This window comes from Nannobrachium achirus (assembly GCF_963921795.1).
Source record: "Nannobrachium achirus genome assembly, chromosome: 10".
Classification (NCBI taxonomy): Eukaryota; Metazoa; Chordata; class Actinopteri; order Myctophiformes; family Myctophidae; genus Nannobrachium; species Nannobrachium achirus.
Genome location: NC_137819.1, coordinates 58,321,591 through 58,465,769, shown reverse-complemented (window position 1 = coordinate 58,465,769; position 144,179 = coordinate 58,321,591). Strand labels below are relative to the sequence as shown.

General features: G+C 44.2%; 5 protein-coding genes across 8 annotated transcripts; 4 read left to right on the top strand and 1 right to left on the bottom strand.

The window, feature by feature from the left end:
* Positions 1 to 12,157: 12,157 nt before the first annotated feature.
* mrps21 (mitochondrial ribosomal protein S21) lies at positions 12,158 to 15,652 on the bottom strand. Its single transcript, XM_080734762.1, has 2 exons — positions 15,569 to 15,652; positions 12,158 to 12,664 (listed from the first exon to the last, which is right to left on the bottom strand). Exons 1-2 carry the CDS (start codon positions 15,649 to 15,651, stop codon positions 12,484 to 12,486), a joined length of 264 nt encoding a protein of 87 aa, XP_080590888.1. The 5' UTR covers position 15,652; the 3' UTR covers positions 12,158 to 12,483.
* A 5,207-nt stretch (positions 15,653 to 20,859) lies between these two features.
* crabp2b (cellular retinoic acid binding protein 2, b) lies at positions 20,860 to 25,603 on the top strand (the record flags this gene model as incomplete). The annotated part of the gene is made up of 4 exons (XM_080735625.1): positions 20,860 to 20,950; positions 22,875 to 23,053; positions 24,795 to 24,911; positions 25,553 to 25,603. 4 exons carry the CDS (start codon positions 20,860 to 20,862, stop codon positions 25,601 to 25,603), a joined length of 438 nt encoding a protein of 145 aa, XP_080591751.1.
* An 8,028-nt stretch (positions 25,604 to 33,631) lies between these two features.
* On the top strand, positions 33,632 to 47,555 carry scamp3 (secretory carrier membrane protein 3). Of its 3 annotated transcripts, none has more exons than XM_080734734.1 (10): positions 33,632 to 33,668; positions 34,223 to 34,314; positions 34,966 to 35,046; positions 36,437 to 36,565; positions 38,143 to 38,263; positions 39,590 to 39,718; positions 42,646 to 42,805; positions 42,941 to 43,042; positions 45,080 to 45,197; positions 46,339 to 47,555. In XM_080734734.1, the coding sequence occupies exons 2-10, from the start codon at positions 34,258 to 34,260 to the stop codon at positions 46,474 to 46,476; spliced, it is 1,035 nt and encodes a 344-aa protein (XP_080590860.1). In that variant the 5' UTR covers positions 33,632 to 33,668; positions 34,223 to 34,257; the 3' UTR covers positions 46,477 to 47,555. The 3 variants fall into 3 exon arrangements, with proteins under 3 accessions (XP_080590860.1, XP_080590858.1, XP_080590859.1); XM_080734732.1 differs by having other exon boundaries at positions 38,140 to 38,263; XM_080734733.1 differs by lacking the exon at positions 33,632 to 33,668 and adding an exon at positions 33,675 to 33,781 and having other exon boundaries at positions 38,140 to 38,263.
* Positions 47,556 to 49,114: 1,559 nt separating this feature from the next.
* rnf115b (ring finger protein 115b) lies at positions 49,115 to 61,411 on the top strand (the record flags this gene model as incomplete). Its single annotated transcript, XM_080735624.1, has 10 exons — positions 49,115 to 49,192; positions 50,314 to 50,372; positions 51,015 to 51,072; positions 51,564 to 51,717; positions 52,919 to 53,012; positions 53,949 to 54,017; positions 54,150 to 54,228; positions 55,386 to 55,479; positions 57,038 to 57,153; positions 61,289 to 61,411. 10 exons carry the CDS (start codon positions 49,115 to 49,117, stop codon positions 61,409 to 61,411), a joined length of 924 nt encoding a protein of 307 aa, XP_080591750.1.
* A 4,535-nt stretch (positions 61,412 to 65,946) lies between these two features.
* ash1l (ash1 (absent, small, or homeotic)-like) lies at positions 65,947 to 127,050 on the top strand. 2 transcript variants are annotated; one of them, XM_080735020.1, is made up of 27 exons: positions 65,947 to 66,080; positions 67,515 to 67,614; positions 72,688 to 73,647; positions 77,507 to 81,980; positions 87,225 to 87,984; positions 89,825 to 90,001; positions 90,509 to 90,603; positions 91,061 to 91,134; positions 91,400 to 91,445; positions 92,619 to 92,727; positions 93,511 to 93,717; positions 94,460 to 94,606; positions 100,958 to 101,066; positions 101,848 to 101,997; positions 104,467 to 104,534; positions 105,644 to 105,810; positions 106,632 to 106,784; positions 108,287 to 108,341; positions 109,201 to 109,333; positions 112,328 to 112,609; positions 117,504 to 117,590; positions 118,983 to 119,073; positions 119,664 to 119,802; positions 121,508 to 121,680; positions 123,796 to 123,962; positions 125,171 to 125,729; positions 126,417 to 127,050. In XM_080735020.1, exons 3-27 carry the CDS (start codon positions 72,961 to 72,963, stop codon positions 126,506 to 126,508), a joined length of 9,201 nt encoding a protein of 3,066 aa, XP_080591146.1. In that variant the 5' UTR covers positions 65,947 to 66,080; positions 67,515 to 67,614; positions 72,688 to 72,960; the 3' UTR covers positions 126,509 to 127,050. The 2 variants fall into 2 exon arrangements, with proteins under 2 accessions (XP_080591146.1, XP_080591147.1); XM_080735021.1 differs by having other exon boundaries at positions 125,171 to 125,766.
* Positions 127,051 to 144,179: the final 17,129 nt, after the last annotated feature.

Genomic DNA, 144,179 nt, shown 5'->3' with positions numbered 1-144,179 from the left:
GATACTAGCAAAACAGAGCAGCAGAGGGCTGGCAGAGCTGGACTATTCTATGCCATGCATAGAATCTATGGTCTACTACTTTAAGTTTTGTACAGTGATTTTCAAAAGTGTTCAGTGTTCAGTTAACTAATTTAACTGGATAAACAATTAATACATAACAATAATTTAAATAAGTAAAGCAACCTGTCTGTCAATCTCCCCCTCTCATTCTCTTTTTAGCAGGCAATATTAGCAAGTAGCCTTTACTCTCACATGCAAAAAAGACAGTTCTGTATGTGATTTTTGAGGAAGAAACATTTTTGCCAGGTTTGAGACAGTCAGCTCCAGCCTATAGACCCGTTTCTTGTTTGCAAACATTGAGACTAAATGCAGTCACCTGTGATCATGTAATCAATTCCCACCAATCCCCAAACCTGTTGTTTTGGGGAGCGCTGGTTTCATTGGCTAATTTTGGTACCGACCTGCGCGCACATCTAGTTCATATCAGTGTAACGTGGACCAGAAATGCGTCCATAGAGCCGGCTGCAGTGGCCTTTAACATCCCAAGTTGTATGACTGGAGACCGGCTGCCCTTACTCCAGACATCAGCAAATTATTTGAGAGGCTGGTGAGGGACTACATCTGTTCTGTCCTGCCTGCCACACTGGATCCATGGCAATTTGCATATCGCAAGAATAGATCACAGACGATGCACCCTGGTCATAGAGTTATAATAAGAATAGAGAGGACACCAGATAACCCCGCCGTCCACTTGCATTGAGTTGCTCACCCAGCGCATGAAGCGTACTTTCCACGTTTGGAAACGCCTTAGAAACGTGACGTAGTGGGGCTTCTATCAAGACTACCTGGCTGCAGACACTAGGGTCCTGTTGATGTCCACGGGAGACAGGAACATCAACAAGTGGCAGGAAGTGACCTCACACCTCTTTCTTGCTCTACCCCATGGAGGTTCTGTTTAGGGTTAGGGGGTAGAGTTGGGTTGTCTAAAAGATAAAAGATAACATGTACACATAGCGACAATGCGGCTCAAAGGGACTGTAGTGCCTTGGACTGCAAGGCAGAGACGTCACGTGACCTCCACAAGCGGCATGAAGTCACTTGACACTGTGAGGTCACTTCCTGCCACTTGTTGATGTTCCTGTCTCCCGTGGACATCAACAGGACCCTAGTGTCTGCAGCCAGGTGCTGCTCGCTTCTATTGGCTTCTGTGACGCATTTTGCGTCATAGTTTGTGTTCATGGACAGGCCGGGGCTCCAATTCATGAACGAGCACTTCCGGTATGAACGCGCGTCAATACAAAGAAGCCTAGATGCGCGTTCATGATTAGAAGCCCCAACTGCAGTACCTCAAACGGCCACCATGTCCACGGCGCTTCAAAGCTCCCCCTCGGTCCCGGGGGCTTGACCCTGGTGCAGCTGGATACTGGACTTTCTATCGGCCCGCCGTCAGGTGAAGAGAATGGGCAACACCAAGTCGGACCTCTTGATCCTTAACACAGGAGCACCCCAGCCAGGGATGTTTGCTGAGTGCTCTCCTCTACTCTCTGGGTGAGGCCACTCACAGCTCTAACGTCGTCATCAAATACGCTGACGAAACTTTGATGGGCTTGCTTGATAGTGACGACGACGCGAGGTCAAGTCGCTGACTTTATGGTTTCAAGAGAATAACCTCGTTCTCAACAACGACAAAACCAAGGAGTTGATAGTGGAATATAGGAGGCGGAGGATAGGAGCACTCCCCAATCCACATCGGCAGCGTATCTCTGAGCATCTGGAATGGTCCACGCATCACACAACGCACGTGGTGAAAAAGGCTCAGCAGCAACTACCTCCAACCCCTAAAGAAATTTAGGGTGAGTTCCACAGCTTGGTATGGGAACTGCACCGCCCTTGACCACAAGAGAGTCATTGTAGAAGGTGGGCTTCCCTCCCCCCAGGAAATACACAAGAGATGTAATGTGTTGCATATCCAACATATTCTGAGAGTCTCATCACGGACATGCTAAAAAAATAACTTCTGGGAACTCAGATTACATGCAGACATCACCCTAGTCACAGCTAGTTCAAACCACTGCTGCGCCCTCGACCTGGCAAACGACACCAGCGTACCAAGAGCCAGAACAAGAGACTGTGGCAGAGAATCTTGCAACTGTGAGACTGTTGAACAAAACCCTAAGTCTGTCGCCTGTGCTTATCGACTTGCACTACTATCTACTAATGCACATATCATGTGATTTAGGATTTCATGTTGGACAGGTTGAGATCCATATCGACATAATACTGACTTGCATTACAGTGAATGCATGACACGATAGAGCTTTTAACATGCTGCTTTTCAGTCTTTTTTAAGCTTACTTTATATTCCTTTTTTCACAAATTCACTTCTAATTATTTTACTTTTAATCTGCAAACATGAAGGCCTGTATACATAAATTAAAAGTTTCGCCTCACTTTTACCTGTTTAACTGTGTTGTGACAATAAAGTTGATTGATGATTGTTTTCTTGATAAATTAAGTCAAAAATGTTGCTTTAAATTAAATCAATCTATCCATCAATCCATCCATCTATATTGCAAAAGACATCATGAGGATGCAACTGAGACGTATCATCAGTGATGTAGCCTGGGGTCGACGGGTGTTTTGGGTCTCACAACATCATACACCCTCGCCCAGGTGACCCAGCCGGGGTTGATCAAGTCCTGACTTACGTCCCAGTAGCTATCCACGATCAGTCCTATTAGGGAAAGACAGGGTCACTCAATGTGCACCGGAATTACTCTGCCCGGGATTGGGGGCAGCGCCACTCTGGCACATGGAAGAACTAGGCTCTATGGGTTGACTCCTGGCTGGGCTCCCCCTACGCCTCACCAGGTCCTCTCCTGCTCTCACCAGGTCCAGGCCCTGTGCGTTGCACCAGACTCCCGATCCAAACATTCCATTCAGCTGCTGCAGGTGGTTGGGCCGCAAGGGTTGGCCGGTGGTAGTACTGCAAGCTCCACTTGGGCAAGGTGGTGCTACAGGCTCCGCTTGCGGCTTGAATGGCCCTCCTAAAGGCTTCACCGTGGATTTGTTGGGCTTCTTCCTCACGGAAGACACAGGCTGGGGCGCTAACCCAACCTGCTCCCGGGTGCCATCTACATTCCGTCCGTCAACCGACTCTCCGGTGGTCACCAAACTATTCCTGGTTGTCACACAGTCTATTCCTATGAGTCACTATAAATAGAACTAATATTGCAAAAAACATCACAAGGATGCAACTGGGACGTATCATCAGTGATGTAGCCTGGGGTCGACGGGTGTTTTGGGTCTCGCAACATCATACACCCTCGCCCAGGTGACCCAGCCGGGGTTGATCAAGTCCCGACTTACGTCCCAGTAGCTATCCACGATCAGTCCTATTAGGGAAAGACAGGGTCACTCAATGTGCTGCACCGGAACTACTCTGCCATGATTGGGGGCAGCACCACTCTGGCGCGTGGAAGAACTAGGCTCTATGGGTCGACTCCTGGCTGGGCTCCCCCTACGTCTCACCAGGTCCTCTCCTGCTCTCACCAGGTATATACCGGTAGGAAAAACAAACATTTCCAATGAGTGATTCTTCAATTCAGTGTCCATAAAGGTACTGTAAATATACCCCATAAAGCCAGTTATATCAGAATAAACATTGTGATCATCACATTCTTTGGCACAGATAACAACCAAGACTCCCTAATCGGGAGATAAGCGACCGTAGGTGGCTTATCTCCACAAATAGGGCAAAAATTTGTTTTTCCCAAATCTTCCTGATCCATGTTGATGACATGAGTGTAGACATGCTGTGTAGTGATATTCGTGATTTTAGGGCAAAAACTGTAGGAGCAGTGTCCAAAAATGTGTTTTAAAAATCGGCCTGAAGGTGGCGCTAGAATAGGGCCATGTGAGAAATGAGGGGTGGGGTCTCCGCGTTGCCTTGGCGGACGAATAGGTACCGGCCCCGGCTCTCCCGGACGCTCCTAGCCCGAGTTACGGCATTTTATGTGCGCTGCAGTGGCAGGGGGTCCTCCACTGGGGGCGCCACCACTTTTGCATCCGTTCTGGAGCACCAGGAGTCGGTGGTCCCCGGGAATTCCCCGTGAGCAGCCCCGTTGGGGTGGTCATTTGGTCATTTTTGCACATTTGGTCATTTTTTACATCTGGGGGTCCCCCAGGGACCTGGGGGTCCCTGGGGCTCCGGGGGTCCTTGGAGGTTGTAGTTTGGCAGGCAAGGAGTGTGTGTGTAAAATCTGGCATGGATCGGGTCAACGGGTGCGGAGATATAAGCAGGGAAAAAGTGTGACGTGTGACGTGTGAGCACATTGGTCCCTGGGGCTCCGGGGGTCCTTGGAGGTTGTAGTTTGGCAGTCAAGGAGTGTGTGCGCAAAATTTGGCATGGATGGGGGCAACGGTTGTGGAGATATGAGCAGGGCAAAAGTGTGACGGACTCACTGACTCACTGACTCACTGACGCACAGACAGCCCGTGGAGGTTTTGGTAGTAAATGCGACCTACGGTCGCAATAATGGCTCAGGGAAATGAGCAGTTGCTGTGCTATGGAAAAGATAATCTATATTCTGAAGAATAAAGGAGAAATGTACGATGAGGTTTGGGGACCTTTTACCCGTCTCTTAAGGGACGTTGATGTGTCGGAATTTCTCGGAAATGCTTCGAATGGATGTAAATACCACATAATCTGTTGTGGCTCTATGCACTCTGTGGACGCTGTTGTTTGCCCTGATCTAATATTTGATTCTATTCTATTTTATATTTTTGTGTGTGTTTTTGCTGTTTTTTTGTTTTTGTTGGTTTGTTAATTGTCTGTTTGTTAATCGTCTTGTCTATTTGTTTTGTCTATTGCTTTTATGTAAAACTCCTTGCCATGTCCTATAAGTTTATTAATGGAAAAAACAATAAACATATTGTTTAAAAATAATAATAATAATCACATGATGAAACTACATAACCAGGCACTTTCTAAGTCACATTAAAAACCAATAATCTGACCCAATATTCAGCAATTGTATTTACCAATGTTTCAACCTTTTTAGAAATGGTACTTCTTCAACCCCCTGTGGCCCATCCACACCCATACCAGAATGTACTGTGTGACACCATGACTTGCATACTAACTGGATATTAAACCTGCTGAAATACACCTGTGACTGTTGGTCCCCTATCTCTACACACACACACACACACACACACACACACACACACACACACACACACACACACACACACACACACACACACACACACACGCAGCACGCGCGCGCACACACACACACACACACACACACACACACACACACACACACACACACACACACACACACACACACACACACACACACACACACACACACACACACACACACAAAAGTATATAGGCTATATATGAATCATTAATATATGTTTTTAATCTATATTTGTAGGGGTATTAACAGAAAGGTTGAGAGATGCAATTGGCACAAGGACAGAACCCATGGACATTGGACTGTCAGAACATTGGACCACCCAGGATCATTCGTTTGACCACTGATCAATTTTAAGATTGGAAATGTATTTGCAAGTCACTCTGGACAAGAGCATCCAGTGACTAAATGTCTAAATTGTCAATTGGGAGGGGAGGGATCATAATAAGTAGCATACAATATACTGTATGTATGTCTATATTGGTGGGTTGGAGATTCCCAGGAACTGTCAACACTATTGTTAGACGAAACAGGGTTTATTTGCAGTGCTTACAGCTCAAACAAAGCTCAGCTCAATGCCACCAAGGGAGGGGGCCAATACAACTATAGCCCTGTCACCCATGTTCTACATCAGGCTGTGTGGCGCATGTGATGAGACATTGTTTGGCTCTGTACACGTGTATGAAAACGCACAGGGGCGATGGGGGTAACTGCTCTGATAAAGGATGCTGAATTCTGGATTTTGAGGATGAAATGCACCCTGAAAGTCAGGTATCTTGCAACTCGGGAACCCATTTAGTAAAAAAAAAAAAAGGACAAAATAAATAAAAAATAACTAGAAGCAGTGCTCTTCCGAGCACAGGTCTCCACCAGGGCAGGTAGATCCTGGTGGCGCTAAATGTGAAAAGGGTGCCATGTCTTCTTTGGCCTTTAACAGCAATGTGACGCTGCATGCATGATTTGAGGCATTTTGTTCCAAAGATTTGTTTGGCAAAAGTCGACCTGCTGGTGGTGGTATGAAAAGAGTGGCAATTGTTCCTTAACCTGGGTATGTCCGTGCAGAATTTCTCTGTAATCACAAGCTGCATTCATGATTTAAGTCATTTTGTTCAAAATGGACCAATCCTGCAAACTTTGGAAGCCAATGTTAGCTAATTAGGATGGAATATGAAATATCGGACAGATCCGTCTTGATCACATGACTATATAGATACTGTGTACTGATTTGCATGATTTTTGGATAAAATCTCAAGGAATAATAGGAAGAAAATTGTTTTATATAAGTCGGGCCTCCTGGTGGCGCTGTAAAAGGCACATATAAAAAATGCAGGACAAAGGTTTTTCCTTGGCCTCTAGGGGAGTGCACAAGCACATACAAAGTTATACACTGATCAGTGGAGTTATAGGGTGTGCCAAATGTAGTTCTAAGAGCGGCCATTCTTGGGTAAACACAGCCTTACACAGGTGTTCTGATTAGACTATAGCATTAGTTCTATGCAATCAAACAATTGAAACACTTGTGTTTTTACCCAAGAAATGGCCGCTAAGGACTACAATGACGTAGGCGCTGGCACACACTATAGGTAGAAACACAAATCTGCCTGTTATGGAGCCACCATGCCATTTATTCTGTGGCCTATTGGGAATGTGCATGCACAATTTCACAAAAATTGCACACGGTCTTCATGATTTCAGGCATTTCATCCAAAACGGACCAATCCTTAAAACGTTGGAAGCCAGTTTTAGCCAATCAAGATGGAATATGGAAAATCTGATTTGCGTGATTTTTGGACAAAATCTGTAGGAGTACTGGCAAAAGTTAGTTTTGCAAAAACTCCTGGTGGCGCTAGAACAGGCAGTCTGAAGTGTTAGACTGTGCCAAGGACACTGGCACAGACAGATGATTATATTATTTTTAGATATTCTACTCTGACAGTAACTCCATGTACACAAGATCTTACTGTATGTACCCGTACACCAGATGATGAACCTACAAACATTAATGTTTGTAAATGCCAGATGGGAACACAAATGTAAATTGGCTCCAAATTGACATATTTGGTCTTCCTGCCATCCTATTGAGAAAGTTAGATCCTGTGAGGGGAGAGTGTTTTCTGCTGGTGTTTCAGTCCGAGTGAATCAAAGGGTGCGTTCGGAAATGCGCACCGGGTCGGGTTAGGGTTAGTTTTAGGCATAGTTTTACTGAGGTTAGGGTTAGGGTTAGGTTTAGGCATAGTTTTACTGAGGTTAGGGTTAGGGTTGGGTTTAGGCATAGTTTTACTGAGGTTAGGGTTAGGATTAGGGTTGGGTTTAGGCACTCACTAGACTGAGCACACACCCGGTGCGCATTTCCGAACGCACCCTTTGATACACTCGGACTGAAACACCTGCAGAAAACATACTATTATATACTTTTCTAATTTTCTAATTTGAGAGTGAATGACAGGTACCAAATCATGCAGGCAGCAGGGTGTACTGTGGCAATCAATAGGATGTTGAAAGATAAGACTGTTTCAATATGATATTTTACTTTTGCTTCATTTCTGGAGAAAGCTTGGTCAATGAAGAAGGAAGGAGGGCCATCTACATGTAAAATAGCATTGTCTTATTTGAGCTTATTTTGTTCATGATGTATTGTACTCATGTTTATGGATTTGTTAATTTGTAACAAGGGCTTAGTGTGAACACCAGAAGGACTATTGATGTCAGTTGTATTCTTTGATGTCTAATGTGTCATATAATCCCATATGGGATGGGCCAAATTGTGGCATGACATGGAAATAAAATTCATTCATTCATTCAATAAGACACAAAACAATAAGTCATGGCCAGCCCTACAGTGATGTGTGGGCAGAGAACAGGCCCTCACATGCCACAAAACAAATATTTATCTCTGAAGAGACCTTGAACAATGAAACGTCTTCAGATACAATCTTATGCATTCAAAGATGTGGATGCACACAATTATTACACAAGCATTTCTCTCTCCACCTGTAAAATGTAGGCTAATAAATTACTATGTGTAGTTACTATATATCATAAAGCAGTCACACACATTTCTATTTGTAAATGTTTATAGAATTAAAGTCATTGTATATAAGCCAGTCTGGCACAAGTTCTGGTTCTTAAATCAGAATTGATAATAATAATTATAACAATGTTCCTTTTAGTTGTTGGGAGTATTTTGCAACTGTATATTTGTACGTGAAGTGTGTGTAGAATTTGTCTTCTGCATTTACCCAACTATATATGCCATTACGGCAACCGTGAGCAGTTAGGGGTTAAGTAATCTGCGTTCCCAGATGTCCTTAGGGGTTAAGTGTTTTGTTCAGGGACACATGCAGGCTGGGGGGCAGCTACTGACATTGCAATTCTCAGAAGGCCTCAGATGCCCAAAGCCGCTTATTTTCACCTGACAGTGAGGAGCGTGTTTTCCCAAGAGGGCGTAACGCCTGAGGAGGAACACCTCATCCTTCCCAGTTTCGTACCCTGCTGAGTGCTGAACAGGCGACCTAACCAACCTCTAGGACATACATGGGCAACTGGCGGCCCGGGGGCCACATGCGGCCCACACCTTCACTTAATGCGGCCCGCAGGCTAATACCAGAATACTGATATATTATTGATTTCAGCTGTTACAATTCCAAACATGACCTGCTTTAATTCCGTCAGTCTATATTAGTAGCTTAATGACTAATAGTATTAAAAAAAAATTATGTCCAATGTATTTGTATTTGAGTTCATAAATTTAACATGGGTAGCCCTATATAACTAAATGCGTTTGAAATTAAAGCAAAATGTTACATTTCAGGATACCAAAAAAAATAAAAAAATTTTTTTTTCCAGGATTCCAATTCAAAAGAAGCAAAAATAGCCGATCTACTGCGATGCGTTTTGAGCTTGTAGATCGGCTATTTTTGCTTCTTTTGTATGAGATACTAGAATGACAAAGTAGGACGTAGCAATATGCAATGTGGCCCTCTGGAGTGAAGGTGGAAATATAGTGGCCCTCGCCATCATCAAAGTTGCCCACCCCTGCTCTAGGAGTTATGCAGCAAGATAGATTCCCTATCTGGCAAACATGAATGGCCAAATGTGTTTGTTGGAGCACCTAGCCAGCCAAGCCAGTGGCTTAATAACATACATGTAGGATTTGAAGGATGTCTCCACAGTGAAACAAAACACAAAGAATACTATATGAGTGTAAAAGCCTTGCCAGCAGCCACTCAAAGCGGTGTCAAGCAGATTCGCCTAAAACCTATTCGCCTAAACATATTTGGTCCTTTCGCCTGGCACTTTTGCCATGGAGGCAAGTCTTTTCACCGCCGTTGAAGAGCCATTTCGCCATATAGCCTGAAATCTGCTGTCAGACTGTCCTGTTTGCATATTATCCCTTTGTCATTTAGATATTATAGTGCCTGACTGTGACAGTGGTGTTACCTGCCAAACAGTGACCATTACGCACGGCTATCCTATGCACCCCATAGTAACCACATCAATACAGATACAGCTATTGGAATCAGGTGATTGATACGTGCACTGCGCATTGTGCGCAAATAGGTCAAGTCCCGATACACATCATAGCATTTGATTTGGAAGACTATCATACTGCTGCTATGCTTCATGGTGAAAAAGGTTTGTAAAATATATAGGCTATGCAGCAAAATTGTTCTGGTGGGAGGCGCACAGATCCTCCCGTGAGCATAAACTTTCCGTGGCTGCTTCTGGTGAGCTCTCCTCTGCTCTGTGCCAAATTCTGTCTGTCTGTCTGTCTACCTGTCTGTTTGTCTGCCCACAGCGTGGCAGCCCGGCCAGTGCGCTGCACCGTGTGTCATCGTTGCCTACTTGTTAAAGACACCCGACTTAACATTTAAGGACAATTAAGGCAAAATGGATTAAAAAAGACGGGCCGTAGAACATTTAGGCGAAATGGCTCTTCAACGGCAGTAAAAAGACTCTCCTCCACTGCGAAAGTGCCAGGCGAAAAGGACCAAATGTGTTAGGCGAATACGTTTTAGGCGAAAGTGCTGGTGACCCTCAAAGCCATATTCCCTATACACTACAACTACATACACCTAGTTTTTAGCCAAAGGCTGGCTAAAGGCCATGGAGTCAGCTAAATCAATAGGTTTCATTTTCAAATCTGTCAGATTATACAATATTTTGTGTGCAACGTTCACATTCTTGCCGGAGGGTGGTGCTAGTGGTGCAAAATTTTTCCTAACGTTGAACACACACCTGCAAGCATGTCATTGCCGTGTTCTGAGAAAGCGGCAAAGTTCGATGCATTGTCTAATGTCTATGAAGAGAAAAACAGCTGCTTTCCCCACCACGGCAGGAGGTGGAGCCAACAAAAAGCAGAGTGGCAAAGTTGCTGCTGCAGTTGTGAATTAGTGAATAGCAGTTGTACACAGTAGGTGTGAAATTAATCAAGATTGAGAAACTGCATTGATTATTTCTTTCCTAAAATGTATAGGCTACAAACAGGCTGCCAGAGACAAGCAACAAGCATTCTTCTCCTGCCTGTCTGAGCTCCTGGTTAAAGCAGTGCTGCATTGAGCCACTCGGAACAGTGGAGCTCTTGCTGGATCACACTTGAGGGTATTTACAAGGTTGTTGCTCATTCCTTGGACATTTTGTGATAAAAATAAATAAAAGCAATAGAAATCACTGTTGCCGCTGGTGAGAGTTCAGCCTAAGTGCAGCGCTAAAAGAAATGGCAGGTCACCAAAAACAGTAGGAGCCATCTCCAAGGGAGCATGAAAGTGCATAGTAAATACCATTTACAAAGGGCAGATTTGACCTGGTTAGGAAAATGTCTGCTTTGACAAAAATAGCATTTATTATTTGATAGTTAAAAGAATATGGGGAGTGACATGCAGCAAATATTCTGACCTGCGAGGAATCAAACCTTGATTTGCTGTCATTTGAGCCCATGTGGTACACATCACCCTAACCACTCCGCTATCAGGTTGCCCCTGCTTTGATAAAAGAACTTAAAATCTATTTATTCTGAATTTCCAGTTCAGTATCCAATTTCACATTTGAAATTTGAACTGCTCAGTTCCATGCAATATCTCTTTCAGTCTGAAATATAGGTCATAGTGTATTGCCCTACTGCCCCATCTACCCCTCCCGTCACCATGGGCAGCCATTGATTAAAGGTGGTTGCACACTGCTGCGTTTTTCGTTGCGAAATGCGTTTTTCAGGTCAAGGAGAGAGAGAGAGATAGAGAGAGCAAGGGACCGAGTGGTGCGCGAAACGGGCGGCAGTGTGCAAACGTGACTGACATAACGTGAGGTTGATTTTTTTTTCACTCGCTCCGAAATTCACCCCGATATTCGGCCCGAAAAACGCAGCAGTGTGCAACCACCTTAATACGGGACGGGATGTTAGTCATCCTGCAGACAAAAGCCAGCTAGCCTTGCATTAATGTTTGCCTATTTTGGGAGAGAGGTCAAGTGCACACATTTAGGCCCCCTGTGTGTGGGGGGCAATGGATGCAACAGCCCATGCGTAGTTGATACAGAGACGTGCACCAAAGGGAGCGTGTGGAAGGCTGCTCTGACCAGGTGAATTGTGCATCTGAGTGCAAAGGTGACCTTATGTGTATGACTGCTGCTGAGACACCATTCACACATGAGATCAAGCCCACAATATTGTTTGCAACTCTGCTGTGGAATTAATCAGGGCACCTACTTGTTCACTACACCGTTATATGTGTCTGGTAAGTATTTGTAAAGCTTCATTGGGACAATATAAAAATCTATTCTTTCCTTTCCTTATAATTCTGCACCATCTGAAAAGAAATAACATAACCAACCAAGAAGCAATGGTGTAATTTCTTGCTAAATGGAAAAAATAAGAAATATAAGATAATGTGACATTACTGAAATTAGTTTATTTTTAACTTTTTTTCTCCAGGATCATCTTGGAGAGACTCCAGATGTCGAGTACAAGAATTTAACCAAGAGTTGGGCAAAGTGTTTATGACCACCAACAATATTATAACAATACACATGCATGTAAGAACAATGGCCAAACATTACTGGAAGAAATAACCAGCAGAAAGAAATGAGTATGATGCATTGAAAATCTTGCCATCTCATTCTGTCTGTTGAGATATAGTATTTTTCTCCTGGCTCATTCCAATTTTTCCAGCTTTCACTTTGATGTATGGTGCATTCGTCTTCAGGTGTTCCATCTTGCCGGCCTTATAATGACAGGTCCATTGATAATGTTCTCCATCATTATCTTATTTCCTTCATTTCATTAGCAACCCACCCAGGCATCTTGTCTGTGTGTCTTTGAGATAAATGAGATCTTCCTGGCCATGTCGGCATGGTAGATCCGTTTGCAGTTCTCAAAGTTTTTCCGCTGTCTCTCTCGGCAAGGCTTTTCGTAATAACGCCTGCGCTTCACTGCATCGATGATCCCATCATGGGCCAGGACCCTGGAAACGTATCGAGATTCAAGAGTTGACAATACAGTCTGACATTTTGTCATGGATACAGGCAGAAAACATTTTCTCTTCATAGACAGCTTGTGTGTGTAAACATTAAGGATTACAAATACTCAGAGATATTGCTGCGGTCTATCTTGCTTGTTTGTTTGTTTGTAGAACTAGACTTTTCCTACTCCTACTTTGCATTATGTGCAATTAGAACCTGGTACACAGGACCGTTGAGTGATTTCCCATGAGCGCTTCCAAAATCCAACACTTAGAAAAAATTATCACCTGAACGGAATTTCTTGACAAAACGTAGCTCTGAACATGTCTACGATGGGTTTTTATGAAACAAACACTTTGCAGATAGAAAAAGGATAATTCAAGCTTTCCATACAGCCGCAATGTTGGCGACTGGCGAATTTAATGTTTAATACAATCAGATAGCAAAAAAACCTGTTTGGATGCATTGGCTGCCAATGGGAGGTATTGCAACCCTAGATTCAACATATTAAAATAAATCTAGTGTTGCAATAGAGGGTATGCACGTGACATCATCATCAAACCCGGAAGTTATGCGGGAACGCCTACTGAGTGGCAAAACAACTATACTTTCTGGCCTTGACAGCCCATACATCCAAACAGAAAAGTCCTATCTGGACTGATTGCATTTAAGTTTGGATCTGGGAAGGAGTTTGTTATCTGAGAATGCATTGAGACTGGTCTGTACTGCACTGGGCTCAACTAATCGCACACAATGCATCCTGGCCATGTATGGTCCTGCCAACGGTTAGCGGGGCCAGCATGCATTGTGTGATGTCTCCTCCTATAATATAATGGTGGGTATCAGAATGGATAGCTAGCTACTAATGCATCCTTCTATTCATAATGACACACACAGAGTAATCATGTTTGCAAGATGGAAAGTTATTTAGTATATTCCTGTATTTTTCTTAAAGACATGTTTGGTAATATCAGGGGCTATCTATTATAGATGATGGTTAATAAAGAAAATTCAAGAGAATATATTTGGTGCTTGTGTGATGACAATAAACGCGTTCCCATTCTCCTCTTACAATCCTATGTTTGAGCCTGAAGACGTTTTTCAAAGGACGTTAAAGGACCACCTCACCTCTGGAACAACCAGATCTTATGTTATTGTTGTTTGGGACACGATCCTGAGTTATTTTTTGTGTTCAATCTGTGTTTTTAGATATTTTAGTATTTCAGCATGCTACAACTATAGAGTTATATACGTATATGATGCAATAGATGATGCAATATCATGCAACAAAGCATCATATGACCAGTTGCTGCATGCTGAAATACTAAAATATTTAAAAACACAGATTGAACACAAAAAATAACTCAGGATTGTGTTGATCGTGTCTCAAACAAAATAAGATCTGGTTGTCCCAGAGGTGAGGTGGTCCTTTAACCCTTAACTCATTTAGTGCCACCCCTTTCACCACTAGAGGGCGCCCAGTGGCCAGAGAAAATCCCATAGAGATATGCTGGTATATGCAGAAGCCCTGCAGCCATGACTTGCCTGAACACTTTCCTTTGTGCATGACTGCATGTACAGGAAGAGGATGAAGTTAGCTTGAAGTTAGCTATTGGCTACCAAGCATTTTAGAAGCCTTATTTTCGTCAACTTAGCCATGATTAAACCTTGCACACCTCATGCATGGGAAAAAAACAGAGAAGAATGAGCTCTGAAAAATCCAATGCAATCCAGAGTGGATTTGTGCAGTTTGTTCACAGCTTTCAAACAAAAAAATCCGATTGGAAATCCGTTCAGGCATTCTTGAGATAATCGCCCTTATGTTTTACATGTAATGTAAACAAAAATGGCTGCCCTGTATGTTAGATGGGGTTGTATGGGGGTGGAACATGCAAAATCGCGATTGAAATCATGTTCACCAGATTTGATGGGGTCCAAAAAAAAAAAAAAAAAATTCAAAAAAAATTTTTTCAAAAAAAAAAAAATTTTTTTTTTTTTTTTTTTTTTTTTTTTTTAATATCCCGAACTTGTTCGGGATAGGCACCCTGTGATACGATCATATATCCCGAACTAATTCGGGATAGGCACTCAATGAGTTAAGTGCTGTTCGGGTCATTTTGACCCGTTTTACATTTTCATTTGGAAAAAAAAGGTAGAAGTTAAAAATGTTTCCACCTGAAACTCACTGGCCTTAAAGATTCTTCTGAGATGAACATGTAAAAAAAATATTTTTGCACTACACCCATGCTACACCCCCCTCATATTTTTTGAACCTTAAGTGCTGTTCGGGTCATTTTGACCCGGAAGCACAGAAATACACAGTATTATGCCAAAACACAGACACACAGTCACCCCCACTTCTAACACCCCCCTTCCGAAGCCCCATTCCGAACCCTCCCCCCCTTCCTATAAGCATGAGCAATATTGCCCAGTATTAAATGAAGTCGTTTTTTTTACATGGATTTCAGCTAAATCAGTAAAAACGCCTAGCTCTTTCAGTGTTTAATGTGATATAGCAAAGCAGAAATGCAAACATTTACCAAATATATCATATGAATTGTTTGGTATTGAGTCAAAGTCAATGTATCATGATGATTTGTTAAGTTAAAATTTATATTAGTGTTGTTTTTTTTAAACCAAATATCCACCGGGTCAAAATGACCCGAACAGAACGAAGGTGTAGTGAATCTGAACAGAACTTAAGGGTTAAGCAAATTTCCACAATGACGCTTTGAGTTGTCAAATTATAATACCATGAAATGATAAATGCACTGGCCCTTTAAGACAGAGATGGGCATACGTGACATTGAGACGGTAGGTTAAGTTATTTAACGTTAGATACCAAGCCTCTCGTTTCTTTGTTACCATGACCTTGAATAACGGAATAAATATAAATGAAGAAAGACCTGGTTAAAGCCTTGTAAGCTGCATCAACGTTGCCTTCTTGAACCATCACTGTCCGAGCGACAAAGCGAAGATGGTTCGCCATCTTGAAAGCAGAACAGGTGTAGCTACAAATATTGCTCGGGTGGGAACGAAGCTACAGCAAACGAAAAGATTCCGCCTGGTAGATATTACCGTATAATAACTCAACACTTGGTGGCGCCATTTCCACTACTTCTATCTCACATCCCCTCAAATTGACTTTCATTAGGCCCCCATTTCATATGATTCTGTGATAGGGAGTCTGAACTGAAAGGTCACGGTTTTTAACAATTATGTTGAACGTTATGATAAATAGATTCATTGTGGTGATATCTGATACTGATACTTTTGTCTTTTTTAAAACAATGTAAAGGGAATTTAATTGTAAAATCAAACCGTTCCCCCCACCTTTAAAACCTCTGCTCTACCCTAACCTCGCCTACCAGGCTTTCAGAGAGAAAGCTCTACCCGACATGGTCAGGTCAGATGGTTGTTCTTTTCTTTCTTTTTTCTTTTTACCATCTAGGCTTAGCTTAGCTCAGTAAACCTATAGCATCTGATCGACTGATCAGCATGCAAATTATTGTAATTGATGTCTGTAATTTGATTTTAAGTAGGGTGACCATATTTTCAGCCACTCAAACCGGGACGTAAAACACTGTTGCCTAAAACTGGGACCCTAAAAGCAATGCGTACGTTACCGCGCACGCACGTGCCCATTCTCTAACGTTCGTGCACACGCACACACGCACCGCAGGGTTGCAAACAGGCAGTGAGTGATTGACAAACAGGCTCAGTGTTGAATTCAGACACGCAATGAATTTGTTCCTTTTTTCTGATTGGTTCGGTGAGCATGTTTTCATGAAAAGAACATGATAAATGTCTATGCAACCACTGAAAACAGCTACTATTATTTTAATTCTGGCGAAAACCGGGACAATTTTGTAGTGAATGTTGAAAACCGGGACATATTAGTGTTTTAGAGATATTTGTCGGGACACCGGGACACGTAGCTTGAAAACGGGACTGTCCCGGGTAAAACGGGACGTCTGGTCACCCTAATTTTAAGCCTATCCAATGATAACCTCGCCTCACCAGGCTTTCCCCTCAGAGAAAGCCTGGTCTTCGTTTACTAAACGGGCCGTTTGATCCGGTCGGGAGCGGAAGAGCTCCTACGTTTTTCTGTAGTCCAAAACGGACTACACTTTGGCCGGAAACAACGACCGGAAACAGTTTCAACCCAGTTTAGCGCATGCGCAAGTAGTTAGCGCATGCGCAAGTACGGGTTAAAACTGTTTCCGGTCGTTGTTTCCGGCCAAAGTGTAGTCCGTTTTGGACTACAGAAAAACGTAGGAGCTCTTCCGCTCCCGACCGGATCAAAAGCCCGAAATTGGAAGCCAGCCCAGGCTAATCCAATGATAGTGCTGTCTAAGACAACAGATCCATAGCCTATTCCTGATTGCTCTTGATCAATTGACCTTTTAAATGAATGTCTTTTAACACTGAAGCCATATTTTATAGGCCTTTTTTGCAGGGCAGGAATTTCATGGAGGCCATGAAGGCCACACCGCCATTGCCCCTCAGTTTGGCCTTATGCCCATCAAACCAATGGCATGACCTGAGGCCACAGTGGCCACGTGGCCCCAGCCGACTGTACCACTTTCTCCTCTGTCTTTTTCCTCTCAAGTCAATACAGTATGTAGACAGGTTGTAGACACCAGTGTCTTTTGTTGAAATTCCCCATCTTTAAACCAATCCAGTGACTTTGATTGGTGCTGGGCTGAGCATGGATCAGATTGTTAATACCATCATCTATTTCACTGCAGATTAGGTTATCATCCCTAACCCTTAAAGGAGTAGTTCACCCCCAGAATGACTTTTTTCTATTGATTAGTCATGCCATGGAGACTAGAGTTCAATAATATTTTCTATTGACTAATCAATAGAAAAAAAAGTCATTTTGGGGGTGAAATTTGGGGGTTAAATTCAACAAATTCTTTCAATTGACTAAAATGTGTTTTATTTGATGGCCTTCCTGCCCTGGCATTTGGCCTTTGTGCCCTCAAAAAATGTACAACATCAAAGGCCAAGTGGCCTTGCACATAAAATGACGAAATTCCAGGCCTTTGGCTATTTGGAAAGATCCAATCTACAAGCTCACAATGTGTCACAGTGAATATTGTGTATTTATGTACAGTATTTATTTAGTGAATCTTTTCTGCCCCTATGACCTCTTCCCCTCTACCCCTGCCCAAATCTCATGCAGGAAACCAAAGATGGATGTTGCACCGATTGCTTCACGGTGATTCTTCTCCATACAAATTGAGCCCTCACTCAGGGAGAGCATAATAACCCAACAGATTTATGAAACTCTACCTGTTGTGTTGTCATAGGAACAGAGACTTTTGTTGTCCAGCCTGGATCTTCTTATCAGGGCCACGTCTCCCTCTTGTTTGCTCTCATCTCTTTTCCTTCATCCCCTGTGTCTCTAATCTCCTACAGATAATAGCACCAACTGAGGTCAGCCAGCGGTGAGTTCAGCTGGGCTCTTATGGCATCTAGGCATACATGGGCTAATTGAGACGCAAATGTACTTTTATTGGAGACTTTTCTCGTAACAGCTTAATTGGCTTGAGATTAGTTTCTCTGCTGATTAGATTAGTTTCTCTGCCCGATCTACAAGCTCACAACACCTCGCGCTGCGAGGTGTTGTGAGCTTGTAGATCGGCTATGTTTGGCAAAGAGGTTTGGCGTGAGGGGGAAAATAGCAGACTTAAGTACAGAGTGAAAGGTCAAGTTTATTGACAGTTCAAGTGGTTAAATATCTGAGAACACAAATTGACATGAATCCAAAATACACTGATCTGACCAGGGACGTGCTGGGCCCCTGATTCAGCCCGGGAAAAAGAGTTGTAGAGGCCCTCATTGTGCGCTATAGAGAGAGATCTTTCTCTGCTACTCAAAGATTTGCCATTTCAGATCATGACAATAAGTGACAAGCCAGTGGGTCAATTACATGAGTTATATTTCCTCATTGTCGGGTGGAAACCTTGTCCAAAACCATTTTAAAAATGATTTAAGCTAGTGAAAACAGCCGATCTACAAGCACACAACGCCTCAGATCTGCTGTTTTCACTACTTTTGTGCGACAGCCTTGTATGATGAAGCAGGGCTTTGCTTTGCAAAAAAATTTACAAATTTGAAACTTGGAGATACGAGGTTTCCGCCCGACAGTGACGATTTACTTTGTTGGCCGTCCAGCCCCCAAAATGGAATTAACGAACATTTTATTTTAAATGTTTTCCTAATGGCCGGCCTGGACCTGCCGGGAATGAACCGGCCGTTCGGGAGTTGTCCCGCTTTTCCCAATGGCCAGCACGTCCCTGGCTAGGAATGCCATGACATCTGCATGGATGCCATCTCCTTTCTCCCATACTGTTTGACAGTTGAATGTGGTATAGTGTTTCCAGAGGTATCACTTCGGTTCTGATTCAGTCCTGGTGAAATGTTCTTGGCTGATGCTGTGTGTGTGTGTGTGTGTGTGTGTGTGTGTGTGTGTGTGTGTGTGTGTGTGTGTGTGTGTGTGTGTGTGTGTGTGTGTGTGTGTGTGTGTGTGTGTGTGTGTGTGTGTGTGTGTGTGTGTGTGTGTGAGTGCAGGGGTGTCGCACCACATTCTGGGCCCTGCATGGGTACAAGGATTCACTGAGGGCCCCCCTTGAATGTTCTTCATATAGGGGGCATTTTTGTGCTATAGCTATCGTGCTATTTTTGAAATGTTTGAACATTTGTGCAAGTCTTTGAATAGGCCTATTTCAAATCCTTCTAAGGTTTTTTGAAGGTTTTCTATGTCAGTGGTGCTGAAACCTTTTCATGTGAAGGACCCCCAAAATGATATGTATTTGGCCACGGACCCCCATCTCTAAATATGTAGTAGTTCCAGGGACACCCAGGAGCAACATTTTAGTTAAAATTTACAAATGTTTGCTTAAAAAATACATACAGGCCTATTCAAAGAATTGCACACATTTTCAGGACTTTTCAAAAATAGCAGATCCACAAGCTTGCAGGTGCCGTGCTGTGAGCTTGTAGATCTGTTATTTTTCAATAGCTAAAGTATAAAATAATTAGGCCCCTCCACCTTGGGCCCTAGTAACTCAGTCCCACTCCCCCCAGCTCTTGTGACGCCCCTGTGTGTGTGTGTGTGTGTGTGTGTGTGTGTGTGTAGTGTGTGTGTGCGCGTGCGTGCGTGCATGCGTGCGTGCGTGCGTGTGTGTGTGTGTGTGTGTGTGTGCGTGCGCGTGTGCATGTGTGTGTGTGTGCGTATCAGTTACATCATACAGCAACCCCAAACATCAGTTTACAACACCAACCCCAAACATCCCACAGGGGCTTAACCCCATCTGCTTTCACATCATGTCTGCGGATGGTTGATTCTCTTTTTTTCCACATGGAAGTATTCAATGAAAAGGTTAATCCCCCCACCACATTCTTGTTTAGTGATCCGCACATAGGACCAACACATCTTCTGCCACTAATAGATATTGATTGATTGATTGATTGATTGATTGATTGAAGACTTTATTAGAAGTTTGCATAGGAAAAGGTACAGTTCACTGGTACAAGGTCTACTAAAAGGAGATCCTAGAAAAGTAAGCTTAAGACTAAGCTTATTTCCACAGGAAACCATTTAAGTATCTCATATAACATTGAATGACAGACGAATAGAACACAGTAGGCCTACTATGCAGTAGATATGTAAATAAAATGAAATGAAAGAACAAAAAAAAGAAAACATTAAGTCTAAACAAACAGTAAGTATATACAAGATAGGCTATTTTTTAATTAATTAACATCAAAAGTCTCATTAGACTTTTGATGTTTTTTTAAGCTTTTTGAAAAGTTGTCATGAATTAAGTTAACACAAGTAGGTCTAAAGTTAGTGTTTATCGTTGAAAACAAATACATTTTCATCAAATATCATGACATCTGACAGGTAGATTGACTTTAGGGAATGGGAGATTTTTACCAAATAGCCTTGCTATGATCTAATTCCTGCCACCGCCCAAAGTTACACAGGCTGCTGGAGTCTGGACCAAAATCCAAGCCAATGAATGACCGAACTGACTGCGTCAAAACGCGCAGGCAAAGGAGGGCGCACGCACATTAGAGCCGGTTTAAACGAACGACACAGGAGGATCCGCCGAGGATTTAAGAAACTCGGCAGAGTAAAGATAAGTCACTATTTTTTCAACTGCGTGCAATTTAGCCTACAATGGAGCCGCTGGAGCGCAAGATCACAGATTTCTCCGGCAAGTGGAAAATGAAAACCTCGGAAAATTTCGAGGAACTTTTGAAAGCACTAGGTGAGTGATTGCATGCCAATTATATGTCCCCTGTTCTCACGAAATGTAGGCTACTGCTGCTGGAATTATAAGCAGGGGTAAAAAAGAAATACAGTGATTAATAATCATTTCATTTTAATAAGTAGCCTAATCATAATAATAATAAAATATGTAAAGTTATATACAGAACGTTTGAAAAGTTTTGGACCAGTTTCCTGAACAGTTTCCCCACAACGTGCATGTAATTTGTAGCCTAGTAATGCTTAATGCAGAAAGTTAATGTAGTCTAGTTCATCATGTAAATTCAACATGCCATATAGCCTACATCAGGGGTCTTCAACGTTCCCCCAAACTGATGGGGAGATGGATCATGGAGCAGGGACCCCCTCCCTCGAAGGGTGGGGGTGGGGCTACAACATATATTCTATATTTATGTATAAAATTGTGTTTCATGTGTATAAACATACCATGTTGTGCATTCAATATTAAAATAATATATTCATATATTCATGCTTGTGGCCATACCACTGCCATTTATAAACATACCTTACTAACTGAGAACCAATGTCAATACTATTAATCTATCACTAACAATCTGTCAATTGCACAATAATCATATACAAGCTATTCAAAAGAGACAGAATCATGTTTTTTTATATTTAAAGAAAAACAATCTGTTTTTCTTTCTTTAAAAAAAGTGAATATATATATATATATATATATATATGCCTACGTTATTTACTTATTTATTTATACAAGAATTTTGGGGACCCCTGCAGTATCCCTGCGGACCCCCTAGGGGTCGCGGACCCCCTGTTGAAGACCCCTGGCCTACATAAAAAGAATACTCCATTCATCAACAATCAACCAGCAAGTCCAGTTCCTCATATCATCATTTGAGGACATATTCCCTCATTTTACGAACTGGGTCTGAGTGTGTGTAATCTCTCCAGAAGGATTCTTTGAGATGGCTAGCCAGATTGGGGTGTGTGGGAAAGGACACCCCTCTCACAAAAGATGGCTCTTGCTTGATAATGTGCTCAAAAGATATTCTTCCAAAGTAAAATCCACAGTGGTCCAAGTTATCTCTGGGTCTGGGAGTGTAAAGATTTACCCACGTGGACCCATACAAGGATTTATTTTCTTTTTTTTATACTTTGTTAAAATAACAGTGAATTTCGGTATGCCTTTATATGAGACGGGCCAGCATACCTTCATACGAGACAGCATCGCCTTTTTTGTGCCTGGAGAGAGAGGGGTCACAGTTGGGCCAGCCAGTGGCATCCATTAAAAATGTGAAGACAAATAGCCTGTGGAAGAATGTTAGATTTCCGTTCATCTGAGGCAAGGACCTCATGCGTTTGTAATTAGAGCCAGTGTAAACGGAACTAAGCCTCCAAATGGGCCCCCTCAGCCAGCTAGCGCTGGGTCCTATAGTCCCTTATTGCCTTGGGCCTCACCAGCTCGCTCCGGGAGTCTGTCTGTCTGTGTGTGTGTGTGTGTGTGTGTGTGTGTGTGTGTGTGTGTGTGTGTGTGTGTGTGTGTGTGTGTGTGTGTGTGTGTGTGTGTGTGTGTGCGCGCGCGCGCGTGTGTGTGCGTGCGTGCGCCCTGTCGGCTTGTTATACCATTCCAGAAGCAAATATGGACCGGCTTGCAAGAAACAGAATCAGATGTGGGTATTTTTTTTTTCCTTCCCTAAAACCAGTTGAAACCAACAGAAGAAAGGGGTTGAGGGTCAGGTCAAATATCCATCACATAGCCGTTCCGCTGTGGTGATGTGTATGAAGCAGGTTTTCTACCTCCATGGGTGCAGGAATGAGAAAGAAATCATGACGAGTCTCCCGCCACGATTTCCATCGCTCATAAATCAGTGCCCACCGAGACGTTGCGGTCTTTCATCATACATGTCTCCTTGTCCTGTTTATGCATGGTCCCTCGTGGACAGGTGTGAACGTTTTCCTGAGGAAGATCGCCGTGGCGGCGGCCTCCAGTCCGGCGGTGGACATCACCCAGCAGGGGGAAAGCCTGTCCATCCAGACGTCCACCAGCGTCCGCACCACCTGCATCTCCTTCACCGTGGGACAGTCCTTCAACGAGAACACGGTGGACGGACGCCCCTGCACCGTAAATGCACTATTTGCTCTGCATGCACCACCCCTCATGTCAATCAATCAAACAAGCAATCGAACTTTATTGATGTAGTACATTTGTAATGCAATGTGATGTCTTTTGTATTAAGTAAAAGTGCACAGATGGAGATTCGTTAAGAAGAAGTAGTAGTAGAGGACCAGAGATCTCCACGTACTGATATGTCTGGTGACATCTAACTTCAGTGAATGGACTGGATGGAAACAATTTGCAGACAAAAGAAATAACAGCATCGCAGTACCAATGCAAAGACTAAAGGGTTAAGTTAACTTAAAGGACCACCTCACCTCTGGGACAACCAGATCTTATTTTATTGTTGTTTGGGACACGATCAACACAATCCTGATTTTTTGTGTTCAATCTGTGTTTTTAGATATTTTAGTATTTCAGCATGCTACAAAGCATCATATGATGCATTTTGCATCATATGATGTATTAGATGATGGAATATCATGCAACAACTGGTCACATGACCAGTTGTTGCATGCTGAAATACTAAAATATCTAAAAACACAAAAAAATAACTCAGGATTGTGTTGATCGTGTCCCAAACAACAATAAAATAAGATCTGGTTGTCCCAGAGGTGAGGTGGTCCTTTAAGGGTGCTTCTTCATATGGAATGGTATCAGGATTATTTTCCAAGCAGTCTTTGTAGGTTTGTTACTGCTGGGTTTTTTTCCCCCGGTGTCCAAGCCCATTCATTGAATTTAGATTTAACCAGACACACGGTATGAGTAGGCAGAGAACTCTCGTCTGGCTAGGCAAGACTAGAATAAAAGAATAAATCAAATGGCGAAACAGACGACTGGACAATAAAATATGTTAATTCGTTTTAAAGGAGATTGAAAATGGTTCTGTGCTTCGCCATTACTCCATTTGTTACAGTCATGCATGACTCTTGCAGATGCACTGCACATTCAAGTTCATTTGTGAAATGCAGTAGTTACACAGAGTAGTTCAATGAAACTCTAGCTGGTACTCTCAACAATGCAGGCAATGCAATGCAATGCAAAGCTAAATGCAAACATGCAGATACAGGTAAAGAAATTTGTCCAAGAAGACCACTATGGCTTGTTAAGCCAGAGGTCTGTACAGACACATATGGGAGTCATTTGTGTGTAATGTGAGCGCTGTTCTTGGTGATGAGACAGAGCTCTGTTATTCATTTCTGGATGCTGAGTGAGTGTTGAAGGACAAAACTAGACTACAGCTTACAGTAACATGCGGTGATAGGTACAGTACAAAGAGCTGCAGCTGAAACCTACTTTGTATGATTCAAGAACAATGAGAGAGACCTTGAATCTAACTGCATTATAATCCTGAAATAAAAGGACTACATTTTTACACTCTCGGGATTAAACATAAGACCAGGATTTCAATATAAATGTTAATGTACACAATGGACATTGTACAGATAACATATACTCATAGTGCATCTTATGTGGCAGATGTACTGATTTTTTTTTATTTCCACACAACTCCTCTAAGGTATATTAATGACATAGTTCAATATTGAAAATGGGTGGTTTTCCCCTTTAAGAGTTGGGTAAAATGGCCCCAAACCCTATCATAGATTTCTCTTTTCCTCTTCAGAATATAGGTTATCCTTTCCATAGCACAAACACATTAAGATGTGAGAAAACCTGGCAACCTTGACATTGCTCAATGAACTGAACTGAAAACATCTCTCTTTCTGTGTTGCGTACCTCCCTGCAGAGCCTTCCTACATGGGAGACAGACAGCAAGATCAGCTGTGAACAGACCCTACAGAAAGGGGAGGGGCCTAAGACGGCATGGACTCGAGAGCTGACTAATGATGGGGAGCTGATATTGGTAATTCTGTTTTTACTGATACAAGCCTTTGTTTTAACATTTGGGGAATTTGCACTTGTGTAAAGCAGGGGTCTTCAACAGGGGGTGTGGGACCCCTAGGGGGTTCTCAGAGTTACTACAGGGGGTCCTCCAAATCTTTGTGTGATAGAAGCTTTTTTTTCTCCATTTTTAGCGGTATATCAACCACTTGAACCCTAACTATATCTGCCAAAAATAGCAGATCTACAAGCTCACAACGCTGCGAGGCGTTGTGAGCTTGTAGATCTGCTATTTTCGGCAAAGAGGTTTGGTGTAGAGGGGAAAAAAGAGCACACTAAGTACAGAGTGAAAGGTCAAGTTTATCAAGTATTGACGGTTCAAGTGGTTACATATCTGATAACACAAATTGACATGAATCCAAAATACACTGATGATTGTGCTGTCAAACGATTAAACCATATGGAATCTGGAGTCCCTGCTTCATCTCTCTCTCAACTAAGGGGTCCTTGGCCTGAAAACGTTGAAGACCCCTGGTGTAAAGGGAATTTAGAGACACTTTAAGTCAAACATGTTGATGCCACTTGAGACATGCACATGAATAGTACACTGTAGTTCTACAAAGGTTTTTAATTTGGTCTTTTTGTTTTTGTTTTTCCTTTCAGACAATGAGTGCTGGGGATGTTGTGTGCACCAGAGTTTATGAAAGAGAGTGAAAGTCGTTCTAGACTTTTTGGACATGTAGGCCTTCTTCCATTATTGTGCTTCCAGCCTGTTTACGTTTTCCTCTCTGTTTTCATGCTCATTCTGCCATCCATGCTGCCACATTGTGGTTAAATCTTACCAAACGTTGCACTTCTCAGCAAGGCATCCGTCAATGAAAATGAAAGTTGTTCTGTAGTTGCATGTTGTATTGCAGATCTCATTTGCTACTCCACCAAAGCTGTATTTATTCTGTGCTTCTGTGCGGTACGCAGCAATGTCACAGCATATTTCATGTTTTTAGAAACATAATAGCATTGAATAAATTCTTTTCATATTATTACAAACGGTTTCATTTGTTTTCATAGCATCTAGCCTATCTATAAGAGGTTCTGTGTGTGTGTGTGTCTGTCTGTCTGTCTGTCTGTCTGTCTGTCTGTTTGTGTGGCTGGAGCTAATCTCTCAAACTACTAGACCGATCAGTGCCAAATATCTTGTGAAGTACGTCCACAATGGTTTTCTGCATATACCGGTATGTGTTGTGCTTTCTGAAATGTTTAACTTACATTTTGTATTGGAAATCAACCAGGCTTTGATCCGGCTGAAATCTAAATAAATTTGGAATCATACGTCATATGGACAGGTCATATCATAGATGACTGACGACACAGGCTGGAGCTGGACGCACATTGGAGCCACGTCGTTCCAATGTTGATCCTGAGATCCAAACAAAATGTTCTTCTCCCTGTGTGAAAACACCATAAAAGTTCTTGAGAAATCAAAGATATGCTCCCTATACAGAAAACATGCAGGGTCCACCCTGCACCTCCTACTCCCTTGTCATGGATCCGTGACTTCTTTCCATGCAGGCCTCTTTTCCTCCTCATCTCTCCACTTCCATCGTCTGCATACCTCGTCCTCTCTGTGCTCTCTGACTTCATCGCTCTCCCTTTGCCCAGACAGAACTTTTAAAAGTCCCAAGGATAATCCGATCCATATTTTATCAACGCCATTCAAAGGGACCCTTGGCAATAACATGGGGAAAAACAGGGAGTGGTGAGGAAAAAGAGTGAGGGAAAGAAAAAAATATATAATTTCAGTGCACAGAGAGAAGTACAATTCCCACCGTTTCCTCTCCCAACTGTACCTACTTGAGCTCAATAACCCCCCCTCTTCCCCTCCTCCCTCCCCTCCTCCCTTCTTCCCTGGCTTTTCACCAGGCACAAAGTGTAAAGTGGCTTGCACTTCAGCTGCTAGTTAGAAGGCTTCAAGTTGCTCTCTGTCAGTCCCACTTTTCAGCCTCACTGGCTAAAAAACAGACATGCACTCACGAGAGCAAAAACAAACACATTTCAACAGATTTTGAAATCCTGCCCTCAAAGACCCTGTGCGTTCCACGCAGTGATTCAAGCTCACTCAATGGCCTCAGTCACACAGTCTTCAACTTGAAATACTGTGAAATACGGTCCTTGGGGGTCTCCTTGTGCACTTCCTGAGGAGTCTGAGCACTTCTACGGTTCACGGGCGTTGATGGCTTTTCCAGGTTTTCAGACAAGCGGGCCAGACAAGGACTCTCACTCTTCTGAAGTTCTTCTCTGGGTTTATACACTCTGTGCTGAGCAAGCAGCAGGGCTGCTGGGCCCCCGCCAGCCTGTGTGTTCTCAATAAACCCCTGGGCAAATACGTGTGTATATTTATGCATGCATGCGCACGTGTGTGTGCGTGCGTGTGTGTGTGTGCTCGCTAAGGAGACAGAAAGAGTTAAGTAATTATGTGAATGAGAATTGAGTAATAGTATGTGTGGGGGATAGACAACCTCAACTATTGTGTGCATTCGCTCATATATCACATTGAGTAAGGCTGTTTTACTGTAAGGCAATCATGTAATTGTATGCATGTGCAACAAAACCACAGTGATGGGTTCTGAGGTGAATGGAAAGTACCACGATCTTCGGTCAGTAACAAAGAAGAATGCAAGTTCATATGTCAGCTTTTATGCACGCACGCACGCACGTCAAGGATGGGACGATGCGCGATATTATCGTTTATCGTGATAAAAAACACTCACGATAATCGTATCGTGGAGATTTAATGTATCGTGATATCGTCCTCCGTCATGCACTGGGATCAATTCACCTTTTATTTGCCGAGCTGCATATCCAGTACCATTTAAAACCTCTATAATATAAAAGAATAGCCAATGTACAAGCGTACAACGCGTCGTGTTGTGACGCATTGTGAGCTTGTAGATCTGCTATTTTCTTTGAAAATTTTCCGCCCCAGGATAATGGATTTTGATTATCGCGATAATATTGTAAATCGCGATTTCTTTTGTCACAATAATCGTGATATGAAATTTTCATATCGTCCCATGCACGTGTACGGCCGCGCACGCTCGCACACACACACACACACACACACACACACACACACACACACACACACACACACACACACACACACACACACTGTTTAATTCAGATTACATTTCCAGTTTGATTAATGATCGTTATTCTCACAGAGACAGTTTAGGCCTATTCATCCGGTACTTCCCCAATTACCGAGGTCACTTTACACACGCACAACCCTTTTGTCAAATCATTCCACAAGCTATGATGTCATAGAGCCTCACATCGCTTGATTGGCTGTGGAATGCTGTGGTTTTAAGGACCTAGAGAGGCACCCAACTCCAACTTTTAACTTCTGGGCCATCTGGAATCGACCAATCATAACAGTCATTATGAGAAATGATGACTCATGGGCAGATGCTGTTGGTGAAAACACAAACAATCAAAGCTACTCTTTGATTGCTATTTAAAAAATTATAAATACAATGCAATGAACAGATAGAATTGAGCACAGTATAATGCGCCCCCCCCCGTAGGTCGCATTTACTACCAAAACCTCCACGGGCTGTCTGTGAGTGAGTGAGTGAGTCAGTGAGTCCGTCACACTTTTGCCCTGCTCATATCTCCACAACCGTTGCCCCCATCCATGCCAAATTTTGCACACACACTCCTTGACTGCCAAACTACAACCTCCAAGGACCCCCGGAGCCCCAGGGACCCCCAGGTCCCTGGGGGACCCCCAGATGTAAAAAATGACCAAATGTGCTCACACGTCACACGTCACACTTTTTCCCTGCTTATATCTCCGCACCCGTTGACCCGATCCATGCCAGATTTTACAGACACACTCCTTGCCTGCCAAACTACAACCTCCAAGGACCCCCGGAGCCCCAGGGACCTGGGACCCCCAGATGTAAAAAATGACCAAATGTGCAAAAATGACCAAATGACCACCCCAACGGGGCTGCTCGCGGGGAATTCCCGGGGACCACCGACTCCTGGTGCTCCAGAACGGATGCAAAAGTGGTGGCGCCCCCAGTGGAGGACCCCCTGCCACTGCAGCGCACATAAAATGCCGTAACTCGGGCTAGGAGCGTCCGGGAGAGCCGGGGCCGGTACCTATTCGTCCGCAAAGGCAACGCGGAGACCCCACCCCTCATTTCTCACATGGCCCTATTCTAGCGCCACCTTCAGGCCGATTTTTAAAACACATTTTTGGACACTGCTCCTACAGTTTTTGCCCTAAAACCAGTAAGACTCCCTAATCGGGAGATAAGCGACCGTAGGTCACTTATCTCCACAAATAGGGCAAAAATTCGTTTTTCCAAAATCTTCCTGAGCCATGTTGATGACATGAGTGTAGACATACTGTGTAGTGATTTTCGTGATTTTAGGGCAACATCTGTAGGAGCAGTGTCCAAAAATGTGTTTGTAAAAATCGGCCTGAAGGTGGCGCTATATGGGACAGATGCATGTTGATGGGATGAGTGTAGACATATTGTGTAGCAATTTGCGTGATTTTAGGGCCAAAACTGTAGGAGTAGTGGGCAAAAATGTGTTGTAAAAATCGGCCTGAAGGTGGCGCTAGAAGAGGGCCATGTGAGAAATGAGGGGTGGGGTCTCCGCGTTGCCTTGGTGGACGAATAGGTACCGGCCCCGGCTCTCCCGGACGCTCCTAGGCCGAGTTACGGCATTTTATGTGAGCTGCAGTGGAGGGGGTCCTCCACTGGGGGCGTCACCACTTTTGCATCCGTTCTGGAGCACCAGGAGTGGGTGGTCCCCAGGAATTCCCCGTGAGCAGCCCCGTTGGGGTGGTCATTTGGTAATTTTTGCACATGTGCTCATTTTTTACACTTGGGGGTCCCCGAGGGAGCTGGGGGTCCCTGGATCTCCGGGGGTCCTTGGAGGTTGTAGTTTGGCAGGTGAGGAGTGTGTGTGCAAAATCTGGCATGGATCGGGGCAACGGTTGCGGAGATATGAGCAGGGCAAAAGTGTGACGTGTGAGGTGTGACTGACGCACTGACTCACTGACGTGGCGCTAGAAGAGGGCCATGTGAGAGATGAGGGGTGGGGTGTCCGCGTTGCCTTGGTGGACGAATAGGTACCGGCCCCGGCTTCAATGCGGAGACCCCACCCCTCATTTCTCACATGGCCCTATTCTAGCGCCACCTTCAGGCCGATTTTTAAAACACATTTTTGGACACTGCTCCTACAGTTTTTCCCCTAAAATCACGAATATCACTACACAGCATGTCTACACTCATGTCATCAACATGGATCAGGAAGATTTGGGAAAAACACATTTTTGCCCTATTTGTGGAGATAAGCCACCTACGGTCGCTTATCTCCCGATTAGGGAGTCTTACTGGTATTATTGTACCAAAACACTAAATTATACTGTTACTGTACATAGGCCTATAAATAAATACAATGTGACAAAAAAAGAGTATAAGAGTCAACGATATTCAGAAATATTTGTGTATGCGTAGAGAGAGAAAGACAGAAATTGTGTGTGTACAGTATGTGTGTGCATCTGGTGTATGTGTTTTTCAATGTTTGCCATCATATGACCACCCTTCAGTCACCCATGTGACCCCACATGACTGCAGAGGCAAGAGATTGAGACCTAATTGGGCCATACAAGGGGCCGGGGGTCAGACCACAGCGTGAATTGTACTGCTGTTGACACGCGAAGGATGAACACCAGTAAGACTCCCTAATCGGGAGATAAGCGACCGTAGGTCACTTATCTCCACAAATAGAGCAAAAATGTGTTTTTCCAAAATCTTCCTGAGCATGTTGATGACATGAGTGTAGACATACTGTGTAGTGATTTTCGTGATTTTAGGGCAAAATCTGAATCGGCCTCATGGTGGCGCTAGAGGGCCATGTGAGAAATGAGGGGTGGGGTCTCGGCGCCGCCAAGGCGGACGAATAGGTACCGGCCCCGGCTCTCCCGGTCGCTCCTAGCCCGAGTTACGGCATTTTATGTGAGCTGCAGTGCCAGGGGGTCCTCCACTGGGGGCGCCACCACTTTTGCATCCGTTCTGGAGCACCAGGAGTGGGTGGTCCCCGGGAATGCCCCGTGAGCAGCCCCGTTGGGGTGGTCATTTGGTAATTTTTGCACATGTGCTCATTTTTTACACTTGGGGGTCCCCGAGGGAGCTGGGGGTCCCTGGAGCTCCGGGGGTCCTTGGAGGTTGTAGTTTGGCAGGTAAGGAGTGTGTGTGCAAAATCTGGCATGGATCGGGGCAACGGTTGCGGAGATATGAGCAGGGCAAAAGTGTGACGTGTGACGTGTGTGACGGACGGACGGACGGACACCTCGAGCAGCTTTCTGTAGTAAGTGCGACCTACGGTCGCAATTAGGGCTGGGGTGTTCAACAGGGGGTCCGACCGGGACCTAGTCCCCAGAGTTACTAAAGGGAGTCTGCCAAATCTTTTTTGTGATAGGAACTTTTTTAAATTATTATTGCGACCGTAGGTCGCACTTACTACAGACGTCACACTTTTGCCCTGCTCATATCTCCGCAACCGTTGCCCCGATCCATGCCAGATTTTGCACACACACTCCTTACCTGCCAAACTACAACCTCCAAGGACCCCCGGAGCTCCAGGGACCCCCAGCTCCCTCGGGGACCCCCAAGTGTAAAAAATGAGCACATGTGCAAAAATTACCAAATGACCACCCCAACGGGGCTGCTCACGGGGCATTCCCGGGGACCACCCACTCCTGGTGCTCCAGAACGGATGCAAAAGTGGTGGCGCCCCCAGTGGAGGACCCCCTGCCACTGCAGCTCACATAAAATGCCGTAACTCGGGCTAGGAGCGACCGGGAGAGCCGGGGCCGGTACCTATTCGTCCGCCTTGGCGGCGCGGAGACCCCACCCCTCATTTCTCACATGGCCCTCTAGCGCCACCATGAGGCCGATTCAGATTTTGCCCTAAAATCACGAAAATCACTACACAGTATGTCTACACTCATGTCATCAACATGCTCAGGAAGATTTTGGAAAAACACATTTTTGCTCTATTTGTGGAGATAAGTGACCTACGGTCGCTTATCTCCCGATTAGGGAGTCTTACTGGTTATTAACCACTTGAACACTAGCATCCCTATTCTGAGGTGGACCATTTGCCAAAATTGCAGATCCGTAAGCTCACTATGCATTACTTGTAGATCGGCTATTTTTGGCAAAGAGGTTTGGTGTATTATTTTTTAATTTAACCTTTATTTAACCAGATAAAAACACATTGAGACATAATCTCTTTTACGAGCGTGACCTGGTCAAGAGGCAGAAATAAAAATTACACGATCCTTGCTTTACATACAAGACATCAACGACAAAAATAGAACATCCATGATACACAAACAGATACCTAAGAACAACTCCAAAAATACAAAATGTACACTCAATAAAAAACTAGTTTACATTTCTCAGGTAGCAATACATGCAGTGTGCACAATGTACCCAAAAAGGAAGAGATCTACGGAGCAATTATTACAGGTCTGAACAAGTGCAAGTGTTTGTAGATCTATCTAGAGTGATTCTCTTAAAACTTCTCAAAGGAATTAACACAGACAATTTGAGTCTGGACTGAAGGTCATTCCATGACCAGGGGCCAAAAAAAGAGTAAATGCATTTGGGTCCCCATTCAGGGCCTTGTATTTGGGTCCCCATCCAGGCCGATGCATTTGGGTCCCCCCATTCAGAATCAATGGGGGTAAATTTACCATAATATTATTTTTGTATTAGGAATGCGACAAATACAAAAAAATAACTTGAACTCAAGTCTCTATGGTGTTAAATTAATAGGGAAAAAAAGTCATTTTGGGGGTGAACTACTCCTTTAACAGCATGCATCTTTTAAAACGTAATCGATTTTTCAAGGCACAACACTGACGCCTTCTGGTGGAGACTTTCATCCATACATCAGCAGTTTTATCCCGGCGTCCACAGCTTGACTGGCCAAGAAAAGAGGGAACTGCTTTATATTCGTCCGGCCAAGCTCTAATTGAATTAGATCAGAATCAGATCAATTTCGTTGCTGGCTTAGCCTTTGTCTGGCCTGAAGTTACATTACTATTTCTGCTGTGGTTAAAAAAAAATACCTACCACCATAGATATTCCTACCAACTACGACTTTGACCACAGGCACAGATGACACCAAACACAGGGTGACAAAAGAAAATAAATCTACATTTATTTTCGTTAAATTATTTTAATTTTGATGACAAGGGCGTTTTTTCTCTCTCCCTAGAAAACAAACACGACATCATCGTCACCCGCCCCCCGAGGATCCACGTGTTTCTCTGCCGCAGCGGTCACATGACAGGCCCGTTGTGTCTACTTCCCATATCCTGGACGGATGGTCACGCTGTGATTGGGTAGTTGGTTGGTTGTTACGGTGACAGAGGTAGAGGTAGCCTGAGTGTTTAGACAAGACCGTATTTTTCCTCTGGGAAATCTTTGAAAAAGAACCGTACTACGTAGACTTTAGCTTAATTAAACTGTGATTTTCTTTGAATGCATCCGACCCCACGCACAGCACAGGTTTTAGCATAGAGCTTTTAATACATAAACATTAGCTAAACATAACGATTCCCTGACAACCAACTAACCAATCACAGCGCGACCGACCTCCTCCCGGCCTATGGGATGTAGACTTTACGGCGTACTTCCTGGATTCCATTGACTACTCTCTGGGAAAAGCGGAGCGACTCCCTTTGGTGTGTAAATAACAAAACTGTTACAAACGAAAAGACAATCTGACGATGCACGATTGACTGGGAAACACGGGGAAATCGAACAAATTAACGAGGACAGCGCGGCGTTATCTTGAGTACAATGAATGATGTTTTTAAAAGCTTTATTGGCAGATGCTTATCGGGTGTTTGGTTGCGACTAGCTAGTGTTGTTGTTGCGATGATGATTATGACCCAGCATTTTGCATGGGAGAAATGACAATAACAGTCGAGAAGCCACGGGTTACTGTGAAACAAACGCCTGTGTTCCCGAGCCTACATTTGGAACCGTTAAAGAAAGGGGACCGTTAGGGAATCGGACCACTAAACAGGGAATCGATCGTTAAAGGAACCGAAATCGTTAAACATCCAAAAGGACCCCAACCACCCTACTAAACGTTAGTTAACCGTTTATGCGTTGGGATTATAAATCAACGACGACAGGGGATAGGTCTGGCTGTTCAGTGGCATTACCTCAGGCCCTGGCTGACAGCCTGTCATTAACATTACCGTGTTTATTTTTCTTCTTCAAACAACAGAGGACTGCATGTGACTGTCCCTTATCATCACCGAGATGTCAAAATACACGAGCTTCCCGGAGCCTGTGGGGGACGACCACAATCCATTCCAGGTGATCAATAACGGTGTATTTACGTAGTTGGTGTTACAGTAGATAATGTTGTAGTATTGGGTTTGTGTTTGATGATAAGAGAGCGGCTTTGATGTTGGTGTGTGGCATTCTGCCATTACTGGAGGATTGCAGGCACGCTGCTGCTCATGTGACGTGTGGCCAGTCTAATCTACTCACACATTCGCTGTTGTAGTCCTTATCGTGAATTTACTCAAGAAGAATCTAACCTAAGTTGTAACACTTGTCAGCAGTCAGCCCACAGGCCACAGCATGTTACTGAACTGGCCTCATCACCAAGTCATTGTTTTATTTTGTTCCATTGTCTAATGGTGTGTGTGTGTGTGTGTGTGTGTGTGTGTGTGTGTGTGTGTGTGGATATCAAATGGAACCCAACCATCTTGCTCTGCCAGTTACCGTGATGCATGAAAACTGCATTCACCTGTACATATTTTGTTCGGATTGTATTGTGTACACTTCTACTTTGGCAATGTAAACGTATGTTTTCTCATGCCAATAAAGCCCTTTGAATTGAAAATTGTGTGTGTGTGTGTGTGTGTGTGTGTGTGTGTGTGTGTGTGTGTGTGTGTGTGTGTGTGTGTGTGTGTGTTATACTTATAACCCTTTATTTTGTGTGGTTCTCTCTTCTGCCAGGACCCTTCTGTGACGCAGCACAGCAGTAACACAGGATATGCAACACTGGACCTTTACAACCCATTTGACAATAAAACAGGGGTGAGAAAGATTTGTGTCGTGACTGTCGTCGTCGCTGAGATCTTGGCTTTGTGCTGCTTTTAGTTGCCAGACAGTGGCCTACTACTGCACTGGACAATCTCACATTGTGACTGTTGTCCTGGGTGCAGTTTTAGCTGGTCAAAGGACTGCATTGATTAGACCATCTTAAATATCTATTGAGAACAGCAGTAGAGATTAGGTCCAATTTTGACATCGTAGTTTAGCTATAATTCTGTATACACCAAGGGTAGGCAACCTTAGGCACGGGTGGGTGCCAACATTTGCACTGAAATCTGAGAGAATCAAATATTGTTTTAAACATGATCAATTACATTAAGTCACCCAATTTGCAGCATATTACATCCTGCACACAATTCTACATTCATTAACATTTTGACTGGGGACAGTGGGGAGGGAGTCAGGACAGGAGATAGGTGGGTTATTGCTCGGAGTCTAATGATCGTTATAATAAGGTCCTGACAATCAAAATATGTCAGAATTTTGATGGGGTGTCATTAAAATGAATGTTGACATGGCACACTATCTTAGAAAATAAAAAACATGGCACTTCATTCAAAAAGGTTGCTGACCCCTGGTATACACTTGCCTGGCTCCAGCCAATAGACCTGCCCACTCTCTGAGTGGACTGCTTCTCTTGGTCTGGAAGTGGCATTTGACGCACCTCTTTCTGTCGGTGTCCTGGCCGATCTGGCGCACCAACCAATGAAATCAATGCAAGACCGAGGAGGGGTGGGTCTAACTTTTGAAAATCAACAGAAACAGCGGAGGGAGGGGTGGCTCACCAGAGTTCTTAATTGATCCCTTTGAACTTCAAAAGGGTTCTGAACTGCAGTCAGTGATTGAGCCATACAAGCTCGTTAGTGATTCTCTCTAATCAATGAAACATCAAAGACAATGCCTGTCATAGAGGGGAGGGGAGAATGTTTTGTGTACACAAGTCAAACACAACCCCTCCCACCAGATGTCTTGTGATTGGGAATTTCAAATTTTAAATCCCCTCCCCTTTGAAATCTCTTACAATGGGGACAACTTCAGACTCAAGCTCCCCAGTGCAGAGTCTGAAATCAGGTTAGGTATACACAGTCCCTCTAAACAGGGGTGTTTTGGTCCCTACACAGCACGGTTACAAATGGCTACTTTGCATACCAGGTTTACCGGTGAGCATCCTCAAACATGCACGTTCATGTGACGTCATCAAAATATCGTTCCCCAGAGAAGAAAAATCACTGTTACACCTCTGCCTCTAAACTAAAGACCAGTGGTGCACTGCTTTGTTCCAAGAGGCATGGGCAGTTGATGGATTGTACCGCATGATTTCCTGTGTGACCTCTGTGATTGATCATTGTTTTTTTTTAAACATTTCTTCAAGCCTCCGCCGGCGTATGAAGCCACATCCCCCAGCTCTGTTCCACCTGTTCCTGCACAGACACCGCCAAGTAGGACCACCACTCCCACAGAGCCTCGCAACTATGGCTCGTACACCTCCCAGGGACCTCAGGTGTGTAGTAACCTCGCCTACCAGGCTTTCTGGGGGAAAGCCTGGTGTTCGTTCACAGCAGGCCTTTTGGTTTCCGCCTAAAGCGCGGAAACCACTAGAAGAAGCGGCATCGCTTTGATTTAGTTCCCTCCGTTTGTTTCCCCAATCCCTATTAAAATGCTCGAGTAGCCTAGTGTAGTCTTGCCAGTCGCTAACAGTTGGACAAAAAGATGGACAAAAAGATGCATATACCAAACAAATTTTTCAAAAGCAAAACTACTCCGCATCAAGGAGTTTATTAGGTAGGCCCTACAAGTATGTCCTTGAGCGCAGGGGAATTATTTTGGGTTAAAACTGAATCCGGTTTGATCTTTCCGGCAAGAGTACTACAACATGACGTGTTGTGGTTTCCGCTCCAGACTGGTTACAACCCCGAAAAGTGAAGTGATCCCAGACTAGGCGTGCAGTGAGGCCTTGCACCACATGACAGAGTGCAGTCAGTGCACGGATGCGAGATTGTGCTCTGTAAAGTCTTTGATTCCTGCGCTTTTACAGTGTGATGATGAAATACTCGGCTACGTAACACACTTTACCGTGAAGAGGGATCAGTCAGGGTTCATACTTCACACCAGGGTTTATTTTTTACAAGTGTTCCTCTTTGCAAAATGATGTAGTAGAAGAATGGCGTGTACTGACTTGGTACAAGCCGCACACACCAATAACGAGGAGGTGCTGACCACAGAGGATATGTTTGAAATACACATTTAAAAAAAGCCACAATGTTTCGACGGAATCATCTTCCTGGCGGCTTTGATAGATGGATAGATGGACCTTTATTATCCCAAAGTGGAAAATCAGTTGCCTAGAGGCAGCACAGCAGTTTAAAGGAGTAGTTCACCCCCAAAATGACTTTTTCTATTGATTAGTCACGCCATGGAGACTAGAGTTCAATAATATTTTTTGTTTTTTGTCGCATTCCTAAGATAAAAATGTGATAACAATAAATTTACCCCCATCCGGAATCAATGGGGGTAAATTTACTCTAATCATTTTTTTGTCTCCATGGCGTAATCAATAGAAAAAAAGTCATTTTGGGGGTGAACTACTCCTTTAAGGTTACAAAGGTGTAAGAAAAAGAAAAAAGTGCTGTTGTGTACAGTCAAAAAAGAAAGGCGCAATAAAAAGAACATATACATAAAGTGTCAAAAATCTGTCACAATAAAATAAGAATATATACATAAAGTGTCCAAAAAACATTCAACGTGTCACGTCAAACACAAATAGCAATATGCACAACTTAACAATGTAGTGCCAAACAAAAGTGTTCATAACAATCAACGCTAGTCAGTGCTACACAAGTATCCCACTGCCATGTCAACACAGCAATAGTACTCAATACTACCAACACAACCCAAAAGTGCCGGGCCAAACAATAAGTGTCATAGCCTGAGGATGACTCATTATCCCATGTCCTCCTCACAAATAGAATAATTGGATTTAGGTTTAAAAACAGCAAAGTTGTCCATCGATACATAGTCAAAGATTTTTGACGTCTGAGGCGAGATCTGTCACTTTGTGTTCCACTGTTCCTGTAGCAGACTGCGGTGAGTGCCACCACGGCAGAGCTCCTGAAAAAGCAGGAGGAGCTTGAGAAGAAGGCACGCGAGCTGGAGAGGAGAGAGAGAGAGCTGGAGTCCCACAGCCTAGGACCTGGAGCCGGTAAGGACACTTGGTGGTGGGCGGAGGAGAGGTCTGGAGCCTCTCGAAATCTATGTTCATAATGCTTCTGGAGTTAGAATGTAAAGACAGTGTAATAAAGTCAGGTGTTTAGGCAAATAACATGCTGATGAGTGGAAGTTCTATCGGGATGCTATCTGTCAGCAGGCATGAAACCATCCTGCTACAGACACTCAGCAAGCCTCGGTTACAATTGTCAATTTGATTTCTAGCACATTTCTCAGACAATGTACATTCAACATGCAGATAACGGTAGATAAATGGATAGACAGATAGATCAATGCATAGACACACACAGATTAAATGGAAAACTTAATTTTCTGTGGCCACAAATTCTATGAACACAAATTGTTTCCATAGCCGCTGCCTTGTCAGTCTATGGGAGCGACGCTGGGACACTCGGCGTCGCTCGTAGGCACGCCCGTCTTTATATATTGATGTCTTTAATGAGTTATGTCCCACCTACTTTTTGACCGTCAAATTACATTTCCTCCCAGCGCTATGTCCCTCCTTCCTGGACCGTTTCACTAGGAAATGAGTCGCCATAAGGAGCAAGTGAAGAGCGTCTTTAACTTTCCCCTGTCTCTGTGCAAGTTTATATATAGTACAGTAATCCCTCCCCCGTTGCATACATAAAATAAACCATTCAAAAATAACACATTCCACACATTCACTTGATACAGCATTTGACACCCGACCCCACCCACGCAACTCTCAACTCTCTCTAACACGCACATGCACAAACACAGGTCTAGGAGAGAATAAGAAGGTTTACGAGACCAGTGTCTGATCAGAGAGTTCTGATTGGTTTATAGGTTGTGAGCCGGTCCGAGATGTATTCAGGACTAAGAGATTTGCCTATTATGTAGTACTTTTGTTATCAATTCTGCATTGTATTAGGAGCCAATGTGTTCATTTCTCATCCTAGTGAGTATTCTGGCTGCAGCATTTTTGAGGAGCTGGATTCTTCCAATAGTCATTTTCAGAACTCCAGTAAAGAGGACATTACTGTACATTAGGGCCATTATTGGTGTGTTAGATTTAGCTGTACCAATGTCAAGCATTGACATTACTATTGATTACTGTGTACACATAAAGTATACTGTACAGTACATGGAATAAAGCCTGCTGTAATGCTGGACAATTAGCTTGATGCTAACATAAATCTGTTTCTCTGCAGCACTGCTAATATCATTTAGCAATTCATATTGTTTTATCAACTGTTCAGCAGCATTCAACTTTTAATATGAGCGTGTAAATTAATTCTGTAATTCCCCCCCCCCCCCCCCCCCCCTTTTTTTTTATTAGCTCGTCAGAATAATTGGCCACCGCTGCCCTCGTTTTGTCCGGTGGGGCCGTGCTTTTACCAGGACATAACTTTGGACATCAGCCAGAACTTCCAGCGGACTGTCACCATCATGTACTACATGTGGATGTGTGAGTTCCACTGAATAGTCACAATAGTTTTATTTTATTAACTCAGTTAGCGCCGGGCGACTTTACGAGCGACTAGTTCACTATGGCGTTTGGTGCCGAGCGACTCGGAGCGACTTTTATATAAAAGCATTGTTTAAGCTTTTAATATGTGTTTATAGACGGAGCGAAATGGTTAGCTTACCTCAGCTAATGTCCACACGTAAACCGTGAAAAAAAAGGATACGATTATGACGTCACCTTTAAACCAGGGCTTCCTGTTGACAACAGGCCTCTGCTAGCGTTAGCCTCAATGCAACCATCCGACCCTCACGTAGCTTCACTAGGTCGGATTTTGATTCTGAAACTTTCTGTGTGGCATCTATATACGTCCCGATGCCCATACCAATGGTGGTTTGAGACGATCAAGCACGAATTGAACAGTATTGAGCTGAAATGGTGACCGGCGGCCCGTCCATGTTAAGTCAATGAGGACCAAGTCAGCGTCTCATCCTGTTATGTGGATTTAAACAGGCTTAACATGGGACCATGTCAGTGTATGGTGTATGGTGGTCTCTAGTGGTCATCTGGTGGTATGGTATGGTGAACGTGCATTCGTTAAGGTGGTCTGGTTAAGGTGGTCTGGGGGGATACAAAATAGCTATTTCCTGGCGTTATAAGCGCACATTCATATTCATATTTTGGAAATCTGGCCCTGTATGAGTTAATTCAATTATTTTATCATTATTTATGTATTTATTTTTCACAATTATGACTGCAAATGTCCCCTTTCATTACATCAGTTCCTTACTCGACCAGTGAGGTGAAAGTTTGAAAAGAAAGCCCCTGAGGTCAAAGTTTATTCTGGTCTATTTTTCTCCATCTTTGACATTAGACAGAATCAGAATCATCTTTATTGTCACATCACAGGTGGGCTTGACAGTGGGTGAAATCTTTTTTTGTTTCCAGAAATAAATAAATAAATAAATAGGGGGTACATAAGTTAGACTTAAGCTACTGCAGCTGCAATCGACTCACTCACAATTTCTTCTGTGTGAGATAGGAAAGTCCTTGATTTTATTTACCAATATTGCACCTTTACGGAGAGCTTGAGTTATCTTCTATGCCAATGGTTTCACAAAAATCCACTGCCGTCATGTTATGAGCAACTTTCTGTTTCTGATGATAACAAGTGGTAAACTTCCGTCCATCACAGCTTGACAACACAGGCGTTTTGAAGGGAATTAATGGATTTGCACATAATGCAGGATGTTGAGTGATGTAAAACGAGAAGAGCACACACAGGTAAACGGTAAACACAGCTGTAAAACAAGAAAATAAGACACTTAATAAAGAACTCAAGCCTCCCATAGAGATGCAATTTTGGCGAGTTAATTAGACCAGGCTTTTCTTCCTCAAGAAGAGGGCTGTCCATGGAAGAAATTGAGACATACCGATTGCGATTTATACATACTCAGAGAGTAGCGTGTGGCTAGACTTACGTAAAGTTCAGGTCAGTCCCACTTTATCTCTTTAACATTATAGACAAAGTTAGACTTAAATAGAGTCCAGGTCAGTCCCACTTTAGTAGGTCAAAGCACATCACATGCAAGGTATTTCAAGCAAAACAAATCGCGTGTCTCCTCATCAGTATGTGTTCATTCGTGTGCTAGAAAAGTGTGTTTTGACCAATTCCGAAACCGTTATTAGAGCACGAAGGGTTCCCAGTTCGAATCCGGGCTCCCCCTTAGTTAATGTCGAAGAGTCCTTGGGCAAGACTCTGAACCCCTAATTGCTCCCGGTGAGTAGGTTGGTGCCTTGCATGGTTTCCTCCGCCACCGGTGTATGAATGTGTGCGTGAATGGGTGAATGTAATGCACAATCTTTGTAAAGCGCTATATAAATGCACCATTTACCATTTTTTTTACCATTTACCCATTACTCTGGGCCGCTTCTTGTGGGTTGTTTCATCATTCTACCAACACAGGTCTTAAAGGACAACTTTGTTTGCCAAGGGTTGATATTTTAGATTGTAATTAGAGAAAAGAAAAGATGAGTGTTAAAATGTTTTCATTTACTGCTTTCTATTGTTTTAGTGATTTTAGTATTTTGATTTCAGTGGTTGGGGGCATGTGTACAAGTGGCTAAATATGTATTTCTAGACACAATAAGCCGGCAATTTCTTTTTACTATTTACACCTGCCCCCATAAGTCACATCTGCCCATGAAAGATTGCGGTGCATCTTGGGAATGGGCTTATTGTGTCTAAAAAGACATATTTAGCCATTTGCATGCATGCCTCCAACATGGCATGCATGCTTGCAAATCATAACACTCATCTTTTCTTTTCTCTAATGACTATGTAAAATATGAACCCTTGTTGTAAAAAAAGAAAGTTGTCCTTTAAAAGGAGTGTTTCATCCAAAACATTACTTATTTTTTATCAATTGCACATCCCATGAAGCCTTGAATTCATGGAGAAAACTCACAGTAGGACAGAACTGCTGCATTTACATTAATAATAATAATAATAATAGTTACCTATATTATCCCGCGGGGGAAATTCAGATATCGCAGCCCAACCCAGCTGCTTTTTTTTTTTATCAGCTTTAACCCAGCTGAACTCAACCCAGTGATGCCCACAAGGAGCACAAGGGGAGCAGTGATAGCTGGAGCGGGGAATCATACCTGTGGCCTCTGGGGCCTCCGGAGTCCTAGGTGTGGACACTAACCACTCAGCTATCACTGCTCTAATTAATTGTCACTCGTTGATTGGGTACTTTGGTCTGTTTTATAGGATCAATTGGAAGTACCGGTAATAGCATGTTCTCTTTAGTTGTGGTGAATACTGAGGTTAATTGATACTTGATAGTTGGTGACATAATGAAATGTATGTACTCTCTATGCTATGTCTGATTCTCCTCCTTTTATTTCTCCTTCCTGTCCTCCAGTCGGTGCATGCACTCTGCTCTTCAACCTGATCTCGTCTTTGTCTATGTTTTGCGTGGACCCCTCTGGAGGTGTGGGACTGGGCCTAGCTATCCTGTGGGCCCTGCTATTCACTCCTTGTTCTTTCGTCTGTTGGTACAGGCCTGTGTACAAAGCGTTTAGGTGCGTACCATTACTGGCTCCAAAATAGATGAGCTGGGTGTTACATGGGTTGTGGTGCTATGTAAGAATGTCATTAGGTAGCCTGGGTATTTAATTTGATTTAAAGAAATAATTTGTCTTTCTCTATCTTCCCAGGAGTGACAGCTCCTTCAACTTCTTCGCTTTCTTCTTTGTGTTCTTTGCCCAAGTGGTCACTTATGTCATCATGACCATCGGAATTCCAGGATGGGGTTTCAGGTACAGTACAAGTATAATTGTCGGCGTCGCATTACTTTTTCAACAGGTGTGAATTAACAAATTGAATTCACAAATCACAAATGGACAAGAATTGATATATTGTCTATTCACAAGGATCAACACATAATGTAAACGACAGAAAAAGCTTTAAAATGAACTATGATAAAAGAATAGTTACAGCGTGCCTTTTGGACTAAGGACGGTGCTAGAGGAAAGGTCAAAGGCCAGGGTCACCAAAAGCAGTAGGGTTCGCTACTTATAGTTTTCCCTAGGATGGTTGGATTGTTTTTGAGCGGTGGTCACACCGTCTCCATAGCGTGGCCGTGTGTGTAGGTATGTATGTTTGTTTGTTTGTATGTATGTATGTATGTATGTGGGTGGGTCTGTATGTAGCCTCAAGCCTGTGGTGTAGTACCTTTTATGACCACACATGTTAAGGGAGGGGCGCTGTTCTCAGGCCAGGCCAGGCCAGGCACACACACACACGCACACACACACACACACACACAGGGGGAGGGGGGGTTGGTGGGAAAACCACCGCTCAGTTCACACGGGTGTGATTTTTTCTCGGTAAGGCAGGCACACCGACAGTGCAGGCTTGAGGTTTGTGAGCGTCCCATTTCAGTCAATCATAAGCTGAGTTCCCACCAACCATCCTAGGGAAAACAATATCGCGTAGGGTTCATCCTCTACAGAGCATGAACATTAACAAATTCTTGTTAATAAACTATTTTATATGACGTGCACCTCCCCCGCATGGTTTGATCACGTAGAGTACCGCTTCATTTCGTTTGCCAACCGGGGACAAGTCCGAATACCCATAAGTCTGTCATCTCATTACTCCGACAGCGGTTAGGTTTAGGGTAAGGGTTAGGTTTAGGTTTAGGCATAGTTTTACTGAGGTTAAGGTTAGGCATCCCCAGAACAATGGGAGGTCGGAACAATGACATGGCATCTGCCAACCGCCAATGAAGAAGAAAAACTGTCTGTGCATGGTTGGTTTACATTTGTCACTTTACAGGATATGATTCCACAGCGCATTTTGATCAATTAAGTAAAAGGTATTGAACTTGTATCTCTGGTGTGGGCTACCTGGGAATGTAAAATGATGCCTGAATTTGCTCTAAATACCCAGCAGAAAGAAATAAACATCTTATGTATTTGTTCATATTATATAGCACATCTTATGTATTTGTTCATATTATATAGCACTTGGTGTAAATATTTCTGTGTGAATTGGAGTTTGGATAAAGTTTGAAATTGTGGATCATGCAACCTCTTTAGAACACCAGCTGTGTACACCAGCTGTGTGTGTGTGTGTGTGTGTGTGTGTGTGTGTGTGTGTGTGTGTGTGTGTGTGTGTGTGTGTGTGTGTGTGTGTGTGTGTGTGTGTGTGTGTGTGTGTGTGTGTGTGTGTGTGTGTGTGTGTGTGTGTGTGTGTGTGTCTTTCTGCTTCCCCTCTCCCTTTCGCAACCTTTTTTGTCATTACAATTTTTACTGCACAGGTCTGTGACTGTGTGAGGCTAGCCATCTAATAAAAGGGGGTCCTGTATCTGTAGCTAATCCTGCAATCTGCTGGACCGATCAGCACTGAATTTCTTAATGATGAAACATTTTGTTAAAATATAATGTCTAACTTAAAGATAATTGTGATCCTCTTTTTTTCATAGACAAACTTATCCTAGTATTTGCAGCAGGATTTAGCTTTCTTTTTCACATGAATCATCAGTGATTTTTAAAGGGCCATCAACGCCAAAAACGATAACCATAAATATGTCTTCTTTTTTTTTTACTAATTGTTCTAACTCAAGTTGATGGCGTGAGGGAAGTGCACTCCACACCACAGCTACTGTATAACGACAGTGATGAGCAATATCGTGAATTTACAGAGTGTCACGCTCAACACATCACTCACAGCCAGCACTATCGTTTGTTAGTGTGGAATGTCACTTCATTACCATTATCTTTATAGTTATCATTCTTGGTGTGGACAGTCCATAGCTTATAAATCTCTCAGTAACTTTCTCTTTTTCTCAGTGGGTGGATCGTGAGCCTGGCTGCTCTTAAGACCAGTGTTCCTGTTGGTGTGATAATGATGCTAAACGCTGTTTGCTTCACCGCCCAGACTGCCATGGGGGTAGTCATGCTTAAGAAGGTAAACTGGATGAATGTCTGTCAAGTTCTTGCATAGTATATTGCCAAATTATTAACTCTTAGCCAGGATGCAGGACAATAACTTAATACCTTTTATCTATAATATTTATGTTACTATGAATGGATGGATTATGCTGGATGTTACTATGGAGGAAACTTCCCAGTTATTATTGGCTTATAGCAATCAATGTTTTTTTATTTTATTTTTATGATTATTCTGCATTTGATCTTAAAAGGATCCCAGCCTATTACGTATTTTTTATTTATTTAATTAAAATATTCAATGTTTTTTATTCAAGGCATGCAAGGCTTAATAATCAGGGATACTTTTAAAGGGCAAATGGCATGCCATACACCTCTTTGAGTGAATTCTTGGAGCGAACAAAATCATTTAATATGAATGTGCATTCAATTCAATGATGGGGTGGGATTACAAAACAGTGCAGTGCAACAGACCTGGAAGCTATAGGAATATTAAAACTCATTCTGTGCCAATGACAATGCCAATGTTTTTGTGTTTTTTGCATAGAAAAAAAAAAAAAGATCAGAGAGATGCTTTTCTCTGTTTGTGTGTTCGCTCCCTCGTTTAGCTGATTGAGAAAATGTGTGTTCATGTGTGTCCATTCTAGTGGATGGACACTTTTTTTCATTCAAACAGCTCTATCTCTGGAACCATTTGTCTGATTGACAAAATTCTTTTTGCCACTGAATCACAACAACTGTGTCTGTTTATGTGGGGAAAAGAATTATAAAGAAAAATCATTTTTTTTTCATTGCATAGTAAAGAAAAACATACAAAATCCTGGCACAGCTACCTTGGAGCCATTTTGGCATTTGGCACAGAATGAGTTAAAGCAGAAAGTACTGATATGGTCTAATGGTTCAGATCATTTTAGGAAAGACAGTTGGCCTATATCATCTGCCCTCCTATTAAGACTTTCCACGTATCTTGTCCTGATAATTACCCCTATAGTAGCTTGACCACAGAACTGTCAACAGATAATATGCGGTCCGAAGAATGCCCTCCATATCGGGTTCAGGGTATCGTCTTAGCCCCCTGACAATGAGTGTGGTACGATGATGAATTGGTTATTGGTTATGTGTATCAGGTATCGCCTCTCTCTCTGCACCATGCCTTGCAGGTCCATTCTATGTACAGGCAGACGGATGCCAGTTTCCAGAAAGCCCAGGCCGAGTTCGCCAGCGGAGTAATGTCCAATCAGGCCGTACGGCAGGCAGCTGCCAACGCAGGCCAGGCGGCGTTCACTGGACCTCGATAGAGAGGGGGGAGGCGGGGGGCCAGGTGTGGTGTTTGCAAAGTGAGCTGGTGGAGCACGGTGCCCCCTGCCCCAGGCGCTGATATGGGATCCATTTAATTTCCTCCTCTATCCATGATTCGAATTTCGGGGGGAGGAAAATGGCTCCATGTTGGCGCTCGCGGGAATCTGAACTGCAGGATAAAGGGGGTAGGACAATGATGGGCTCATGTTAAGTGTGACAGCTGTACAGTGCAGGCCATGTAGGCATTGGGTGATTCTAACGGCAGGCACCAAGTCATGTGTGTTGTTGATATACCTGTATATTATGGAATGGAAAAGAGGGGGGAGGGGTACAATGTTTGTGATGAAGATACAGTATTGTAAAACTAAAAGTGTTAATGAATTCAGGGGAGGGCTCTGTTACATATAAATCAAGTATAAGTACTATCTATATATGTATGTACAGTATATATACAATATACTGTATATTTACTATATAGATATATATATATATACAGTATATATAGATGCACACACATACATACACTTGCGGCCATAGAGCGGGCATCTGGTAATCTGAAGGTCACCACCAGTTTGCCCTAAACCTACCTAAGTGTCAAAAGTGTCCCTGAGAAAGACACTAAACTCCCTGGGTGCTGTGTTAATGGCATCCACTTCTTCTTATATATTTAGGATGGGTGAAGGATAAGTTATACATATGGGCAAATGTACTGTAGCAAATATTGCAACAATAACTAAATGAAATTATGTTATCATCACACACACTCAAAAGTCGAGCTCTGTGCCAATTCTGTTTCTTCGGAGCAGGTCTTGCCTGGTTCATTTCCTAAAAAGGGGAGTTGCAAATGTTTAAAACACTGAATCAATGCCACTTAAATAATTTGATTCATTACTGAGTCGCTCAACTATCTGTTACCAATACTACTATTGTGTTGCTTCAGTGCAAACTAACCAATTGTTTTGTTATTATGCCAAATGAAATGAGAATGCATATTTAGTTTACCTTTATTGCCAAACTCTGTCATACTGTATTTCAAAAATGAGAACTGTGTTGTTTTGGTTGTGATGTTATTGTTCTGTTGGTGCTCGTTTGTGGTTGTTATGATTGTAAAAATCACTGTATTGGTTTTAATAAAAAAGAGAGATGTCAATGTCATGCTTATCTAATAGTCACTTATTTGTGCGTCTCTGGTCAACAAAGAAAATATTCTCATATTACTCTACATTTTTCATTGATCGAATACTTTAACAGTTTGCTAAATAGTACAGATGTACAATTATACAATAATGTTTAAAGGATATTACACAAATTAAACCTTGTTTCCATTGTGGTCCTATGTAGCACTAGGTCTATGTTTTACTGGGTTGGCTTTGGTTGTATTATTGAAAAAAAGTGAGACTGAATTATGATTCAGATTTTGCAATGACTCAGATTTGCATTTGTAGTTTTGTACATTTGGTACACTGTGGCGACCCCTAATGTACTTGAAGAATATTGCATTCATGATGTCATGGTGGCAACTTATTTGATTTTGTGACTTCACATTAGTTTATTTGCAGTGGTTTATGGTCAAGTCAAGTGTATTTCAACTAATGAAATATGAGCCATGACTGACCATTAAAGCTAACTTTGCTTTACATATGTTTGACTCTCACTCTTGTTGAATCTTGTTTGAGTATAACTAACTAATGTGCTTCAATAAGCCAAATTGTGAAACCGCTATTACAGTGCATTTATTTACATTCTTTGTTTTTCGTGTAGATCTAGAACGGGATTTGTAATATTTATTTTTTTAAATGATTGCAGTCCAGTAGTTTGATTAATTAAATTACAAATCCCATTCCACTAGACTGGACTGACCCATCACAGACAAGCTGACTGTAACTATACAGATGTTACACCGGAATGTATAAGCAATTGAATTCTGTGACTCCAGATGTCGCTGATTCGCACTTTGATAATGACGCTGAGATTGATTGATTGATTGATTGATTGAAGACTTTATTAGAAGTTTGAATAGGAAAAGGTACAGTTTCATGACGGTACATACATCACTGGTACAAGGTCTACTAAAAGGAGATCCTAGAAAAGACTAAGCTTATTTCCACAGGAAACCATTTATGTATCTCATAATATTGAATGACAGACGAATAGAACACAGTAGCCTACTATGCAGTATATAGTCAGGAAAAAATAAAGAATAAACAAAAACAGTATACAAACAGTAAGTATATACAAAGAGGAAGGGTAGGGCTGGGCTAGGTTTGTTTAAAAATGATAAAAATGTCAAGTAAAATAAATCGTATTGTATTCTATGGTACTTTGTCAAAAGTCTTTTGTGCACTATTTCCCCAAATCTATATGGAAAACTTGCCACAATTTAGCATCGGTTCTACGATGTCTCGTCTACCCATCAGAATATGTGACCTGTTAAATATGAGTTTTTATATTCGTTAAAAAAAATCAATCAATGCTAAACTACTTTACAAAGAAGTCCTGGACTGATTGCTTAATTGTGCGCAATAAAAACAGCGACCACGGGGTTGGAGGGGAGGGGAGTGTCACATGATTCGATAGAAAACTACTTTCTGTGCAACACCTGTCAGTGACAGACAGTGCTATATATACACTATGAAGATGGCGGAGGCTGCGGCGACAACACAACACCGGTTTTTCTGTCACTGCTGTAAATGTGAAATTGACCCAAAGTTCCCGGTGAGTTATCTTTGAGGGAGTGTGCGTCTTTCTCCCGTTGCTGGACTGGCCTTGGATGACTGGCGCGTCCAGGCTCTAAAAGTTTGTGCGTCTCTCCTAAAGTAGACGATACTGTTAAGTTGATTTTTCTAGTCTCTCCTTATTCTTCTTTTATATACATTATAGACTACTATTACATACACAACTAGAGTAAAATATTGTTTTATTGCGTTGTTCGATTGACCTGGATGAGGGACGTTGTGTGAAAATCTTCCATTTGGGAGAATAAGAATAAATAGAAGCGAGTTTCATCTGCGTCGTTGCCATATTTAGAAGTACTACTGTTGAGCTTGTAGTCAACTGTCAGCCGCATGTGAGGAACACAAGCAAGGGGGCGGGGGGCGTGTGAGCAGTGACTGGTGTAAAGTAACTAAGTAGGTCTACATTTACTTAACTTGACTACTGTACTTAAGTTCAGTTTTAGGTATTTTTACTTACTGGAGCATTTCCAATTTTCAATACTTTTACTTCCACTCCACTACATCTCAGAGGCAAATATTGTACTTTTACTCCACTACATTTATTTGAAAACTTTAGTTACTATATAGTTAGTTACCTTGCAGATATAAATTATAACATTATAAACATAGACCACTTAGGGTCTACTTATACCGAAGCTATTTGAAAATATCCGATCTACAAGCTTCGTGTCACCTGCTATTTTCAAACAATTTGTACCTTTACTTTTGGTACTTTGAAGTATATTTTGATACCAATATTTCATACTCAAGTACATTTTGAATTATGGACATTTACTTGAAGATTATTTCTACATTGCAGTATTGATACTTTTTTACTCAAGTAAAAAACATTGAGTACTTTCTTCCACCACTGGTGACCAGACACTCTGCAACTGACATGTCTAATGACTTGTTAACCCACAAATATTTTGTATTAGACATTTAAGTGTGTGTGTGTGTGTGTGTGTGTGTGTGTGTGTGTGTGTGTGTGTGTGTGTGTGTGTGTGTGTGTGTGTGTGTGAGAGAGAGAGAGAGAGAGAGAAAGAGGGAAAGAGTGCATGCAAGGTGTTTGTTTTTTAATATGTATTTTTCCATTGACTGTATGTGTTAATCCTCCCCAAGGACTTGATATGCCCCAGGTGTGAGTCTGGCTTCATTGAAGAGGTGACAGGAGACTCCAGGTACAATTCCAGACTTTATTATAGACCGTTTTCCTGAGCGCTTCCCTGTAGAATGTAGATGCACTGCTGTGCAACTGCGGTGCAAACAGCAGCCAATGGTGGAGTAGAAGTAAAATGATTGAAAATGGGAAATACTCAAGTAAAGTACAGTACTTAAAGGGGAAGACCACCCATTTTCAATATTGAACTATGTCATTAATATACCTTAGAGGAGTTGTGTGGAAATTAAAAAAAAGTTCCCCCTCTTCTGTTGCCTAGAACTGGAGGATTGATTTGGGGGTTTGTATTGCAAATTACAACTTGATGACATCACACATTGTACTTTACAATACAAACCCCCAAATCAATCCTCCAGTTCTATGCAACACAGAAGAAGGGGAACTTTTTTTTTATGTCCACACAACTCCTCTAAGGTATATTAATGACATAGTTCAATATTGAAAATGGGTGGTCTTCCCATTTAAATAAATGTAGGCTACAAGTTACTTTACACTACTGTTTACACACGGCAATGGCGGGCGGCACCCTCTCCAGGGTGTCGCTCAGGAAATCGGTCTATAACTCATGTTGCTTATATCTCATACATCTCATATATACAGTATAGTCTATTTTACTTGATTAATATGCTTATTTACTTTCCAGTCTCCTGGAGGACAATACATCAGCACCCAGCGATGAACCAGGCACACTTTTCTCAGAGGTAATAAAGGTTAACATCCTGTTTTGCCTCCAAATCTGTTGATATTTTAGAATAAGCCAGTCTCTCTGACTTAACCATTTAAACCCTCTAATCGTTTTTTAAAATACACATTTGAGTTACAACTGTACTTGGATAGCTTTTTTCCTCACCAAATTCACAAGGTGTTGTGTTGCAATGTGTTGTGAGCTTGTAGATCTGCTATTTTTGGAGAATGTTATACCCCCAGAACGAGGGATGCTGGGGTGTTTAAAGAGTGGTTAAAATCTCCAAGCAGTGGTTAGCATCTCCAAGTTTCTCATTTGTACGTTTTTTCGTAAAGTAAAGCCCTGCTTATACAAGGCTGTCGCACAAAACTAGTGAAAATAGCCGATCTACTATTCTCACTATCTTAAATCATTTCTAAAGTGATAGATACAAAATGAACGGTTTTGGACATACAAGGTTTCCATCTGACAACGACGTTTTTGTTACCTTTCTGGTCTCTCTTCAAGCTGTGGCAGCTGCTGTTCATGGAGCGCTCGGCACTGTTGTCGGATCCACCTTCCTCTGACTCCGACTCAGACCCCAACCACGACCTGGCCGTCACCGACCAGGAGGAGGCGGAGCCTCAGCAAAGCAGTCCCTCAGAAACCTCCTCAGGACCAGGCACGTGCACACATAGACATCATTGGGGGCTTGAGCCCCTGCCATTTTACCCGTCTGGAAAAAGTGCCCTCTCTCCAGACCATGAATGTGTTTTTTACTATGCGTGAAAGAAATGCAAATGCCCCTCTTTCCATGCCATACCTGAAGGCAGAATTCCAAGAGAACTCCAAACTCTTCCTGAACTTGAATGCAGCATCTTATACTGAAAGAATTGCCCTCACTGTGTAGAAATCCATGCTGTACACCACATCTCCAATATTGCCTTTTTTATGCTTAGCTTAGTGTGGTATCAAGTACCGAAAATAGCCGACCTCCCAAGCTGCGCCTGCGACTCGTTGTGAGCTTGGAGGTCTGCTTTTAGAAATGTCAGCCCCTGCTAAAGGGCCATTTATAGTTACGGATGGATGATTTTGTGTACGTTTGGGGTTGAGGAGGAACTTACGGTAATTGCGTCGACATGCATAGTTCCGTCCGTTCTCTGTGTTATATACGGTTCAATTACATACTGTATCCAATAGATGGCACCCAAATGCATCTTCCCAATGAGCAAACATGTTGATAGGCATCGGCGATTACATGCATTAAGTAAATAGCCTACAGCCGTGCTGTGCGTTCTTTCAATGGCATCGTACTCTATTTTCACTCCATAGTTGATGTCCCTGCACGCCGTCGCCGTCGGAAAATGCTGTTATTAAGCCTATTATTAATATTATTATTTGGATAAAGTAGAACAACTTTTAAAACCAATCATAATCATTTAAAATGGTATCATGATCTGACACTGGCACTTTGCTGCTTCTGCGTTCTGCCTCCGCTGCTGCTGTGTGCACTGCAGTTGTACAAGTGGCAACAGGTCTGCGTCCTGAACGGCTTGTTCACTGTTCAGCGTTTGTGATTTATTTATTTTTTACTTCCTCCTACTACGAAATGGATACCAGAAAAAAAGACAAAACATTTCTCCCTCTACTGCCCCCACGGTTGACAAAAGTTCGCCACGGGTACTTCATGTGTACGTACGTTTTTATCGGTTTTAATCCGTTAGGTTGAGTGTTGTCCGTAACGTTACGGACAGAGACAATTACGTCCGGAGCTACGGAGAGACCGGATCAAAGTACTCTCCGTCTCCGTTCGTTATGTATCCCCGCGTTGTTTATGTACTACTATGCATGGTACTTAACATTCTCTGCACGTCCCCGCTCAGGACCAATGGAAACCAGAGAGACCCAATCCCCCTCTCACCAACCTGGCCAAGAGAGGAGGTCGTCCCGATCCGACCAAACGCCTGCGGTGGAAGGGTGAGTGGAGAGGGATTTAACAACTTAAACCCTATTCCTAATAAAACGGACCTGGCTTGCAACTTGAGTACAGATATTTCTTACTTTACTTGAGTATTTCCAATTTTTGTATACTTTGATACTTCTACTCCACTCCATCTCAGAGGCAAATATTGTACTTTTATTCCACTATAATTATTTGAAACATTTAATTACTAGTTACTAATTTGTATTATTATTACAGAAAATACATTAACCACTTCAGCCCTATATACATACATTTCGGCCATTTGAAAATAGCCCATCTACAAGCTCACGATACGTTGCATCTTGTAGATCTGCTATTGCGCACACACACACACACACACGCGCACACACGAACGCACGCACGCACGCACGCACGCACGCACGCACGCACGCACGCACGCACGCACACACACACACACACACACACACACACACACACACACACACACACACTTTTTTTTTGTATTTACTATTTACCCCTATTAATTTCTCCTCCCTGTACCCATAGAGGGTGCTGCAGCTTCTAAGTTGTTTGTGTTTCATTACATTTAAATTTAGGTTGATAAAATGGCATTTTAATACCAATAACAATGTAGCTTTATGCTCTATTACCCTCTTCCATTTAATAGTTTGACTTGCCCCTTTGAGTATGTTTTATAATCCCCCCCCCTCCCCCTTTCATTTATCTTTTGGAACATAACAAAAATAATAGATCTTGCACAATTATGAATTTCACCCACTTCTTTACAAAACCTGTAAACCTGTGATGTCACAATAAAGTAGCAGATTTTTAATTCTTTGAAGTTTTTGTACTTTAATTTTTTGCCTATAATAACATGCCCAAAATTGGGGTGGTACATTGAAAGTCGTTCGTAAAACCTCCTTTTAACGAGGAGACATCTCTGTTTTCTTGTCTTTTCCATCCCGAAGGATTGTGCAGCAGTTCTTGGCCGGCCTGTTCGCCAACAATGGAAACCAGGGCTCGGCACCAGCTTCTCTGTAAGTGGAAACACTTTTATATTTTCCCACTAACTTTTTAAAATGTAACATTGCATTTCCTTTCATGAAAAACTAGACATTCTCTCTCTCTCTCTCTCTCTCTCTCTCTCTCTGTGTGTGTCTGTCTATCAGATCTAGCATGATACAGTTGCACTCGAACCCAGGGGACTATGCGTGGGGTCAGGGAGGTCTTGATGCCGTGATCACAGAGGTCAGTGACGCTGCCGTTGTCGATTACTCTCCGTCTCTTTTCCTTGGTCTCTCCCTCCGTTATACAGAATCACATTACAGTTTAATTTCTCCTTGTCTCGTCCTTTTCTCATGCCTTGCACCGGCAAACCAACCACCCTCCTCTCTTGTTTCTGTCTCTGTCTGTCTGTCTGCCTGTCTGTCTGTCTCAGCGTCTCTTTAGATGTTCTTTGGCCTCACCACAAACTGTTATCCTAGTTTCTATTCTGTACTTTACTTGAGTATCTCTAATTTTTTTATACTTTGATACTTCAGTGGAGACAATAAAATAGGGAGGACAAAACCCATCCACTTATCTTTTTTAGTGTATATGTCAACCATCTATTCCTGGAAGACAGATTGATGTATTGTCCAATGAAAAAAAGTCCCAGTTTTTAATAGTACCCGTAATTCCATCATTATTTTGTGCACAATAAGACAGTAAAATATGAATGTTTTATTCACCCCTCTCTCTCTTTACAACCGTCTCTCTATAACATTCTGGCTGTAAATTCTTTCTTTCTTTCTTTCTTTCTTTCTTTCTTTCTTTCTTTCTTTCTTTCTGTTCCTCTAAAAGGCCATGTTCCCTTGTCTTAAAATAGCCGATGCTTGCCCTCTATGTGCACATTTCTTTGTAGTGTGATCTATTTGTAAAACACAGAGGAAAATGTCTGAACCCACTCCATTCTGCCAGAGTGTAGTGAGGACATACAGTACAGTATGAGTCATAGAAATTAAACTGTCAGAAATGTTTCTTTGGGTAAAGTGTCCTTGGGTAAGTTGCTTGTATTGGTTCTTGTCCATATTTATAGTACTTAAGTATGCTAGTCCTTAGAGGGATTTTTTCCTCTCCTCTAAACAGCGTAATTGGGAAATTAAATCTCCAGTTCAACAGATTTCAAAATACAGTAACTAAACTCTTCCCTGTATTTAGCCACTTTAAAAGCAGAATTTGGGCCCTGTTTCAGATAGTTTTGACCACACACGAAGGGTAGTGTAAAAGAATATAGGAGAGAGATGTTTGAAAATGTTTTAGGTTTTTGAATTTGTTTTGAAACATGTCACCTATAATGTCATGCTGGCTAATTGTGTTAATAATGTGGTTAGTAACAAACTGTATTTGACTCCACTCTCCTGCAGTTGTTGGGTCAGCTAGAGAGCACAGGGCCGCCCCCTGCTGAGAAGGAGATGATCTCATCTCTGCCAACAGTCAGTGTCTCTCAGGAACAGACAGGTGTGGTTTTCCCTGCATGGACATAAACACTGTACTGTACTATTCTAATTATTCGACCTCAAAGTATTCAAATATTCGACAGGACTGGCCAAACTGTCAAATATTAAGTAAGCAAGAGGCGAACATTGTGAAAATAGCCGATCTACATGCTCACAACGCCTCCAACGCGAGGCGTTGTGAGCATGTAGATCTGCTATTTTCACAATATTTATCCGCGGAAACCGAGTCACGTTAAATGTAATACCTGCAATTACAAGTGCTTGTCAGGGTGAGGGTCCCCAGTTCAAATGTGTTTATTCTGGGGGTCACAGCCTAAAAAGGTTTGAGAACCCCTGGTATAGAGCATTAACAAATTCATCCACCAGGGGCATTGACAACTCATTCTTATGACTTCCTATCTCGCCAAGCTTTATAAACTATATCTTTTTTAAAGAGAAAACAATTTAAAAAAAAAAGAAAAACAAAGTGAGTATTCGACTTCGGTGAACAACATCGAATAGTGACTTTGATATTAGAATATTCGAATATTTGGTGAATGCCCTAATACACACACACTCTGTGGGAGACATGACTCCAAGGAACATCTACGTTAGTGCAGATTCAGTTGGTTTTGACATTCTTCAGTCAGTGAAGTCACTTCAGTGACTCAGAAGAGATGAGTTCAGGCCCGGGCCGGCCTAGCGGTCTGGCCACCTATAGGCTCCTGATGTGGCCTGGCAGTGGGTTCAAGTCCCGTTCCCCACGAACTTTGCTCTATGTCACTCCCCGACTCTGTCCTGGTTTACAGTTTACGATTTAGCAGACGCTCTTGATCCAGAGCGACTTGTTTCCTGTCTGTCTCCACTGCAATAAAGGAAAAAAATATATTTAAAAATACAAAAAATACATCTGATGGTGCCATGACTTGAATGGTCTTTATCAAGGCATTCTGGCTAGCCATCGTCACGAAAAGGGACCGCCCACTTGTCCCTTTTCTGTCAATGGCGTAGCCATCATTGACTCGAGAGAGATTCTTATCAAGGTGACAGACAAATATATAGTATAGGTTTGTCTATGTATACCCAGTGGTGTGTGTTCTAGACTTTTTTTGAGGGCATACTATAATCTATGATCCGCGGCTATTTGGGTGGCCCGCGCATACGCCAGTGCATAATGCCTATCGGATACGCTACTTTGAAAGGTTCATGAGGGCATACTCTTTACACTTTTTTTAATGTCTTCACAGCATACTGCGTATACCCACGTGACAGGTAGAACACAGCACTGTGTATACCTACTAATACTGCATGTGCATGCTTCTGCCAAGCAGTCGCAGTTTAGTGAGTTTACATCCCTAACCCTACCCAAAATGGCACCAAATTCAAATCAGATTCAAATCCCAAACCGAAAGACCCGAAAGAGAGATTAGACGTTTGCACGGGACCCACAAATGGGTCCCAACCCACTGTTTTGGAAACAGTGCTGTAGATCATCGGTCCCATGACTTAAAATGGTTAACATCTACACACTCGCACACCTTTCATTTACAAAGAACCGTCTTCCTTTTTGTGCTCCCCAGACTGCAGACTGGAGTGCCCAGTGTGCAGAGAGGAGTATTCACTGGGGGAATCAGTCAGACAGCTTCCCTGCCATCACTACTTCCACAGTGATTGTATAGTGCCTTGGCTTGAACTGGTAAGGATGAGAAGTGGTTGTGGTCATTGTCCCGAGGGTTTCAACATAAGATACTGTATTCGTTCTGTCATGTGGGTTTAGACAGTCTGTCGCCAAACCCACACTGGGAGGTCTGCAGGGAAAACAGTAGCCGTTTTGTTGCTGTGCTGTGTAATAATAATGTTGTAATAATTGCTTCATGATGAGTCCTAGATCAGCGGTTGCCAAGCTGGTTCTTGTGAACTCCTACCACTGCTATTTTTACATTTTTACCAAGAAGTTGCTTTCATTGGCGTCCTTCTCTCCCAATGCATGCTCACTCCAAACCTGAAATATGTTGATGAGTTGGGCAACATGGAGCCACCACTCTCAAACATAAAGCTGCACATCGTCACTGTCGGGTAGTTTCAAATTTGTACGTTTTTTCGTAAAATAAAGCCCTGCTTCATTATGAAAGACTATCGCAAAAAAACTGGTGAAAATATCCGATCTACAAGCACACAATGCCTTGTGCTTGTGGTGCGAGGCGTTGTGTCCCTTTTGTGTGCTTGTAGATCGGATATTTTCACTAAATCATTTGTAAAATGAGAAATACAAAACGGACAGTTTTGGACATACAAGGTTTCCACCTGACAACAATGAAATGGACAATCAATCAAGATCAAGATGGACGAGTTGATGTAAAATAACTAGTGAAATGAATGGGAAATCTGTGATTCTCACACGTTTGGCTATTAATAGATGATGTGGAGTATGTTTTGCTCATTCCTTTTACCACCTAGGGAAATAAACTCAGTCACATGTGTGGTGTCATTACACAAGGAAGCAACAGACTATAAACAAACACCCGAACGCAGGTACTGTAATAGAACAAATATAGAACAAGTGTATAGATGTATTAGATGTACATACCTTCTACTGTAGGGCTGAGCAATTAATCGAAACCGAAATATAGAACTTCTAATTGACTTAATCCTGCTCATGTCGGTTAATTCGGTTATTGTGAAACGGCTTATGTGAAGTTGAAATCGGGGAAATCATTATGTGTCCACGTTTGTTATTAGCAGCAGTAGCACAATAGTTTTCACATCTGCACAGCAATGCAAAGCCACTCCTTAGTGGACTCCTTAATGGATGGTTGGATACTACCGTCGCAAAGTTTAAAGTGTCTGACACATGGCAGCGCTTCAGTGCTGTCTTTCCGTTGGTTAAAATCTCTGAAGATGCAGGTGTGTGTGTGTGTGTGTGTGTGTGTGTGTGTGTGTGTGTGTGTGTGTGTGTGAGACAACCTGTGAGTGTCAGTGACGCTTAATTTGGAATTGCACATGAGTTCTGGGCGGAGCCGTTTGATTATTGTCCACGACATTGCAAGAGGCGCGAAGGCCAGCGGACCTTGGTCCTGCTCTTCGCGCCCGAGCGCCGCAGGCGCAAGTGCCCGCGTTACGAAGCCTTGCCCCAGAGTTACGAAGCCGTGGTGACTCGCGCCGCAGGCGCGAGTGCCCGCGTTACGAAGCCTTGCACCAGAGTTACGAAGCCGTGGTGAATGCAATCGTTATATTTATGCCCAGGCCGTAAGGCCTGGGCAAGCCCACGATAAACGCACCTCGCACCTCCGTGCGGTCCAAGCGGACAAAAAGGAGCGCTCCCTAGCGCCAGTTCAGCCAATCAAAAGCTTCCATGGGCGGGGTTTGCCCAGAACTCATGTGCAATTCCAAATAACGCGTCAGTGACGGCTCGTCTAAATGCATTCTGTAACTTTGATGCTATTCTTTTTTTTTTCTTTTTTTTTTGCTGACGATGCATAGATGTACAGTATATCTTATCACAAATTCTATACGTCCAATACTAAATTACGCCTCAATTCGAAACACTCCATATTGCACTTCCCCCAATCATAATGATGTTATTGAACAACTGACCAAATGTCAGCATGCAATGTGAAAGGTTCCCCTGTCACTAGCATGTTTGGTGATGATTAAATGATAACAGATTCCAACCCTGTCATTGTACAATACTGTAGAACGGCCCTGAATTGTCAGAACCGGGCTTGAGCCCCCATGAGGCACGCCCAAGTGAGGTGGTAGCTGAGTGAGCGTCTGTGCCTAGCGGCTGCCTCACTTATTTTAGATGTTTCTACTGTCGCGTCAACATATTACATGGAGGATGTAATATGTAATATGATAATTCCATCATCAGTCACATGACTTGGATTACCTACCTTGAACATTGGAAAGTGATGCAAAAAGAATACCTTCCGCGTTGCATGTTGATGTCCGGTGACTGTCGCCCATCTTGAATGTGTTTTTCTCTCAGAGTCTGACTGATCTGACTGATGATCATTGATCATAGACCTGGGATGCTTTCAATAATAAGAGGGGTCCCTGAGGATTACGGTTGTGAACTACTACCCTAGAACAGGGGTCTTCAACAGGGAGTCCGCGGGGATACTGCCCCTTAATTGTTGGAGAAAAAAAAAAGAAAACTTTATTTTATTTTTATTTTTTTTTAAAGAAAGAAAAAAGTATTTAAATATAAAAAAACATGATTCTGTCTCCTTTGAATACCTTAAGTTGTATACATGATTATTGTGCAATTGACAGATGATTAGTGATAGATTGATAGTATTGACGTTGGTTCTCAGTTTATAAATAACAGTGGTACGGCCACTTGTACATTCATGTTTAAAATAAAAGCATGAATATATTGATCTATTAGTTTAATAGCACAGTATTGAATGCACAATAACATGGTATATGTACACATTAAACGCAATTTTATACATAAATAAATATAATATATGTTGTACCCCCACCCTACGAGGTAGGGGGTCCCTGCTCCATCAATCCATTAGTTTGGGGGTCCCTGGCCTGGAAACGTTGAAGACCCCTGCCCTAGAACAAGGGTTTTTGAAGTCACATACCCCCAAATAGATTTTTAGGCAAAGGATTCCCATTTCAAATGATTATGTCCGAGGGATCCTGGTAGAAAAGGATGTTTTGGAACACCTTTAGAATGTTTGAATTGTACATTAGTAATAGATTATTAGTGATGAAGTTTATTCTTTCAATTGTATTGTATAATTTCAAGCGATTTGAACTATATTGATTTTAAACTACTCCTCATTTAGACAGGGCCAGCTGGAGGACCTATGGGGTTCCCCAAATAGTTTTTCCCAAGGTCCGAATTATGTCTAGGTTACCAAGCCGAGGGCCACAACATTGCAGGGGGCGACGGTGGCGTTTCCACTACTCCAGCGACAGTTCAGATATCGTCACTCTCGGGCAGAAACCTTGTATCTCCAAGTTTCAAATGTGTACATTTTTTGGTAAAGCAAAGCCCTGCTTCATCATACAAGATCGTCGCACAAAACTAGTGAAAACAGCAGATCTACAAGCACACAACGCCTCGCGATTCGAGGCGTTGTGTGCTTGTAGATCGGCTGTTTTCACTAGTTTAGTAAATGTTTTTAACCTGACTTTCGCCAGATGGTGGCAGCATTGCGTTGCATTGCTTTACCATCTGGGCTCGGTCCGGCAGAGTTGATAACACTCGTAAAGTCCCGGGCCGGACCAATCAGCGGCAGCTATGGGCGGGCTCTGAGCGGCTCTGAGCCAATAGAGTCTGATTGCAGACCACGTGGAAACCCAGGAGGCAGATTCTGGGTGCAACGTCATGCAGACAGGCCAATATGAGTGGTTGGAGTTGGCACTCCCAGATTGTGACAGAGAGACGGCCATATCCAATCACCTGCTATAGAATTTGAAAAAATGGCCCGCCCCTTACATCGGTTCTGCCGGAGCGAGCCCAGATGGTAAGCAATGCAACGCAATGCTGTCACCATCTGGCGAAAGTCAGGTTAAAATGTTTTAGATGATAAATACAAAACGAAAGGTTTCCACCCGACAACGACGATATACTAGTGTTGTTGCTGCTCTTATACCACCATTATTACTGGGGTTGGTGTGGGCCAGACAGTAGCCCCCCGCGGGCCGCAAATGGCCCGGGGGCCGCCTATTGGGGAACCCTAACCTATGGGGTTCCCCCGGGACAACACTTTGAAATCCACTGCCATAGGAAATTATGAAGATCTGCTGTGAGCTTGATAGTCTTATCTGTACACATGTCTCATCCTCCTAACTGTGCATTCCCTCACCAGCACGACACCTGTCCGGTCTGCCGCAAAAGTCTCGATGGCGTCGACAACAGTCTCCCTCCCACGTCGGAGCCGCCACAGCCCTCCTCCATCAGGACAGGGAGACAGGAGAGGCAAGCACTCTAAGGAACGCGTGGACAATATCCTACCTCCCTCAACGTTTACCACTGCTCCAGAGTTCACATGCTGTTGTCTTTGACGTCACACCAAGTGATTGTTTGTTGAGGTGACAGATTTACACGCCATACTAAACGTAACTCACAGCTTTCACCTTCAGAACCACTCAGTTAATTTATTTCCACCAAAGACCTTGGCGTGTTGTACTCCAGTGAGCTGTACGTAGCAGCAGCACCCCGCTGCCTTTTTTCGTGTTCCACATCAAATGGTCTCTGCTGTTTGCTGACAACGACGTTGGCGGAAGTGATGCGTCCGTGTCGCTGATGCTGGCTCCCCATGTTGTTTTCTGAATGACTGACTCAGGAGTCATGAACTAATCAGCCCAAGCTGACTGTGACTGTGAAACATAATGAAAGGTTAGCTGAATTTCCAAGCAGATCCTCTGTTGAAGCGGCAAGTTAGATTTTAAAATAAACTCTTCCTGCCGTACTCCTTACTTTCCCCAAATGATGTCTTCTCTGTTTAAAAGTGTTATTAAAAGACAACCCCTGTGAACTGCATCCATCTACATCATTTCTCTCTCTTAAAGTCACACATTTCATTTTTACTTAACGCAATTCCAATTTGATGAGTTTTTAATTATGAGACATCCACTGTTTAAAATATTGAAATGCTTTCTAGCACACATTTTAAAACAAATTGTAGTTTATGTCCTGCTTTAAGTCTTTCTATGATAACCGATGATATCCTATCCTATGCTATCCTCCTATCCTATCCTACACTTAGAACAGACAAGGCGTACACCGTTTATCTGTTCACCTCCTAATGCCACACTTGTAGTGCAATTGACTCCAAGCTTTGCACAAAAATAATACATGCCCTGGGAAATCCGATAGGCTATACCTATCATGCTTTCAACTTCAATATCTTCTATTAAACTTTGATTTGAAACTGATTATGGTAACCATATGCATTGTATCGGCATACCATGTCAACGTCCAACGTGACATGCAGTCAACAGTCAACACACCTCTTACAACTAGGCTTACATGTGCGACGATGTGTGAGTGCACAGAAGAGTAATTTGTCAAAAGCGCATTGTTTTTGCATAACTATCCAATGTTTGAAACTGTGAATATGTCCTGTTGTGTCCCATAATACCTGTAATACATGTCTGCTGCTGTGACCAAAAAAAAAGTATAGGCTACTGGACTTCATGTTCTTGCTATACCAGGACCATGGACATGTGGGACAAGAAAACAAACACATGAAAAGATGTAGCTGGCTTAAGACCAGTTATAGATATAATGGAAAACCGTCTTTAAAACAAACAAAAAACATCTCAGAGTTACAACTGATACTACTGAAAGCCACACAGCCTCGATAACAAATAATAGGGTTTAAAGGAGATAGGGTGAGAAGATCAGTCACCCGAGAGAGACTTGGAGTAGAACCGCTGCTCCTACACTTGGAAAGGAGTCAGCTTAGGTGGTTCGGGCATCTAGTACGGATGCCTCCCGAGCGCCTTCCTAGGAAGGTCCTCGATGCACGTCCCACTGGGAGGAGACCCTGTGGCAGACCAAAGACCAGATGGAAGGATTATATCTCCAAACTGTCTTGGGAACGCCTCGGTATACTCCCTGAGGGAGTGGTGGGGAGGGAGTGGTGGGGGTAACAGTTGGAACTGTTACCCCCGCAACCCGATTCCGGATAAGTGGTTGAAGATGGATGGATGGATGCAAGGGGAATACCAAACATTGAACTATGTCATTAATATTTATCAGTGACATCATGAAGACTCCTTGGCTTGCAGAGTACACCTTCATGATGTCACTGATCACATGACCCCACAATCAATCCTCCAGTTCTTATTTCCACACAACAACTCAGGTATATTAGCTCAAAGTTGAAAATTAGTGGTATTCCCCTTTAAGTGGGGAATATTTCTATATTATCTACTTGTTTGCGTATTTATAAAAATCTGTATTTAGGTGTGACTGTGGGTACTGCTAAAGAGGCTGTCTGGGAATCAAGAGGTCGCTGGTTTGATCCTAGGCTCACTCAGTCTATTGTGTTGAAGTGTCCCATGAGATTAGGACACTTAACCCCAAACTACTCACCGCTTGTGTCCACTGCCCCTACTTAGTATTGGTACATGCATCAAATTCCACTGGATTGATTTTTAAACATTTGTTTGTATTTCAAGTTTTAACTGTTTTCTTATACTGACATATAATATGTTTTCATCTTATGGAATGTCATTTTTTAGACACCGGGACGAGCATGCTTAGGTTGTGGGGAACCAAATAAACAGTAAACTACATAATGAGACGTTTGGCCAATCACATCCAGATGTCACATTTTGTGAAATTTGTTAGCCAATCAAACCTGGATGTTACATTTTGTGACATCCCACCTATAAGCTAATTTTAATATAAAATATGCAATTAATATTATTATGATAGGCCATAGTTATATTGTTATAACCTTTTATGTGAGAGATAATGTTGAAAGTAAAATATGTTACATCCCCAAAGAATAACAATATAATAGCTTATTTTTTTGCCTTGTAGTTTGTAGCTCTACACCCCCCCCCCCCCCTTTCAATCATCCATTCATTCCTAGAAAGGGGGGGGGGGGGGGGTCTAGAGGTCTAGACTCTAGACTTATCGCTGTTGCTGAGGGTAAACATTGCCACAGTGGGCATCCGCTTCCCCCTCACAAGGTCGTCAATTATGTATTCGGAGAGTGTGAAAGTTGAGTCCACCCTTGTAACTGCACGGTGCGGGCATATGCGCGCGCGCACGCACGCACGCGCGCACACACACACACACACACACGCACGCACGCACGCACGCACGCACACACACACACACACACACACACACACACACACACACACACACACATACATAAGGGGGGGGGGGGGGGGCTAAATTGAGTCTGTAACTCTGACAGTCATAGTTATTAAAGGGGAGACCTTGAAATGTGTTTGAGAAACACTGAAAAATAGGCTAATATAATTTTAATGCAATATAGGCCTACATTGTTGTCACACAACAAGGAGAGAGTGGCCACCAGCGCAATGTGTATGTGCAGTGCAAGCGTTTATATGACCATATATTGTATATTTAATTCATATCATTGTGCATGTAATTGATATAATTGTGTTATTTTTGGACCTACGGACCTCCATAGACCACAGTAGTCCCGCGTGCGTACGACCGACATCTGCCCTCCCCTCCTCCTCCTGTCCTCCCTCCCTCCAGTGGCGTCAGTTCAGCAAAAGCTAAAGGTATGGCAACATGACTGGTGTCTTTCTTGCACGCGCGCGAATACCTTAGCAACAGGCATGGTGAATTTATCCTAAGAAGTAAATGTTATTTTGTTCCCCTGTAGCCCGGGAAATTAGTGACACAATCGTTCAGTTTGTGATACAAGCACCAAAATGTTGCACAAGGTGCATTCTGGACCTACTCTTCCCAAAAAGCATGTTAGCCACTCAAAAAATGCAATAGGTTGACTTATACAGGAAAATAATACAAAAAATACATTGCAAGCATTTGTTTTGCACAAAAAATATTCCTTTTGGCAAGAAACGGCCCACACAAAACTGTGAAAAGTAATGACTCATCACTAAACCATAGTTTTGTGAGGCCTTTTTTAGCCCAATTAATGTTTTTCGTGCAAAACAAATGCTTGCATTGGATTCAGGATCATGAAAAACCCCTAGTTTGACAACTTTTGGTCATTTTACTGTCTAATCAGGCTTTTATGAACACCCTGAACAGATTTGAATTTGATTGATTCAATATTTAGATATTTGATGTAAATGCTATCAATGCTGCAGGATGCCTCCCCATACACACCCATTGTAACTTTAAACTTCATTTTAACCCTGAAGATTAATTAAAAACACCCATTATTTTTTCTGGTGACTCATACTAACCTCCTGATACGTGAGCAGGCGGTGTTTTTTCCGATAACTTTTTTAATTTATTTGTAATAGTTTTTTATTGTATTAATTTTTTTCAATTTTCCCAAAGAATTATTACAAATAAATGAAAAAGTTATAAAAAAAAGCACGGCCTGCTCACGTATTAGGAGGGTAGTATGAGTCACCAGAAAAAAATAATGGGTGTTTTTGATCAATATATCATGGTTAAAATAGTTTGAAGTTACAATGGGTGTGCATGGGGAGGCGTCCTGCAGGAGGAGGGCCTGATCACATTTACATCAAATATCTAAATATTGAATCAATCAAATTAAAAACTGTTCAGGGTGTTCATAAAAGCCTGATTAGACAATAAAATGACCAAAAGTTTTTTTTAAAGTGAAATATCCCTTTAAAGCAGATTTTTTTTTGTATTGTTTTTCTGTATAGGCTATATAGAAAATGTATAAACTGAACGATTCTTCCAAAAAAAAATGGACAGCTGCCATACCCAATTGACGCCCCTGCCTCCCTCCCTCCCTCTCTCTCTCCGCTCTCTCTCCCTCCCTCCTCTCTAATGTAGTACTCTGACAGTAACGATACGGGCTGTGTGCAGACATGGAGGCCCGATTAACGAGCCAGGCCCATTCTGACACATCCACGCTCGGTTTATAACGGGAGAGCGACGCCTGGAAACCCCTTCTTTTCTGGAATTATAACCCCGGGATTCCCGACCATATCGCCGTAAGGATTACACAATATCATTTTTCCCAGGGCTGGAACTAGGAGCGAGGAAAGAAGAAAATAGTGGGAGATCCATTTCGGGTCTCTGTTGATTCAACGCGGCCGCCATTTTGTTGACAGTTCGTGTGTATGTGTGTGTATATGAGTGTGTGTGAGAGAGTGTGTGTGTGTGTGTGTGTGTGTGTGTGTGTGTGTGCGTGTGAGAGAGAGTGTGTGTGTGAGTGTGTGTGTGTGTGTGTGTGTCTATGTGTGTGTATTTTTTATAACGTACACACGCGCTGCATCTGTTATTTTCTATTTCACCCGAAACGTCAATAGCACTACAATCACATCATTACCACGGGTGTGTTTTAGCTTGTATTCATAGCTTTGTGTGTTTTCCCCAGCCTCGTTTATTTAAAAGAAACGTCTTTGTGATTAGTAGCTTGGCTGGCTGCTGCTGCTGCTGCTGCTGGGGCTTCGCTAATATGAGCAGCTAAAAAAAACAATATCGCATCGTTTGATAACGCTAATAGGCGCGCTTTGCCAAAAAGGACACGTTTTTAAACTGAAAAATCTGCCCGGTTTTTCAGTTTTAAAAGAAAAATAACGTTGGGGGAAAACGTGTCGCGCGGCATTCGTCTACGACGAAGTATAAACGGAGGAGCGTTAGCCCCTGTCGTTAGCTGTGCTCCAGACCTCCAGTCCAGTCCAGTAACACGAGTAATAATGACTGTCCAGTTATGTTGTGAGACATTTTTTAAATGTTTCCCTTGTTGCAGATAGATATTATTACATCTAATCTGAGAATAGTTCCCTTTGAAATAAACGTGGCCATAATAACGCTCTTTATGCCAGCCTGTGATCTGAGAGACGGCGAGTTTTTAATAGTCATTGATACGATGTGTCTTTTTATATGGGACCGATGGTAGCCCTGTTACAAAATAAACATCAGTCCATGGAGTAGTGGCTTCTTTGGGATAGTTTCTCCTCTGATACGCTGTAATTACACTTTCTACTGACACATGATGTGGAGGAATGCCATGGATGATTGTTGACGCTTCGTTTTTGTGCCATCAGAAACTTTGTGTTTTAATCAATAGGTTATTTTTGGCTTGGAGGTTAAGAAGAAGGTCTTTTTTGGACGCTGCATCCTTGTTCATTACATTGTTATAATACACCGAGTTTACTTGGGATTCCTTCAATCAACCGTATACAGTAGCCTGTATAATAACGCTCCAGTTGTGCGATGGATCTTGCACACGTAAAGATGCCCTAAAGTGACTATTAGGACATTGGGTGATATAATAGTAGACTTAGACTACATGAAAGGCTTAACTGGTGTAGATTTGTAACATCTGAGTTGAAAATTCATTCACGTATCTGATTTTCCTCCCACCTTTGCCTTTTTCTTTTTTCTTTTTTTTTTTTTCTTTCTTTTTTTTGGCACATCAGCACTTGGAATATAAAACATGTGGCCACCATGTTGATACGCACGAAGGAAGGATACAAAGTCAAATAATGTGAGCGCCGTTTCTGGAAAACAAACACCAAGGTGAGTGAATATTGATAAACTATAATAGCATAATTAATGCATTTTTGACCGATTTTTTATGAATGATTGCTGCCCTGCTCCAATGCTAACACAACACCTTTAGTTACGTGTGGTTCACACAATCCATTGATCGCATGTTGACAGCTTCCACACCCTACGAGGTGATTTTTCTTAAACACATAGATTGTATTATTTCTTGCAATCAGTAGCCTATATTTCCCCCAAAAAAATCGCGTCTTTTTATCTCGTTGCTGGGGCTTTCGATGATAATAATAGCTCTGATCATCAGTGTGATAAGGCTATGTAGTACATTAGTAGTGCCAGAGTAAGCACGGTAATTAACAACAATTATAGTAACGCGTTTATAATCTCTCCTGACGGCAAGGTGTGTTGGATTGTGGTCTTGTAGTTCCGAAAGTAGATTGTACCGGTATGTCTTCAACCTGCAAACACCACCTGTCAGTGAGTGATAGGCTACCTTGGCTTGCTGTCAAAAGAGAAAAAGAAAATAAAACTAACACGTTCTGCCTTTCGGTTAAACAAACATTTAGGCCTACATGATTTTAAAATTTGATCTCTCACTGTTAGGTTAATTAACGCCTGGATTGATAGCAATTTGAGCAAATTCATGAGATTCCTAAATCAGGACAGATACAGTAGCCTACATTGTCACATGGGCTCCACAAGGGATGCTCTGATTGACTGACACCTGTCATTCTCGGTTTGTGAGAGAAACCACCATTGTGTTCGGGAAGCTGTGGATAGCGGATTATTATGCAAGCTAACAGCCTATACAGGAGGAGTGAAGGAATTTGGTACTCTCCCCCCCACCTCACACACGCACGCACGCACGCACGCACGCACGCACACACACACACACACACACACACACACACACACACACACACACACACACACACACACACACACACACACACACACACACACACACTCTCTCTCTCTCTCTCTCTCTCTCACTCTCTCTCTCATTCTCTCCATGCTCGTGAGGAAGAGTATGTGAGTGGGCGAGGATGGGTTTAGTGCGAAAATGAAATCAGTTTTCAGTAGGTTTTGAAGCCAGCCCCTCATATGAATACTGTGGGGGGTGGGGTCCATACACTGACTCGCTCTAGCCAAAGGGAAACCAGCAGTTATGAACAACATGTGCCAAAGTAAGGAGGGAGTGAAAGTCAGGAGGGACTGAGGGAGTTAAGGGGAGGAGAAAAATGGAAAGGGGGGGCGCGGGAAGTTGTTTACTACGTTCCAGGCAGCCTGTTCCACCGTTTCTTAAGTCATCGTTTTGTTATAGTCCACCCGTCATTTTAAAAGAAAATATTTAGATCTCCTATTTTGAGTTTGCGTGTGGCATTTTTTACCCTCATATTCTCCTTTTCCAGGTAACACGTTTGGCTACTGGCAGACAGCTGTTGGGGTCAACTGACATGTCAGAAACATGACTGATTGATCTAGCCCTGTGTTTCTCAACCTTTTTTCTGCGTGGGCACACTTTTCATGTCCCAAGAATCCATGGGCGTCACTGTCGGGAAGAAACCTTGTATCTCCCAAGTTTCAAATTTGTACGTTTCTTCGCAAAGTAAAGTCCTGCTTCATCATACAAGGCTGTCGCACAACAGTAGTGAAAACAGCAGATCGACAAGTACACAACGCCTCGCACCGCGAGGCGTTGTGTACTTGTCGATCAGCTGTTTTCACTAGTTTAAATCATTTTTAAAATGATAAATACAATACTGGCTTTCAAGCAGTTTCAAGGGGCACACTTGACCCTTCTCAGGGGCACACCAAAGGTCCCCAGGCACAGTGGTTGAGAAACACTGATCTAGCCCCCCACAGGTGTAGCATCCTCTGTATAGGGATAACCTGCAGTATTGCATTATGAGTCGTAAAACGCCTAATGTAATGACTGACTATTAACGACTATGACTGTACATCCTTTCGAAAGCCAAGAAGTAACTTGATGCCAACAAGATGCTCTCATCATGTGAGGGTTTATCAACATCCCCTAACTCTAACTATCGCTTTCAGAACGGAAAGAGATTCAGCTCGGCATCAGATCGTTTACGGGAGAACAAGTGCCTGTAATTGGTTTGACTTCGCCCAGACCAGACGTAAGAAGTGAGAGAAAGGTTTTGACTCACAGAGAGGCTTTGCTGTAACCTGGTGTCACTGGCCTCTTAGCAGAGCTTAGTTGGTACTACAGAAGCTTATTTTTGGTGCTGCCACTGTTAGACCAGCGTAGGCATGCTACTAGCTCTGGTCCATCGCGTCACCTCCAGTGACGCTCTGACAGACCCATCGGCAAATGAATAGACCGCGTTTTCTCAGCCCCTACCAGAGCTCAACTTCAGTCAAAATAAACAAAACTACTTCGCTACTCACCAAACCAAAGGTAGTTTTGCGTTGTTGAAAGTCTATTCTCCACGGTGGTGTGCCCCTCAGCACCCCACCCAATCTGCAAAATACACTATTTTTGGCATGAAATAAAGTGCATACAACTCGACCGCTGCTTATTTCCGGGTTGTGAACCATTGTATCTGCGGTGGCCGCTGGGTGGCTCGAGGTGGGTGCGTTTTATTTCATGACAAAAATAATGTATTTTACAGAGTAGGTGGGGTGCTGAGGGGTTCACCACCGCGGAGAATAGACTTTCAACAACGCAAAACTACCTTTGGTTTGGTGAGTAGTGAAGTAGTTTTGTTTATTTTGACTCAAGTTGAGCGCTGGTAGGGGCTGAGAAAACACGGTCTATTTATTTGCCGACGGGTCTGTCAGAGCATCACTGGAGGTGACGCGATGGACCAGAGCTAGGCAGCTACTATCTAGGGCTGCACAGTTATGGCTAAACTTGTAATCCTTATTAGGTTTGATTAATATCCAATTATCATTACTGATCACAACTATTGCTGATGATGAGTTTTGGTGTGGTCAAGTGGTAGTATTGCGCCTCTGTAGTCTGTTAGTCTGATGATGGGGAAATGAGTTGACCCTTGTGTACTGGTGAGGACTCAGATGAGGCCAAGGTGCAACAGCTGTCAAATAAGGTGTTTGAATGAATTGCCATGTTTCACTAACTTAAATGATCTTTTGTATTCTTTTAAAGATTAGTTTTTTTGGGGCTTTTGCCTTTATTGGATAGGACAGTAGACTGACAGGAAATGGGGGGAGAGATGGGGAGTGACATGTGGCAAAGGTGGTCGTCCGGATCGGGAATCGAACCGGCGCTACGCCAGGCATCCATGCCTATGTGGCAATGCCTAAGTGGTATGTGCCTTGACCAGTAGTCCAGAGGGCGCCGCAATCTTTTGTATTCTTATTTTTTATTTAATTGTGCAGTCCAGTTAATATCGCGGCGCGTATAAAAGAAAGGGGAGAACATTTGTCACTCAGCGAGAGAAAGCACAGGGTTGAGAGAGAAGGGAGGAGGGGGGGTGAAATGTGTTTTCGATTAAAGAAGGAACACAGCAACTTTAGTTTGTCTCCCTTTCCTCGCTTGCTTTCCAAGTCCGAAAAGGATAGAAATGAAGGCTTAAAGAAAGGTTTGAAAGAACAGAGAGATTGATGGAGTGTCTGAGAAAAGAGGGAGGTGTGATTTGAGCATGGAATGTGTAGCAGAAGGGGTGGGGGGGGGGTCTAGAGTTTTGAAGCGAAATGGAGTGAGTAATTGAAGTAAACATAGAAAAGTGGGCGTGGAGCCCCGAGCTGGACTGGAATTGGGCAGCAGTTACTGTGCGGTTCCACAGACCGTCTCTACTACCGTCTCCCATAATCGTAATCCAAAACAAACAGTTTTTCTAAGCCTCAGCACATTGCCGATTCCTTCACTCCTGCTCCCAGCTGCTTTGCCATGCAATAACTTGTATGCCTTTCCTGAGGTTCCATTAAGTGGCTCTTTTTTAGTGCTTTGCACTAATGTAGGGCACATGGAAACCGCCGGCAGGTTCACTCTCTCTCTATCGCTCACTCTCAGTGGTCACTGAGGAAGGCTGAGAAAAAGGCGGCCGGATCCTCTGTCTGTCCCAGAGGACCCAATGTGCTGAGGTCACAGTTCTGAATCGCCTCCAAATGACTTCACCCACAGAAAGCACCTGCTCGGGGGCGAAGCCGCATTTAATCACTCCGCGGCCGTTGGGAGCCGTGGACAATTTCTTTGAATCGGGCTGTCCTCTAAGGAACACAATTAAGAACCGCACTGCACTTGGCTTCTGCCACGCCAGCCAGTGACCGGTTGGCCGCTCATACGGAGACGCATTTTGAGAGCCGCAAATGAGGGCACCTAGGGGATGGCTCATTTGCCAGCTTGTATTCTGAAAACAACCAGCAAGCCAGCGTGCGTATAACTCCTCATCGTGTAGGCTAGGATTAGTAGCTCTCCAGCGGATGCACAATTCAATGTGGGACGCATTTATACAAAACAAAAGGTGTTCCTATTATCACATCGAGGCCACGTTTTCAGCAGGAATTCTCCCAGAGCCAATCAGACCCCCCCCTGATGGCAGCGTTAGTGCTGTGCTCGCTGAGCTTTACAGGTAAATGGAAACCCCTCACCTTGGTGTTACTGTTACTACTGCCTCCTTCTATCCAGGGGGCTGTAGTGTCACACGCTATAGCTGTACATGGAATCAAAACCCCTAACCATGCCAGCATTGTAGCGCTTGTCCATGTATGTTCCCGGCTTAACTTGCCTCGGCTCTACCTTACTACACTGGAATCAGTGTCCTTAGAGGCGGCACTTTTCCTTTTTTAAGGTAGACACATCCCAGCTGAGTAAATAGGCCACAGATTGTTACTGGCTGTGTGAGGACAAACGCCTCATAAAAAGTCACCCAGACAGGATGAAGGACATGTTTTCTAACCAAATAGACGATAAAAAACACTTTGTTGTCTGCCTGTTCTCCTCCAGCGTTCATTACGGGGACGTGCACCGTACGGCGCTCTGTAACACACTACCTCAGCTGTCTTTGTGTGACATTCCCTGATCAGGTGACTAATTTGGAATTCCTTTGCCTTTGCACCCCCATCCCCCTTCCTATCCACCTTTTCTTTTTTCCTCAACAGCTGAAGGACGGAGAAAGGGTCCGGACTGCCAGAGAAGGGAGGACAGACAACGCCAGTTGAAGATTGCTTTTCACTCCCCCCACTTACCCCCTCCCCTTTCCCCCCTTCTCCCCCCCACCCCCTTATCACCCCCATCCCATCTCCTCCAGGACCACCGGCTTTCCCCTTAGCAACAACAACCGACTCTACCTGCAATCGCACACAATCGTCCCGCCACCCTCCCTCCCTCCCTCCCTCCCTCCCTAGCCGCCCCAACCTCCCCCTAGATCTCTGATGGATCAGAAGGTTCAGGGGGGAACCGCCACGCCACCCCCTCTCCCTGCATCAGCTCCCCTGGGGGAGCGGGACAAGGAGGGCGGGGGCGGGAAGAAGGAAGAGGAGGACGAGAAGCAGAAAAGGGAAAAGGAGAAAGAGGGCTCCCCCGCCGACTCCTCCGGCCCCGGAGGAGGAGGTGCAAACGGAGGAGGAGGAGAGGGCGGCGGGGGGCCGGGAGGAGGCGACCAGTCCCACTTCTCCATCAAGGAGAGCAGCCTGTCGGAGGGCAATGTCAAGCTGAAGATCGGCCTCCAGGCCAAGCGCATGAAGAAGCCCCCCAAGATCCTGGAGAACTACGTATGTCGGCCGGCGTTCCGGGCCACGGTGAGGCACACGTCTCGCGGAGGCGGCGGCGGAGGCGCTGCCAGTCGAGGGAACCGGGGCGGCGTCACATCAGGAGGAGGAGACGGGCAAGGCGGTCCCACCCCGACTCCCCCCATGGGCAGGGAGAGAGAGCGGGAGCAGAGCCCCTGTGTCAACAGCAGACCGACCCCACCCTCTACCTCCTCCACTTCCTCCACCACAGGATCCACGGCGACGCCACCACCCGCTGCTACACCTTCAGCCGCCGTCACCTCCTCCTCCTCCACCACCTCGACGACTGCTTCGCCGTCCCCGGTGAACGGGAGCGCTACGTCTAAAAGGGTAAGGAGGAGGGAACGACTCGGATTCAGAAAGTGTTATTACTGTGTCCAGCACACTAAAGCTGAGCTGAGGAGATTGCGATCCGAGGGATTGTGATTGCACAAGACGCTGTCTGGCTGCATGCCCTGCTTTAAAAAAGAAAAGAAAGAAAGAAAGCAGACCACTCGTTACTAACAGGCAGCATGCTCACAAAATATTCTCTTCTTTTCAGTGCTGTTTTGATCCACTGCCACAAACATAAAACAGGGTGTCTGGACTCTCTTCCACTATTACTTTAAATTAACTTTATACATATTTATTTTGTGTACTCAATAACATAGTCTTGCATTTAAGGGACACTGTCGCAATTGTATACGTATATACTGTATATTGTTTATTGTACTGTACTATATACTGTATATACTGTACTGTATTAGCAGCCATGATACTGGGTGGTTTTCTGTCTCTGAAAAACAGCCAAAGCTGACTGAAAAGTTAACCTCAATGATGTCACTGGAGTAAAATCTGCGAGTGTGAAAACTACAACCCTTACTTCTGATTTTTATCCGCTATTTACTAGGATGATAGTCATCAACATTTAACCGAAAGGCAGTCAAAGGTGTGATCCTGGATGCGATCGCAATATCGACAATATTTCCCAACCTTTTTTGCTTGGAGCGCCCATTTCTTACATCTGACAAAAGCTGAGATCCCCCATACATACGTGTGGGTGTGCGCACACACACAAACGATAAAGTTTTCAATGAACAATGAATAGCAAAATTAGCCGATCTATAAGCTCAGCCCCCAAAGAATATCAGACCTATGTCTGAATGATTACTGTAGGTATGCTTTTCTTTATGTTAACATTTATTTATTTATTTTTGAATAGTTTTAACTATTTTCGACAAAATAATGACGTACCCAAAATAGGGATGCCAGGTTGAAAGTCAATGAAAGCAAGTTTTTGTGCAACAATTCCTTCATAATAATCCGGACTGCCTACAGTACATACATACCAGGCCCCCCCCCCCCGGACCCCAGGTTGGGGAACACCTTATAAAACACCTCACAAACAGTCAGTCATAATGGTCCACGCTGCTCAGTAATGACCACGTTATTGCTTGGATAAAAGAGTCATAGGGCATTAACGAATTATGATTTTTAGTATTCGAATTATTCAACCTCAGAGTATTCGAATAGTCGAATATTCGACAGGACTGGCCAAACTGTCAAATATTAAGTAAGCAAGAGATGAACGCGAGGCGTTGTGAGCATGTAGATCTGCTATTTTCACAATATTTATCTGCGGAACCGAGTCACATTAAAGTTATATTATGTAACATTTTTTATAAAACATATCTTAAAATTGTCCTAACTATTAAATCGCTAAAGTTTTAGAACCCCCACTCCGTTCATTTCAGCCCTAAAAGCCTTTTCTTTATATGTTTTCTACTTAGCCGTGACAGGAGCGGGATTTCGCGGCAAAATGACATCATCTGCATCATCCGTATACGTTGTGTATACGTTGGCCAATCACATTGCAGATCATACACACATGATACACTACCGGCCAATCACGTCTCTTCAGGAAATAGCTTGCTTCAACAGCTTTGTTTACGCTGGTCTAGAAGTCTAGTCTAGCCTGTAACTCCCCAACGCCGGTCCGCAGAGGGACACGAGACACCTCCACGGATGCGTGGCGAGGCGGGCGAGCCGGCGAGGCGGACGCGGTGGTCTGAAGGCCCGGTCTGCGGCAAAAAACGGCCGAAAAAAGCAGACGCGACCGCGGTTTGCTATAACGCTACTGACCACTAGTTGAGCAACTTACACAGTATAACTTTAAATGTAATACCTACAATTCCAAGTGCTTGTCAGGGTGGGGGTCCCCAGTTCAAATATGTTTATTTTGGTTTGAGAACCCCTGGTATAGAGCATTAACAAATTCATCCACCAGGGGCATTGACAACTCATTCTTATGACTTACTATCTAGCCAAGCTTTATAAACTGTATATTCTTTAAAGCGAAAACAATACAAAAAATAAAAATAAGCGAATATTCGACTTCGGTGAACAACATCGAATAGTGACTTTGATATTCGAATATTCGAATATTTGGTGAATGCCCTAAAAGAGTCACCGCATAAATCGTTCTCTTGATCGTCTTTGTGCTTGCCACTTGGCCTGTCCTCATCCGTCAGTCACCACCACCACCCCCTCACCTCTCCCTTCTCCCTGTCTCCTTTCGTCTCTCCTCCGTCTCTGCATGATGGTACCAACCAGGGGCGTCACAAGGGGTAGGAAAGTGGGACTGAGTTACTGGGGCCCAAGGTGGAGGGGCCCTAATAACTTTATCTATTGAAGAATAGCAGATATACAAGCTCACAGCGCGGCACCGCGTGCCGCGCTGCGAGCTTGTAGATCTGCTATTTTTGAAAATGTGTGAAAATCTTGTAATATATGTATTTTTTAAGCGAACATTTCTAACTCAAATTTTGCTTCTGGGGTCCCTGGAACGAAATATTTTGAGATCGGGGTCCGTGGCCAAATACATATCATCTTGGGGGTCCTTGACATAGGTTTCTTGCACACATTTTCACGTTTTTTCAAAAATAGCAGATATACAAGCTCGCAGCGCGGCACTCGGTGCCGCGCTGTGAGCTTGTATATCTGCTATTTTTCAATAGTTAACATTCATGGGGGGCCCCGCAGTGAATCCTTGTACCCAGGGCCCAGAATTTGGTGTGACGCCCCTGGTACCAACACCCCCCCCCCCCCCCCCCGCGTGACCTCTCTCTCCAGCACTCTCTCTCCTCTCCTCTCCCAGTCCCTTGTCCCCAGTCTGACCCTGGTTAGTGTTATTGAGTTGAGAGGAGCAGCACCCTGGGGCATCATGACCAGGGAAGCACCACACAGTAGACTGTGTCATTTTGCACTAGAACCTGACCGATATGTGTTGGTTTGGCCGTTAATGTTGGCAGTTATTTAAAGGGGAAGACCACCCATTTTCAATATTGAAATATGTCATTAATATACCTTAGAGGAGTTGTGTGGAAATAGAAAAAAAAGTTCCCCCTCTTCTGTGTTGCCTAGAACTGGAGGATTGATTTTGGGGTTTGTATTGTAAAGTACAATGTGTGATGTCATCAAGTTGTACTTTACAATACAAACCCCAAAATCAATCCTCCAGTTCTAGGCAACACAGAAGAGGCCGGGGGAACCTTTTTATCTATTTCCACACAACTCCTCTAAGGTATATTAATGACACAGTTCAATATTGAAAATGGGTGGTCTTCCCCTTTAACTTTCTTTTTAATGACAACCGTATCTGCAATTAGTAACTGCTGATGTGTCCCGATTACTGTTGGATCATGTCATTTTTCAAACATTTTACATTGTTTTTATTACCTTGTTTGCTTATGAAATTTTTCGCAAATAGAAACTTGAATCAATTCTCATTTGGATTTTCTCATTTGTTAAAAGACTTTTTTTAAATATATAATTGGTTTTATAAAATATTGGTCAAAACATCTTTAATCATTAGTATAGGATCTGCATTAGACTCAAAATATGTACTTTTTAATGTGGGTTTGTGTCACAGCCAGAGATGTGACCATAGCACAAGATATCACAGGATGTTATTTTGCTCCACTTTTTACTGTTAAGATGTCAACATACTGTATAATTGCTCTACTACAGAGCACGCATCCTCTTTAAACTCTTGAGAAATTAATCTTATAAACATGACGATCTCTGGTTAGAGATCATGGCACGTGTGATTATATTTAAATTAGCCGTTTTGTCTGTGATTATGATGTGTTGGACTTTAATGGAGATTAATGGTTTTAATTGTTCTCTACCTTTCTTTTTTTTTTTACAGGGTCCACCAAAGATAGCTTGCAAGCCAGATCTGAAGTCAGACACAAAAGCGGCCTCCACGACATCCGAGCGACCCCTCAATCTTCAGCGGCCTTCATCAGACAGCAAAACACACACCTCTGGGAAGAAAACACCCACTCCGCAAAGCAACCCTCAGACACCCTCGCCTTCTGCAACGACCTCTGCGTCGAAAGAGCCCACCTTGGAAGGGGTCAAGCCTCCTCATCACACCTACAATGCTGAGGGTCAGCGTGTTGAGAAGGACCGGGGGGCTCCTAGCTGGGGGGCTCCCACTGTCACTGAGAAACTGGCCCAGCTCATAGCCACCTGCCCTCCCTCAAAGACACCCAAGCAGAGCAAACAGCCCAAGATGGCCCACTCCCCTACGCTCCCCAGCTCCGGCTTCATGGCCCCCACCGCTAAGCAGCGAGACAGGGCCATGGCCAATAGGAACACATACTCGAGAGTGGTCCACCTAGCCCCGCCGCCTCCTGTGTCGCGCCCCCCTGGCCGGCCCTACGGCTCCCGCAACAAAGACAGTGTTATGGACAAGTCCCTCACCCCGCCGAGGAAAGAGGACACAGACGGGAAGTCCGGCAGCAACGTGAACGCCGGTAGCAACAGCAGCAGTCGCAGCAACAGCCCCGCCCTCACTTACAGCAACAACCGGCTATCAAACATTTCAAAGGACAGCGGCAACGACGGCAACAGCGCCAGGTCGCAGTCACGTCTCGCCCACTGCTCGCCCCACGCAACGTCTTCGCCCTCTCGCCTCTCTTCGTCTTCTTCCTCCTCCTCCTCCTCGTCCTCTTCTTCGGCCGGCATCAATGCGGCGGCAGCCGAGCAGAGGGCAGGGAGTGCACTGAGTCGCCAGGCCTCCCCCGTCCCTTTGCAAGGACACCATGTACGAGAGAGTCCTGGCCTGGCAGAGGAGAGCGGGGAGAGGGAACGAGAGCAGGAGAGAGACGGCCCCAGAGACTTAACCAAATGCCCTCTTCCATCAGGAGCAGGAAAGCCGGAGGGGAAGGACAAGGGGCTTGGTAATCAGTCACTTCGAGTAGAGAGGGGGAAAAGCTGTAGCCCCAGCAAACGTAGTCCAAACCGGGACGGCAGCCGACCCGGTCGGACCATCAGTCCCCCCGAGCCTATGATTCAAAGAGCAGCTTCACCGCTGGAACCTGCTGACGGAGAAAGCTCTCCGGCGCCACTCAGAGACGATTCTCCCGACTCGTCGCCGGACTCCCCCGCGGAGCAGGACAGCAAGCCCCTGAAAAAACGCAGAGGCAGGAAACCCCGTTGGACACGTGTTGTGAACAGGGGCCAGACGCAGAGAGCAGGACAGGGCAGTCCTGTCCATCAGTGCAAAACCACCATGCCTTTATCAGCAAGCCTGGAAACATCCATGCCTATAAAAAGACCCGTGGGCCGGCCCCCAAACCCAAATAAGATCAGACCAAATCCTGTGGCACAAAATCCCATGTCACAGATCTTTACACCGCAGCAGCCGAGGAAAAGGGGACGGCCCAAGTCCAAAATGCCCCGGCTGGACGCCCCGGTGCGCAGGCGCCCTCCCAATAAGCTAGCCCCCTGCAAGGTCTTCTCGTTAATGAAGTCCAAAGAGGAGCAGGACCCTCCTGTTCTTCACCCAGAGGTGGACTTTAACCCTCCCAAACCCATGCCCAGAAAACGAGGGCGCCCCAAGCGCCTTCCCCCCACTTTACCGCAAGAGGGCCAACCCCCCACCCTGGCGCCAGAGGCGGGGGATGAGAAGCGGTACCGTGCCAAAGGTAATGGACAGCTTATCATGAGAACTATCATAGGCAAAATAAACAAGATGAAGAGTGTGAAACGGAAACGGATCCTCAGTCAGATCCTGTCGAGTCCGGGTCCAGAGAACACGCCCAGAGTTCCCAGTTGTGCCGCGGCGAACCCTGTGGCAGCTACAACACAGTCCTTGTCATCCCTTGCTGCCTCTTTCGGGGGCAAGCTAGGCCCACAGATCAACGTCAGCAAAAAGGGGACCATATACATGGGGAAGAGGAGAGGTCGCAAACCAAAATCGGCGAGCAACATCACATCTACAGGTCACACGCCACCCTCTGAGTCGTTCCTGTCCCCTAACACCACATCCCCACTCCATCACCACCAGTCCCAACAGCAGCACCACCAGCTCTCCTCCTCAGAGGTCTTCCCTTCACCCTCCCTTTCCCAGTCCAGTGGCGGCCACAGCCCCATCAGCGACGCCAGCTTTGTGGAGCCGGGCTCAGTGCACTTTCCAGGCCACTCCCATTACCACTCTCATTCCCACCATGGCCACCACTCTTTCCCCTTCCCTCCCCCCACCTTTTCCGCCCCTAATCCCCGTACGTTAGCCCCACTCAGCTCACAATCCTCTTCGGCCATGGCGGCCTCCCAGAAGAAGTCGTCTTGCCGTGGCTACCATCACCACCACCACCATTACAGGCAGCACTACCACTACCGTAAGCTCTCGCCTCCCAGGCCCCTGCACCCCACCTCCCCTGCCCCACTCAGCGAATTGAAGGAGGCCACGCCCTCACCGGTCAGTGAATCGCACAGCGAGGAGACGGTGCCCAGCGACAGCGGCATCGGCACAGACAACAACAGCACCTCCGACCGAGGAGAGAAAGTCGGGGGCGCAGGCGGTCTGGGTGGAGTGGGCATGCCACCGGGGATGGGCAGTGGGTTACTCATGCCCGGGGTCATGGGGTCAACTATGGGACCCGGAGTGGGGCTCAACTCCAGGGGCAGGCGACGTCACTCGTCCTCCGTGCTGCTGGAGCACCCCTCCCCGTCACCTTCGCCCCTCGGAGCGAGGTCGTCGCCCGACCCCCGGCGGCCCCATCCGGCGGCCCCGGCGTCCTCTCTGGTGGGACACAAAGAGAAGCACAAGCACAAGTGTAAGCGGCGCAGCCACGGTTGCCCCGGCTACGACAAGCTAAAGAGACAGAAACGGAAGCGCAAGAAGAAATACCTCCAGCTGCGCTCCCGTCGCCAGGACCCCGACTTCCTCGCCGAGCTGGACGAGATCGTAGTGAGGCTGAGCGAGATCAGAATAGCACACCGCACCACGGGGCACCGGCTCAGCGGCGGGATGGGGATGGCGGCCGGAATGGGCCCTGGCAGGGTGCCAGGGGTAGGAAGCAGGGCCGGCGGCGGCATTGGAGGCGCAGGAGGCCCTCCCCCACATCACTATCTACACAGAGACTTACTGCCCACCATCTTCAGAATCAACTTCAGTGGCTACTACTCGCCCCACCCGGCATACCCGTGCGACTCGCTGCACTACGTCCGTAAGCCGGACATGAAGAAGAAGCGAGGGCGGCCTCCCAAGCTGAGGGAATCTATGTCCGATGTCCCTTTCGTCCCCGGGCTGGGCTTCCCGCTTCCCAGCGGCGGGTTCTACCACCCGTCGTACGGCGTCCCCTACTCGTCCGGTCCCCTGGGGTTGAGCTACTACCGAGGCTACCCCGCGGCCAGCGCCCTGTACCCCCACCCGCACCACCAGTCGCCCCACGCCGCCCCGTCCCACCACTCCCATCACTCCCCTACGTTCCCTCCCCCGCCTCCCCCCTCCTACATGCACCACCACCACCCCTCGCACCTCCTGCTCAACCCCTCCAAGTTCCACAAGAAGAAACACAAGCTGCTCAGGCAGGAGTACCTGGGAGGAGGCCGGTCGCCTGTCCTCTATCCCCCCATGTCCTCCGAGCTCTCCTTCGGCTGGCACCACAAACACAAACACAGGCACAAACACAGGGAGCGCTGCGCCGAGGAGGACGGCGTGGAGCCGGGGAGAGGAGCGGCAGGAGGAACGGGAGCAGCAGGGAGTCGGAATACCGGAGCAGGAATACCCGACGGCGGAGCGCCAGGGAGGGCGGAGAGGCCCGGTGCCGTGGGGATGGCCGAGTCCTTACAGCGGTGCCGCTTTGGTCGAGACCCCGCCAGCACCGGGGTTTCGAAGCAGGCGGCAGCTGGCTCGGCCAACTCCCCTTCGTCATCGTCCTCGTCGTCCGCAGAGAGGTACAAGCGCAAGGAGAGCTCCATGTCATGTCTGGGGCCCTCCCGGTTAGCGATGGGCAGCGGTACGAGGGGACACCACCCGCTGGAGTCCTGGTTCAGGATGGGCAGCTCGGAGGCGGACTACACCAAGCTCTCAAGGAACCAAGCCGCGGTGTCCGGGAAAGGACCTTTCTCAGACGGGCAGGCTGAAGACGCGGCGGGCTGCTCGGACAGCGAGGACGAGGAGCCCCTCACGCCCACAGAGGACATGGAACACGGCGCCCAGGACCCTCCTAACCACACCAACCTGTTTGCCTCTGCCCTCACCCGCACCTCCCTGAGGGGGGGCAAGGGCAGGAAGCCAGGCGGAGCCGCTGAGGGCGCTTCCAGTTTCTCCCGCATGGAGCGGCCGCTGAGGAAGGACCGCTCCACATCAGCAGAGAGGAGAGAGACGGGTGAGTCAGCCATTCTATGGGGGGTTGAATTACAAAAGGGAGCTGCATGAATAGGCTAGCTACACCAAGAGCATCCATTGATAACTGACTTACAGGCCACAGCAGGGTCTGCATTGTTCACGGAAGGAAAAATAGGCTAGGGCTCTGTCTTATCTAGTAGTAACAAATAACAAGCATTGTTGGCAGTCTGAGGACCGCTTGTATTAACTCTCAAATACCTGGAACGCGCCCGAGTCGCGTTAGATTTGAACCACTTTAACCATTATTTTTATGCTTTAACTATTGAAAAATAGCAGATATACAAGCTCACAGCGCGGCACCGAGTGCCGCGTTGCGAGCTTGTAGATCTGCTATTTTTGAAAAATCGTGAAAATGTGTGCAAGTCTTTGAATATCTTTGACCCGATCTTTGACCCGACTTCCAAATCCTTCCTCTAAATCAGCTGTTCTCAAACTTTTTCATGTCAAGGACACCCAAAATGACATGTATTCGGCCGCAGACCCCCATCTCAAAATATGTTGTTCCAGGGACCCCCCAGAAGCAGAGATTTGAGTTACAATTTGAGTCTGTTTTGAAAAACATACATTTATTTATTTATTTTATATATATTTTTTTTTCAAAAATAGCAGATCTATAAGCTCGCAGCGCAGCACTCGTGCCGCGCTGTGAGCTTGTATATCTGCTATTTTTCATTAGTTAGAGCATTCAATAATTGTAGGCCTAAATGGGTTAATTTGTTCTTGAAAATTCCTTTCAAAGAATGAAATCCCCCCGTGCTTCATGTTGCCCTGTGGCTTTGGAATTTGATAGGCCACTCTGCGCGGAAAATCTTTCGACCCAAATTAAATTTGACATTGTCGGAAGGTTACTGGATTCAATTGTGCACCAAATTCATTTTCCAAAAATAGTTACCCGTTTTATTGCCCGAAGAGGCTCTGCGGTCGGATTTGATTGGATGATGTCCGATGAGCTTTTATGGCCTGGCACTGCAGCCACGGTGGAACTGGCAGTCTGGCACAGTGTGTGGCTGCCATTAGTGGCTGCAGTGATTCAAGGACTATATACTTGGGCAATGACCCTTGCAGAAACTGCCATATGGCCGGGCGAGTGAGCCATCTATCCTGGCTTGATCTCTGCTGTTCACTGACGCTGTGTATCCGTTCAAAACCCCTTCAGACCTCCCAGAGACGGTGAAGTAGTTCTGACTCTGCCTCTGGAACTGCATCTATCTAATATCAAATCCCAGATGGATACATTCTCTCCCGTGTATCCCCTCTATTCCCTCGCTGTTCTTTTGTCTATTTTCAGAACAAAGTAAAAAATGGGAATGGACTGGCCACTTTCCACTAAAAACAAAAATTCCGGCAGAAAGACACCGCGACTTTGCACGTACGTGCGTGCGTGCCCTGCCTGCGCTGAGATATTCAATAGCCCTCAGCCAGCGATCAAGTCCTTGGCAGAAAAAGCCCACATAATGACTTTTAACTGGCTGCTTTGCCAGTGTAGTTGTCACAGCGTTATGCTGAACCAGCCACATTAGATGCTACATTTCGTGTTCTCATGTTGCTGTGATGCTTGGCACGGGGGTGTATTTTGTTATCAGGGCTATATACGGCAGACAGTCTCATCGTTAAGACCCGCAGTAAAAAGAATCTTCATCTGATCCTGTTTTTCCCCCTACGTTTTGTACCTGCATATCGTCGTTGTCGGGTGGAAACCTCATTTGTATGATTTAGACTAGTGAAAACAGCCGATCTACAAGCACACAACGCCTCGCGCCGCGAGGCGTTGTGTGCTTGTAGATCTGCTGTTTTCACTACTTTTGTGCGGCGGCCTTGTGTGATGAAGCGGGGCTTTACGTTGCGAATAAACATGCACATTTGAAACTTGGGAGATACGAGGTTTCTGCCCGACAGTGACAATATAATATGGCTAATATCTCCCAAATAGATACGATGGAGCGCATCGGTAACGCTAGTCTCCTCGGTCTGGGTCATCACCCATTGACTGGGATTGATGAATGCTTAACTGTAGGGCATTAGTGTGCCATTAGCTAGTGTTTGTGGGAGAGTGCGATGATGAGGAGAAGGAGGATGAGGAAGGCTCTCATGAAGGCCATAGAAATAGCGCCGTGGACCCAGTCGGCTTTAATCCTGGATTAGAGGCTGTGGACATGGGGTCACGCGACGGTCAGGCAGGACTGTTAAGGTACTGTTAAGGGGACCGACTAGAGAATGAATAAGGGAGAACAGGGACGTGCAGAGGAATGTTAAGAGAGGCAGGGGCTGACATTTCTAAAAGGGCCTTTTGGTGAAAATAGCAGACCTCGAAAATAGCAGACCTCCAAGCTGACCTTGACAGTCGGCTATTTTCGGTGCTTGATCCCACACTGAACTAAGCATAATCAAGTCAATACTGGAGACTATGGCATGGATTTCTACACAGAGAGGGCAATTCTTTCAACATAAGATCCCGCATTCAAGTTCAGGAGAGATTGGACAAGAGAATTATCTGGAATGCCGCCTTCACGTATGGCATGGAAAGGGGGGCATTTGCATTTCTTTCACCATAGTGAAAACTGCATTCATGGTCTGGAGAGGGCACTTTTTACAGACGGGTAAAAAGGCAGGAGCTCAAGCCCCCTTTTATGTGTGCATGTGCCTGAGGGAGAAGAAAAGGCAAATGAGAAAGAAGTCTTGTACTGTAGGGCAGTGGTTGTCTGGAGACATTTTCATGCCAAATTGCTACTAGGCCACAGGGCCTCCATTTGAAACGATTTTGTGCCAGGGACCCCCATAAGAGTAGATTTATGACAGATCTTTACTACTGCCTTTATACCGCATGTGGGAAGATCACATTGGAGAGTGAAACCTATGATCGGAACAGTAATTCTGCCATCGGGCGTCTAGCCGGTAAAATAACAGTGAAATTAAACTTTTACTCATTTTGCGGGGACCCCCTCAAGGACCCCCTGGGGCTCCCCGGACCCCACTTTGAGAACCACTAAGGTGAAAGGAGGATAGGAGAGACGGAAGGAGAGCGAGCAGGGATTCTGCAGAAGGACAGGAAAGATGAGGGGGGACAATACATGAATATTTAATAGGAGCAAGGAAAGAAGAGGAGAGAATGGAAGAAAATAGTCTGGAGAATGGAGAGCGCTGCGCGGAATCTGTCTGTCTGTGTTGCAAACTTGGTGGTGCAACGCGTTGTGAGCTTGTAGATCGGTTATTCTCAGTGCGGCGGCTGCACTGTCGTACGACAAAGTATAAATCAGCCTTAGGAGGAAGGAAAGAATTAGAACAAGGAAAACCAATGACAACAATTTGGATGTAATAATATATTGTCACTGTCAGACAGAAACCTTGTATCTCCAAGTTTCAAATGTGTATGTTTTTCCGTAAAGTAAAGCCCTGGTTCATCAGACAAGACTATTGCACAAAACTAGTGAAAATAGCTGATCTACAAGCACACAACGCCTCGCGGTGCGAGGCGTTGTGTGCTTGTAGATCGGCTATTTTCACTAGTTTAGATCATTTTTAAAACGATAAATACAAAACGAACGGTTTTGGACATACAAGGTTTCCACCCGACAACGACGATATATCTATACAAACAGAACTGAGAGGTGTTTTTTTTATAGCGTGCCGTGCACATTATATTCACCAATACAGTCATTCGCACATTGACTTATGGGTGATCGAGAAAGGGATGAAAGGAGTGAAAACAGGGGAGTGAGAGAGGTGTAGAAATGGAGTAAAAGAGGGTCCTTTGGGAATTAACCTGACGTCTCCAACAAACTGACACCCACAGACTCAACATAACGATCATACGCGTGCTTCCATGATGATGCCTTGTTATGCAACTTAGTGGAGTTGTTAGATCATCCTGTACAGTAAAACTGAAACAGTGACAGTTGCTCCCCAGACGGTTTAATCTGTTTAGGCCTAGAATTATTGAATGCTTTAACTATTGAAAAATAGCAGATATACAAGCTCACAGCGCGGCACCGAGTGTGGAGTGCCGCGCTGCGAGCTTGTAGGTCTGCTATTTTTGAAAAGGTTGTGACAATGTGTGCAAATCTTTGAATATATGTATTTTGAAAGCGAACGTTTCTAACTCAAATTTTGCTTCTGGGTGGTCCCTGGAACTAAATGTTTTGAGATGGGGGTCGGTGGCCAAATACATATAATTCTGGGGGTCCTTCACATGAAAAAGTTTGAGCACCACTGACTTAGAAACATAGGTTTTTCAAAAAACCTTAGGTCAAAATCGGGTCAAAATTCAAATTTTCACGATTTTTCAAAAATAGCAGATCTACAAGCTCGCAGTGTGGCACTCGGTGCCGCGCTGTGAGCTTGTATATCTGCTATTTTTGTGAACCGGTCTAAATGGTTCAATCTGTTTCCTAGATGATCCACATTTTTATGTCCTTCTCACAGCTGTAAATTCTCACATCCTCAGTGGTGCAATATCTTATCGTAGCACATAACATTGGAGAGCAAAATAAATATAACCTACACTTTGTCACTTTGCTGGACCTGGGTCAAACCGCATTTGACCCGGGGGACAGTTGCTTGTGACACAAGACAACATCTGTCAACAAGCTCAGACAAACCTGTGGAATTATTGGAAAATCAAGTCACTCCACTAATTGATTCATCTAATTGACGTCTAACCAGACAACGGTCTGAGTCGTCCTGATATAATAATCCTTCTTTATCTGATGTAATCTTGTTATCTTATCTTACACCAAGCAGCTTAAAACAGACACTCAGGAATGATTTACTCCTCTTGGCAGTTTATGACATTCTGTATACCAGCGGTTCTCAACCTGTGGGTCGGGACCCCTAGGGTGGTCCCCCAAATTATTTCAGGGCATTCCCAGATGATTAACTTATTGTGCAACATTGTTTTCTCACTCCACAGTAAACAAACCAACACGAAGTTTAAGTGTATAGAGGGTTTATGAACATTTCTAAAGTATTCAAATATTAGAGACAAGAATTTTGAAAATAGCCGATCTAGAGGCGTTGTGACTTGTGAGCAGGCAGATCTGCTATTATCACAATAGAATCGTGTTGTACAAAATGTAATTCCTCAACTCAACTTAGTGCTTGTCTAGGTTGGGGGGGGGGGGGGGGGGGGGGGGGGGGTCCCCAGTTAAAATATGATTATTCTGGGGGTCACGGCCTACAACAGTATGTTGACCGCTGTTGTCTTTATCTCTCTCTCTCCACAACGCAGTGACCCCGGGCGTGCAGACGCGAGGCATCGCCCTCTCCGCCCCCGAGGGCCCGGAGGGCCCCCTGCACCACCGGCACCACCACCACCCGGCCCCGCTGTTCCACCCCCACGTCTCCACCGCCTCCTCCTCCTCCGCCTGCCTCACCCTCGCCCCCGCCCAGAACTGCTGCCTGGAGGCCTCCCCGCCCCCCCACCACTCCCACCGCGGCGGTGGCACGCAGCAGCAGCAGCCCCCGAAACACAGCCTCCACCACGTCAACAAGATCCTGCGCGCCAAGAAGCTGCAGAGGCAGGCGCGGACAGGGAACAACGTGGTGAAGAAGAGGGGCCCGGGGCGCCCCCGGAAGCATCCCCTGCCCTCGCCGCCTCCGTCGCCTCCTCCGCTGCCCGTCGCTGTCGCCGCCGCCGAAGTGGCCCAGGCCAGGCACCGGGACCGAGGAGGAGGAGGGGCAGGAGGCGGTGGAGGTTTGGGAGGAGTTGGCCAAAGGTGGGAGGGGGACACGGTGACGGACGCCATCGAGTCGGTGGTCCAGGGCCAGCGCCGGAAAGGCCAGAAGAGGAAGCACTGGGAGGGGGACGGCGAGGAAGAGGAGGAGGACGAGGACGAGGAGGAGGACGGGGAGGATGACGGGGAGGCCGAGGAGACGGAGGAGCAGCTGGAGGGCAGAGAGGAGAACCTGGGCGCTCTGGCTGTCAGGGCCAGGGCGGCCGCGGCAGGGAGGGTCTGGATCACACCGGACGACCTGCAGCACTTCAGAGGGTGAGTCGCAAAGGCATGCTAGGGATGGGACCATAAGCCATATTATCGTTTATCGTGATAAAAAAACACTCACGATAATCTTGATATTGTGATATCGTCCTCCGTCATGCACTGGGATCAATTCACCTTTTATTTCCCAAGCTGCATATCCAGTACCACTTAAACCCTCTATAATTGGTAAAAGGTACTTATAATATACTTACTTGATAGTCTTTTTTTCCACTCACTATCACAAGTTCTGCCGCAGGACAATGGATTTTGATCATCGCGATAATATCGTAAATCGCCATTTCTTTTGTCACAATAATCGTGATATGAAATGCTCACATCGTCCCGTCCCTAATGTATGCCTTGCACGCCAAGTGTCGAATGACACAACAATGCACAACAAAAGTGACATAAAATGTGTTATGGAGGTGTCACGTACCTCTGGAAAAATAAATGGTTGCAGGCGTCTTCAGAAAATGTTGCGTGCTCTTGATTGTTTAGGAAGACAAAGTAAACTCTTATTACCACAGAGATGCACGAGATTACCTCCTCTTCACTGTCACAGACAGTATTAATCCTCTACAGTTTACAATTTAAGTGACTTACAATAAGCAAGGTAACACATCAGTACATCAACATCAACACATCAAATGGAAAGAAATAGTAGGCAAATCGAAGAGAAACCGGTAGTCCAAGCACCTATTAATAGTAAAAACTTCAAAACAAATTATAACATAAAGACACAGATGCCCAGAGACACGTAAAGTGATGCATCGTTTGACACTTGTTGCTCAATTATGTTCAAAGAACAAACTGCCCTTAACTCTCACTATGGTTTTAACCCATTTAGGCTTAGAATTATTGAATGCTTTAACCAGTGAAAAATAGCAAATATACAAGCTCACAGCGCGGCACCGAGTGCCGCGCTGCGAGCTTGTAGATCTGCTATATTTTTGAAAATGTGTGCAAATCTTTGAATATGTATTTTCAAAGCAAACGTTTGTAATTCAAATTTTGCTTCTGGGTGGTCCCTGGAACTAAATATTTTGAGATGGGGGTCCGTGGCCAAATACATATCATTTTGGGGGTCCTTCACGTGAGAAAGTTTGAGAACCACTGACATAGTAGTCTCTCAAGAACAGACCAACTGAGCTCCAATTAAGTGAAAAAGGACCTTTTCTTTGACGATGGCTGGCCAGATTGCTGACATAGAAACATAGGTTTTTCAAAAGATCTTAGGATTCAAAGACTCACTTATAGAATTGGGTCAAAATTCACGATTTTTCAAAAATAGCAGATCTACAAGCTTGCAGCCACGCTGTGAGCTTGTATATCTGCTATTTTTTAATAGTTAAAGCATCCAATAATTTTAGGCCTAAATGGGTTAAAGCCCTCTCCAGTATTATGTGTGTTTTTCAGCTGTATGTTTTCACTGACCTTTTTGGACAAATAAGTGTGAAGTTCAATAGCTCCCCTGAAATAGGTAATGTAAAGGTTACATAGCATTAACCAAGACCAGCACGCCCACGTTGGATCGACTGTGAGCCTCGACCTGCCAGTCTTTCTCGTTACCATAGCTTTGCTAAGTTGATTTCACACATCAACCACAACCCCGCGCCACATACGCGTGCGTACACAGGGTTTTGCTGATAGAATTAGGGGGAATAACGGAGTGTAAAATTTGCTGGAAGGGGTTTTCAGTGTGACAGGTAGTGACTGACTGTGTGGGACTCTGTTTGAGCAAAACCGTCACAGCGAGCGCTAATCTTAGAACTCAGCGTGATTGTATAAATAGGTTCATTTATCAAAGCTCAAGTCAACACCAGAAACTCAGTCACGGTTCTAATTATAGCTCGCTGGAAGGCAAGCCAGACGGCCACTCCTCTCCGGAACGCCCAGGCGCCGTCTCCAGGGAACAAGCTCCGCCCCCCGCGTCCATAACCGGCCAACGGGAGAAGAGACCTGCCAGACCTCCGAAGAAGAAGTTCCAGAAGGCAGGGCTCTACTCTGATGTGTACAAGACTGAAGAGTGAGTTTAACAATCTATAATGGATCAAACAAATCATTTACGATGAATATATTCCGTCGTTGTCGGGTGGAAACCTTGTATGTCCAAAACCTTCCTTTTGTTGTTATAGTTTTAAAAGCGATTTGAAATAGTGAAAATAGCCGATCTACAAGCACACAACGCCTCGCACCGCGAGGCGTTGTGTGCTTGTAGATCTGCTCTTTTCACTCGTTTTGTGCGATAGCCTTGTATGATGAAGCAGGGCTTTGCTTGCAAAACGTGCAGATTTGAAACTCGGAGATACCAGGTTTCTACCCGACAGCGACGATATATGTATTTATTTTATCGTCTTCATAAACAATTAGTACTATTTTAACCACTAATTGTATGCCGAGTCTTTATCCCACATTGGATACAATTAATGCGTAATAGTGTGTAATAGTATGGTATATGTTTCTATGTCTTCTCTACCATGCACATCTTTGTAGTGCTTCATGCTCTGTTTGTGTCTGTCCTACATCCCTGCAGTCCCCGCAGTCAGCTGCTGCAGCTAAAGAAAGAAAAGCTGGAGTACATACCCGGAGAACACGATTACGGACTCTTCCCCGCTCCCATCCATGTTGGTGAGTCCTCATTCATTCATTTACTCTAGAGCAGGGGTCTTTAACGTTTTTAACGTTACTGTAAAAAATTGAAAAAAGTTTCTATCACACAAAGATTTGGAGGACCCCCTGTAGTAACTCTGAGGACCCCCTAGGGGTCCCGGACCCCCTGTTGAAGACCCTAGCTGTAGAGAATAGCTGCATCAACAAAATGACCATAATCTGCAGGGATGTGATCAGGAACATTAGGAGAAAAAACACGAGTGACCGGCCAATTGTAATCCATGAAGTAAACCGTTTAAAAAGAAGGTCACTGTGACTTCTCCCAAGCCAAATTTATGCTAAACTGAAAATAACTCATCATCGCCGAAAGTTTGTCTTGGCCGAAGGAGGAAGAAAGCTCTGTTGTCTCCCATGCATTCCTTTCTCACGCACCCAATTATGTGGCATCCTGTCTCCCTGACTCTCCTCTTTCCAGGGAAGTACCTGAGACAGAAGCGCATTGATTTCCAGTTGCCTTACGACATCCTGTGGCTGTGGAAACATGACCAGGTGATCAGTCTTGTCCACTCCTTTACGTGTTATTACCGTTTTTTCCACTCACTGGGGTAAAAGGAGGGTCGTGTGAGGGCTACAGACTATGTATTTGTCTCTTTCTCTTAAACTGTTCTCTGTGTGTGTGTGTGTGTGTGTGTGTGTGTGTGTGTGTGTGTGTGTGTGTGTGTGTGTGTGTGTGTGTGTGTGTGTGTGTGTGTGTGTGTGTGTGCGCGCGTGCGTGCGTGCGTGCTTGTGCTTGTGTGTGTGTGTGTGTTTTCAGCTTTACAAGAGGCCCGATGTCCCCCTGTATAAAAAGATCAGATCAAGTGAGTATAGCCACACTACTATTGCTCTTGTGTGTTTTACTCGGTAGTTGCCATTAGCCAGTTTTCAGAACTCTCTCCAGTTACGTTGGCTCATCAATCAAATATGATTTGTGGAATGGAAAATGCCCTTGAGCAAGACAGTAACCTTAGAGCTGGAGCTGATGCCTGGGCACTGCTCACTGGCTGCCCACTGCTCCTGCTATGGGGCTGTTAAGTATGACATCATTTTGTAGGCAGAGGAGAATTTCTGCCCCCAGTTTCCGTGAATCTTTTTACTATTTTTACTATTTACAAATTTTTCTTCTCTTTGTTGTTGAAAGGAAAGTGTTAGAATTATACTTTAGTCGTTATTTTTGTCTCGGATCTGTCGAAAATAGCGAGGGACAGAAAATGCTCTGGGGGCAGATTCTCCTCTGCCTACAAAATGATGTCACGGCTTAAAAGCCCCATATGCATCAAACAAGGAAGTATAGGGTTGAAGTGGTTAACCCATCCTAACTTTAGTTAGGATGGGTTAACCACTTCAACCCTATACTTCCTTGTTTGATGAATATAGCAAATCTGCAAGCTCACAGTGATCTACAAGCACACAGCGTGTGCTTGTAGATCTGCTATGATGAGACACTATCTTACGAGAATCTACATCTGGTTTAAAACAGAATGGGCTGGTTGCAAATCTTTGGTCTTAACTAGACTGTAATCCCAGAATTTTTGGCAGATTAGAACAACTTTACCTGCCACAACTAAAATGTCCCCACTCTTTGGTTTAGTTTATTTATTTGCCCACACTGGATCTAGTTACAAGAATTTACTTTTCCTTTTTAACAAAAAAAAAAAAAAAGGTTTGTTAATTCCTGGGACACTGCAATGTCTCTCACATCTGTTTTAATGGTTCAGTGTCAACAGTTGTTTTTATTTATTGATTTATACAACACTGAACACTATTCAATCCAACTGTTATAATGTGCTAATAATATACAATACGTGATAATGTTGCATTAAAAGTAAAACTATGGAACCGTGTCTCAACTGGTTCTGCTCATTTTAAGTCCCATATGGACTTAACAGGCAAACGTAAATGTTTCTAAAAGCACGTTGTCCACCTATCCCACCTATCACAGATGTGATAAATGTTTCTAAAAGCACGTTGTCCACCTATCCCACCTATCACAGATGTATACGTGGATGTGAAGCCTCTCTCTGGTTATGAAACAACTACATGTAGCTGCAGACCTCCTGAGGAACACACTGACAAAGGCTGCCTCGACGACTGCCTTAACAGGTACACGCATGCACACACACACACACACACACACACACACACACACACACACACACACACACACACACACACACACTCACATTCATCTGCACATGCACACTCGTTAGGGATGGGACGATATGAACATTTCATATCACGATTATTGTGACCAAAGAAATCGCAATTTACGATATTATCGCGATAGTCAAAATATCCCCAACATCCATTATCCTGGGGCGGAACGTTTGCCAAAAAAATTGCCGATCTACAAGCTCACAACGTGAGCTTGTAGATCGGCTATTTTTTGGCAAAGAGGTTTGGTAGAGAGTGAAAAAAGACTTTATCAAGTACGTATATTATAAGTACGTTTTACCAATAGAGGGTTTAAATGGTACCGGATATGCAGCTCGGCAAATAAAAGGTGAATTGATCCCAGTGCATGACGGAGAACGATTTCACGATAAATTAAATCTCCACAATACGATTAACATGAGTGTTTTTTATCACGCTAAACGATAATATCGCTTATCGACCCATCCCTAACACACACATGCACGAACACACAAACCCCTAACAAATGGAGGATGCTTTCCCCCTGTGAGTGCTGGAAAATTAAGCAGCCCTCTGGGGAACTGACATAACTTTGTCATTAGTCCTATGTTTTTTGTGTGTGTGTGTGTGTGTGTGTGTTTCCTTTGCTAAAGGCGAATGTGAACGATGGCAGAACAAACCAGATCATTCTAAGAACGGCCTCGCGCGTTACACGCAACACTTAACTTCATTCTCTCTTTCCATGGTCCTCAGGATGAGCTTCGCAGAGTGCTCCCCCAGCACCTGCCCCTGTGGGGAGCAGTGTGACAACCAACACATCCAGAGACACGACTGGGTCCAGTGTCTGGAACGCTTCCGTGCCGAGGGGAAGGGCTGGGGCATCCGCACCAAGGAGTCGCTCCGCTCGGGGCAGTTCATCATCGAGTACCTGGGAGAGGTGGTCAGCGAGCACGAGTTCAGGTGAGACCACCACATGCATGGATCAGTGATGATGGTTTTAAATATTTAAAATCCTATATTTCATTAACTGGTCCCCCAGGGGTCTGTACTTGGCTCCCTCCTTTTCCCCTCTACACCAAATCTCACGCCGCGTTTTTCCGGAATGAGCGCCTTTTATGACATGCCCAGAATAAGGGTGTTCGTGGTGAATATTGGTCTTGTGGCTTGTGTATGGCTAATAGGAAAATAATTCACCAAAATCAGCTCTTCGTCTATTGTTTTTTCCTGAGTGCATAAATGTGCTTTCCCTTACATCAGGGGTCTTCAACAGGGGGTCCTTCAGAGTTACTACAGGGGGTCCTTCAAATCTTTGTTTGATAGAAACCTATTTTCTCCTTTTTTATATTAACCACTCGAGCCCTAACGTCCATATTCTGAGAACTTAAGCCAAAAATGTGAGGTGTTGTGAGCTTGTAGATCGGCTATTTTCGGCAAAGAGGTTTGGTGTAGAGGAGAAAAAGAGCACACTAAGTACAGAGTGAAAGGTCAAGTTTATTAGGTATTGATGGTTGAAGTGGTTACATATCTGATAACACAAATTGACATGAATCCAAAATACACTGATGATTGTGCTGTCAAACGATGAAACTAGATTGGAATCTGGGGGTCCCATCTTCATCTCGCTCTCAGCTAAGGGGTCCTTGGCCTGAAACCTGCCTTACATGATCTCTCTCTCTCTCTCCGTATGTCTCCCTCCGGTCAGGAGTCGTATGATGGAGCAGTACTACGCCCATAGCGGTAACTACTGTCTGAATCTGGACAGTGGCATGGTGATTGACAGCTATCGCATGGGCAACGAGGCACGCTTCATCAACCACAGCTGTGAGCCCAACTGTGAAATGCAAAAGTGGTGGGTGTCACTCTTTGTTCCGTTTCCTCTACACACACACACACGGTCATGAAATTCCTGGAAATATTTTGAAATTAGAAAAATATTTTTCCAGTACTGGAAAAGTTTTGGAATTGATCAAGGGTCCTGGAAGGTCCTGGAAAAATAGTTATACATTGTCTTTGGTTATTGATTTTGTTAATACCTCTGAAATGACAAATTAAACTTTGGCCAAATTGTCAAATATTAAAGGCAGAAATTGCGAGGCGTTGTGAGCATGTAGATCTGCTATTTTCACTATAGAAACGTGTTATACAAAATTCCTCAACTCTTAGTGCTCGTCAGGGTGCCGGGTCCCCAGTTAAAATATGATTCTTTCGGGGGTCACAGCCTGAAAAGGTTGAGAACCACTGGCATACACTACCTGTCTTTGGGCATTGCGCATAGGAGAAAGCGACTTGTTATTGAGCTGAATTATTGTTACTAGCCCTTACCCGTTCAAAGATATGAGCTCCAAAATGATGTGCAGTGTGTGGATTATGGGATGTGCACTGTGCACACAGTATATGAGGGATGGAAAGTAACTTTAACTGGTGCTTGCATGCTAATATGTAGGAGCATCAATGTAAGAAATACCCGTTCCATTTAACGGCTACAGAGATACTGTGTACCGATCTGCATGATTTTGGACAACATCTGTAACAGGGCCAGAACCCCCCCCGCCCCCCCCCCACACACACACACACTCCCCCCCTGTGTGTGTGTGTGTGGGTTTGTGTGTGATTGTGCATGGCCTGAACAACAGCGCCCCTCCCTTAACATGTGTGGTCACAAAAGGTACTGTAGGCTAAATAGATATAGATACACCATAAAAATGCTATTCTACAGCATACGATTTGTGAAAGTGACAAACGGGCTTCACAGTTATGTCAGGTGTGTTCATATGCTGATGGTGATGCGATTTCAGATCAATTGCTCCAGCCACCGAGGAGAAACGCTGTTTCATACAGACAGACACTCACTCACTCACTCAGACAGACATTCGCAAAATTATAGTATAGATATAGTCCTGGAAATTGGGTTAAATATTCTGGAAAAGTTTTGGAAATTAATTGGTAAAAATGTGTAGGAACCAGACAAACACAATGTTGTGTCCCCTCACTAAACCCCAATTGAATGGAATTTTGTAATAATTCTGTGGCGTTTGTTTTGTTTAAAACTGAAGGGTGGGATTCTTATGGCATCAGAATACCTGTTGATCACCGAAACGAATGCTAAATACACTTTCACATCTTTCATTTATTTATTGAAATTTAGATGCTACACTGCCATTTTTGAAAGATGTGGGTTCTCGAGTGCATTTACATTTTATTGCGACTGTAGGTCACAGTTAACTATGAAAACCGTTACATCGTGTCAGTAACGCCTGTCAGAGCCCGGGTATACAGCGGGTAAAACCTCGATGTCTATAGCTGACCTATGACATCACATTGTTGTGACATCACATTCCGTCCTTGTCCCTTGTATGCCCATATATGGAGATCCCTGATGTCATCAATATTAAGCCCATAGCTTGGAATGCCCATATATGGACATATTGTGTGAGTCTCATGTGGTCTATAACTTAAGACGTCTATGATGTCAGACGTCAGTAATATCCTTATTTGGGAAAATATTTTGTCCTCATTTTGTCCAACTTAAACAACCAACCGCAACTCGAATCACACTTGCAAGCGCCCCCGATGGCCTACTGGTCCAAGTGCATATACTTAGGCTTTGTGTGGCCTGCAGCAGGTCGCTGGTTCGATTCCCGAGCCCGACCCAGGTTTGCTGCGTGTCTCTCCCCATCTCTTCCCCTGTTTCCTGTCGATCTACTGTCTGTCAATAAAGGCATAAAAAGCGCCAAAAAATATATAAAAAAAAAAAAAGAATCACACTTGCAAATGAATTCCATCCTGTGCAAAGGGCGAGGTCGCTTTTCGCCCTTAGGCGTCTTACTGGTAATTTACCAGTAAGACTCCCTAATCGGGAGATAAGCGACCGTCAGGTCGCAGCGTGATTTTAGGGCAAAATGTGTAGGAGCAGTGTCCAAAAATGTGTTTGAAAAAATCGGCCTGATGGTGGCGCTATATGGGACAGATCCATGTTGATGACATGAGTGTAGACATACTGTGTACCGATTTGCGTGATTTAAGGGCAAAATCTGTAGGAGCAGTGTCCAAAAATGTGTTTTAAATAATCGTCCTGAAGGTGGCGCTAAATGGGACAGATCCATGTTGATGACATGAGTGTAGACATACTGTGTACCGATTTGCGTGATTTTAGGGCAAAGATTGTAGGAGCTGTGTCCAAAAATGTGTTTAGCAAGAATCGGCCTCATGGTGGCGCTGTGTCATGTGTGAATAGATATAGACCGGTTTCTTGTTTACAAACATTGAGACTAAATGCACAGCTGAATGTATCATGTAATCAATTCCCACCAATCCCCAAACCTGTTGTTTTGGGGAGCGCTGCCCGAGCGCTTCATGGTTTCTATTTATTGGCTAATTTTGGTACCGACCCATCAGTGTGACGTGGACCAGAAACCCGTCTATAGGGTGGAGGTTGTGATTTGGCAGGCAAAAATATGGTATGGATAGGGGCAACGGTTGCGGAGATATGAGAAGGGCAAAAGTGTGACGTGTGACGTGTGACAGACTGACAGACTGACAGCTGGTCGAGGTTTTGATAGTAACTGCGACCTGGCGGTCGCAACAATTGGGGCATTTAGCATACGCTCTTAATCCAGAGCGATTTACAGTAGTAAGTGTAGTGCCCTCTAGGCTGCGGGTGTACAGTGATCATAAATGAGAGCGTTAACCTCCCCTGGTCATTAGTGGAAGGTCTCTGCAGGTCGTAATGTGATACAATCACCTTGGCTCCTCTCAGCCAGCGGACAAAGACCTGAATGGTTTTACCGTCCAACGAGTCCAGGATAAACCAATTGAGTGGTTTCTAGGCAGGGTCAGGACCCTGCCCTTGGCCAGGTCAAATCCACCCAGTCAACAGAGACCCGGTTAAGTAGGCTTTTCTCCACTGCCAGACAACAACAACAACAACAACAACAGCCAGGGGTGTCGCACCAAATTCTGGGCCCTGGGTACAAGGAGTCACTCACATTTTGTGCTTTAACTATTGAAAAATAGCAGATATACAAGTTAGCGAGCTTGTAGATCTGCTATTTTTGAAAAACATTTGTGAGTCATTTCTTTGTCAGTGGTGCTCAAATATTTATGTGAAGGACCCCCAAAATGATATGTATTTGGCCACGGACCCCCATCTCAAAATATTTAGTTCCAGGGACCCCCCAGAAGCAAAATCTTTTAAATGTTTGCTTAAAAAATACAAATATTCAAAGATTTGCACACATTTATTCAAGACTTTTCAAAAATAGCAGATCTACAAGCTCGCAGCGCAGCACTCGGTGCCGCGCTGTGAGCTTGTATATCTGCTATTTTTCAACAGCTAAAGTATAAAATAATTCCACCTTGGGCCCTAGTAACTCAGTCCCACTCCCCCCGACCCCCCCCCCCCCCCCACCTTGTGACGCCCCTGACAACAAGACCTGCTTTGCTATTGTTTAGCCATTGTTGTAGGTGGATGGTTGTAGCTAGCGCGGTGTTGCTAGCGTTTAACCCCAGAGGGGCTGAACACAGACAGCTAACGACCGCGGAGACCTGCTACCCTGCCCTGCAGCGTGCACCAGCCTGCAATGTAGGACACAGCTCTAACAACACGCGCACACACACACACACACACACACCATGTCCATGTGGGTGTCCACGCACCAAGTGGATGTAGGTGCGCGTTGAGTCTGTGTTGCGCGCGCAAATGTTTTGTTTGTGTGTGCGTGCATGTTTGTGGGTGTGGGTGTGCATGAAGTGTACCGAGGCTTGCCTGCAGGAACAGATTGTGTAGCGCACGTGTCAGACAACAGCCTGCTTCTCTGTTTACGATGTCCGCCTATGTGTGTGTCGGTGTGTGTGCGTGTGTGTGTGTGTGTGTGTGTGTGTGTGTGTGTGTGTGTGTGTGTGTGTGTGTGTGTGTGTGTGTGTGTGTGTGTGTGTGTGTGTGTGCGTGTGCGTGCGCGTGGCATGCACACACCAGAATGTGTGCCCGAAATAAAAAGCTTGCACAAGGATGGAGGATTTTGGGGCACAAAGCGTGGCGAGTCATTCATCTTGTCATAGAAGAGCGATTACATGAAGCGAGGCCTCAGATACAGCTGTAGAGCACTAGATGATGTGCTGAAGCAGCTTTTTGCACCTATAGAAGGAATAAATTATAAAGACACCCGGGCAAATAGAATAATGTTCTTTCTTCTCTTCTGGGCAGAGTGTGGCAAAAAAAAAGAAAAGAAATGGAGTGCTGCTTGAGTCTAACGGGAGGAGCAATGTAGTGACAGACTGACTGACGAAATCCCCTTGAACGAAAGCCAAGGGAAACACGGCCCAGCCTCTTTATCCAAAATGCTAAATCGTGGCTGTATTTAGGTTGGCTCTCTAGGAATAAACCAAGTCAAAGGGTATGGAGACATCACGTATTGTATTGTTTTGTAGAAAAATAACCTAGTTAACCACTCACGCCCTATCTTGGATGGATGTATGGACGGTTTTATTTTACCATTGAACACAATTGCACAACGGAAGTATCTTGAGGAGGAGGTAGGTGGGGAGTACCATCACTTGGATTTAGAGTTCAACAAAATATGAACTGAGGGGGAAAAGCATGTTCCCGGATCGGGTGGATGAGGTCTTGAGAGATCTCTAGCCCTTTCGCCTCTGTGAGTGGAGGGGGCGGAACGGTCCGTTGTTGGGGGGTGAGAGGTGTCCTTGATAATACCAAGGGCCTTAGACTGACAGCGTTGCTGGTTGATAGACTCAATTGATGGTAGTGAAAAGCCTATCGTCGTTGTTGGGTGGAAACCTCGTATCTCCAATTTCAAATTTGTACGGTCTTTCGCAAAGTAAAGCCCTGCTTCATCGTACAAGGCCGTCGCACAAAAGTAGTGAAAACAGCAGATCTACAAGCACACTTGTAGATCGTCTGTTTTCACTACAGTAGTTTAAATCATTTTTAAAATGATAAATGCAAAACGGAACGGTTTTGGACATACAAGGTTTCCACCCGACAACGACGCTATGATACGCTGAGCAGTTTTTCACCACCCGTTGCAGTGACTTCTGCTCCGAAACAGTACAATCACCTCATGCAGGTGAGGGTGCTTTCAGTGGTACAGTGGTAAACCTTTTCCAGCGTCGGGTGAGAATGTGAGATAGTTTGACTCTCCTCAATTTCCTTCAATTTCCTCAAGAAAAAAGAGACGCTGGTGGGCCTTCTTTATCAGGGAGGATGTATTTAGGCTCCGGGAAAGATCTTCTGATATAATGACCCACAGAAATGTGAAGCTGGTGACCATAGACTGTATAAAAGATATGGACAAAGTGAAGCCATTGGTTTCTATGCAGCGCAAATGACACAATATGGGTCCTTGGCATGGGTGTTGCCATCATAGATTGTAAAGGCACCAGAGGATGCTATTGGCTGCCAACGGTCACGTGCAACCGCAGAGATACATGGGAGAATGTGGTCGGAGCCTCCCGAAATACAGCACACAGCTGGCTGGTATTAGTTTAGTTGGCCACGCCCCCAACAACTTTATCAATTTTAACATAAATGGGACCTTATTTTCACAAAACGCATATAATCGTGATTGAAAGGCAATTTTTAACTAGCAATAGGAACCATAAAGTATTTATGAAAATGTTTTGGTTTTAAATTTAGGTTAGAAAACGAAAGGGGAAAATGAATGGGGTCCAATGGAGAACAATTCTTTTTGCGATCGGCCGGGGGGAAAACAGCGCAACTAGCGTCCAATCATAGGAAGTTTTACTTTCGTATTGGAGTCATTTTAAATCGGCGGAACTTTGCCCCTGCTGGTGACGCGCTCCATCTCCTCCACCCCATCGATGACGACAGGAGCCTGCTGCCCTCGGCTATATTCAAACATAGCCGATCTACAAGCTTACGGCGTGTTGATGATGTGAGCTTGTAGATCTGCTACCATTTTGAAAATTAAGCCCGTAATGACATGGTTGTTGTGAGACTGTATTCCTTTGACTTTTTCTGTTCTTGTTCGTTTCCCTCTCTCTCTCTTTCTCTCCCTCTTTCTCTTCCTCTCTTATCTCTGTTATCTCTGTTATCTCTCCCTTTCGTTCTCTCTATCTCCGTCTCTCTCTCTCTCTGCATGTGTGTGTGTTTGTGTGTCCTGGGCTGTCCGTCTCTGATTACCTGTGTGTCTGTGGTGTGTGTGTGTGTGTGTGTCTCCTCCAGGTCAGTGAATGGTGTGTACAGAATCGGTCTGTTTGCCCTAAAGGAGATGAACAGTGGCACTGAACTCACATACGACTACAACTTCCACTCCTTCAACACAGAGGAACAGGTGAGCACGCACGCACGCACGCACGCACACACACACACACACACACACACACACACACACACACACACACACACACACACACACACACACACACACTCAGATTACTCTAATCTGAATCCCAATGCTTTTGGAGGGGGGAAAAAAGAAATGTTTACCGAACATATTGGAATTCTAAGATAATTTAAATCCCGGTTGTTGTTAAGTTCATTAATAATGTTTTATTATTGTTCTAATCTAATGCAGGGGTTTTCAAAGTGGGTGACGACGGGGCACCCTGGGGTGCCGTGACGGCAGTCCAGGGGTACTGCGAGATAATTTGATAAGATTTGGAATTTATTTGGACACTTGAAAAAATATTTAGTATAAGTACAAAGTTATTTTCGGTCAGTTCTTACCAAAAATGGCTATTATCTCAACGTTTTCCTCGCAACATAATCACTAAACATAAGGTGCTGGGAGTGAAATTCATGAATATAATGTAGGGGTGTCAAGGAGGAAAAATATATTTATAGGGGCGTTCTGAGCCAAAAAAAGTTTGGGAACCCCTGATCTAATGGATATAAATAAAATGTAAATCTAACCGCGTCATTGCATTTTTTCACTGGTTAAAGCATTCAATAATCCTAGGCCTAAATGGGTTAAAATGACACATTGTATATGGTTTTAGAATAGGATACATTGATTGGATGCTCCAAAGTGTCTCCAGACTTCCAACCCAATGTGTGACTTACCGTAACTTTGCTCCCTCTTGGTTCTTCAACCCTCTGTTTCTACTTTACAGCAAGTGTGTGAGTGCGGCTCAGAAGGCTGTCGAGGAATCATTGGCGGGAAGAGCCAGCGAATCAACGGCCTGCCGGCCAAGACAGGCGGGACTCGACGACTCGGCCGCCTGAAGGAGAAACGAAAGTCCAAACACCAGCTCAAAAAACGAGTGAGTGACAAAAGAGCCAGAGTAAGATAGAGTTGGAAGCAAAGTCTGTGGGAGAGTTACTGGTCAGAGAATAGTTTTAACAGTCTGAAGGAAAAAACACGCAGAGAGAAACCCATATTTTGTTGAAGTTTTACACATGGAAAACCACTTGTGTTAGTAACCCTTGTCCACTTTAAAACTAAATCCTGTTGCTCCGTTCCAAAATAGCGACCAATCAGTCATTAATGACCCTCATTTGTTGAAAGGCAGACTGTTGTTTTTGTCAGTTACCGGCTGGTTAGAAAAATGAGCCAAGTCCTTTTTTGGCTTTGTTGAAACTCAGGTGCATTGTGTATGTAGGGCATCAGTGTGCCTTTGTCCCTGAGGAACTCTTATTGGGGCACAAGGTTTCTAAAAATGTGACACAAAAGAACTTAAAGGGCCACGCCGCTTAATTTTAGCTTTGAAATATGATATTGTTGTTCCGGAGGACATCAGAGTACAGCCACCAGTCTGTGTGTGTGTGCGTGCGTGCGTGCGTGCGTGCGCACTCGCACAAGAGATTGTCTATATTTAACCAGTAAAGCCAGAAATGCTATAACTGTAACATCATTCCAAACGTTACTACTGTGGAACGTTTGGTATTTTCTTGAGAAAAAGCATAAAAAATACACTTAAAAAAAGTCAGATCAGATGTGTTTAAACTAAGGAAAACTGTATCAGTCAAACACATGATGCAGATACACGAGGCTGGAGTATGTGCTTTCTTACTAAGACAAACGTTCGTGGCTCTGGCTCATCTTGTTTCTGATTAATTTCTTGCCAGCACCTCTTATCACCACAGTACATGCTTAATGTTACTTTTACTTTTTTTTCATTTTCCACAAGATGAACACAATAGATGAGCTGTGCGAAGGAACAGAGGGGCCGTCTGGAATCAGTGTTTACTCACTAGTTCTGACATGACAGCACTGCCAAAATATAACAAAAGACATATTAAACAAAAGGCAAACATTGGACAATTCCTCAAAGTCATTGAAGCAGCACTGGGCTCTATTTATTTTGTATTATTTTTTAGTTTATTGTAGTTCAGGTTTTCTTTGCTGGAATTGCTATACTGGAAATAATTGATCTTCAAGCTAACAATGCATCACACTGTCTGTCTGTGAGGCACGTGCACACACAGACATCAAAGGGGGCTTGAGCCTCTGCCCTTTTATCCTGTAAAAAGTGCCCTCTCCAGACCATGAATGCAATTTTTACTATAGTGAAAGAAATACAAATGCCCCCCTTTCCATGCCGTACCGGAAGGCAGCAAGAGCATTGCCTTGTACAAACTCTCCTGAACTTGAATGCAGCATCTTATGTTGAAAGAATCAGAATTGACCTCTCTGTGTGGAAATCCATGCTTTGTTCAGTGTGGTATCAAGCACCGAAAATAGTCGACCTCCAAGCTCACAATGCGTCACAAGCTAGACGCGTTGTGAGCTTGGAGGTCAGCTAATTTTCGGTATTTAAACCAAAAGTGCCCTTTTAGGAATTTCAGCCCCTGCCTCTATAACATTCTCTGCACGTCCCTGCTGTCCGTGACACATTAGCTTGCAGATCAGTTCATGTTAGCAGGCAGCACTGTCGTTTGTGAGTATATAAATGAGGCAGAATGGTGTACAGTATACCAGGGTTCCCCAATAGGCGGCCCGCGGGGGGCTACTGTCTGGCCCCCACCAACCCCAGTAATAATGGTGGTATAAGAGCAGCAACAACACTAGTATATCGTCGTTGTCGGGTGGAAATCTCGTATCTCCAAATTTGTACGCTCTTTCGCAAATCATACAAGGCCGTCGCACAAAAGTAGTGAAAACAGCCGATCTACAAGCACACAACGCCTCGCGGCGCGAGGCGTTGTGTGCTTGTAGATCGGCTGTTTTCACTAGTTTAAATCATTTTTAAAATGATAAATTCAAAACGAACGGTTTTGGACATACAAGATATTCTCCCGACAACGACGAAAACTGTCGCTGGAGTAGTGGGAACGCCACCGTCGCCCCCTGCAATGTTGTGGCCCTCGGCTTGGTACCCTAGACATAATTCAATGTTGTGGCCCTCGGCTTGGTACCCTAGACATAATTCAATGTTGTGGCCCTCGGCTTGGTACCCTAGACATAATTCAATGTTGTGGCCCTCGGCTTGGTACCCTAGACATAATTCAATGTTGTGGCCCTCGGCTTGGTACCCTAGACATAATTCAATGTTGTGGCCCTCGGCTTGGTACCCTAGACATAATTCAATGTTGTGGCCCTCGGCTTGGTACCCTAGACATAATTCAATGTTGTGGCCCTCGGCTTGGTACCCTAGACATAATTCAATGTTGTGGCCCTCGGCTTGGTACCCTAGACATAATTCGGCCCTTGGGGAAAACTAATTGGGGAACCCTGGTGTATACTGACCCGTGACCTGTTGTCTCTAAACCCTGTGTCTGTCTCTCTCTAGGAAGAAGAGTCGAGTGACAGCAGCAAGTTTTACCCTCACCTCATGAAACCCATGTCCAACAGAGAAAGGTACCCCAATACACACACACGCACGCACGCACGCACGCACACACACACACACACACACACACACACACACACACACACACACACACACCACTAAACAGGAAGTGTGGTTTGAAGTGTTACGGAGTCCTGAAACCAAATGCTTTGGCTCGGTTTTCTACAACAGCGACAGCCAAGTAGTCTGCGAGCTAACTAGAGCTGTAAGAAAACACTCCCTCGGTAGTGAGGTTTTACATGGAATGTGTTTGCAAAACACCATTCATTGCGCTCAAGGTTTCTGTCTCATGTTGGGAGTACCTCCCGTGCACGTGGAAAAGTTTTGATTGATTGACTGATTGGTGGCAGTCTGAATTCTACTTCAGTCCTATATGGAGGCATGCATGTTCAGGGGCGTCACGAGGGGTAGGAAAGTGGGACTGAGTTACCAGGGCCCAAGGTGGAGGGGCCCTAGTAACTTTAGCTATTGAAAAATAGCAGATATACAAGCTCAAGTCGTGAAAATGTGTGCAAATCTTTGAATATGTATTTTTTAAGGGGACATTTGTAACTCAAATTTTGATTCGGGGGGGGGGGGGGGGGGGGGGGGTGCCGCGCTCACAGCGCGGCACTCGGTGCCGCGCTGTGAGCTTGTATATCTGCTATTTTTCAATAGTTAACATTCATGGGGGGCCCCGCAGTGAATCCTTGTACCCAGGGCCCAGAATTCGGTGTGACGCCCCTGTGCATGTTCACATGCTTTATGTTCACATGCTTGCACAGACAGACTGCATCACCTCACACATAATACATACATCCATATAAGAATAAATGCAGTGATTTAACAGAGTCCTGGGTTCTCTAGCACTTACCGTAGCACTTGCCTGCCCTCAATGACCATATCGTCACTGTCTGGCCTCTTAACTAAATCAGGGCTATTTAACACCCTTTACGTCTGTGTGTTGGTTAAAATAACATTGAACCAATGAAAAGTAGTAAAAAGCCCTTCGGTCAAAACCTCCTAACTCCACTGATGCGTTGATGTATTACCTTGAGCTGTCCTTGCTTATTGTCACTCTGGGTTAAGAGTGTCCGCTAAAACGCCTGAATTGTAAACTGTCTGTCTGTCCTGTCAGGAACTTTGTGCTGAAGCATCGGGTGTTCCTCCTGAGGAACTGGGAGAAGATGCGAGAGAAGCAGGAGCTGCTGAAGAGGGAAGGGGAGAGAGAGAGGGACGCCAGCAGCCTGTCCGTCTACACCCGCTGGGGAGGGGTCATCCGAGACGACGGCAACATCAAATCAGGTGTGTGGGAGTCGTGTGCGCGGAAAGGCGTCTGTGTAGCTGAGCGGGAGAGGAGGCCGTCTGGTTGATCAGGAGGTCAACCGCTCTCACCACCTCCTGGGCTGCACAGTCTGTGTCGAAGTGTCCCTGAGCAAGACACTTAATTCCTAACTTCTCCCCCAGGGCGCAATATTAATTTCACCTCCCCACTGCTTCTAATAGTTGAAGTGGGTTAAGTAGAGAGGACAGATTTCATGTATGTGCAAAAAGTACCGGTACATTGGCAAATACCCCCAAACAACTAAAGGACACTATTTGTTTTTTAAAGAGGGTAAATTAAGTCTGGCAGAAAGAAACCTCATATCTCCAAGTTTCAAATTTGTAATTTTTTTCACAAAGTAAAGCACTGCTTCATCACACAAGGCCGTTGCACAAAAGTTGTGAAAACAGCTGATCTACAAGCACACGACGCCTCGCGATGCGAGGCGTTGTGTGCTTGTAGATCGGCTGTTTTCACTAGTTTAAATCATTTTAAAAATGATAAATACAAAACAAATGGTTTTGGACATACAACGTTTCCAACCAACAATGACAATATATGAACCACAAATAACTTATACTTTGCTATAAAGTATTTTTCTAAATTAAGAAATATAGAATAAGATTGAGACATTCCAGTCTATGCAGAAATGCAATGTTGTTGTAATAACATTAGCTCTTTTTACAATGACACGTAATTCATTTGTTGTGACAGGAAGGAAGTGGCATAACGGATGGACGCGTTGCCTTCACAAAGTGCCAGTTTGTTTACGCATCAGAGTTTTCTCTCTTGTGGTTTCCAGACGTGTTCCTGACTCAGTTCTCGGCGCTGCAGACCTCCAGGTCGGTGCGCACGCGGCGCCTCGCCGCCGCCGAAGAGAACACGGAGGTGACGCGCACGGCTCGCCTGGCTCACATCTTCAAGGAGATCTGTGACATGATCACCAGTTACAAGGGTCAGTTGATTGATTCGTTGAATGTTTTATTAGACAAAAATGAAGAACAGTACAATTATAGTCAAAACAAAACAAGAAATAGTACAGTACAAGTACAGTTAACAATTTTGCTGCCATTTTAAACATAGCTGTAGTAAGCAGCTGCCAAATTGGCCTTACCTTTTAACGTGGGCACGCGCACGCATCGTGCACAATCGAACTGAGCACAATGTGAACTGAGCGGTGGTGTGTGTGTGTGTGTGTGTGTGTGTGTGTGTGTGTGTGTGTGTGTGTGTGTGTGTGTGTCTGTGTGTCTGTCTGTCTGTCTCCGACAGACACGGAGACAGACAGACAGACAGACAGACAGACAGACCCACACACACGGCCACGTATAGGAGCGTTGTGACCACCGCTCAAAAATTCAAATAAATCTAGTGGAGCGTTGCGAGGCGTTGTGAGCATGTAGATCGGTTATTTTCACAATTTCTTCTAATATTTTCACAATTTGGCCAATGTTTAATTTGTCATTTTAGAGGGATTATAAAGTCCTTAAATTGTCACTTTTAGAAATGTGCATATAATATACCCTCTATGTCACTTAAACCTTATGTTGGTTTGTTTGCTGTTGAGTGAGAAAACAATGTTGCACATTAAGTTAATCATCTGGGGACCCCCCAAAAAATAATTTGGGGACCCCCTCCCCTGGGGGTCCCGACCCACAGGTTGAGAACCACTGCTTTTTACACCACTGGTTGTGCGCGCTGCCCTCTGTAAGTTACAAGAAGTGCCAGTCATTTCTCTCCTGTGTTTAAACTGTAGTCATATTACCTCCACGGTATTTCTGCTGCTGCCATGTAACTTGACTTTGAGCGTCTCAATGAAAGGCATGTAGGGCCGAATGTAAACACGCGTAGCAGCAGCCGCTAACATAAACACTTCAGTACGAGGACGGTATATTGGGGTGCGGCGGCCTGGCCAACAACCATGAAACCCCAGAGGGCGAGATTCCTCTTTTGACTTTTAACGACTACTTTCGTACTTTGAACACACCTTAAAATGAACCTGACATTTCATACTGTTTAGTTTAGTTAAAATAATGCGATTTTTACCCAACAAAATAGAAGTAAACCTGCCAGCGAGCCTGGTTGTAATTTACTAACCATAACCAGGATGTTGTTTTATTTTAGCTGTTTTTATAGGAATTGTAAAATATGTATATATATATATATTTTAAGTCCTAGTTTTTTATTTTGTCTGCACAAATGTAATTATCTCTAGATATTTTTTATATATATATAACAGTTTTCCATCCCTCTGTTTTATCATTGAGCGGTTAAACTAGACTAAACGTTGCGTTACAACTCCTAAATTCCTTTCCTACTCTGACCTCCAAACCTCACTGGTCCGTCAGTCAGCATTTCTCCTTCTCTTCACCGTGCGTGTAACGATGCACTGCTGTGATATAAAAATAATGACATTGTGTTGACAGGAAATTCATTCTTTTCTCTCTGACCACACCACAGACTCAGCTGGGCAGACGCTGGCCGCTCCGCTGGTGAACCTCCCATCTAGGAAGAGGTAAGAATGTGATCTCAAACCCACGTACTGGTACAAGGAATGAACAAGGCTTTTAAATTCTGACAGAATGTTATGTTAAGCAGTGCCTACCCAGTAGACAAACACAGTTAGAAACCTCAAAGGAAACTGTTTTGACATGCAGGACTTTGGTGCGTGCAAAGACTCAAGTTCAAATATATCTTGGCTATTTATCAACTGTTTTGTGCTATGTGGTCTTTCAAGACATACTTATATTATTATATTCAACCTAATTTTGTGTTACTCAATCAAAACTGCTCCTGTGGGTTCCCACGGTCATGAAATTCCTGGAAATATTTTGAAATTAGTCTAGTTTTCTTTCCAGGACTGGAAAAGTTTGGGAATTGATCAAGGGTCCTGGAAGGTTCTGGAAAAATATTTGTCTATGCATTGTTTTCGGCTATTGATTTTGTTAGTAAAGACACTTTCTAAAACATGTAAAACGTCGCACATGACAAGATATGTAACATACAGTAAGTAGTTTTTTGCTTGATGCTTGATTGCAGCCCAAATATGTGACAAAAACGTCTACAATCTCATTCCCCCATTCCATCACCATTCTATGCTTTATTTTGCAACCCTGTCTGTCTTTGGGCATTGCACATTGGAGACTTGTTATTGTGCTGAATGATTGTTATATAGGCCTGGAAATCGGGTCAAATATTCTGGAAAAGTTTTGGAAATGTATTGGTTAAAATGTGTGGGAACCCTGTCAGTTAAGCATGAACGTTTAGACATTGTCGTTGTTGATTTTCACATTACAACAGCGTTACAAAGCATTGAGATGAATGGTTCTGACATTTACCCTAATAGAAAGCAACTGCCTGCGTGTCGTTATCAGGAACAGTCAGTACTATGAGAAAGTGTCTGACCCTCTGGACCTCAGCACCATCGAGAAGCAGATCCTCACTGGCCACTACAAGACGGTGGAGGCCTTCGACACCGACATGCTCAAAGTGTTCCGCAACGCAGAGGTGGGTGCTTCTCTTCTCCAGGGGCTTGAGCCCCTGCCCTTTTATCTGTCTGTAAAAAGTGCCCTCTCCACACCATGAATGCAGTTTTTACTATGGTGAAAGAAATGCAAATGCCCTCTTTCCATGCCATACCTGAAGGCGGCATTCAAGAGAATTGCCTTGTCCAAACTCTCCTGAACTTACATGCAGCATGCCAGCATCTTGCCCTCTCTGTGTAGAAACCCATGCCATTACGCCACATCTCCAGTATTCACTTGATTATGCTTAGTTCAGTGTGGTATATCAAGCACCGGAAATAGACAACCTCCAAGCTCACAACGCATCGGAGCGCAACGTGTTGTGAGCTTGGAGGTCTGCTATTTCCGATATTTTCACCAAAAGGCCCTTTTAGGAATTTCAGCCCCTGCCTCTCTAACATTCTCTGCATGTCCCTGTTCTCCACCACACATAAACACGCTGTCACACGCATGAGACACAGACAGACACCGCTCTCAGATCAGCTCTAGTGTCAGGCCTGCTGTTCCTCTACACATGCCCATGAACCTTTGATTTACAAGTGTATTGAGTCTGGCTTAGTTTAAAGTGCCACTTGAAAGACCTCTCCGGGGCACTTGGTCTTAAGGTCACAGAGGTTTTAAGCGGACCTTTAAATTATTATAATTTTTGTGAAAAGACTCCTATTTGTTAAAGGAGTAGTTCACCCCCAAATTGACTTTTTTCTATTGATTAGTTACGCCATGGAGACTAGAGTTCAATAATATTTTTAATTTTTTGTTGCATTCCTAAGACAAAAATGTGATAACAATAAATTTACCCCCATTCGTTCCGGATGGGGACCCGTTTCGAAACGGGTCCCCATCGGAATCAATGGGGGTTAATTTACTCGAATCAATTTTTTGTCTTAGGAATGTGACAAAAACCCAAAAATATTATCATTTTGGGGGTGAACTACTCCTTTAAGGAAATATTAAATTTTCATTGCATAGTCCTTCATGGGATAGTGCCCCCCCCCCCCCCCACACACACACACACACACACACACACTCCAGACGAGCTCGGGGCATGTGCCTGATGCACATTTTTGTCGGCTTGTATTTGCTCGTCTTGTCAAGCTATCCTAAACTTAATCTGTTGAATGTCTAACAATTTTTTTATTTACACCAAAAATACTATTCATATATTGAAGTACCATGTGCAATTTTAAAATACTAGCCCGTGGGCACTCGCTCGCCTAAAGGCTCGCACGGGCATGGCTCACGAGCCTCAAGCCCTCGCTGGCGCTGCACCTGCCTTGTTGTCAAATGATGTAAAAGGTCATGCATTCGTTATAAAAGAACATTATTTTTCAACATTAAAATGTTTTGCCGGCTAAATATAATGTAAACAGCCGTGTTTTTTTAGAAGCATACACTGTGGACTGAGGGTGGGTGGTGCTATCCAATGAAGGGCTGTCCAGTTAAAATCTCCTGGGGTGTGGCCGTTGCTAAGAACTGTTGGAAAAAAGAATGACGGATACAGGAAAACAAGAAAAAGAATAGGCTTAGGATTTCATGCCCCTTTAAGACTGGTCACATCCCAGTGGAGTAGTGGGAAGCTCACCTTAAAGACTTAGTGACAGAATGATAAATACATAGTTTTAATGCTGGGGGTTTGTCTAGTATATCGTCGTTGTCGGGTGAAAACCTTGTATGTCCAAAACCGTTCGTTTTGCATTTTTCATTTTAAAAATGATTGCTTGTAGATCTGCTGTTTTCACTCCTTTTGTGCGACGGCCTTGTGCGATGAAGCAGGTCTTTACTTTGCGAAAGAACGTACAAATTTGAAACTTGGAGATACGAGGTTTTTCCACCCGACAACGACGATAGTGTATACGGTATGTTAAACAGTGTCCCTTTTGCCACTGTGAGCTTCTCTTGTTCCTTAGCACCTGTCAATATTTAGATTTAATGTGTCTGTGCAGTAAGCTCAGTATGTCCCGCTGCAGCTGTGCCACTGAGACACATTTTATTCCAAAGTAACTGAGGTCTCCTCCGCTGAAAGGAATCAACAGCTGGTCTTACAAGATGATTGCAGCTGTGAAAGCAAAAGCAGATTATATTGGTTGCTATTATAGTTACAATTGTGCTCAAGAGCTTTGACTGAAACAACTTTAAAATGGTCACACGCTGAGTTCACACGCTTTCAACATGTCCTACCATTTTCTATTTTTGGGTCATTATTTTCAGAAAAATTGCAGATATACAAGCTCACAGCGCGGCACCGAGTGCCGCGCTGCGAGCTTGTAGATCTGCAATTTTTTGAAAAAGCTGTGAAAATGAGTGCAAATCTTTGAATATGTGTATTTTCAAAGCGAACGTTTGTAACTCAAATTTTGCTTCTGGGGGGTCCCTGGAACGAAATATTTTGAGATGCGGGTCCGTGGCCAAATACATATCATTTTGGGGGTCCTTCACATGAAAAGGTTTGAGAACCACTGACATAGTAGTCTCTCAAGAACAGACTAACTGAGCTCCATTTAAGTGAAAAGGATCTTTTCTTTGACGATGGCTGGCCAGATTGCTGACATAGAAACATAGGGTTTTTCAAAAAACCTTAGAAGGATTCAAAAAGACACTTATAGAATCGGGTCAAAATTCGAATTTTCGGGGCGCCCGCTAGTGGTTAAGGCGCATACCACATACAAGGCTATGATGCCTGCCTGCGTCGCCGGTTCGATTCCCGATCCGGACGACCTGCCACATGTCATTCCCCATCTCTCTCCCCATTTCCTGTCAGTCTACTATCCTTTCAAATAAAGGCACAAAAAAGCCCAAATATCGAATTTTCACGATTTTTCAAAAATAGCAGATCTACAAGCTCACAGCGCGGCACTCGGTGCCGCGCTGTGAGCTTGTATATCTGCTATTTTTCAATAGTTAAAGCATAAAATAATAATACACAATAATGTGTACCCGGCCGTTCTAAATGGGTTAAATGACTTAATTTGTTTTTCAGAAATACTACGGCAGGAAGTCGTCCGTGGGCAGGGACGTGTGTCGGCTGAGGAAGGCGTACTACAGCGCCCGGCACGAGGCCGCCGTCCAGATCGACGAGATCGTGGGCGAGACCGCCAGCGAGGCCGACAGCTCCGATTCGCTGGAGCGTGACCACGCCCACCACCACCATCATCACGGCGGGGGAGGGCCCGGGTCGCACGACAAGGACGACGACGTCATCCGTTGCATCTGTGGAATGTACAAGGACGAGGGACTCATGATCCAGTGTGAAAAGTGCATGGTAAGGATTTCTCTTTCTAATCCGAGTGAGGACGGACGGTCCACTTGGCCTCTGTGTTTGTTTCTCTGTTGAGATGGACATATAGGAAAGCTGAGGGCGATGGCACCATAAGTGATATTATCGTTTATCGTGATGAAAAACACTCGCGATAATCGTATCGTGGAGATTGAATTTATCATGATATCGTCCGCCGTCATGCACTGGAATCAATTCACCTTTTATTTGCCGAGCTGCATATGCGGTACTACTTAAACCCTCTATAAGTAAAAGGTACTTATAATATACTGTACATACTTGATACAGTCTTTTATTAGCCAATCTACAAGCTCAAAACGCGTCACGTTGTGAGCTTGTAGATCTTCTATTTTTTGGCAAATGTTCCGCCCCAGGATAATTGTGAAATTTTGATTATCGCAATAATATCGTAAATCGCAATTTATTTTGTCACAATAATCGTGATGTGATATTTTCATATCGTCCCACTCCTTGGCGAGACAGACTGTATGAAAGCTGAGAGGGAGTCAGTGTAGGAGAGACAGACTGTGGGAAAGCTGAGAGGGAGTCAGTGTAGCAGAGACAGACTGTGGGAAAGCTGAGAGGGAGTCAGTGTAGCAGAGACAGACTGTGGGAAAGCTGAGAGGGAGTCAGTGTAGGAGAGACAGACTGTATGAAAGCTGAGAGGGAGTCAGTGTAGGAGAGACAGACTGTGGGAAAGCTGATAGGGAGTCAGTGTAGCAGAGACAGACTGTGGGAAAGCTGATAGGGAGTCAGTGTAGCAGAGACAGACTGTATGAAAGCTGAGAGGGAGTCAGTGTAGGAGAGACAGACTGTGGGAAAGCTGAGAGGGAGTCAGTGTAGGAGAGACAGACTGTGGGAAAGCTGAGAGGGAGTCAGTGTAGCAGAGACAGACTGTGGGAAAGCTGAGAGGGAGTCAGTGTAGGAGAGACAGACTGTGGGAAAGCTGAGAGGGAGTCAGTGTAGCAGAGACAGACTGTGGGAAAGCTGAGAGGGAGTCAGTGTAGCAGAGACAGACTGTGGGAAAGCTGAGAGGGAGTCAGTGTAGCAGAGACAGACTGTGGGAAAGCTGAGAGGGAGTCAGTGTAGCAGAGACAGACTGTGGGAAAGCTGAGAGGGAGTCAGTGTAGGAGAGACAGACTGTGGGAAAGCTGAGAGGGAGTCAGTGTAGCAGAGACAGACTGTGGGAAAGCTGAGAGGGAGTCAGTGTAGCAGAGACAGACTGTGGGAAAGCTGAGAGGGAGTCAGTGTAGCAGAGACAGACTGTGGGAAAGCTGAGAGGGAGTCAGTGTAGCAGAGACAGACTGTGGGAAAGCTGAGAGGGAGTCAGTGTAGCAGAGACAGACTGTGGGAAAGCTGAGAGGGAGTCAGTGTAGCAGAGACAGACTGTGGGAAAGCTGAGAGGGAGTCAGTGTAGCAGAGACAGACTGTGGGAAAGCTGAGAGCAAGCAATGTAGGAGATATTATATTGTAGAGTGTAGGAAAGCTAAAAAGGAGTCACAGTGTAAAATAAACCCATTAGGAAAGCTGAGAGGGAGACAGACAGAAAGAAAGCTAAGAGTGCAGGAGAGACATGCAGCTGGAAAGCTGAGAGAGAGAGAGTGCTGGGGAGACAGTAGAAAAACTGAGAGGGAGAAAGTATTGGAAAGGCAGACATTTGGAAGTGTGAACGGGAGCCAGTGTAGGAATACCGTATAGTATGGAATAGAAGAGTCCCAGCTCCTTGGTGGCGTGTTTTTTGTCACGTTATACTGTATATATATATATGTACACACATTTGTTCTGTGCAATTACCCATCCTATAACAACTAGGAGCAGTGATGTCATTCACCCATCCTATAACAACTAGCGGCAGTGAGCTGCCATTGGATTCTACGGCGCTCGGGGAGCAATTAGGGGTTAATTAGGGGTCTTGCTCAGGGACACACATCGACATTGCTGGCCTGGAATCGTACCTGGGACAACCAGGGGCTCTGGCTCCCCAGGCGGACTCACTAACCACTCAGCTGTGGCCTTCCATAGTACTAGTATAGTAATTGGGCAGGGTACTTGGCAGGGTTCAACGAGGTCGGTAGTGGCACTCAATAGTCAAACCATTTCAACGTCTATGGCCACAAAAACAAACCTTTTACTTACTGGCCGTTGTGGCTGGTAGGGTCTTTATAAACCACATATGAAGTGTAAAACAAACTAGTCTGAACTGCTCTGGAGTCACAATAGCAAATAGAGCAGCAGACACGACAGTCGTGCAGTCATAAGATCTTTTATGTTTTGGTATTTATTTACATAGCATAATTGTGAGACAGGAAACTGAGGGCTGAGAGAGGGGGCTGAACATGCAACGCCGGTCTCCATAGCCGGGGAGCCACAGGCCCAAAAGCTCAAAGAATAGGGTTTTACCTGTGACGTCATGACATACTTTTTATTTTTGTTTTTTCTATTAATTTGGTCATTAAGGTCCACAGAAACTCTGCGAAGAAAAGTTATGGTCATTTGTACATTCACTCCATCGACTTCAATATACAGGAAAGAAACACACCAACAAAAAAAATATGCTTTAAGTAGCATGTGAGGGGTCAAACTAGGGGTTCTTGATGATTCTGAATCCATTGCAAGCATTTGTTTTGCATGAAAAATATTCCTTGGGCTAGAAAATGGACCAAAATAACGGTGAAAAGTGATGACTCATCACTTTTCACAGGTTTGAGAGGCTGAAATCTAGCCCAAGGAATGTTTTTCATGCAAAACAAATGCTTGCAATGGATTCAGAATCATGAAGAACCCTTAGTTTGACCCCTCACATGCTACTTTTTTTGTTGTGTTTTTTTCCAGTATAGTGAAGTCAATGGGAAACTTTTTTTCGCAGTGTTTCCGGCAGAGCAGGCCTCTCATTCTGTGTACCTTATTGACCAAATTAATAGGAAAAACTAAAATTTGGAGTATGTCATGACATCACACAGGTCTTCTCTCATTTTGGCACAGTGGCTCCCCGGCTACCAGCAGAAATTATATTGGGGGAAATGTTAGGATTATGTGGTCCGCTCACTATCCGGTGACCTACTGACACGCCCGATACAATCCTTTGTTTTTACGTGGAGTTGAAGCAGAGGGAATCAAACGACCCTCTCCATCTGTAAGTGATTTGGGGTGATTCCTCTGTAGTCCTAAACGTTGCACCGCGTGGTCTGATTCAACAGCAAGGGAGGGTTGTAATCAAATTCCTGCCATTTCTTTTCCACATGATTGAATCAGGCAGACAGTGACTGTGATCAGGAGTGTCGCACCAAATTATGGGCCCTGGGTACAAGGATTCACTCACATTTTGTGCTTTAACTATTGAAAAATAGCAGATATACAAGCTCACAGCGCGGCACCGAGTGCCGCGCTGCGAGCTTGTAGATCTGCTGTTTTTGAAAAATCGTGAAAACGTGTGCAAGTCTTTGAATGTTTCAAATCCTTATTTTTTGGGGGGAAAACCTATGTTTCTATGTCAGTGGAGCTCAAACTTTTTCATGTGAAGGACCCCCAAAATGATATGTATTTGGCCACGGACCCCCTTCTCAAAATATTTAGTTCCAGGGACCACCCAGGAGCAAAGTTTTTGTTAAATATGTTCGCTTAAAAAAAAAGCTGTGAGCTTGCAGATCTGCTATTTTTCAATAGCTAAAGTATAAAATAATGAAGGCCCCTCCACCCCAGTAACTCAGTCCCACTCCCCCCCACCCCCCTTGTGACGCCCCTGACTGTGATGGAACTGTCGTGGGATCACATTCCTCCCCAGTCCAGTGATTTGTGGTTCGCTGTAATGAATGTTGTTTTTACTTTGTTTAGCGGCCATTTCATTTTAGCGACGCTGAAAGAGAATGTTAATGACCTGACAAGCGATACAATTTCAAAAATAACAGAAGTAATTGCCCCCCAACCGACCCATTTTAACCTACAGACAGATAAACCAGTGGTCACTCACTAGGTGGGGAAATGATTCAACGTTCACTTTTATTCACTTCACTTCTGTTCAGAGTAAATGAGGCAAGTCTAGCCAAGTCTACGCAAGAATGAGACTCAATTGACCAGATTAAAACAACGCATGGGAATGAAGCTACACTACAGTACATAGAACCAACTTCAAGGCAAAAGGCAATGCGACCACCAGCAGTTCTTCTTTTTTTTATATATCATTTTTATCGCACGATTTTGTAACCCATTTTTCACCCAGTGCCAATTACCTAACCTGTAATCCTGGTTTCTGCTCTTCCTCTGGGGAGACAACAGACTAAAGCTGGTTGCACACTGCTGCGTTTTTCGGGCCGAATATCGGAGTGAATTTCGGAGCGCACAAATAAAAAATCTACCTCACGTTATGTCAGTCACATTTGCACACTGCCGCACGTTTCGCGCACCACTCGGTCCCTTGCTCTCTCTATCTCTCTCTCTCTCCTTGCCCTGAAAAACGCATTTCGCAACGAAAAACGCAGCAGTGTGCAAAGACCTTAACCTCATGCTTCCTTCAGTGCATGAGTAGTCCAAGTTGTTTCTTTTCACCTGACAGTGGGGATTTCCCCGGATTGGACGTAACGCATGGAAGGAACACGTTATTCCAACCAGTTCCTTTCCCCTCCATCAGGCGCCCACAGGCTGGCCAGGGGGCGAAGGCATTATAGAGACCAGGATTACTGCATGTTTTTGTGAGGGTATCAACCCCAGGAGACACAGGGAGAACATGCAAACTCCACACAGAAAGGCCCTTTCGCCGACCCCACCTAGGGCGTGGGTGCTGATGACGCAGAGAATGTTCTAGCTGTGAGGCGACAGCACAACCAACTGCGCCACCGTGCCCCACCAGCGGTTCTGACTAGATGTTTGTCTCATATTGTTGTAGGTTTGGCAGCACTTCGACTGCATGCGGTTGGAGACGGAGGTGGAGCATTACCTGTGTGAACAGTGTGATCCTCGCCCCGTGGACAGGGTAGGTTCATCTCAATGCATTATAAACATCACTATTAGGGGTGTAACGATATAGTAACTGTATCGAAATATCGTTTTTAACTTAAAAAATCGAAGTATATCGAAATGAAAACAGCTAAAATCGTATCATATCGTTTTATTTTGTATCGTATCGAATCGGCAGTACAAAGAATCGATTGTATCGTTACTACTTACTTGAGCATTGTATTTAGCATTTTTAAGAAGAAAAAATTAAAAGGAGGGGTTTCATTACTTTTCCTTTCCATATAGCTATACTGGTCTATCGATAAATGTGTGTAATTTCTGGGTTCATGTCAAGGTGCAGGTTTATATATATAATAATACATGTTTCCCTTAAAAACCTGCACTATCCACACCTTTCACACAGAATTAATTTCTTTGCTAAATAGTTACTATATCGATTTTAAATCATTGAATCGAATCGTATCGTATCGCCATGAATGAACCAATATCGTCCATGTATCGTATCGTCAACCATGTATCGTGATATGTATCGAATCGCTATTAAAATGTATCGTTACACCCCTAATCACTATGTATTCCTCTCCTCTCTTTAACTGTTTGTGTAACCCTGTCATTAAGCCATTTAAGCCCGAACGCAAATCTGTGTCACTTTAGATTTGAACCACTTTAACCATTATTTTATGCTTTAACTATTAAAAAATAGCAGATATACAAGCTCACAGCACGGCACCGAGTGCCGCGCTGTGAGCTTGTAGATCAGCTATTTTTTTTAAATGGTGAGCATTTGTGCAAGTCTTTGAATCTCTTTGACCCGATTCTATAAATGTCTTCTAAATCCTTCTTCTAAATCAGTGGTTCTCAAACTTTTTCATGTCAAGGACCCCCAAAATTACATGTATTTGGCCACGGACCCCCATCTCAAATCATGTTGTTCCAGGGACCCCCCAGAAGCGAATATTTTTACAAGCGCTGCGAGCTTGTATATCTGCTATTTTTCAATATGATTCTAGGCCTACAGTAAATGGGTTTAACACACGAAACCCTAGCGTCCCTATTCTTAATGGGAGACCATTCTGCGAAAAGAACTGATCTACAAGCTCTCAACACGCGTTTGCAACATGGCGTGTTGAGATCTTGCCGATCAAATCGTTTTGGTGAATAAATATGATGAAGGGGGGGGGGGGGGGGGGGGGGGCTGACCCCTTGGCGACCCTGGACAACAAAGTATATATAGGGTTTAAGTGATCGTTTAAATGAGTGTGTATGACTTTTCATTTTCTTTCTATTGGGTTCTTCTTTCTTTGAAGTCTCTCCACGAGAGTCCTCCTTCTAATCTAATCCGTGTGTGTGTGTGCGTGTGTGTGTGTGTGTGTGTGTGTGTGTGTGTGTGTGTGTGTGTGTTGTGTAGGAAGTCCCCATGCTGCCTCAGCCCAGTTACGCCCAGTCAGGTTCCATTTACTACATCTGCCTGCTCAGAGACGATCTCCTGCTGCACCAAGGTAACCACTCTAACAGCTCAACAATAGTCTATATGCACATACGCCATTTTGTTCTACTTCCGGGTGTCTTTCGACTATCTTCACAGGTGTTACTGATGATACTAATTAAGGCTCTGTTTGATGTATTGTACAGTGGTGCTTTCATTTCAAGGACCCCCATAACTCCCATAACCCCCATAACTACAAATGGAAGCAAATGGACCCTTGCAGGTCCATTTGCTTCCATTTGTACACTGTCAGAGTTACACACCTGTATGGGGACATTTGGAACCCACTCAAGGACACTTTGAGACCCACTGGTGTAGCAGAGTGTTTCCAGTGAGCCAACATGCAGAATGGAACAGACCCTTCATTAGTATCATCGGTAACATCTGTGAAGGAAGTCGAAAGACACCGGAAGTAGAACAAAATGGTGTATATGCATATACCCTATTATGCTGCCTTTGGTTTCAACTCTCATCTACTGTCAGAGGCAGAATGAGTCCCTATAAAAATGTGTGTGTGTGTGTGTGTGTGTGTGTGTGTGTGTGTGTGTGTGTGTGTGTGTGTGTGTGCGTGCGTGCGTGTGCGCGTGTGCATGTGTCATCCAGGTGACTGTGTGTACCTGATGAGGGACAGCAGACGTACCCCGGAGGGACAGCCTGTCAGACAGTCGTACCGTCTCCTGTCTCACGTCAACAGAGACAAGTTGGACATCTTCCGCATTGAGAAACTCTGGAAAAACGAAAAGTGAGTCGGACAGAAGAACACCACTACCTGTTGGAGCGTGGCGTGCCGCTACATCCTGCATAGCTAATATAGACCAGTGTTTCTCAAACTTTTACATTTCAAGGTCTTCCCTTAACTCTGACAGTGTACAAATGAAACCAAATGGACCCGTTAGGGTTCATTTGGTTCCATTTGTGCTCTGTTAGAGTTACAGACTTGTAGGGGTCAATTTAGACCACCTTTAAAGGACAACTTTGTTTTTTTACAACAAGGGTTCATATTTTAGATTGTAATTAGAGAAAAGAAAAAGTGAGTGTTAAAATGTTTTCATTTGCTTCGTTCTATTGTTTTATCGCGTTTACCGTGCTAAAATGTGGGGCATGCGTACGCATGGGGGCATGCGTACAAGTGGCTAAATATGTCTTTTTAGACACAATAAGCCAGCAGTTTCTTTATTGCTATTTACTGTAACACTTCTAGCCCCCATAAGTCACATCCAACCATGAAAGGTTGCGTTGTATCTTGGGAATGGGCTTATTCTGTGTAAAATGACATATTTAGCCACTTGTACGCATGCCCCCAACCACTGAAATAAGAAGCTCTAAAACAATAGAAAGAAGTAAATGAAATCAATTTAACACTCATCTTTTATATTCTTTAATTACAATCTAAAATATGAACCCTTGTTGTAAAAAATTAAAGTTGTCCTTTAGTTTAAAGGAACCCACAGCGTCCCTGGAATCCACTTTGAGAGCCACTGCTATAGACGATCAGAGATCTACGCCTAGCTGATACTGTACATCTCGTGACCTCTAAATTCAATGAATGGGTTAACAACTGGGTGGAAACCATTCAGACATTTTACAGATAACAACATTCGCAGAGCCAATGCAAAGATTCATGGCAGCCCTTCATATATACCGTAGGTTCTGACTACGTTTTTAGCCAGAACCAGGTTTTTAGATAAAAAGTAAAGTCAGTTTACTTGACCAAGCTTGACCAAGCCACTTAACCAAGTTAACCAAGTTATGTTGCAGTCAGCACAGAATGGGCTTATATTAGGGTCATACTAGGTTTGTGTCCGAGAACTCATGTTGGAAGCAGCCAGTTTAGGGAACTAAATTGGCTTCCCGTGGAATACTTTGGCAAGACTGACCATTAGAAATGTGCCGATTGATCGGTGAGTGATCGCGATCGGCCGATAATGCTTCTGTCGGCTTTGATCGGTATCAACTTTGCCTCTATCGGCTTTGCCGATCTACAGGCTAGATCAGCTATATTCACAATATTTATATGTGGGACTGAATGTAACCTCTACTTCAACTCCTACAAGTTGAATTGGATACTAAAGGACCTCAGCCTGCAATCTCCTAATGTTTATACTTAATATACAATGTCAATGTTTTGTAAGAAGAATCATTAAATATAAAAATGCGCCTACAGTAAAACAATAAATAGGAGAATTTATGGATTTGGCACTGTGATCGGGAATATCGCTATCGGCAGATACTGATTCCAGTTGATCAGTGATGGGTATCGGCCCCAAAAATCACAATCGGAGCATCTCTACTGACCATGGTCCATAAAACTCTATACGGAGAGGTTCCTATGGCTTGCTGAATAATTTCCCACATAGTGCAGATTTTTAATATGCAGTTTAAACAAAGTCCCAGTTGTATCAAAGCAGCTGACATGCTGTTGTTTTCTTTGTCTCTCCTCGTTGAAGGGGTGAGAGGTTTGCCTTTGGCCACCATTACTTCCGTCCCCACGAGACCCACCATTCGCCATCACGGAGGTTCTACCAGAACGAGTTGTTCCGCATGCCATTGTACGAGATCATCCCCCTGGAGGCTGTGGTGGGGACGTGCTGCGTCCTCGACCTCTACACCTACTGCAAAGGTGAGGCAACACACGCGCATACACACACAGTGAAGAATGATGTTAACCACAGTACATATCGTCGTTGTCATCATTTTAAAAATGATTTAAACTAGTGAAAACAGCCGATCTAAAAGCACACAACGCCTCGCACCGCGAGGCGTTGTATGCTTGTAGATCTGATGTTTTCACTACTTCTGTGCGACTGCCTTGTATGATGAAGCAGGGAATTACTTTGGGAAAGAACAGACACATTTTAAACTTGGAGATACAAGGTTACCACCCGTCAACGGCGATATGGTTTAATCCCCACACCCAATAGAAAGAAAAATTTTACTATAGTAGTCATGCTTTTCATTGACGACTACTTGTCTGTGTGCCATTTAGCAAGGCACTCAACCCTCATCTGCTCCAGAGATTTGAGTGACCATGGTGTAAATATGTGACCAAGCATACAGCTATTACCATACAGTCGAGTTGTGATTTATCCCGGTGTCACGCACAGTAGGGATGCGAAGATATACCGGTACGGATCGTAATCGCGATACAAACGTCCGCGATACGGTTGAATCGGTTCATTCAGTGTGTACCGGTACAATAGACGGCCGAAATCGTGATGGATCGTACCGTGAGTGTCTGGATCGGTAAATTCCGCGATTGTATCGGTTCTTCCATTATAGTATTTCATTATATCCTGTGTTTCCGAGGCGCCATGAATGCACCATCATCAGCCGTTCAACCCCCTCCCCAAAAGCCAGTCTTTAACGCGAGCTGCGACTCGGACAGACGGACAACATCTGCACTCTGCATGCAGGCAACCAGGGAGACAGACAGTGCAGCGAAATACGAGTGAATCAACACAGACGAACTAGCAGCCCCACGGGTTAAAAAGATGCAAGATTAGTTGCACAGTACTTAGCTTTATCATCCAAGTCCGCTGCGCTGATTGTTGTCACAGAGTAGCACAGGCTGATCGAGTGATATGTAATCAACAGCCGTTTCTTAGCGAATCTCCGACGGACAATTGATTGAGATCATCTTCTGCGCTATATTAACTGCACACACACACAACAACAATGTTGCTGGGTGTTGTAGGACTACTGCTTGCGTTTAAAACAAAGTATTTGTCACTGTTCTACAACTTTCCTGTTGATGCAAGCAACTCTCTCACTTGAAAGAAGCCTAATTTATACATCGCAGTACAAGGGTGTCGCACCTAAAATAGCAGACCTACAAGCTCACAATGCGTCGTGGATGCGACGCGCTGTGAGCTTGTAGATCTGTTTTAAAACATTTTGTCTATAAAAATGGCATAATCCTGGATTAAATATAATATAATATAATATAATATAATATAATATAATATAATATAATATAATATAATATAATATAATAATACAAACCAGGGAGGGACTTTATTGTTTTTCAGGTCAAGGACCCCTTGGCTCAGACAGAGATCAAGCAGGGACCCTCGCTGTAGGCTAGGCATTATAGCCTACTGTATCACAGAAATATTTGGCAGGCCCCCTGTAATAACCCTGGATTGGGGTCCCTGACTCCCAGTTGAAGACATATAGGCCTACTAATAATGACATAGGCCTTCTATATGATTAGTTATGAAACAATTCTACAATAGCCAGCAGCTTTGTGTTCTCCCAGAATACTATAGGCCTATGTTGGGTTGTTAGACAGAGCCTATACTACAGTGAAACAATAAATTGCCTTGAATTTAAATTTCATACATTTTTAGTCGCTATGTTTTGTAAATTTTGGGATTTGGGCTTGAATCGTGGTGAATCGTGAATCGTTTCGCATCGTATCGGGAACAGGGGTGGATCGCGATGTATCGTATCGGCAGGATTTCAATGTATCGCAATTATATCGTATCGCTGGCAGTGTATCGAGGTCCGTATCGTATCGCCTCAGTGGTCGAGATTCGCATCCCTAACGCACAGAGAATAGCCATTCTACAACAAGCTCACCATGGGTTTTGTAGATCTGCTATTTCTCTTTTGCACAACACCGGCGCACAACTAAGTATGAGTCAGGTATTGCTTGCTCTTGCGCCATTCGACAGCCAAGGTCCATAACCTGTTTAACCTCCAGGCTAACTCAGAGTGTGTCTCTGCCCTACAGGACGGCCCAAGGGCGTCAAAGAGCAGGACGTTTACATCTGCGACTACCGGCTGGACAAGTCCGCTCACCTCTTCTACAAGATCCACAGGAACCGCTACCCTGTCTGCACCAAGCCATACGCCTTCAACCATTTCCCCAAGCGCCTCGCGCCCAAAAGAGACTTCTCGGTGAGTGTTGTCAAGGAAGGCAGGACAGACTGTTCAGACTGGGCTGTCATTGCTTCATAAACGCAGGGAAGCTATTTTGAGGGTGGAGAGATAATGTTACAGCTTAATGTTATGACTTAGCACGGCACTTACCAGGCCTCGCTCTGCTTACCCGCTGCTTCAAGCAGATATGCACAAGCAGAGGCATATCAAAAAGTGGAAAAAAGCATACCTACACCTCATCTTGCCGGCAGATTCACATTTAGGCTAGATAGACTAGTTTTAGATTTTCAGTGAATCAATAATTACAGATCATTAATTACATAGTGATTACTGTGAATCAGTGTGTAATAGAAATAGATGTAATATACTGTCGTTGTCGGGTGAAAACCTTGTATGTCCAAAACCGTTTGTTTTGTATTTATCATTTTAAAAATGATTTAAACTAGTGAAAACAGCCGATCTACATGTACACAGGTGCGAGGCGTTGTGTGCTTGTAGATCTGCTGTTTTCACTACTTTTGTGCGACAGCCTTGTATGATGAAGCAGGGCTTTGCTTTGCGAAAAAAAATTACAAATTTGAAACTCGGAGATACAAGGTTTCTGCCCGACAAGTGACGATATGTAATATTCCTGTTATGTACTGTATAATGGTTGGTTATAAGTTTTTAATTTGTTAATGAGTTTTAGATATATCATGGTACGGTGAGCGCAAGGGAGCTACTGTTATGGGGAAGGAAACATGAGAAAAGATGATAGGCAGGTAGACAAATAGGAAAGCTGAGAGGGAGACCGACAGTAGGAAAGCTAAGAGGGAAATAGACAGTATGAAGGCTAAGAGTGAGACAGAACGTAGGAAAGCTGAGAACGAGACAGACGGTTGGAAAGCTGAGAGGGAAAGCTGAGAAGGAGACAGACGGTTGGAAAGCTGAGAGGGAAACAGACATTAGGAAAGCTGAGATAGAGCCAGACGGTAGGAAAACTAAGAGGGAGATATGGTAGGAAAGCTGAGAAGGAGACATAATAGAAAGGCTGAGAGGGCAAGAGACGGTAGGAAAGCTGAGAGGGAGACAGCTACTGTATTTTAGATTATGAAGTCCTCAGGGAGGATATAAACAACCAAATAAGGGCACAAGGTGAGACGAGCATCTTCTTCTTCAACACTACACCATCCAACGGATCGCAGTGTTACTCTTTTCTTTAACCGTGTCCCAACTCTCGTCAACAGCCGCATTACGTCCCCGACAACTACAAGAGGAACGGCGGCCGCTCGGCCTGGAAGAGCGAGCGTCCCAAAGGGGCGGGCGGCTGCGACGACGACGCCTCCTCCTGCGACCGAGGAGACGACTTCCCCCTGGAGGGCGAGGAGGACGGGAGAGGAGGAGGAGGAGGAGGAGGGGAAGAGGACGACGGGGACACGGCCTCCTCCGAGGAGCGCGTCCCCGCGGCGGGGCGGCCCCCGGGAGCCCAGCGGAGCGGGGAGGAGGGAGGAGACCCTGACGACGAAGAAGACGAGGACGAAGAGGACGAAGAGGAGGACGAGGAGGACGAGGTGGAGGAGGAGCAGCAGCAGCGGAGCCAGGAGACGGAGGAGCGGAGGGAGCTGGAGGAGGTGTCGACGGAGAGGGCGGGAGAGATGCTGGAGCTGCCCTCGTCCTCGGCCTCCTCTCCACTCCACCACCAGCAGCACCACCAGCACCACCCGGGGCTGGGCCGGAGGGAGGCGCAGAGGGACAGACTCAACAAGATCCTGCTGGACCTCCTGCACAGAACGCCCAGCAAGAATGGTGAGGAGACTTAAGAGGGAGGTTGAGAGAGAGAGAGGTAGGGCTGTCACGATTATGACATTTTACATGACGATTAATTGTCACTCAAATGATTGCGATTAACGATTTAATTGTGTATTTTTCGTTGACAGTTACATTTCTGTTTGGCTTTTAGGCTTTGAAGTTGCACATGGCAATCGTGACACATAACTTAAATATACAAAGAAATTACTGACATAATTTGACAATTTTATATTTAAAAAAGAACATTACAAGCTCACATTACAAGCACACAACGCGCCGCGATGCCACGCGTTGTGAGCTTGTACAGTAGATCGTCTATTTCAGACTACTTTTTGAAAGTGTTTGTAACTATATTAACATTTCTCAACATGGAAACGATTATGCAAAATAATTGCAATTACCTCAAATAATTGCGATTAGACGATTATGTAATAATTGTGACAGCCCCAGAGGGAGGCGATTGTTCCTTCGAACAACCGGTCCTTCGGGGAGACCCCTGGTAATCCTGGTTTTCTGGTACGGCTGAGGTCCTGGTAGGACACGAAACCAGCACTACTAGGGGGGGTCCTGGTTGGACAGACAACTATCAGTACTAGAGTCGCTCCTAGGATAGAAAAGCAGCAGTTCTAGAGCTCTTGGTTTGGATCAGAAACCCTGACGTTCTCTGTCTTGTTGCTTCCACAGCCATAGATGTCTCATACCTCCTGGAGGAGGGAGCCGGAAGACGGCTTCGCCGACGGACACTTGGCTTCGGCGATTTTGTGGGAAGGAAATGAAGTTGCTCCTCTGACCAGCGTGCCTGGAAAGCACACTGTCTTCACTAATATCTGAGAGCTGGGGCACGGAGGGGACGGACAGGAGGAAGAAGAAGGGAAGGCCGCGTCATCGAGAGAGAGAGGTGTTGTAGATCCTACTCCGTACCGAGGACCCTCTCTCCAGATGGACGTCCTCCCACCCCTGTCATCTCGGACTGATTAGACGTCGAGGGGGCTGAAGAGGTCAGAAGTGTTGTCGCGATTACAGTCTTTTTTTTTTACATATATATATATATAAGGGTTCACATGGAGAACTCAGGGGGAGGGGCAGTGGACCCAGACTCGTCAACGTAGTGTGATGCAAAATGTGTTTCTTTTTTTTTAATAAACATAGGAGAAATAACCCATGCACTTAAATGCATCGAACAAAAATGAACAACCTGCAGCCTGCAAGCCGCGTGCGTGGGACAGACTGAAGCACCGAACGCGTCTGCATTTATCAGCACAGACCGCGGTTCATTTTAAACTCCAACGCGCCGCCTGCAAGGAACAAATGGTACTGAACTGGCTTGGGGGGGGGGGGGGGGGGGGGGGGGGGAATGGCTGTGTGTTGTTTTTTTTGTATCAAATGGGAATGAGAAAGCTGGAGACTGATGCCCCCTAGTGTGTCTCAGCTGTAACGGCAATTGGTAACATTATGCACAGAGAAAAGGAATCGTACCAAGATTTTTTTGGGATGAAAAGGCATAGGAGTGACGCGAGGAAGAAAACACCGGCGCTGATGAACTTGGAGGGAGAGAGGAAAAGGAGGAGAGAGAGAGCGAGAGAGAGAGAAGGAAGAGAGCGGCAGGAACGAGTCGGAGTTCAACTGCACTTTTTTTTTTGGTACCATGGACATTTTGTGAAGCTCCGCATCGACACACCAGTAACAGCAGAACACACTAACACTCTCACACAGTATTCAGATGATGCAGTCTAGAGGTGAAAGAAAACAAAAAACTAACTAGAAACGAGTTTAAAGATAAATCTATTCTCTTTTTTCCTGTTATACTGTAGTAACTCATTTTAGAAACGGAGAAGGACTGGATGAGGTGGGGACGGGAGGGGAGGGGAGGGGACGGTTTGTGTTTTGTTTATTTCTAGATTGTGTGTAGAAGGGGAGGATTGAGTGTGCGCTTTCGCAGAGGCGTCAATTGGGTATGGCAAGGTATGACAGCTGCCATACCTTGGCTACAGGGGGGAAAAGATAAAATGTACTTCTTCATGCCTGTTGCTAAGGCACGGCAACACGGCTGGTGTCTTGCACGCGCGCGAAGGCGCGCGAGCAAGACACCAGTCGCGTTGCCGTGCCTTAGCTTTTGCTGAACTGACGCCACTGCGCTTTCGTCCGCCAAGTGTCTCGTTGAGGTCTCGTTTGTTGTTCCTGTGTGAGGCAGTCGGCTTTGCCCTTCCTTTCTTTCTGAGGTAACTTTATTCACCAGCTCTACTTTACCAGGCGGAGGAAACGCCGGCTTCCCACCGTAATAACGCCTTAGAATGCCGCGCTCCCCGGCTGCCTTGCGCAAAATGTGTGCGCGCGAGCACACTTTCTTTTCTTCTGTGTGTGCGTGTGTGTGTGTGTGTGTGTGTGTGTGTGTGCGTGCGTGCGCGTGTGCGTGAGTGCGTGTGTCTGTAACCAGACTTCTTGAAGATATAAAGGAAAAACAAAATGGAGAAAAAAAAAATTAAGGGCTTGATGGCAATTAACGATTTTAAGAAAAATTATGGAAACAATACTTAACATGAAATGTATGGTGACAGTCATATTTTCATATATTCTTTGGGGAGGGAGGGAGGGAGGGAGGGAGGGGGTGTATATTGTATGTTGGGAGAGTAGGAAATTTAGTTTTTCTTTTTCTTCAAACTTTTTCAACAAAATGATGTTCCCGAAATGCCATGGAGAATGTTTTAAGATAAATTGTGATATCCAATGAGATTTCTTTACCCGCCCCCCCAAATGCCTTTGGTAAAATGGGATTAGTCTGTACTGTCCCCATGTGATAAACTGACATAGAAATGACAAACATTGAAAAACTGACTGAGGGAGAGAGAGAGAGAGAGAGAGAGAGAGAGAGAGAGAGAGAGAGAGAGAGAGAGAAACAGGAAGCTGTACAGTGCCAAGTCGATGTATATAAAAACTCAACACAACGAGTGTCTCCAAAAAGCAATATCTTGATAATGGATTTTGTGTATTATTGTACTGTACAGGACTCAGCCCTATATGTATTATGACTATTATAATAATGATAATATTATAATTTCTGCCATTTGTATTACTATAATGAAGACACTTAAGCTTGGAGGAAAAGGAGAGATAGGGAGGATTTGTTTTATTCATTTGTTTGTCCATAAAATCACAACGTTATAACTGACCTCGAGTGAGCAAACTTGAGGTCTTTTTGGTTTTTTTTTACTCTCCATTGCCTATAAATGAAATCGATCGATGTAAACTGCATGAGCGACAAGAATGTCAACGTGGACACGAATGGCATCGGAGACTTGAAAAACGGTGATTCTGTAATCCCAGCGCGGTCACTGTAAGTGTAAGGATTATTGTTAATAATAATATTACTTTCTGAGGAGGAATTGCACTCCTTGTGTTTTGCTGCAAAGTGTTGAACACTAAAAAAACAAACCAACATGAAAATGTTATCGTATTTTTGAAAAAAATAAGGTGACAGTCAAACAAAAGTAAGCTGTCAGCTCGATATGTTATTTTATTTTTCCCTTCATTCTTTCTTTCTTCCTTTCTTTCTTTCTTTCTTTCTGATGACAAACGGTTCTGTTTTGTGATAGCGGTCATGGTTATGATGCTTGTTCTTGTATTTGTGTGTTTTTGTGTGATTTGTTTAGTTATTTTTTAGACAATCACAAAATAAGATGCAAGCATTGTAAAAATGGCAGACTGGCAGACATTTTGTGATGTGTACAGTTTGTCGAAAAAGCCTCTTCCACTCGTTTAAAAAGTTTGTAAGTATGATTATTAAGTCATGAAAAAAATGCTGTTGGTTTTTACTTTTTTGTTTTATATTCTATTTGTTTTTTTTTGTTTTGTTTTTTTGGTTGGTTGTTTTTTTTTTAAATAAAAGGCACTACATTATTGTGAATACAAAAAATGCTGTTTTTCTTGAAGAGACTACCGAAGTTCTGCTGAAAACAGCATGCGGATGATTTATTCAAGAGTTATGCAAACTTCAACTTTTACAGTAATCTCTGACCTGTCTGTATTGAATTACACCAACCGCCTTTTAGAAAACACAACACACAAGGCCACAGAACTAGAACTAGAGTCTCACTCTAATGAGTTTACCCTCTGCTCTGTTTCCAAGCAGAAATGCAACTGCTCAGCCAACACAACACTTTAGTATTGAGACACACACTGATGTTTTATGAACCCCATGAGAATTATAACAGCAACATATTCTTTCTGGTTGAATAATTTGGTGTCACGACACTGTGAAACTTACTTAAAACACAACCCAAACTGAAGGCCAGTGAGGTTAATGTATTTTAACTATCAGCAAAGGTCAAAGTATTTCTGGGTAAATAATGAAAAATCCTTCCATGGATGCTGGTCAGTTCCTTTCATAGACATAAGTAAAGGCCAAGTGCTTTTAAAACAGGGACCCAATGAACTGCATTTACACAGTGCTTGTCTAGTCCGCTCAAAGCGCTTTACAGTGTATGCTTCACATTTAGACATTCTTCTAAAGACATTCTTTTTACTAAGTTTGTACCTAAAGAATCAGAGTTCCTCTCCCCATGGGGCGGCACAGCCCAGGGGTAGAGAAACCGTTATTAGAGCACGAAGGGTTCCCAGTTTGAATCCGGGCTCCCCCTGAGTTAATGTCGAAGGGTCCTTGGGCAAGACTCTGAACCCCACATTGCTCCCGTTGAGCTGGTTGGTGCCTTGCATGGTTTCTTCCGCCACCGGTGTATGAATGTATGGGTGAATGTAATGCACAATCTCTGTAAAGCGCTATACTGTATAAATGCACCATTACCATTTACCACCCATAGGCCTGGTTCTCCTAAGAGCAGCACCTGTCAGGTCAGAGCCTTCATGGCAATCTGTGTCAACATTGCAAACTGGACATAGAGGATAGGGTCTTGCCTGGACCATTGACAGACATGAGACCGTCATTGATCCATCCGTGGTAGACTTCCTTGTTGAGTTCTCTGAAATATAGGCTGGGGTTCAGACAAGTGCAGACAGAATTAAATGTGCTCGAGCAGCTTGACTGTGTGACACTGTGACAGTCAGGGTTTCACATGCTCCAGAATAGAAGCAGTATAACCGAGGGGTAAATGTGTTGTTTGTGGTGTAGCTTATACAGAACAGATATGTTAAAACTTTTTTTTTCTTTCAATAAAGAGTTGTGGATTGCAGTTCACCTCTGGCCAAGGCGGTGTGCTGTCTGTGCTTCTTTGTGGACCACAGTTTACTGGCACAGCGAGCACATTACTCAGTTCTGTCATTTAATTGTCACAGAGTTTCTTCTCAACTCTGACAGGCCTGTGGTCAGTGATGATGTACTGTCTGTAGATGTACTAGATGGTGGTGGAACTGCTTAAAAATCCTGGTCATTCGTGGGCAGTGTTGGGCAAGTTAGGCCTATACTTTAAATTAAATATATTTATTTATTTTATTTTTACTACTTTAATGCAATAGTAAACAAAGATCTCACACAAGATACAACAGAATAATTTGATAATATGCCACATGCAGTTAAAGCCTGGTGGGCGAGGTTACATGCAGTTGAATGCAAGTTGCAAATTGCATTTTATGCAATCCACCTGGGGGGGGGGGACAAGTTTGCTAAATTAATCTTCCATAGGGCCACCTGTTTGTGGGGACGTGGTGAGGACAAAGCTAGGACATGACAATGAGCCAGCAGCAGGACAGGAAACAAAGGTAGGTAGATGGAAGTTGTGAAACAGTGAAAGTGAAAGTAACCTAAGTTACCGAAGTCAAATTTGATAGGCGCCCTATTAGTCCATTCTCGACACCATACTCTCGTGGTAAACCCACAATACCGTAATTATACGCGGCACATGACATGTCTACATTTCACCTGACTTTATCGAAACTGCTTTCACACCAGACGGCATGTTCACTCGTCTTCAACTGTTATGAAACAGATAATGATAACTACATAACCTACTAGTCTGCTACAACTTTAATATGTCCAAAAACATAGGTGTAGAAATTGCATTGGGCCAATCGTTTCATTCAACCACGTGGGGGCGATGTTAGCAAACAAAGATAAGTTCATGTTTACCCACAGCACGACAGCAGGTAGATAGGCCTATCCCAATCAAGGGGCAAGTTCTGCCGATTTAAAATGACTCCAATACGGAAGTAAAACTTCCTATGATTGGCCGCTAGTTGCGCTGTTTTCCCCCTCGGCCGATAGCAAAAAGAATTGTTCACCATTGGATCCCATTCATTTTCCCCTTTCGTGTTCTAACCTTAATTAACATTTTCATGAATACTTTATGGTTCCTATCGCTAGTTATCGCTAGCCTTTCAATCACCATCATATGCGTTTTGTCGAAATTTGGTCCAATGTATTTTAAAATAAATTATAAAGTTGCGGGGTGGGGGCGGGGCCGACTTCTGATGAAACTGATCTGCGGCCAGCCTGCATCTGCATGCACTGATGCACAATTCGGTTACCCAGAGCAGAGCAGATCTAACAACTCGTCGTAATGCGACGCACTGTTAGCTAGATCGGTTTATTTTGTACAACGGCGTGTAAACATTTTTACAAAATAAATCTATTATACAAACCCAGGTTACAATGTACATTTAGCAGACGCTTAATCCAGAGCTATTAAAATGAGTGAGGACATAAATAAACACACATATATTCTCTATAATTATATAAATGTTAAAACATCGTTTTTGTTAATTCGCCTACAATGTATTTACTCTTATAGGCATATCAGCCACAAATACACGACTTGGTATTTATTTATTATGAAGGCTACCTACTGCCCGATTGTGTAACAAGCCTATATATAATGCCACCAAAACAATGCGTCTTTATTTGTTTTTTCTCGTCTTGATTTGTGCAAGTATGGCATGCCATTAAGCTAATAGCCCTACATAAACATATCGACACCAGACAACATATTAGTGGCCACTTACAGCCAAAATAGCCTATGTTCTAAGCCAAGGGAAGCCTATATTATTTTATAAACTCCTCTTTAACATTGGCATATGGCATTCTTGATAATTTGTCAATCATATGCCTACCACAGACTTACTTTACATTAGGCCTACTTCAGACCATTTATCAAATATTTCATGTAACATTTTGGAAACTGAAAACAGCACTTTTTATATGAAGTTGCATGTCCTGCTATCCTGTATAATTGCCATACCTCATATACCTGTTGTTGGAGCCAGGATGGGAGATCTCGGTCGGGAGCTCTTTTGGAATTTGAAGTTGGTCATAGCAGACTTCAGCGACGTGATGTTATGGCAATTATCTGGCTTTTTGTAGGTTTAGAACGGCTATTAGGTAATAATGTATTTCTCCCAAGTAACCACTCGTATATAAAGTGGTATAGCCTATAATATAATATAAAACTAAAAAGAAACACTCAACATTTAGCCTCACCAAATGGTATTAATTAAAACATTTGAAAATAACACTGAGGCTACAGTATAATTGTCAATAGAACAGTCTGCAGCACGTCAAACTAAGTTAGCACTTACATTCACTCACACATACAAATGTCACACAAATTTGCATAGGAACGCACACAAATAGACATAGGTTGATCTCACATTTTATTTCCAAAATATAAACCAGAATGAAATTGACTGAATCAAAGAGGAGGAATATGCTGAATGATGTAGGCCTGCTACTGTAAAAAACCTCAATCAAACAAATGACATGAATCAAGCGCATTTACGATCGCTGATTGAAATAACCTCTTTAGCCTCCCGGAATAATTAACCCACGATACTGCATGTCAGCTCAATAATTAGTTCATGAATCCATTCGTGAATCCAGCTTCTCTTCTACTGTAGGCTACTTAGCATGTCACAATCACAGACTGTAGTCACAATGGACAATTCATATGCATATTGCATCCATTCCTACATTAATCGCATTGTTAACATAGGTGTCAAATTGTTGTCAGCTTTTGATAAGAGGTGTGACTGAGAACTATGAATGCAACTATGAACTATATATGATGTTTATAGGACTGAGGTTGCATTGCAATCTCAGTCCTATAAACATCACAAATCCCTGTTAATAAATATGAATAAACACATGCATATTTCTCTGGACGAATGCCTCTTTGCTTTGTGAAAAGTCTAGTGGACAATTAGCCCCATATAACCTCGAGACACAACAGTATGCAGCGACGGGTGAGGTTCTATATGGGGCTAGTGGACAACTGGATTATTATAAGACCCAGCGGAACTACACGGGCACTTTCAAAAGTGGAGTCCTCAACAAGGCTTCCATGCGGGGTACAGAGTCCTAGACGGCCCGGTCAGGTTAGCGGTAGCCTCGGGAACCCAGGCTTGGTTAGCGGCGGCTGCAGCGGCTACTCCAGAGTCCAAACGTTTCGGTGCTCAAATCTCCGTGGCAAAATGAAAAAGTTATTCGGACATTTACTGTCACTGCGGTCCGTCTGTGTCATAGACTGTAGAAAAATAGGCTGTGTGTTGTTGTTGTTGCGTTGTTGGCTTGTGGGCGATCCACGTTTTCTTCTTCGTCTGCTGTATTTTCGGCAGAGCTCAACACATTCTCCCAAGTATCCTTGCGTTGCACGTGACCGTTGGCAGCCAATAGCATCTCTGGTAGCATTACAATTCTATTTATTTCTATGATGGCGACACCCATTTCAAGGCGTGGAAAAGGGCCGTTTGCGCTGCATAGAAACCAATGGCGTCATTTCGTCCATATTTTTCTACAGTCTATGATCCCAATGCGTTGGAAGTTTTCTCAATGAATTGAGTAGCCTACAAAGGACCCCAGTGTAAAAACAAGCCATATAGTGCTTTCTTGGGTTTAAATGCTATTAGTAGACCTTGTATCTGAACTGTTGTGATTTTCTTATGTGAACTGCTAATAGGCTACAGTAGGAATCGATCAAAAGTCTCTCGCTGAGATGAAATTAACAAATGTGTGGTATTTGTTACATCACATAAGTGTATTCTTTAGAAAGGGGAATGTATGATAGGCATATGGCTATGATATGCAGCATTCTGAAGTCAGTCACCTGAGAAATGTTTGGTCATGTCCAGGGCAGACCATACAAGCTCACCTAATGTCTGACAGAATCTGCATCCAGAGAATGTGTAGTGTGTTTGTTTTCTTGTGTGTGTACTGTGTCTTACTGTGCCTCAGTGTGGTAATCTTCATAGACATAGGACTATATAGACTTGTGTGAAACATGGCTCTTGCCAAAACCACTCTTCTTATTTCACTGCTAGGCTACTGGTGGTTTGTCTGTCTGTCTGTCTGTCTGTCTGTCTGTCTGTCTGCCTGTCTGTCTGTCTGTCTGTCTGTCTGTCAGTCAGTCAGTTCCCACAGAGCTTGATCCTGACCTGAGGTGATTGTCAGAGAGCAGGCTGATTGTGTCAATACTTTGTAGAGTCTGTGATGACAGACCGTCTTATCCTCATCTCTTCAGACAATATTTACTTAACTCCAACTTGAGTGGTACAGTGTCACAAGCTGTGTTAGCGTCTGAATCTGGGTGACACGACATGGTATATTCGTGTTACGATATTCAAATGTTGAAGGTTATCAAGTGCAGTGGAGGTTGTTTTTAGTCCACAGGCTACCCGAGGTAACAGACAGTGTATTTGAGTAAGGAGGATCAACATGGCCTGTAAGCGAAGGCGACATTAAGGCGCCTACACATGCTGATTGAATTTTTTGTTTTTAAAATATCCAAATGAGAATTCTTGATGGTTCACTGTGCAGGCCTGCTCAGTTGAGCCAATTAAGAGCTTTTGTTGTGAAACTAGGTGATGAGAAGGAGTGTGAACTGAAGCTTACACAAAGAGGTGTTTTGTGTGTGTGTGTGTGTGTGTGTGTGTGTGTGTGTGTGTGTGTGTGTGTGTGTGTGTGTGTGTGTGAGTGTGAGTGTGCGTGTGCATGCATGGCTGCGTGCGTCTGTGGATGTGCAAAGGGCTCCGTCAGAGCTGTTGCTATGGAGAGACAACAGGTGTTCCTACGCACAGTTTGAAAATATCTCCCTTCATCTTCTGCTCCATGAAGGAAATTTGACTTCAACATCTCCACACCTTCTCACATGGTTCTTCTGTGGCGCATGAGGACAGACCGAACAAATGGAAGGAAACACTCGTGATTGAGTTGCAGAGATAGTAGCGTAGATGGGCAATGTTCTCAACCCCTTTACTTGAGTCAAAATATAGTTACTCCTCCTGGTAAAATATCACTCAAGTACAAGTTGCTCTCTCACATGTGTACTTTAGTTCAAGTACTGGAGTGCTTGCTTTTAAAAATATTTAACATACTTACAGATATACCGGTACTCAAAAAGTACATGCAATGTATACCAGCACTAAATAATTATTAAGTTGCCTACCTCACTAATACAATTCTCAGTGTTGAAGTTGAAATGTCCTTCATATCCACCGCATGAGAGACCATATTTCTACCACTCGTCCAAAAGGCAATCCCTACTTGCCCTGGTTAGATATTGTACTTTTGAATATAGATATTTTTTAATTTGCCAGACTGTAAACCACAAACTAATCATTTTTAATCTGTTAAATTGTTAATGCACTCCCCCCCTCATTTTGTTCAATTGTCTGTTTTAACCCATTTAGGCCTGACCTAAGTTTTATGAAAAACATGAAATATTATTCAAAAATTCCAAATAACAAATATGTTGCTACATACTGTACATGTACTGTAATACACTAAAATGTGTTCCCGGCCTGATGTTATCTGCTCCCTTTGTCTGCTGAATATTACTGTTGTTCCACAAACTGTTGGAGATATACTGTTTTTCCACTTCCCATAAGTATTGTCTTATAATTCCTAATATATACGAGTTAAGTACAAAAATCTAATTCAACAAAATGAGGGGGAAGTGCATTAAGTATTTAACAGATTAAAAACCTCTAGTTTGTGGTTTACAGTCTGGTAAATCACAAAAATATCTATATTAAATCTTTTTAAAATATGGCCTTAGACAGTTTTTCGTCTCAGGTGTTGCAACCAAATCTCTCAATGGAAGAGTAGGGAGATTGGTCCACTACTTTCTCACTCTAAACCAAATCTTTTCAATAACAATATCTGTTCACATCGTATGTGTATGACAAAAACAGTCTGTGGTTGGTGTCATTGAATTCTGATAACTGTGACTATAAGGTACCACTTAGGAAGGGCTATCATGTTGAAATATTATCTATAGACCTTTTCAAAATACCAAACTAGACCTTGAATGTCCCCCATTAGTGAAAATTCAGACCTGGGCTCATGGACTATACCTCAAGTTCAAATTTGACTGAGCAACATTAACTTGTTTTAGTCATAATTTGACTGTGTGTGTATTTTCACTCAAGTACTGGGGTCTAGTACTTTTATCAGCACTGGATAGAACTGCGGCCTGCGGGTATACTGTATTTTGTCTTTTGGTCTCCCAGTAGTAACATGCACTGCGAACAGAACTGTAGGGTTTTAAATAGCATCCATTAATCTTTATGAATTAGTAATATTCCCCGGTCTCTTGCCATCTGTATCACTCCAACATACGCAGAAATGTAACATAAGAGCAAAATCGCTGTTACTGTTCAAGGACTTTCTCGTCCTCTTTTTCTGTGTGAACACCCATTTTTTTGTTACTCTGTTGTGGTTAACCCTCGCAATATCCTAACATCTCCCTGCTATTTGTCCTTTTTCATCTCAATTCCTACTAAAGACAGACGTTTTATGACAATCTCTCTTCAATGCTTCATGGTGTAATAGAGCGTAGAACACACACACACACACACACACACACATACGCACAGTCGCACACGTGCCACGCACACACCCCTCTCAACACCACCTCATGTGCATAATATCACCTTATTCACGGCCCGCCCACTCAGCATCCCCCGGGTGCTGAAGTCACATTTTGAAGGGGAAAATCCTACTATAGCCTATAGAGTTAACACAGAAATCGCAAATTTAATGCAATTTCCGAATAGTAAAGTATAAAATACGGCTAGCATGATCAAGAACACAAGATAGTAAAAGGCACAAAGCATTATAATTTACTTTACCGTTCGAAATAATGATTTGTTGGCTTTAAGTCCAGCTATTTCTGTTATAGTTTCCCCTTCTAAATTGATGTCAGCACCCGGGGGATGCTGAGAAATTTGCTGAGTGGGCGGGCCGTGAATAAGGCTTATTACAGAAGACGACTTAAATATTGATGCAATCTTTAAACATGCATTCTCCACATTAGAATCTGAACGAGCTGAACAAACAGAAGCTGTACAAACATTTTTGTGAAATGTTTTTTTTATGCAATTTTAAAAGTTAATCGCTGCGTTTTGTCCAGAGTTTCTTTGCTGAGAGTCATGAGTTGTTTTCTGTGCCTATAGGAACTGAGAGAGGCTTAGTAATAATTACGCCTCCAGTGGCTCTAATACAAAATTTCACGGGGAAGCAGAGAGAAGAGAATGGAGGGAGAGAGGGAGGGAGAGAGAAAGAGAGAGAGAATGTGTGAGACAGAGGAAGGGATTAAAAGAGAGACAAGAAGCCCAAGAGGAAGGGAGGGACTGGAGAATAATGGAACAGAGCAATGAGAAGAGACAGAGAGACTGAGGGAAAAAGGGAGGAACGGAGAGAGAGAGAGAGAGAGAGTAAGGGAGTGAGAGAGAGAGGCCGAGGGACACCACGTTTGAAAATTCTCTCTGATCTTTGAGCTGTCTAACCACAGGCTATGGAATCCCTGCAGAACTCCATTAAAATTCAACCAGTCTTACTAAAGCTCTTAGTTATTATACAGTATGAGAGGCCATGCACAGCTCAGCTTTCTTTCTCTGCGCGCGCACACACACACACACACACACGCTCGCACGCACGCATGCACGTAAGCACGCACGCACTGGGGTGTCACAAGGGCGGAGTTACTATAGGGCCCAGCCGCCCAAGGTGGCGGGCCTTCATTACTTTATATTTTAGCTATTGAAAAATAGCAGATCTACGGCACGGCAACTAGTGCCGCGCTGTGAGCTTGTAGCTATTTTTGAAAATGTGTGCAAATCTTTGAATATATGTATTTTTTAAAACGAACAATAACTCAAGTTTTGCTTTAGGGTGGTCCCTGGAACTAAATATTTTGAGATGGGGGTCCGTGGCCAAATGCATATCATTTTGGGGGTCCTTCACATGAAAAAGTTTGAGCACCACTGACATATAAACATAGGTTTTTCAAAAAACCTTCAAAGACTTACACACATTTTCTCGATTTTTCAAAAATAGCAGATATACAAGCTCGCAGCGCGCTGTGAGCTTGTATAGCTGCTATTTTTCAATAGTTAAAGACCAAAATAATGCAGTGAATCCTTGTACCCAGGGCCCAGAATTTGGTGCGACACCCCTGCACACACACACACACACACACACACACACACACACACACACACACACACACACACACACACACACACACACACACACACACACACACAAAGTCACACACACACTAACAGAAAGGCTACATGCACACACGCACACACAGACACTGGCAAATATAAGAATTTGCTTTCAGTGGCAGACGAACACAGACATTTGTTCTTAAGAGTTTGGTAACTTTGTAAAATCTGCTTTTTCAGGCATTTGGAATGTTACCCTTTTTTATTCAACATATAATACAGCGGACAAGAGAGGTGTTTTACAGCTACTGGAGCACTGAATGTAAATTGTTTTGGGGGATCTTTACGGGGTGGTTACTGTGTATGGTCTCAAAACACACCAGTTGGGCATCCGAGTTGCACAGGGGTAAAGTTCCTCCCCACCACCATGGAGTATGTGGTTCCAGTTGCGGTTCTTCTGGATGCACAACAGGAGCGACTCCTACAGGGAACCTTGGTTCCAGAACCAGTGCCGGTTCAACTTTCTTGGAACCTTGGTTCGTTCTTGCGAACCGGCTTGAGTTTCCACCAGATTGAACCATGATTGAACCAGAGGAACCAAGGATTTTGTGGTTCCCTTTCGGAACCAACTTTTACGGTTCGGAACCAACTCCGGTTCTCGGTGGAAACGCTCACCTCTGGTTCATCCCATAGGCGGGAGAAAGAACCAGAACCGGTTCGGAGTGGTATTGGATGGATAACATGGTCCTCCACAGGCCCTCCTGGTGAAACTCCTCACTGTCAGGTGAAAAGGAGCACCTGGCAACTCTCAGGTCCTTATTCAGCTCTGTCCTAGTTCCTCTATTCTCCCTCAAATCAGAAGTAGATCCGCCATTTTGCCACTTGTGTTGAAGTCTCTTATTTCTTGAAGGAGCTATTAGGAATTAGGATTAGAAGGCATGATGACTTGAGGAGCCAGGAGTGAGGAAACAATTTGTCAATCCTTCCTAACAGCTACAGGATATGACATGTGATTATAATGCCCTACATTATGCCCTGCCTCGGGGGTCGTGCCAGCTGTGTTGTTGTCATCAGAAATGGACATCGCTTAACATGGTGCTTCTACGGAATTCAAGTCCCACTTCTCTAAACAACATTTCCTCGTCTCATTTCCTCCATGCATCCTGTGTGTCTGTGTGTGTGTGTGTTTGTGGGGGGGGGGGGGGGGTGGGTGTAAAATGCAAGGAAAGGCCGGAGACCAACAGTGGGGTGAAGACAGTGATAGGGATTATATAAATGACCTGCCTTTTACCGCAAATCCCAAATTTGACAAGGCCTTGTCAGCACTTAATACAGTTTTGAAATGAATGACACTTCATGCAACCAACTATTAAGTGTAAAATAACCTGTCAGAGCCAAGTAATTAACATATGGTGGAGCACATGATGCAGACAGGCATGTTCAAAAGACAGGCACGGATGCACATGTATACATTGAGTAGGTAGGTACTAGGAACTCATTCTCTCTCACACACGCACCCTTTATTTTTTTTGGTCGACTTTTCATCCCAGTCAAATGAATGACATTAGCAGGGATTTTTTAGGGAAGGACACTCCACCCTCAAATGAGTCACATAGAATGTCTCTTCCCCCGACATTCCAGACCTTTGAAAGCTCTCCAACACCGCAGAGCGGTCGGTAAACTGGCCTGCTGTGTGGAGAGACAGCAACAGTTGATCTTTGTACTGCAACCAGTCATTTCTAAGTTCCTTGGAATTCACACTGGGTTTATCGCTCTGTGTGTGTGTGTGTGTGTGTGTGTGTGTGTGTGTGTGTGTGTGTGTGTGTGTGTGTGTGTGTGTGTGTGTGTGTGTGTGTGTGTGTGTGTGTGTGTGAGAGAGAATGAAGAACGGAGGCAGCTTTCGTGTCTGAGACATCTGGAAAGAATGTGTGTATCAGAGAGTGCACCTCATTGGGTGAGACTGTCTGACAGACAAAGATGTTGGTGCGTGTGCGTGTGTGTGTGTGTGTGAGAGAGAGAGAGAGAGAGATAGAGGGAGAAAGGGAGATGCTGGAGTGAGGCAGCTGGCTCAGCAGGCTGTGTGTGCTGCTATGTGCCCTGGAGGAAACAGAAAGTGGGAAAGAGAGAGAGAGAATAGCAGCTGGCTGCCTGAACACTAGATAGAGACCAGAGAGGTCATGAAGGAAGGGAGAGAACGAATAGACCAAAGGAAGTGGGAAAAAAAAGAATCTACAAATGATTTATTGAAACAGATAACTCCACACCTCACAGCTAAGATTATAAACCAACAACATTCAATCCATGTCTTTCAGACTAAACTCCTGGGCGGTTTTCCCCTGCCTGCACTGACCAACAGGGGGAGTCGTCGCAAAGCTCCAAAGCTTGCCCAAAAAGCCAGTTTCCTCATTGGCTCCTCGGTGGCCCGGTGTCACAGGCGGACGGACCAATCGGCGTGCTCCTCCCGGGCCCACAGGCGTCTGAAGTAGTAATAATGTGGAATGTGCTGGCTCTGCTGCTACGCTGTCAGCTGGAGGACGTAGTACGTTTACTATCTGTGGACGCACAGCCCAGACGGGGCTGGGAGGGAGGGAGCAAGCAAACGCTAAGCACTTGATGACAGAGCAGTAGTATTGTGTGTGTGTGTGTGTGTGTGTGTGTGTGTGTGTGTGTGTGTGTGTGTGTGTGTGTGTGTGTGTGTGTGTGTGTGTGTGTGTGTGTGTGTGCAGGGGTGTCGCACCAAATTCTGGGCCCTGGGTACAAGGATTCACTGTGGGGCCCCTGTGCTTTAACTATTAAAAAATTGCAGATATACAAGCTCACAGCGCGGCACCGAGTGCCGCGCTACGAGCTTGTAGGTCTGCTATTTTTGAAAAATCATGAAAAAAAAACATTATATTCAAAGATTTGCACACATTTTCACTACTTATAGCAGATCTACAAGCTTGCAGCGCTGTGAGCTTGTATATCTGCTATTTTTCAATAGCTAAAGTATATAAAATAATTAAGGCCCCTCCACCACCTTGGGCCCTAGTAACTCAGTCCCACTTTCCTCCCCCTTGTGACGCCCCTGTGTGTGTGTGTGTGTGTGTGTGTGTGTGTGTGTGTGTGTGTGTGTGTGTGTGTGTGTGTGTGTGTGTATGTGCGTGTGTGTGTGTGTGTGTGCGTGCGTGCGTGCGTGCGTGCGTGCGTGCGTGCGTGCGTGCGTCTGTGTGTGCACGTTTTCAAGGTAGTCACAGCTTTTTATTGCCTACAGTATATAAAAATCACACCCGTGTGAAGTGGAGCTGTGTGTGTGTGTGTGTGTGTGTGTGTGTGTGTGTGTGTGTGTGTGTGTGTGTGTGTGTGTGTAGATCATGTGTACCGATTTTTGTGACATTTGAAGAAAATATGTAGGAAAAGGAGCAAAAAGTGTGTTTTGGAGAAAATTCAAGATGGCGGAAAATCTATCCTGGCGCAAATGGGCGTGGCCTATATGGGGAGATGCGTCTTGACCCAAGGAATCCAGGGAAAAAAGAATTTTAATTTTCCGATCTACGGTTCAAGAGTTACGGGGCAAAACGTAAAGTGGGCCGTTATAGCGCCACCATGAGGCCGAGTGATGTAATTATTTTTCGATTCATTCTTAAAATCATTATGAATCTCCTCTCCGAGGTTTGAAACTGTAGCTCCTATGGTTTACGAGAGAAAAATACTTGAAAGTGATTTCTTGCATTGTCCCATTATAAGTCAATGGGGACAATTAAGCGTCGTTTTTTGCCGATTACGTCAGCATGGTAAGGCGGATCGGAACGAAAGGTAATAGAACACCATTCCCGGCCGAGCCGCACATTTTGATGTATATATTGGCGGTATGGTATAAATTTTGTTAAGAAATACTACAATAAACTGGGTGTCATAAAAGACAGTTTTAAACTTGCCACAGTGACAACTGATGAAGTGTTTAAAAAACTGAGCGCCCTACCTCAGCACAAGGCCACTGGCCTTGATAAAATTCCAGCTAGATTTCTCAGAGATTCAGCCGCCACCATTGCTCCAATCATTACCCACATAATTAACCTTTCCATCGAACAGGGTCATGTCCCACAGGACTTCAAACTAGCAAAAGTAACCCCCCTGCATAAAAAAGGTAGCAAACTAGACCCTGGAAACTACCGTCCCGTTTCCATTCTCAGCTCCATATCCAAAGTCATGGAGAAAATAGTCTACGAACAGATTGCAAGATATCTCGATGAGAATAATCTGATTTACGAGTTCCAATCTGGATTCAGAAAATCTCATTCCACCGACACATGCCTTCTCTATTTGACTGACCAAATCAAACGCGAAGCGGATGACGGCAAATATAGCGGCATGGTCATGATGGACCTCCAGAAGGCATTTGATACCGTAAATCATTCTATTCTGATTGAGAAACTAAAAGCCATCGGTCTTGACAGCGCAGCAGTGAGTTGGATGCAATCTTACCTGGTGGGGAGGGAACAGGTGGTGGAGATTAACGGTACCATGTCCCCCCCCCTCCCAGTAAGCTGTGGTGTTCCTCAAGGTAGCATACTGGGGCCTCTGTTGTTCCTAATATACGTGAACGACATGGCATCTGCTTGTGACTGCAACCTGTTCCTGTTCGCGGATGACTCGGCTCTCCTAGTCTCGGGCAAGGACCACTTGCAGGTTGAGAAGACACTTAACTCTGAACTAAGTAAGATCTGCACATGGCTTAACGACAACAAATTATCAATTCACCTGGGAAAAACGGAGTCCATCCTCTTTGGAACAAATCATAACCTCAAAAAGGTCGATAACTTCACAATCAAAGTGGGTGACAAGGTCATAACACGAAAAAACGAAATCTCTTACTTAGGATGTATCCTGGAAGCTAATCTTTCCAGTGAAAAGATGACTTCTAAAGTAATAAATAAAATCAACCAACGAACTCGTTTCCTACAGAGGATAGCCCCGATGGTCAATTTTAACACACTGAAGACCATAGCTGGTGCAATAATCCAGCCCCTCTTTGACTACGGAGTCCACGTATGGTATCGTGACGCCCCACAAGCCCTG

Coding starts and splice junctions, on each gene's coding strand:
- mrps21 (XM_080734762.1), bottom strand. CDS start 15,651: ATGGCGAACCATCTTCGCTTTGTCGCTCGGACAGTGATGGTTCAAGAA. Junction 12,665..15,568: donor GCTTACAAGGCTTTAACCAG/GTCTTTCTTCAT, acceptor ATACGTTTCCAG/GGTCCTGGCCCATGATGGGA.
- scamp3 (XM_080734732.1), top strand. CDS start 34,258: ATGTCAAAATACACGAGCTTCCCGGAGCCTGTGGGGGACGACCACAAT. Junction 39,719..42,645: donor CATGTACTACATGTGGATGT/GTGAGTTCCACT, acceptor CCTGTCCTCCAG/TCGGTGCATGCACTCTGCTC. Junction 45,198..46,338: donor GGGTAGTCATGCTTAAGAAG/GTAAACTGGATG, acceptor CATGCCTTGCAG/GTCCATTCTATGTACAGGCA.
- ash1l (XM_080735020.1), top strand. CDS start 72,961: ATGGATCAGAAGGTTCAGGGGGGAACCGCCACGCCACCCCCTCTCCCT. Junction 91,135..91,399: donor GGCTGTGGAAACATGACCAG/GTGATCAGTCTT, acceptor GTGTGTTTTCAG/CTTTACAAGAGGCCCGATGT. Junction 101,067..101,847: donor CCTTCAACACAGAGGAACAG/GTGAGCACGCAC, acceptor TCTACTTTACAG/CAAGTGTGTGAGTGCGGCTC.